The 106,962-nt window shown below is 37.9% G+C and overlaps 2 protein-coding genes and 1 long non-coding RNA gene across 12 annotated transcripts; 2 read left to right on the plus strand and 1 right to left on the minus strand.

The window, feature by feature from the left end:
- Positions 1-190: 190 nt before the first annotated feature.
- LOC121673351 (ankyrin repeat and IBR domain-containing protein 1) lies at positions 191-89,709 on the minus strand. 6 transcript variants are annotated; one of them, XM_042046595.1, is made up of 20 exons: positions 89,512-89,709; positions 58,213-58,481; positions 44,030-44,330; positions 37,745-37,927; positions 29,857-29,974; positions 26,379-26,587; positions 24,123-24,211; positions 22,250-22,394; positions 20,775-20,941; positions 16,550-16,638; positions 15,398-15,528; positions 11,214-11,348; positions 10,603-10,689; positions 10,443-10,509; positions 9,935-10,080; positions 9,159-9,337; positions 8,554-8,605; positions 5,443-5,536; positions 3,715-3,848; positions 191-3,366 (listed from the first exon to the last, which is right to left on the minus strand). In XM_042046595.1, exons 2-20 carry the CDS (start codon positions 58,398-58,400, stop codon positions 2,614-2,616), a joined length of 3,267 nt encoding a protein of 1,088 aa, XP_041902529.1. In that variant the 5' UTR covers positions 58,401-58,481; positions 89,512-89,709; the 3' UTR covers positions 191-2,613. The 6 variants fall into 6 exon arrangements, with proteins under 6 accessions (XP_041902529.1, XP_041902530.1, XP_041902526.1 ...); XM_042046596.1 differs by having other exon boundaries at positions 3,805-3,848; positions 5,443-5,554; positions 89,512-89,708; XM_042046592.1 differs by having other exon boundaries at positions 5,443-5,554; positions 89,512-89,708.
- On the plus strand, positions 3,139-14,888 carry LOC121673353. 2 transcript variants are annotated; one of them, XR_006019185.1, is made up of 4 exons: positions 3,139-3,229; positions 3,598-5,434; positions 9,142-9,283; positions 9,973-14,888. It is a non-coding gene; the product is annotated as an uncharacterized LOC121673353 (long non-coding RNA). The 2 variants fall into 2 exon arrangements; XR_006019186.1 differs by lacking the exon at positions 3,598-5,434 and having other exon boundaries at positions 3,141-3,229.
- A 426-nt stretch (positions 89,710-90,135) lies between the features above and the next one.
- LOC121673352 (krev interaction trapped protein 1) lies at positions 90,136-104,707 on the plus strand. Of its 4 annotated transcripts, none has more exons than XM_042046600.1 (14): positions 90,136-90,803; positions 91,154-91,400; positions 92,152-92,273; positions 92,554-92,713; positions 93,777-93,869; positions 94,808-94,937; positions 97,003-97,246; positions 97,533-97,648; positions 98,080-98,223; positions 99,285-99,441; positions 99,725-99,832; positions 101,488-101,644; positions 103,750-103,901; positions 104,507-104,707. In XM_042046600.1, exons 3-14 carry the CDS (start codon positions 92,172-92,174, stop codon positions 104,675-104,677), a joined length of 1,734 nt encoding a protein of 577 aa, XP_041902534.1. In that variant the 5' UTR covers positions 90,136-90,803; positions 91,154-91,400; positions 92,152-92,171; the 3' UTR covers positions 104,678-104,707. The 4 variants fall into 4 exon arrangements, with proteins under 4 accessions (XP_041902534.1, XP_041902533.1, XP_041902535.1 ...); XM_042046599.1 differs by having other exon boundaries at positions 91,154-91,362; XM_042046601.1 differs by having other exon boundaries at positions 91,154-91,226.
- Positions 104,708-106,962: the final 2,255 nt, after the last annotated feature.

Raw genomic sequence — 106,962 nt, forward strand, 5'->3', positions numbered from 1 at the left:
AAGACAAATTCTATTTTAGATTTTTTTTCAAAGCTTAATGATGGTACATTATATTTACAAATCAAAACATTCAACTTACTACGTGGTGTCCAACTAATCTGGCACAGGACTGAATATATCCTAAAAATGTTTGTCAGCAGTCTCAAGGATCTGCTACAGTAAGTCTAAGATGTAATAAGACAGAACGGAATTAGTTTAAGTAATAAATGTTTAATCAAAGAATTTTACATATTATTAACAGCATTCATTTGGCCAAACATCTACATGGTTGTAGTATCCTACTTGTATATAAAGTGGGAATGTATCAAGTATAGACTATGAAAGTGCAAGTAACAATTCAAGGTTAGAGTAATTTTTTTACATTATAAAATTAACAGGTTTACAAAATAGTCTTGCCAAACTTTTATTTTTGAATTGTAAAGTCAATGACTATGGTGTTAAAATAAGTACCAAGAAAATACAAATTTAATAGGCTAATCTCATGCTCATAAGAGTAACACGGAAACAATGGATATACTGCACAACCTAACCAAGTTACAAAAAACCAGAACCCACAAACTTCACTATCTTCACAGAGAGCACTCTTACATATCTTACTGCAAAGACATCTCAATGCAATACACAATCTTTTTGTGAGAATCTTTCTATTCAGAAATTACCATTCAAGGAAGCTATGTGAATTAAACAACTTTAAGACCAATTCATGATGACAGTTCATGAAAGACCATTTTAGTTGAAGGACTTTATACCTAGAGGTATTTTTCAAAGGCTCAATAATATGTCAGGACTAGGGTGGCTAGGGGAAAGGTTGGAAGATTATTTAGACTATTCTAATTCATTTTCTCTAAAGATGGTTGAAAAATGGACAAGGTTTTTATGGGGTAAGGGTAAAATATTCTTATTTCATTTTTTACTAATATGAACCTCATAACTGCAAGGTTCCAAAGCTGGATTTGCATGAATTAGTTACCAAAACACTCACTTGAACTCACAGTAATCAATACATAAACTTTGCTATCATGACTTGCCTATACACACTCAGTAGTAATAAACTTTTATATCATATCAACAAATCTCTGGTAACAGTTAAGCAAAACTTAAAATGGAGTGTATGTAATTTGCTCATGTTATGAAAAGTTTTGATTATATGTAATTAAAACAGCCATTTGAACAACTTATTCTAGTTGTAATTACATACTGTACCATTGTATCTCACTAACTGTAGATTGATGCTTTTAAGCAAATCTAAAACCAGTATTTTTGTTTTTCACGGTACAACAACTAGGAAAAGGTTTTTTTGTGGTTTGGTTTTTTTTTTTTTCAATTTTTTTTCTTACACTAAACAGTAATCACACAGCAAATGAATATTGTGCAATTGAACAAATACCTAGTAGTGTTTTGTATATGCAAAAACACTGACTGAACGTTTAGTTATTTACTGTAAAGGCAAGGCCATGGGTGGTTTTATGGAGGTCTTTGCAATTAATAGCATAGTTACTCCAGAACAAACACTGAATTTGAATTACTTGTTTAACTGTGGCAACTATCCAGTTGGGTTAGGCAAAGGCACCGTAACATGTTGAGCAGGATGTGTTATCTGAACTTTTAATTGTGGGACTGGCTAATATATGAAAATTCTGTATTCCTACATTTTTATAAAATGTTATCATTAAAAGTAATTGCACTATTAGTGCATAAAATGCTTTGTAGAATTATGAAAACAAAGAACTATGATTGCACTTCCATTAAAGTGTCTCTTAAAATACAGCATAGCTATTGCTAACTCACTGTATTTTAATATTTAAAATAACTGTTTAACAGCAGCATTAGGTTTTATTAACTTAAGATACAGGCTACATTTAATTAAATGCAGTCACCATGGCAACATATGCCAGTTAAATTTAGAGAAGCAATGCTACCCAGTGGTTTCTTTCACTGCTATGAATTGTGGGATTAGTTGGATAGAGTAACACTGCACTGTTTCATTAGGCTACTGCCAGTTAACTTTTCACAGTTTGGCACATTTGGACTGTAAATAGACATGAAAAAATCTTTGATTTTAAAGGGAAAGAATATCCCTAAAACTTGTTCCTGGAGCAGTACTACAGAGAAGCATTAAATACCTCCGTTCACACTGCTAACAAAAATGAAAAATGAGTAAGGAAAAATTATGGAAAACAAAACCAAAATGCAAATGAACTGCTAGATGTTATTGTGGTGAAATAATGACTTCTAAAAAATGGAATAAACTATTTCTTAGGAAAACCAACCAAAATAATCAGTGTAAGCCTTTAATCCGTAGTTTCAAGTCAAGGATCATCAACCTAAGGCTAAACAGATGCTGCATTGTATTAGGAATGTGGAATACAACCTACTTATTCCTTTCTCTTGAGAGCAAAAAGGCAAATACTACCTAATTAAATGCAAAGGATATTCCTTGAAAGGTTCACATTATTATGAAGAACTACAATTCAAGAGAACTCCTAAATATCCGTTGTTACGTCAGTGGTTACAACTGAGCTGCAATTATGTGGATCAAAGCCTCCATAATGCTTACTCCACATACTGTACCATCTGTCACCGCCATTCTTTTACTCCAGATTTAGTTTTTATTCATACCAGATGCACATGTTCAGTCCATTCCTTTGAGGTTTGAGGAGTCTGACTTGAACTCTCCCCTGAAGCATCTAGGGTGCTTGTTACCTCCCTGTTATTATCGCCAATTTGTGATACTGTTTCACTTGGAATAATGTTTTCTTCAGAAGTGCTTTCCTCTGTTTGGGTTCCTCTGCCTTCGTTTTTGAGTGCATCCTCAAACAGTGCATGCTCTTCCTGAGGCTCCAGCCCTGTGTCTGTAAGATTTGGCTGCCCTGCTGACCCATCTTCAGTACTGGGTTGCTGTAACTCCTCATCTGTTTCCGTACTTGTTGAGGGGATCAGAGCAATACTCTGTGGGTTCATGTCATGAAACCAGGCCATAATATTTCCAAGTAGATTTTCATTGGTATTGGGATCTTGACTGCTGGATTCAGCATCACTTGATGTTGAGTATAATCCGCTTCTTGTCTCGCTGCAGGGGTGTGAATGAAGACGATCGGCTGAGAAGGGATCATTACCTGCACCCAGTCTCATCAGACTGTCACCGAGTTCCAGCAGCTCAGAGCTGCTCAAAGCACCCCTTGGGTTGTCTATACTTATGGGAGCTGAGTCCAGTCTTGTAGGCAAAGAGGTACCTATTGCTCCTAAAGATGCCTCATTATTTAGAAAGTCTCTAGTTTCTTCATCTATGGCCAAGCCAGATTCTTGTAATGACAGCTGAATAGCTAGCAGGATGTTTGGGTCATCTTCATCCAGAGAACTCAGAGCCTGTGGAAATACATAAGGTTGTTCTCAGCATAAAACTTGCATCTTGTTATATATTTTGGATGAAAAGTAATTTTGGCTCAAATCTGAAATTCATTCATTATTCCTACATGTCCTTTATCAGAATCAATTTTTACCAACAGAGCTGACAACACAATTTAAAAGGTGACTATTGTTATGTCAGTGACTGTTTAGCAGTTCTTACCAGTGTGAATGTGTAATTTATTGTCCTAGATTCTCCCTTTCTCATTGAAGAATTAAGAAAATTTGCAGAGACAAAATGATACAGAAAGGCAGAGCAGAGGAGAGCAAGCAAAGCAGAGAGAATGGAGAAGAGATTAGGGGAGATACCTGAAGAGAATCCTGGTTTTCAGAGCGACTGACAGGGGTATAGTCATGAAGCGAAGAGCTGTGCAGAATACCCATAGAAGCTGAACTCACCATGGAGGTGCCATGTCTTCTACTGCTGCCACCCTCCTGAGTGTCTGTTTGGGTAATCAAAACAAAAGCGGTTGAAGAACCAGCGAGGAAGCCCCCTCCACTATTATTTACTGACAGAATCTCTTCCTTCCTTTTGGATTCTAGTTGTGTAATTTTACTCCTTTATTCACTCTGAATGAAATAATCCAAACCACTCCTGCCACAGCAGCTCTTATACGGTGGTGAAACGCCAATCCCACTGTTTTAGGAGTGACTGCCTGGCTCATTTGTGCCTTTCTGCCCTCAATACCCTTCTCTGTGAAAGGATGGGCTATGCCACTGGGAGCATGGGCAGAAGGGGCAAAGTGCTTCTAAGGCACATACATGATATATGGAAAGCTCTGAAAATTACTGCATGTGGACACAAATACAGAATGCATTTACAGGTGGATTACAAACCATGTTTGCCCATTTCTCTGTTCTTTGAAAGACAAAACCTCAACTGTAATGTTAACATTACACTGTAATAACTTTTACTGTAACAGTACAGCACAATTAAGAGTAGAGTCATTAATGAATACTTCAGCAATTACTGACATTGCTGTTTTCTTAAAACAACCAACAAAAAATAGAAGTAAGATGCTGCTTCCAGAAAAAACTGCTCTGTAATAAAAATAAATGTAGATCTTTTGACTTTGGAAAACGGATTTTTCCACTCCAAAACTCAAAATGTGATAGACTGTGATAAAATAATATTCTCTTGTGTGCTTTAACAGTGTGCACTGGCCATCACTACTATATCCAAGTTTTCAGTCAAAATCTAGTCCTTGAACTAAGATGGTTTTGCATTTTATTTGTAATAGGGAAGAACCAAAGTTCACAAAAATTTTGATTACGTTTTCTAAAATAAATGATGCATGTGATCCTTTTCCTCAATAAAGGATTTCTCCTTTTGGTTTTAAAGAACAAGCTATGTGTTAAGTTCCTGAGACACAGCAGTGAGAGTTTGTGCAGCGTGGCTAAGAGACTGAGCACACAAACTGGCAGCTCTGCAGAAACAGTGTCACAGTAAGATTTGGATTCAAGCTATTTTTGTACCTTTGCTAAGGTTCTGGCAGAACTGAGCCAGCCCAGACAGACAAGTCACAGAGAGACCTTACGGGACTGCGCTACCAGCCATAGCCCTGCTCGGAAGAGCAGCACTCTGGAAGTCACAGCTCAGGCCAATTTCTTTCCTGGCTGCCTTTTGGAATACAGCAGTTTTGGAATACAGCCTTGTGACTCTCCTCCACAGACCTGTAGACTCTACACGCTGTGCACAACTGGTTCTTTTCATTAGTGTGTAAGAGCTGGTGTATGTACGAGTGACCTTCAGAATTTCTTCAGAAAAGCAAACCTGTGCTGGACAGCTGAGGAGTTGTTAGTGGGAAGATCAATGCATTTCTCTTTATGAACAGCAGCAGCCACAGTGAAACCAACAACACTTCTAAGATCACATAAAAAAACTGCAGAGACAAGCCTTTATGTTGTATCCTGGAAAATACAGCAATGTAGTTGAAACTTCTTTAAAGTGTATCCACGGAAGAACAAACACTGTGGTCACTACCAGCAATTCCTGAAGCAGGAGGAGAAAAAAGGCAGCTCCAGACAGGTCCGTACCTAATGTACTCTCACTGGGGTCATCAGGGTCTGGAGTATTACTCAGCAGACTGTGCATGTCTCCACGTCGACGCTGTCTGTGCCTTCTCCGATACTGAAATTCAGCATATTCCTGCATAAACCAAAGGTTACAAAACACAGGGCAGCATGCAGTACTATTTTGCTGAGTAACAAGCACCACATTTTTATAAAAAATATGTGATTTTATATGTTCATTATAAAATCACCCACTTTCAGAAAAATGAATTGCAAGTTGGATCATGCAACACTTAACATAAATAACAAAAAAATTCAAGGTAATCCTAAATCTATAAAACAATGAATTAGCAAAAAAAAAAAAAAACAAAACCAACCAACAACTAGATGTACTACCAATATTTTAATACTTGCAATCTCCTTTTTTAACAATTCCAAGAACACATTTCTTGTTTAAAATCTTTGATGCCAAACTTTATATATGCACAGATTGACACACTTTTTAATAAATGCATACCCAGTGATTTTGGAACATAAAAACAATTAATGTAAATTAGACCAATAGATTATCTCAGAATCTCTGCTGCCAGCAACTGTCAGTAGAAAATAAAGACTACAGAAAGCTGGCAGACATACACTGGGACTTGATACACTTTTCCCAGCCTCCAGGACACTATGGCTCCAGAACTTCTTAAGCCACATCTGACACTCTTCTACTGGACAGTCTGTGATGGATTTTTATTCCATGAATTACAAGTCTCCTCTAGTTTTGCTTAACTCAAGCTACTAATGAGCCATACCATACAGATTTGAACTCCTGCAGCCTGTATTTTCTCATACTGTGCGTACTTAGTTCATATAGCATTTATGGAAAAGACTCTTGACCACATCAAGCTAACATCCCAAGGGTTAATTATCTTAATACTTAGATACAATTTGCCTAGCTTTCCTAATATGAAGGAACTAATTTTATGCTTGAAAGGAAATTTCCAGGTATCTTTTCTGGTATGTCCAACTGACACTGAACCTGACTGTGTAGGTAGCACCTTGTGTTAATTTCAGTTATTCATTCACACAAGGCAGTAAAACTATGCTCACAGGTACTTGCTCTTCTCTTTAGAAAAGAATACTGTTCTTTATTTCTGTGAGGTCCAAGTAGGGAAATCTGTAATCCAAAGGATTCATTCGGCAAAATGAATTGGGAAAGGTAACAGTACCATTAGTTTTCCTTTCCTATATTAACTCTTCATCATCAACATCTAAAGTACCTAAAACTTAAATCCAGAAGTGTTATTTCTCTTACACAATGACCTTATTAATGTAGATGGTATCATGCGAGTAAGTTTTTTTCCATGAACTTTCTCAGACCAAAGACATATGCAAGACAAAAAGAATAGTCACAAAATCGTGAGTGTGGGCAGATTTTTATCCATGAAAATTGTAAGAACATCAAAAAGTAGCTTTATCGGACCAGACAACAGGTCCATTTAGCCCAACATTCTGTCTTCGACAGCAGTTAGTGGTATATGCTTGTTAGTCTATGGAACACCATAAAGAAACAAGGCAAACATGAAGTGACTCTTCTCTAAAATATTCTTCCAGCTTTTAGGGATCTCAGGGGTTTTCTAAATGCAAGGTGGTGCCTCAAACAACAGAAAATCAAACCTTGATATAGAACAGTATAACTGAATTATTTAAAAAATATATATCATTTTAAACCAGAAAAGGAATCATGGGAAGTGATCACTGAACACAAAGATTTATTCATCATACCAGATCTTAGCAATCATTTGTTTGCAATAAAATAATATATTTTACCAATAGCCATTTAATTTTTGGTTGCTTATTAACCTTTAGAAAGAGATCTTAATGATCACTTATGAAACCTTATTTCTTATTATATAGAACAATTTTCTACGTTGAGCAAAAGAGGTTTTAATTTTGTTGGGTAGGAACATCTTGATTTCACACAGTGTTCTACAACAACCAGCATTCCTTGCTAAAACCAGTTAAGATTTCATTTTCAATAATAATCTGTTATGCATAGTCATTCTAGTACTTATCAGTAAAAGTACAGCTCTACATAAAATACTTTGCAGTGAAATTCACTAAAATAAACAGATGACCATTATTAATTTTACAAAATTCCTTTACCATAGGTGGTTGCAAGTATTCGTGATAGTTACATAGCAAAGAAACCAACTTGCATCACACAGTGCCACATTTAGGCAAATCATAAAAACTCAAGCAGATCATCTAAGCACAGCTGCAATTGAACCTACTGCTAAACAGCTTTTTAACACATTTCTTACCAGCTTCTTCTCATAACCAGTTCCATTGATGATACAGTAAGATCACAATGAGTTTGATGTTATCAGATGTGGGATTATTTCAAAAGAACTAAAGGAACTGGACAGGAGAAGCAGCTGATTTTTTGTAGAGAAGCGAGCCGTGTTCTCACCAGCGTGATGCTCACCAACAATAGCAAAGGAAATATATAGAAAAAGTACATGGAGTTTTCTAGGATGTTTAAAAATGACTAGCTAGAAAGAAAACAGCAAACAAGGAAATGTTGAAATGAAGTTTCCTTTCTGACTGAATGCTTTAATCTAATGTTCTCAAAACATTAAATAAAAATTAAGATGATAAGGGAAAGCTTTACAGGAAGCTTCTCATTTTTTTAGAGCAGAGTCTCAAAAACTATTTACTCTTTCCCATATAAAGATCGTAGAATATTAATTTTTTAAAAAAGTAGCAGAAATTAATGTCATTTGACATTCAAAAATAACCTACACAATTTCATACATTTATTACTTTAAGGTTCTCCAGTGCACAGACAACAGTTTATATTCAATTTTAAAACTGGTTATGTACTTAGAAAATGATGAATGCAAAGTAAGTGTGTCTAATGCCACCTTAGATAACTACATCCATATTAGAGGCATTGTTTAGAGTCATTGCACAATTAGCTACGAATATATTTCCTTCTATTGTGAAATAAATGAAATGGAAAGCTTAACCAACTTGAAATGCTTTGACTCAAGATAAGGAAGCTTGTCATGCAGATTGTGATCATACCTGTGTTTCTAGCATATGCAGAACTAAATTTTAAAAAATTAAAAAGAAATAGTTTACCTCGGGGGATGCAAATCCTAAATACTCCCAATCCCATGTTCCACCAGCAAAGCTGTAAAATGGAAAGACATACCATCAAATTTAGAAGTAGAATGAATTTGAACAACATCCAGAGCTTCAAAACCTATTGAAATCTGAAAACTAGTGCGATTGTAGCTCTCTAAACTTAACAAGTCTTCCCTTTTAATTCTTGACTCAAAATTAATTTTGAAACCCTACAGTTAAATGGTTGACTATTCCAGAACTGCCTGATCTGTTTAGCAAATATTTAAGAGATTTTTGAAGTGTACCAGGGATTTAGTGACAATCTTTATGGAAGAAAGTGAAATGGAAATCATGACATTTAATTGTTAATATATCACAAATGGGGAAGCAATTTAGGTTGCAACACACAGAGCAGTGATCCTGAAAAAGAAAAATACATTTTTCCCCAAAGGCTGTAATTCCACAAGGATCAAACGTCCAAGAAAATATCACTATCACAGTGATTTACAACCACCACGCTCAGCATCTACCTCATAGTCAGAGAACAGCAGTGGATTCACCCACTTTGGTAGCTATCAAATGAACTTTTTCTGATTTGTGCAGTGTTTTGGGTGGATTACCTGCGCCTGGGTGCTTCTGGAGAGTCTGCAGGAGCAACACCACGGGCCACAGAGGCCAGGAACTCCTGTCGCTTTTGCTGCACAAGACAAGCTGCTCGGATGATTTTATGGCGAGGCGTCCGAAGGTAAGGCCTGTTCACTTTCTGTGCAAGGTCTTCAGTGACCATTTCTAGGTCTGTCTGCAATAGTTAACAATACAGAAAAAACAGTTTTACAGGGAAATGCAAATCAGGAAGAACTGTTCTCCATAAATACTGAGCAGAATGATATCCATTTTCCTGAAAATACCTTATGAAATACCAAAATGCGCCAAAATATCTGCCCCAGAGCCTACTCTTTTACTGACCTACATTCTGTCCTCCAGCTTGGAGCAGGATTTCCCTGCACTCTGAAATATTGAGCATCCTCAAGAGACCTAAGGGACAGGAAAGGAGGCAGCAGTCCCAGGTACTCCCCCAATTTTGCCTCCTCTCAGATGTCAGGCACGTCAGAAGGGAAAGAAAGAAAAGAGAAGCTAGAGAAGGAGATGAAGGCTGAAGCTAAAATGTTACCCTCAGAAAGCAGATTAACAGGAAATTTTCTAATTTTCCCCTTCCATCTGTCCTTATCCTTTTCCTTTGCAAAGTGATATAAAAAATATGCTACTTTTCCAAACTTGGTTATAAATACAAAACAGGTATGTCAGTTTTTTACTACAAAAACGGCAGAAAGACACTAATAATTAATATAAAAAAAATAAATTCCCATTAGGAAAGTAAAATATATCCATGTATTACCTGCATAAGTTCAAATATTTCTTTCTTTGTGCTTTTAGGCTCCAAAAAGAATCCATATGGATAAGAACACTTAAGAATGCGGCGAGTTTTTAGAAGCTCTTGCACTGCATCTTCAATGAATGTGGTATCAGGACAGCCTCCCTCAGCTGCAATATGAAACAAGCATTGGGAAAGTATTTTCCTGCTGATGTCAGCATTACTTTTGTGCATATCAGTTAAATATTTTGCAAGTAAAGAGCAGCAAATTCTCAATGACTGCACAGTGTTCTTACTAAAAGAAATAAGCACAGAACATTAGCTTCAACCTTACTAATGCTACTTCCTTCTTGAGGCTTTGGAATAGGCAAGATTTACTGTACTTTTAACTTTCATCCAATGTTTACAAATTCTAGTACTGGAGGGATGACATCACACAGCAGACTGATGTGAGCTCTATCCAAAAAAGAACAGTTTAGCCATATCAGTGTTGATGTGATTTCAAATCAAAGACATAGATCACAGCACTTACTTCCACTTAGAGCTCTACTCAACTGCTCCATCTTTTCTTTGGCTGTTTTTAGAAGGCGCTGTTCTAACTGGAAAAAGAAAATAAACAAAATACAATTAGATAATTATTTTTCGATTAATAAAACAGAAACAAACATCAGTAAAAATGGGCTGACCCATACCTGGTAGCTAAGTTCATGGTTCTTAAATCTTGTATAATAGTGCATAAACCTATCAAGCTCTTGAAATCTTCTATGCTTCTTTTCAGCCTGGAAAATAATGGGGAAACAAAAGAAATCAAAATAAATATTATCATTTAATACAACAATCACCATTAGATATAATTAAATAATGAACTGTTTCTATTCAGGCTATATATAAAGTATTGTACACAATGCTGAGTGCCATGTAAGAGACATTCACAAGGCCAAAGAATTGATACACTGTCAGTGCCTGCTATTTAAAGCAACTTTCCAAAAGCCAGAATTAAGGCATGTCTTCTGTAGTGCACAGCAGCTAATTACAGGACCAGCTTGCTCATTTCACAAAAGGAAACCATGTCACAGAGAAGTAAAATGAGTCAAGTAAAGTCACCAGTGGTTGTTAGCACAGACAAAAGCAAAAATCTTATGTATCCACAAATAAGTAGTGCTTTCTTTCTTTCTCTTTGATATGTTTAAGGGTGTATTTTTCCATTTGGAACTCTGGTTTGGAAGAATTTTGATTAAACTTACCCTAAATGGAGAATTGCAACTTTAGTGCTATTTTTCAAATGCACACATTCATTTGTTACCTCTACTGTCATCTCCTTGGACTGTTCCTCTACATGCTGAATAACTTCATAGCGAGTGCATCTGTAGTAGCCTCCAGTGGAAGAGCTGTGCTTCTTCCATTCTTCTAAGCATATCCAGCAAAAGTCGTATTTGCACTTCAGAAAAAAACAGGAAAAAGGGAAAAAAAAAGTTGAAATGTCTTAGATTTGCAGTTAGGCATCATTACTCCTCTATGGACAACTTAATTAGCAGAATTCTGAGTGTAAAACATTTTTGAGGAGCCTCCTTCCTATTTTACTTACTAAGGAGATCTGTTTTTCAAATCATATCAAACCATGTCAGTCATCATTTTTGTTCCTTTGATCATAAGACTGTGTTGGATCTAAATGTTAAGTTTTAAGTGGATAAAATAAATGAAATGGTAAATACACCTCCTCAGGCCTGTTTTTTTAATTATTGTTAAAAAAACAGTCCCATTTCTTTAAATAACACAGAAACTATTAATGAGAAAGAGTGATTTTTTTTTTCCTAATATTACTTAAAAGAACATAATTACTGGTGTTTTTGTCATGTGGTGTTCTTGATACAAAATATTGATAACAACTACTAAATCCAAGAGAGAAGAAGTCTGAACATAGACTCTGATGAGTGATTACTTCCAGTGAGCCTTTTCTGAGCTGACTGACTGAAGTGCTTTCAAAATAGGTAACACCTTACAAGGAGGTGTGACTTATGCAGGCTTCTCTGCATCAGAGAAGATCAAACTCTGTTAAACATTCTCAATTCAGCATTGAGTTCTCAGCCAGTTAATTTCAAAATAACTGGAAGCTATTTTTGGACGGATAAGCAAAGACATCACAATTTGGTGAATCATGTTATTTTATCTGTCTTATAGATGAGGAAACAAAATTTACATTAATTAATATTAAGCCTTGAGTATTATTAGTGGCATTTGATAAATTAAATTGCATTTCTTCTCTCTTTGATAAGTTTAACCTTTCCAGGAATACCTACTCCATACCAGATGTGTTTGTCTGTAGTTATTTTATACAATCACTTAGATATATTACAGGAAGGAATGAAATCTAATTCTTGTATTGTACTTTTGCTAATTTTGTCTCAAAAATCAGTAGTGCTGATTTTCTTCTAAAAAGCAATGCAGACTAGAATATTTCCTCTCGTTATTGTGCTGTTTGTTCTTGTTTTCAAACATTTTTTAAAGCTGCTGGCTTATAAAAAATGATAGGAAGTGCTGAGAATGAAGTATGAGAACAACTGTGTATAAGTGTTAAGTGTGTATGCACTGCATCATTTGCCTATCATTCAAACCCGTTCATATTCATTATAAGAAAAAATCATTACGAAATATTCAAAAGATCATATGAAACAAGCTGTTTCACAAGCAACTGAACTAATAAAACTTGACTTCCTATTAATTTAAGTGTATATGCTCCTATTGCAATAATCTCAGCTCTCCCAAATTATCTCCATTCCGACCACTCCATTATACTTATCTTTAAATATCTCATATCTCCAAAAGCCTCCTCCAACCCAAGATTCACACAGTGTTCCCAGACCCTCCTTCCAGTATTGCAGTCTCATTACACATTCAAAACCACATCAGCTGTTTCTACCCATCTCCCAAACCCAAATTCATTTTCTAAAGGGCAGGAAGGACAACCCTGGAAACTACAGCCTGTCACTTCAGTGCACGGTAAAATCATGGAAAAGATTACTCTGGGAAGTACTGAAAAACACCTGGAGGACAATGCAGTCATTGGTCACAGCCAGCACAGCTTCATGAGGGGACGTCCTGCTGGTCGAACCTGATTCCCTTCTATGAGAGGGTAACCCACCCAGCTGGTCAAGGGAAGCCAGGCGATGTAATCTTTTTGGACTTCAGCAAAGCTTTTGATACTCTCTGACAGCCTCCTTCTGGACAGAATTTCCAGCACACAGCTGGATAACCATGTTACGCGACGGCTTCCCTTGGACACAGGACTTGAAAGAATACTGAGTTTGCTGATGACACTAAACAGGGAGGAGCTGTTGACTCCTCGAAGGCAGGAAAAGGTTCTTCACCCACAGGGTGGTTGGGTCCTGGAACAGGCTCCCCAGGGAAGTGTTCACAGCACCAAACCTGGCAGAGTTCAAGTAGTGTTTGGACAACTCTCTCAGGCGCATGGTGTGACTCTTGGGGTGTCCTGCACAGGGCCAGGGGTTGGACTTGATGATCCTGGTGGATCCCTTCCAACTCAGCATATTCCATGATTCCATCTATTTCATGATCAACTCCTGAGCTCTGTTTTATGTGTCTTTATGATAACTGAGCCTTGTAGCATCACCACCTGGGCTTAACAAATCCCATCTGCTGCCTGGCCACTGTTTGAGCCAAGCAGAGCAGGTAATTGCTGAGCAGGTAACAGCTGGGTAGGTATTTCAGCCTCTCTCTTGGTGGCAGAACAAATTAAGTCTCTGCATCATACAGCTAACAAGTTTCATGAAACTTGCAGCAATTTATTTTCTATGAACCCCCTTCTGTTCCTTGAAATCAAAGTACCCATAAGGTTAAAAAATGACTATAGATAGTGGAGTGAGAGAGCAGGACTGCGTAAGCCTTGCCTTGCTAGAAGCTGTGTTCATAAAACAATAAGAAAATGCCTGCTTAAGTACAGAAAACAGGGTTTTATGAGTAAGGAGTATCCTCCTCTACACCAAGGCACATGCTAGATGCTAAGAAGCAGCCACAGCCCATCACGTAGTGGGCTTGAACAGATCTGCCTGCCAAAAAAAGGCAGAAGCTCCATCAGGGATTGTTACTGCAGCAGAGGAAGCGACAAGCGAGGTGACCACGATTTCTCGTGTCCAAGCCCTGCAATGATCTTGAGGACACCCTTCCTCACCAGGCTGAAGGGAGGCAGCTGCTGCCTGCAGAGATTTCTCCACGACAAAAAGAATCTGACTGTTTTAAGGACACTTCAAGCTGCCTGTAAGCATCAAAAAAGACAAGAGGACTCTGGTTGTCAGCCAGTGCCTCAGAATGGTAAATTATCTACATTCATCTGCGTTTAATGGCCAAAGTCTTCTCCAGCCTGAAGCCACTTTGTTCAGCTGAGCTCAGTGGCAACAGCTGCAACAAACATACCTTATACAGCTTTTAGAAGTACAGAATTTATGAGCTCTTTTAAAAATAATTTAATACAAAAACCCCAAAAATCCCCAAACCAGCAAACCTGGCATATATCGAAGTGTAGGAGAATGTTCTCTTCTGCCAATGATACCAAAAAAAGCCCCAATCTTCAATTTGTATCACAGAAAGAGAGAGAAGTTGTGACAATATAAAGAAAATGGGATCTGCATAGCAATAGAGAGAGACCTGCACATTTTCAGAAAAAGAAAGAATTACTTTCTAAATCTGTTAGCCTTTTATTGTAGGCCAACTATGTCAAGTGTTTGCTACTTTCTTATTTTTAATGATGCTCCTCAAAGAGGTAATAGTTGTAGTTACATAAGATATTTCTGACATAAAGAAACAGTTTTCTAAATATGCTGCTTTTAACTAACTTGAGAGAAAAAGCATTTTCAAATTATACTGAACTTATGGCAAAAATATTTTTTCTATTTTGGTAGCACAGTGCAAACTTGTGACTAATTTTCTGGCTGCTGTCATCAATAAATTTCCTTTGGAATCACTCTTTGCTGTCTTTTCATTCCTACTGATGAATTCCTGCTTACAGTTTTCCACCTAAACTTATCTTGCTTTGTTGCTGTGTTAGAGAAATAATGCAAAAGAAAAATATAGTAAGGCAAAACCTTTACTAGAGCTAAGCCTTCCTTAAAATCTTACATCTGCAAATTAAAACTGTTCTTTTCTTTCTCTTCTACATTGTTAATGACGATTAAACCATCAATTATTTCTGTTTCCTTGAGTTTCCTACTGTATTGGCAATTATTCTTAGGTGTTTATGGAATTTCAATCATTACAATGTACACTTGTCAGCCAAACAGATTTGAGTAAATATTAAACATTTTCTAAATACATGTAACCTGCCATTTGTTCATTATCTAATTCTTGCAACAGGTTGCATGAGCTATCAGGCATGACACTTCAGAGGTTTTGGACCTCTGTGACCCTAAAATATATACAGGACATACAAACCCGAATTATGATTCCACAAGAAATCCCATGATGGGTCCTTCTTACCTTTGCACACTGCATGTGGTTGCAGCCCTCATTCTTCTGGATTGGAGACTTGCAGTTGGCGCAAGGTTTGGAGTTGGTCAGTAACCACAGGCAGTTGGCAGCATCCTCGTAGGCCTCACTCACTCCCACAACTTTTTGAGGGTGACAGGAGGATACGGCGCATGCAAAAACAGAGAGGTTGAAATTGTACTTTGTAATCTTTTGTGACAGTCAGATTAGGAATGATGCGTGTTTCCCTGTTTCTTGACAAAATATTTAAAATTTTCACAATATGTATTTCTCACATATATTTTATTATTACATTTTCTAATTTATACATATATATTATTAATACACTTATTATTTCTATCTACTTCCACACATCTCTTTTTATACAAATTTATATACCATATATATGACAATTACAACATATAAAGGGGCAAATACATACATAACAACACAGGCAGAGTTTGACAAAGTAGGGTGTATTTTGCCTCTTTGTAAAATTTTCTGCGCTTTCCAAAATATTTATAACATACTACGGGAAGGCTCTGCACTGTGGTAACCAAAATAAATTAGTAATGTATTCAAATTGCTGTCATCTTTACTTTGTTAACTTTGATTAAGAAAATGTCTGTCCTGTGTAAACCCCTTTATTAATTTTTTTTTTAGTAAATGTTAAAAATCATTAAGCCATTTCCTACAACTCCCTTGCAGTTCACCCTCAACCTTACTATTATTATCCCCTGTTGGCTTGAATTAGTTTTAAAGCACATAAAAATCTTCATGGAACACTACTCAATCACAGGAGCAGACTGGGCTAAAAATCAAAACTGGACAGGGTAAAATGAAGGTATATGCAGGAACAAATGGACTAATTAAGGAAACAAAGCTTTAAAAGGAAGGGAAGGAGTTTTGCATACCCTGAGTGAACCACATGTATTTATGGGGAGGAATGTTTTACAAAGAACAGTCTACCGTAGTGCTGCATTAAAAATGTGAAGCAGCCCCTCATTCAGGGATATCATTTTCTTCCCCTTTTACCCTATATTTCAACCAATGTCGAAACTAGTTTTTACTTAATGCAGCTAAAAGAAAATCTGTCTAAAACCGAAAGATCAAAATGGCAACAAAACACCCACGCCCTCCCTGTCGGCTCTGCATGACTCTTACGTTCTTCTGGTTTCATTTCAGATATTTTCTGTAGCCAGTCCTTCCAGGTCTGGCAGTCACAGGGTTCATGTGCTTCACCAAGACATTCCCTGAAAAAGATGGTGTATACACAATTACTTATAACTAAGAGATTTAGAAAAAAGTTAAAATTGGCTCAAACTAAAAAAAAAGATGCTCAAAATTTAATAAAGTCAAGAAAACAAAAGCCAGCTAAATAACATTGTTTTAAAATACACTTAGACTGCTTCTCACAAGCATAGATGACCATTATTAATGATCAGGAGAGAAGTTTCTTAAAATTACAATCTGAAATAAATCAGATAGCTTGCAGTTTGTTCTTATACCGGGGTACATGCCATGAAGGTGCTAGTATAGTTTCTGTGATAAAAGTAAACCAGACTACAGAGTTTATCCAAAAGTAGGTAGTTTGCTATAGCAGAAAGGTATTTTATGTAGAATTGGTTGCATCTGTTCAGTTGCAATAATCACCCTTTAACTAGATTCAGTTAAAGAGTCAAGCTTTTAATCTAGAACAATGTGAAGCCCTCCAACACCAGCATTAAGTATTTATGGATGTTTACTCTTTTCACCAGAGTCTCTTAAATGGGGCCTTGAACTTATTTACATGGACACAGTGGAGTAATGAGTCTCTTGAGCTTCTCCTGAAGTTCCTACTAGGATTAAGGATGGCAATCACTACTACACAGTGGCAGCAGATACATGGCTTCCAGATGGTGCTTCAGTGTAGATGTGTCAATATGCACTCCGGATTTGTAATAACTCCTTTTTTTCTACTGGAATGGCAGCAAATGGCCTCAGACATCTGCCATATCAAAGAAAATTATTTCAGATGGGCACCAGCTGCATCAGAGCATACACAAGTTTGCTACGGATCCAATGGTGAACAGCTCTCTTGCAGTGCAGGTTCAGAAGCTTCATCAATACTTTTCTGATTGCTCTTGTCCACATTTTAAGCAGGAATTCAGGAACAAAGAAAAGGTTATGGAAACAGTTTTGAACTTTTTTCCCTTAGCTAGTCTGCTAACAAAAAAGCTTAAACTTGCATCTCTAGTTTGGTCTTAAGATCTTAGCTGGGAAAGATTGTACTGGAATGAATAACTGGTCCTTAATAAGGTAATTTCAGCCTTGGTTGAAAGCTAACACCTTTCACATCTGTTGGACAGCAGGACACTTAAATCATTGACTTCAAGAGTGCCAAGACCCTCTCACAGTATGTAGTATTTGTTGCCAGAAAGGACTGCAGATAGCAAAGATTTAACATTGACATGCTCAATTTTAAGTTAAAAGTTGATTTCTATGGGGAGTGGGGAGGAGGGACTTGTGTCTTTGATATTTTCAAATTTGTAAATTTGTGGATTTTTAATGAAGTGCAGTCATATCTATATCTCAATCTTTATCTCTATAGCTATCTAGATATGATAGTCACAACAGTTGTTCAAGAAAAACTTCTCATGGAAGAAGCTCTTTCCTCAGCCCACCCCAACACAAGGATTTTTATGCTGGGATGTCATTTTACTAGAGGAAGAGCATTGAGCCTACTGTTCATGAAAGTTTTTATGAAAGTTGTAGTTTGGATAGACTTCCTGACAGCAGTGAGTGAAAGGAACTAACACTGAGCAGCTGTGCCAATTAACAGTATGAGCCTCCCCAGACGCCTTGCTCAATACTCAGCAGGATGATTTATTTGAAGGCGCAGTACACACTTATTAAAATTGTGGCAAGTTTCAACAAATTCATGGAAGGGCTAAAAATTCATGGAAGGGCTAAAAACAGCACCAAAGAAGAATGTAGTTCTGGATGTTTTCCCTCTCATGCTAATATATTCGGAATCAAAACAGCAAAACACTGTTGCAACTTGTAACTGGCTTCCCAAGTGCACCTGAAGAGTTGTCGCTCCTGCAGAATAAGACTCTGCTCCTTGTCCATATCTAGGATGAAAGGAGTGAGGACTGATGGTACAAAACTAAGTGTGCACTGCCTGCTAAGACTATTTTCCAGGAATGTCTGCTTGCTACATTTCTTTGTGCTTCTGAAACTGCATGAAGGGGGTTCTAATATGTTGAATGGGTCTGATAATAAACTGATGTAGGATTTGTGCACAGTTTTAATGTATAGCACATTTAAATAATTCAGAGTGCTTTTTCTGAAAGGGACTAGAATTTTGTATTTGCCACAATAGATTACATTTTGTTGAAGATGCTGTGAGTGGTGGGTAATGAAAACTGAGTAAATTCTAGGGAACTCTGTGTTGAAGAGGAACATTCCTACTCCTACATTACAAAGAAAAAAAAATTGCTCAACAGACTCAGAGAATTTTCTTGCTTTTATGAGCAGGATGGCCGTAGATCTGAAAAAAAGTAAACGACTATCTAGGGGTTGGTTTTCTAATACATAAATTCTAAAGAATCTCTTACTAAATGCAGTATCAATTGCTATTACAATGTCTAAGCTGTAGATTACCAGGGTAAAACTTGCAGAACTGACAGAAATACGGGACTGTGGGATGTGCTGATTGAAATTTAAAGAGACAAAGCCAGCCCCCTTTAAACACACACGATGAAAACCCTCTGAACTGAGAATATGCTTTTTCTCCAGAGGAACTCACTCATGCACAGAGTTTTTGTACTGTAAGACCAGTATAGTGTCCCTAGCAAATGGTTCTGATTTGAGGTACCACAGGATGCTTTGGTTGCTAGCAGAACTTTCTTGCCATTGCTGAAACTCTCCATTTGCTTTTGTGAGGATGACAAAAGAGGCTTTGGAAAGGCCTTCTTGGGCATTTTGTTGCTAACATGAGGTATTTTTCGAGACCTTAACTGTATTTGCTTGTGCAGTGTTTCAAAGCATTAATGTAAAAAAAATATATGGAAATATTATTGGGAAACATAAAAACCCCATTTCTCCTAAAAATTAGTCACTCAGAGGACATTTTCACCCTTGGTGAACATTCTGGGGAGCTAATGCATTCAGTCCATGTAAAGGAAGCAGAAGCTGCCGTTGTCTGAAGGTTTATGTCAATATGACACTGAAGTGGTCTCGGGTTCCTTCAGGCTAATGGAAAAATTGATTCTCTGTCATCAGAAGCAAGGATGAAAGGATGGTACCTTTTTGTGGAATACTACCAAGTTTTGTTGTATGTTCACTGGTAGAAAACATTTTCTGGTTTGTTTCCATGGGACTTGTTTATTTCTGAGTTCTCCATCCATCGTAAATAACCTCATCCCAAACCTCGTGGCTTTTGTGGTTGTTTCATTAGGTCTGTTTTGGTTTTTTCTCCCTTCTTCCTTTCATTCATATGGGGAAAGAACTAAAATCAGAGGCATCTTTCATTAAGAATTATGATATTTGGAATCAAGCAGATGATTTACAATGTTCTTGTATCATGGTTTCAATTGAAAAATGAAAAGAAGAATTGCTGAGCTTGTCTGAATGCCTATACTTTGGTTGACCCTTTTTCATTTTCCAAGAACATAAAGATGTCCCACTACAATAGCCATAAATTATCAGTCTGATAATATCAAGGAAAAATATGCCAGATCTTTGTTACTTTTGTTGATGCTGTTATGTCTTTTTCTAGGAAGTGCTGAAGATCAGCAATCTGAGGGATGTTTTAAAAAATATCTGTCTTTTTACTCCTTCTTGAGCTTGTATTCATCTTAAAACTCAGTAGAAGGTAACAGAAAGAAAAAGTGCTGAACCTAAAGTGAAACAAAGATTGGAGTGATCCTGCAAACAGAATAGCTATGTGTGAAGGAAATGGTCCTTCATGGTTCCATTTAAACTCCAGCTTCTTTGATGTGACTCTAGGAAAATTCAGAAAGAGCTAAATATTGTTCATTTTCTGCACTGCAACTGAGAATGTGCCATGTTTCGATTATTACAGCTATCCAGACACAAAAATCCCTGTTCCAATATCCCACTTCTTCCACCCTCAGAACAGAACATCACAACATTCCATGCTGTTGTTTTGCACCTAACAGAGCCAAAACCGACCAGTGTATTATAAATCTTTGCAGTGCCCCAAAATACTACAATATTCATGCACATGAGGTTATTTAGTGCGTGGATAGAGGATAGTATGGTCATATACCATTCCATACTAATTTCTGTTGCACTCTTAGTGCCAAGTGGGACTTCTTAATTAGTCCCTGGAATAGCAGTGACTGTGAGTTTATGTAGATGCAGTTAAATTTCCAGTACTAACCAGCAAAAAAGATGTCCTTTTCCACAGTCTACTGCAGGGGCTTTCAGCATAGGGAAGCTAAGTGTATCTGATCCTGTTGAATTTGACCCTTGTCTTGTTAGCCTTACTGCTCTTTCACAGCCAGGTATAGGACACCATTTAATAGCAGGATTATTTTCAACAAAGGCCTGTGGGGAAAAAAAAAGAAATAAAGGAAAATATTTTACCCCATATGATCAGATTTCATCCTTGATATAAAACAATCTGTATTCATAATCTTCCTTTGAAGGAACAAAGCCAAAAACTATAAAAACAGTCTTGTAGCTACAAGGACAGACTTTTAAATATAGTTATGGAAAGGGAATAATTTAATGTCTGCTTTTTTTTTTTAGTAACAACAGTACTTCAGACTTACACTAAGAATGAAATTACTTACATTCCAAACGAAATGTTCAATCTCTGCAAGTTAATTCCTTTGTGATGTGGCTTACAATAAACTTTATTATATACGCACTGGCAATAAACTTCTTAAGAGAACTGATTCTTTCAGTCAGAAAGAATGAAAACTTTACTGATTAAACAAAAACCCCACAATAAACCAGAAATCAGAACTAGACTAACTCAGTAATTTATTTCCCATCTTTTTTGGTTAATTTAACAGGCCTTCTTTTGTAAAAACTGTATCTAATAAATGAGGATAAAAAAGGAACCTCAACTACTTTGCTTCAAACCTATGCTGATCACCAGTCACTTGAAATAAAAGATGCTAAAGATGAGTCAGATCTGGTGATTTAATTTGCACCTTACTGTGTATTAAAGAGACTTGTCGCAGAGAAAGCATTGTACTGTAAATGAAAAAATATGTCTCTACTTCTGCCCTACCACCACTGATAATGTAGCACATTTCTCAAAGACTAGTTCATTACTACACTAGTATAAAAGAAGAAAGCTGAATTAAAAGATTGCTCTTAAAAACAAATTGCAATGATGAAAACAAATACGTTAAAAAACCCAGGAAAACCAAATCAAGCTTTTCCTACTCCTCTTCCCCTATATAGCAATCATGTCAGGCATTGTACTAGTTATTTTTTAAAATGACACAGGTACTATTTCTGAATGCAGTAAAAATAATCTGAAAATTTTTAATATTTCAGATGGCAAACACAAACAACTCTGACTGATTAAAACCTTCATATCACCTGTTACAAAAATAAGTTTGACCAAATGATTCTATTAATACTGCGTTAGTATTAACATACTATGGAAATACCGCATTTCTGCTTAAGGAATACATAAAATGTTCTTTCTTTTTTTCTCTGTGGTATAGCAAACATTTATATTATGCTATATAAGAGCCAATATTTGTATGCATTTGTTTATGAATTTCTAACTTGGAAAGTTACAGATATATTACAGCATTTCCTACAGAAGCTTTTAGTTACTTTTTATAAAATGAAATGGGAGTTCAAGAGTACAAGAACAGTTTGATAATTTACCTTAATGTCAAATTGAAGGTATCTCTTGTCCATCTCCTTGGAAACCACACTTTCTATGATGTCTACAGGCACAAGCTGGAAACAATCATATGCTGGGCAAAAAATGTTGTGAGCTTCACCCTCCTGAATTTTCAGATTCAAAAATCTGCCAGAATTTTGTCAGTATTTGTGAATAAAAAGGAGAAGTTAAAAGGCTGTTGAGTACTTTACACTATGTTCACAGATACTCACAATGATCACTTTTTAAACAGAGAATAAGAACTATCACTTTCTGCTCAAAAGAGCTACAAATTTGATGAACAGCATAACTAAAAAAAAAGAACACTGTCATGGTTCAAATGTGAGCATCATCAGCAATATTTAGCCCTATGTTTGTGGCTTCCATCCTTGCCATTTATCAGACAGCTCTGCAGTGTTTAATTAAACTGAGCATTACTTCTACCTTAAATCAGAAACAGAACATGGAAGTGTAATTAATCCAGGAAATAATTAATTTAATATGCAATTAATTTCTACAACTGTGCTAATAAAACCAGGTCTGCTCTTAGACACAAATGTCTAAATGGTGACCTTTTTAGTCCCTGACCACCAGAATGCAAGACAGAACAAGCTCAAAAATCTGCTGAAAGCTGGACTTTAACAGTTGTTTAGTTTCAAAGCTGTAACAGACTTATTAATGGAATGTCAAGGAAGATTCCATTCTAACTTTAATCATTTAAAGGACAGGCAGTTATTCCAAGGTAGTCACCTGAGATCCTTTAACAGTTAAGGTAGAGATACTTGTCAATTCATCCCATCTTAGATTTGTATCTTAGAGTTAGATAACTCAGTCCTGGCTATGCTCCCAAGTGACTTAGAAATGACTGGCTCAGAAAGATGAATTCCACCCTAGATGTGCCACCACAAATGCTTGCCACTGAACTCTGGCTCTGAGACTGTGGCTCTGAGCTGGACCCTGTGTCCTGCACAAAGGACACACAGTCCAGCAGCCAAAGAAGCACCATGTCAAACCAGTGATCTCTTGGTAACCCCTACATCCTGCCCAGGAATTTGCAAGGCAAGAGAAGCACACCTAACAATTTTCTTGCTGCTGAAAAGAACTGCCTTTGGAAAGCTCATATGGAAAAAAAGCTCTTCCTTAGCACCTGGTCAATGAGTTCATACAAATGGGGCTGATCTGCAGTAGGAATAACTGTGCTGAAATGATGCTGTTAACAAGACACTACAGGGGTACAGCTCAAGTAGTACAATCTCCTGAATGGGGACACAGATGAATACAAAGCACTGCATACAGATATAATTATTCCTGGGAAATATGATCAATATTTATACTACCATAATTATCCACGTCTGAGATTTTCACTAGTGTGACTACTCTGACCTATGCAGTAACAAGTGTATTAGACTAATAAGACTTCTAAGTGAAATCTACCCCTCAGTTATTAACCCTCAACATAACGAAAGCATTTTAATTGCTTTTCTGATTGGAAGTGGATTCACAATGCCTAAGTTTAGCGTGCTGAACTCAGAGATGGAATTAAGCATGTGCTTAATTTAGAAAGTGTAAACCCCAATGCTGCCAACACCACACACACAGAGAACAAATCAAGAGTAGGCTTATCTACTTACACACAAGCTTAAAACATTTGCTTAGGAGTTTTGCTGAGTCAGAACCAAAACAAACATTACATATACCTAAGCCAGTTGGTAACAGTTATTTGAGTAACAACTAGAATATTTGATAGATGCAAACCAGCAGCTCTTTGAAACCCAAACACTACTTTAACAGTAGCTGTTTATGGTCTCTGTCCTTTCCTCTTCAAAATGGCAAGTATGAAAGTTTCTAAAATGATAGAAAAGTACATATACTCACGCCTCCCAGCATGCTCTGCAGAAGTCATGTCCACAAGGCATATCCACCGGGTCTTCAAACACAGAAATATTACACATGCAAATGTCACACTGTAGATGAAAAAAATGCTTCTGGTTAAGAAATACCCTAAAGCTTTTTGTATTGTTAGCAAAATGAGTTATATTGGAAAATCTCAGCAAAAATTTAAAGCACTCAGTAAGGCAAAAAATCTAACTATCCAGAAAAAAAAGTTATTTAAGCTATAGGAAGGGGAAAGATTGGGTATCTCTGTTTCTATAGCTCCCTATCCAAAGAGCGTATTTTGGGCTGCTTTTTGTAGTGTCCTTGAGCTCAGGAAGTGCTTCACCCTGCAGAGTGCTGGAATCTCAGAGTTAGAGTTCTAGGTACAAAAGGGAGCTGCATTTTTCATCAGCTTCACTGACAGCCAGAAATGAGTTTGGAAATGATAGAGGCTACAGGAAATGTTTAGCATCTCACACAGTCAGGTCTAAATCAAGGTGGAACAGTTTAAGTGTGCAGCACCAGGAAATATTTCAATAACCTACATATGTATTATTTTTTGAAAAGACTTTGAGGTTTTTGATCAAAATGAAGAGTAAGTTACACTACAAATACTCCAACAGAAGATATAATTGTTGAATTTTTCAGAAGTAAGTACTAAAGAAAAAAGAACACTGAATACTGAGACCCTTACTCTGAAATAGTTAAAGAGAAAATACTCACTGCTTATGGTTATCTGTGGAAATAAATATTAATGTTCTTCAAGAAATACAGAAAGACTTTTCTTTTCATTGAAACAAAGACACTGTGAAAATGTATTTCAACTTTCAATGCATTGGGTATTATACACGCATAGGATATTTTCAGAAAGTTAGCCTGTGCTATGCCACTTTAAAAGCACTTATATTACAGCAAAACCAAAATCAAACAAAAAAATGGCCTTTAAGGTGTAAAACTCAGTGAAGATATGTATTGTTGCTTCAGTAATTTAACTTTATTGTCTTGCCAAAATTAAATATTTTAAAAGTTGGCAATGCGTTAAAAATAATAAGAGCTGTAAATTTTGTTTAAAGTGTATCTTTAAAGTAAGGAATTTAATGAAGCCCTGAGTTCAAAACATCAGGTAAAAACATTTACTAGAACTGTTTATAAAATAGGATGCAAATGTGAAACATGTAAAGGAGCTTTATACCTTGCGGTTTTATTTTATCTATTCCTTTTAGTTTATATTTTCCTGGCAAAATGAGATTTGATCGTTCAGGTAAGATTCTTAAAGAAACAGGAATACTAAATGTGTAACTCTGGATTTGGATTTAGACACACTACATCTCTAATGGCAATCATTATCCAAAGCTGCACTCCTTGCTTATGGAAAATCAATGAGAAACAAAACACACAATGTAAAACTGAAGACATATAATCTTCTGTTCAACATTTTAATTAGGACAATTACTCATGGACAATGTTCTGCTAATGTAAATAAATGTACAGTAATAATATACCTTCTATATAGCTTCTTTTACAGCATTTTACAATTAAAGAAATAAAATGTTTCTATGCAAGAATGCAAAATCTTAATTTCAATATGAGATTTAGGGATGATCCATTTGCAGGACTGCATGTAATATTCTAAAAAAATGCTTAGATCACAGAGCAAAAGTTTTATAATGCTGCAGCTGTAGATTATTAAAAAGAGAACTCTGTCTTCCAAAAGAGCCAACACTGATTTTAATGAAAGGCGCTTTCATATTTCAAATTTGCAACAGCTTTGTAAACCGCTTGAAGCAGCCCACACATAGTAAAAGTAATTATAAGCTTACAGTACACTAGTGGGTTGACATTTCAAAATGCAGACAAAGACCATTTTGTTTTCTAAAGAAAAAATTTTCAAAAGGCAGGGTTCACAGAACTGAGTACATTTGGGGAAATGGATACAATGAAAGTGAACATCTTGATAAGGATGAGATGAGAAGTTCAAAAGAGCCAAATACACTGATGTGACTGTAGCTGTCTAAAATGAGAGTTTGTGAGTGACAGCCGAAGTAAAAACAGAATGGTTTCTATTTGCCAGATGCTCAACTGTTTTATCATACAGAATGTTTAAGGTGCCAAATTCTCTGTTCACCACTTTTGGAAAGAGAAACACTTTATACTTTTACAAAGGTATTTTTGGCAGCTCCCCTGTCTACACAGGTGCACTGTGTTTAGAAATCAGCTCTTTTGCCGTGCTGGTTTAAGATCTATTTATAAATTTACCACAGCTGTCTCCATGTCTCCTGGTGAGGGGCTGATTTCATCGGGGGAAGTGACAGAAGAGCGAGTAGTGCGTGGAGTGCGTGGAGAAGGGAGCGTGTCCCACGCATTGTATCCGCTTGGAGGGGGCGTTGGCATCTGAACCCCTGAACGCTGGCAGCAATTCTCTGGGTTACACATCCAGGCTTCAAGTAACTTCTCCCTGTCCCAGTCTTAAAGAAATATAGAGGTACAGGAAATTATGTACCTGACAATGTTTAAAATGTATTTTGTAACTCCACTGACGCGCTGGGGGGGATGGGGGAGGGGGGGAGTGGAAAGAGCGTCGCGTCCATCCCGATCGCGTCCCGCCGGAGCCGCTCCGGGGGTGCTGCGCGAACGCGCTCGGACACCCCCTGACACACCGGAGTGCGTGGATACTCACAAACACACACAGAGCCGGACAGCTCCTGCAGCGTCACTGGGGACACAGAGGCGGGAGGGGCCCTTTATATGGAGCTCCGAGGGGCTGATTGAGGTCCCCGCCCGAAGGGATCCAGGAACAAAGAACACTGAGGGGTGCGGGGTTTTATCCGGATCGGCACCGGGGGAGGGCAGAACATCAGAGCCTATCCTTTGGGGACCAGGGGATGGAGAGGGCGTGGGGTGACAGGACAGTGAGCAGTGGGGAAGGCGAGGGGTGGAACAAGGGACCCGGGAACCAGTGGGGTATCAAGGAAAGGAGAACTTAAAAAGGGTAAAAGGGGGTGGTCTTAGACCTCTGAGCCTGCCCACTGCCCACCAGCGGACCTCCACTGTTTTGGGGCTCTGTGGCTTCTTGGTCATTCCTGCAGTGGATTCAACCACTGCAACACTCCACCCATATATAAACACTAGACAAAAAAATTTAAAAATGACTAAGTATAATAAAGTGTGATTGAATGGAACCTTAGACATTACATTTTCAAGAACGCATTCCAAGATAATACATAATGCAATGCATTTTTGTAAATAATTGCATCACAAGCATCTCCTTTCCCTTCAATATCTTAAAATTATTTCTGTTATTTATTTACAGCAATTGTAGTAGCTAGAAGACTCAACTGAAAACCAGAACTGTACCGACTTTCACAGACAGATGAAAATATACCAGCCCATACCACCGAATTTTCATTATTTTCCTTTCTATGAAAAAAGTAACTGTTTAATATGAATTTAATTTTATCTGTTGTGGGTTTTTTTTTTAAATGAAGCCAGGAAATGAAGGAAGAAGACCAAGTAAGATCCAACTGGATTACAAAAAGATTTGGGACCTAATGAGTCTTTATATATATATGCATATAAGTGATGTGTTTCTGGGGGGGAAAAAAAATCCCACCTAAGTGGAAAGAAAATTTCATATATTCTCACTACATTTTATTCTATAATTAAGTGTTAGTAAATGTTTTACTTCTCTTCATAATTAACACGTTACTAAATGGATTCACTGTGTTCTCTTTACTAACTTAAGAATTTTAGTAAAACACAAGGTAGTTATATTTGTTGAATTGCTTCTTTTTTATCCTGAAATCTACTGCTGTATAATGAACTAAAGGAGAAACAATGTTGAAAAAACACTTGTAGAAAAACGGTAAAGTTATCTGTTTTCATGATGTAGCATTTTTTTTAATCTTGCCTCTAATTCTACATACTTCTGTCTCTCAATTAAAAGAAAAAAAGAAAAATACACTCTTAACTCTTAGAACCTGTGTCAATAAATTGATATATTTGTACAACAAAAGAAAGCAAAATCTGCTGGATTAAATATTATATGCCTGTAAACTATTAAACTGAATATATAAGAATGATCTTTCCAAGAATTTAAAACATGCTTTTCATACCTTGTGTGAATTAAGTCAAGATTTCACATTATTCTTCTGTGAATTTCAAGATTTAATGCAAAAACATTACAATTTGTCATTTGATGTCAATTGTCTAAACGTCTGTAAATACCTGAGTTATTCCCTTTGCTAAGCTGAACCAATACAGCTACAGGCATAATAGTTGGCTTTCTCATGACTTGCTAATTGTCTGTGCCTCTATCTGTGCCCTGGCCAATTGCATTAAGCTACCAAGAACATCACTAAGGCAACATCAGTAGAATGACCTTTCCAACACAGACTGATTTCTTCTCAACTTTCAATTCCTGCTTGCTAGATGCTGGCAGACATTTCTCCATAGTTTACATCAACCTCACTGATTTTCAACTAATTGCAGACTGAGCTGAGAGTTTGAACAGTATTCCCATAATTTTCCTCTTCAAAATATCTGCACAGGTTATGGATCCTACTCAGTCAAGTATTTATAGTTTTTAGCCTTAATGAGACTATTCTGGGAATACAACAGCATTCAAATATTGCACATATTATAAATACAATATAAGAATTAAGCAAAGCATCAACATTAAAAAAAAAAAAAGCAAGGACTGTGCCTTAAATATAATCAAACTGGCACAAGCTCATGTTTACTTAATTTAATGTTAAAAGCAACACAAATATCAGCTATGCAAAATAATGTAAAGGAGATGAGTTTCAGGTACCACAACTCCTCATGAAAGTGTACCAAAAGCTGTGGGTTTAAAATAATGTCGATTTCACTTTTCCCTGTCTCACTGATTTTCACAAGGAGCCCACAAAAATAATAGGGTATGAAAGCTTAATCCAGCAACACAGTGATGAGCACGCAAACCATTAACTGCCTGAGTAGTTCCTTTGGCATAAAGTAACAATGCAGATGCTTCAGTAAGCATAAGTTTTTAATCATTGAATCAAAGCCTAAAGCTTACACTGAATTTCAGAGATACTTTTGTCTGGAGCAAACACACTGAATTCAGTATATCCCCTTTCTGACAACCCCAGTCTAACTTGAACAAGAGTACAGATTTATGTAATTGAAAATAAAGTAGTTACAGATATCCCAATGGAAAAGCATACTCTGTATTAAAAGTGTAACTATAAAAAATCCTTCAAAGGACATATACTCATTTAATTTAAATTCCAAGGCAATTCCCAACCACTTATTACAATGGTCAGACTGCTTTTATTAAAAAAAAAAAAAAAAAAAATTTTGATCTGGTTTTATACACAAATATGTAGTGGCAGAAAACCAATCATCTGACAAAAATAGGTTTGATGAATTTGACTTTTTTGACATATAAAACCATGGAAGTTTTACTCCTGTGTCTCTCACCAAAATAGGGCAGTTCTGTTTTTCCACACTGCTTAAATTAAACTGTCTTCCATTATAATTCCTAGTTTGAATCACTTTCCTATCAGCTTCCCTGTCTGCCTCAATGCTTTTTGACATACTGCAGCTATACTTCTTTATGAAGTACTGTGTGGTCTGTTTCCTGCTATTTGATTAACCACTACTTCCCTTTCACTTGGAAATAAAATGCAAACATAAAACTGTGGTTTTGAATTTGCTGAAAGCAGTTTCTTTAGACTTTAAGGTTTGGGATTACCATGTGCCCGAAGTAGAGCTTCTGCAGTAAAGAGCGGGGCTTGAAGCATGTCAGCAGATTCCACGATCAGCATATCCTTAAGCCTTCGCAGGTCTTGAAGTCTTAGACCCTCATATGGCTTTAAGAAGAAGAAGAAGAATGATAATTCATGTCTACTATTTTCAAGTTAATCTCTAATGCAATGTTAAAAAGAAAGCACTCAAAGCACTGTTACTGTTCACGATCTCAGTTGTGAGGCAGTATGGGACAAAATTTATTCACTGTGCACACCAATGACCATGCAAAGCTATATGGAAACACTGTCATTTTGTAATATTTATAGTATGATTTTTGTAAACTTCAAAATCTAAAAGCCATCTTCAAATTATAAGATAGCCTAACACCCACTCTCTCTCTCCCAAAAAAAGCTAGATATTCACAGAATCCAGATGAACTTTGATTCAGTGATTAGGCCTCAGATATTGTGGAATAGCTATGACAGTGCATGACTAGATTTGAACTAAGGATTTAGAGAAGAGCCAGAGAAAGGACAGGTTAACATACATTGCATATAGATTCCCTGACACTAACTTTACACATTAATTGAGACCTGCTAACTCTGACTTGATCTGGAGGAGGATACATTGAGACATTAGACAGTGAGAAGTTTGTGAGTAGAATCCAGTACAGGTCCTCTGAGGCACCCTTTCAGAAGCGAAGTCAGTCCTGAATAGGACACATGAGACATGCAATTAGATGTGCACAGAAACACAGAAGGGTTGAGGTTGGAAGGGACCTGCAAATGTCACTTTTTCCCAACCTTCCTCCTCAATCAGGGTCACTTAGAGCCAGCTGCCCAGGACCATGTCCAGATGGCTTCTGGATATCTCCAAGGCTAGGGATATACTGTACATGAAGATGTCAAAACTCTTTGAGAAACAATGGCCAACTCTCACAGCCCTACAGAGAGCAGATTATCCAGCTACCTTCCTGGTCTGGAGCTCCATTCCCTTACTACAATTAAAATGCCCAAATCAGAAAGACAAAAAGAAGTAATTTTAGGATTCAGAATTAGCTCCAACCAAAAGAGCAGAGATACACATATGTTTGCAGACTCCTTTTTAAAACAAAGAAAGGAAGACTATGAGAGCAAATAATGTATTTGTTAGTGTTGCACACAGAAAATGCCCCCTAGGAAGGAAGAGGAAAAAACAAGTGGGAGGGTCTGCATAGAGAATGGATACAGAAAGGGTATGTAAAAACCACTATTCTTACATGTACTGGTTTTATTTATATAAAGGATAGCTAACAAAATATTTAAAGCATTTGACATAAAATGTTACATGCTCAGAACTAATTAGGAACCTGGCCACCAAATGGCAATTGTCTTCAGCAATTTGGAGACAGAAGTACACAGCAACAGTGGTGACAGATAATAATCACAGTTAAGACTATGCATCATTATTTACTATCTCCAGTGCTAGATTATAAGGACACACATGTATGCATACATACATAGCCCAAAAGCAAAAGACTGGTTCTGTCCTAGAAAGGTTACAATCTAAGTAAAAGTCTACTGTCCCCTTTGAGGATAACAAGCAGAAGGCAAAAGTGATGGGGAGAATGGATTCCCTGGGTTTCTAAATGCTTTTGTTCTTTTGAGACACCTACACTAAAAATGTAATTTACTTCCTGTACTCCAGACATCATCATAAACTCCATAATGCATCTAAAACCATAACTGACTCCCACAAGGACATCATCTCCTGTTAGATAATCAGTGAAATAAACAGGTGCTTCTCGATATTAGAAACTTTGTCATCAGCAAGAGTAATGCTCCACAGATATGAATTGGGTCTTTGTTCTTTTTGAGAAAGCAAGCAAAGCAGAAGAGAAATGACCTATGAGTGTCCTGACCTGTATCTTGATTGCTCAAGTTCAGGCAGTTTCTGTATGTCCTTCCATTGCTGATCATGCATGACTCAGTAAAGGACAATCTGAACGTTAATGGCTTGCACTGAAATAAATCTGGGCCACTTGGATTAATAGCATGCTGGAATTTGACTGACCTTCTTAACTTATTACAAAAGAGATAATTTTAAAAAAACATTTCAGAGAAACAGGGATACTGTGTGCCAGAATGATTATAATTGTGCTGTATGTACAGCAAAAAAACAGAAGCAAAATGGTCATGACTGAATCTGAACTCCGTTTTGAATTGCAATTGTAAAACAATCAGCTGTGTCAGCACAACAGTACTCAATTCTTGAAGACCATATACATCCTAAGAAAAAATGTCTTTTCTGTTAAACTTGCAAAATATAAACATGTTTTATGACCTGGTATTTTATCCTGAAATGCAGATATGTTCAGAATTATATTTAATTGATTGGTTCTAGGTCAAACACTGGCAAGTATCTCCCTCTGAGTAACAGACTACTATATTATCTCAGCTGGAGCATTCCACACAACCCAGCAAGGGAGTTTTGGATCTGCAGTTTTTAAGAATCCTTATTTTATCTTTTTAAGTAATAAGGAAAATCTTTATTAAGAATGTGTTTGAAACGTCAGACATTTGTTTCATAAAATAATGTATAAGCCCACAGAAGAAGCTGAAAGAAAAGAAATTTTAGGCTGGCACTATCAAGTCACTTAATCTGGAAATTCCAGAGTGAAGATTTTATACAATGGGAACCTTAAAAATGTTAATGTGTACAAGACAGTCTTGTGGAGATTTGTGAAGATACAGTCTTTAGTTATGAGGGTGTACATCCTTTATATAATATCACAGAGGTTTGTTTTTAACTACTTCAAACACTGATGACTTATCTCTGCAATGCCATGTGCTGTAAAGGATTTTGATTACAGCTTATGATGCTCGGAGACCTCCTTTAATGGTCATTTATGGAGGAGCTCTTTATTGATATTTGCTGTGAAAAAGACATTGATCAATACTGGCATAATTTAACTAGATAATGATTTTGAAATATACTGTTAGAGTTACTACTTTAATGCATTGCTGAGGTTCTCACTACAGATTCCAACATTTCTGTATTCTCAAGAGCCCTTCTTTGAAATTTTCTTCTCAAATTTTTACTACTAACATTTAGATATCCCAAATTATACATTTTTTTTCTCCTGAAAGTACTTTCAATATGTAAGCTGATTATTTTAACAGCTCATTTCAAACTATTATTACTTTCTTCTCTTTTAAAGCACCATTAAAATAGACAGGGGCAAAGTACCTCTTTGCTACAGTGATGACTATATAATTAAATGGTGTCAAAACACTCCATGCAAACATCCTTCTTTATGGGTGGATGGAGTTCTATAGTTAATGGAGTAATATATTAAAAAATTATTTATACTCCATTTAACTCATTCAAGTAAAATTATATGCACTACATGTACATAAGAGTACATGTATCTTAACTAACTGTACTCCCCTTCTCTCCTTTCACTTAATAAACCATTCTCTATCTGTAGAGAAAATAAATTTTAATAATTTAAGAAAATTCTTTGTACTTATGGTATTTGCATTACTTATATATTTATATGACATCAATTCAGGAACTGAAAACCATTCCAATTATTATACACTCAGTAAATCTGTGATACACTCACTAGCAGTGATTTTTACAGTATTCAGTGGCACATATGTAAAATGAATGAAGAAATGATATATTTTGCTAGTGCACAAGGTATTTCACTGTGTCTGACTGAGAGCCAAAACTGTTCTTGATGATCTGCTCTCAGGTACTGCTCATTCCCAGAGCATGTTTCTTATGTAAGTTTAAAACGTTACATTATTTGATTGAAAGGAAGGACCCTGTTATCTCCCAGGAGTACATCACCAAGACAAATATGCTCTCATGCTACAGTAAACAGCAATGTAAGAGACTGTGCAAAAGAACAACCAAAATCTATAAAAGCAGCTTAAGAACAATCACTTACTATCATATTATTTAGTGTATCTTCAATTAGATTTAAAATATAAATTTATATTTTATATGACAAAGATTTTTTTTTCAGATTATTCAACAAAGTAAAAGCAAGGAATCAAGAAAAAAAAGATTGTGTTCTCCTGTAAACATGGCATATTTGGAAGGGGAGGTATTGGGTACTATCATTCCAGATACTACTGTGCAGATCATAAACACTGGAGTTAAGCCCATTTGGCTGTTTTGCCTGGGAAGAAATCCTATTCATGGTTTTCAAATGTTTTATCTTTTCCTGTAACCTTCATTCAAAAGAAGCATTTCCTTTGAAAATGCATTTCTTACTGTTCAAAGTTTTTAAATTATTCATGAATGAATATTTTCTGTTTTGGAAGGATGTTGAATGGCAACAATTACAAGCTGAATACTAAGCTAAAAAAGCATTTTGTACACTCCATCCCTTAGTTTTTAATACATAAAAAAGAAATAGAGAAAAAAAGTAGAGGATCATCCTTGAGAGGCAATTTTGGTGAAGCATCAGTGCTCTGGGGCTTTTGATGGAGGCATCACCATAGCCAGTGGTAAGGGCAGCTTTCACTGCTGTCCCAGACATTTGTGTACAGACCTGGAGGATGAGGACATGCAGTCATTTGGATTGCAGCTCAGTGTAAATCTTTCTAAGGCTGTTTTTTCAACTGGTTTTGGCCACTCTGAGGGCTAAGATTGAAAAATTAACTTCTCCTGGCTCTTGGCTCCTCCCTTGTGCCAGCACTTGTGCTCTTAGAGATAAATATGAAGTTAGACAAATTATCCCACTGGAAGTCATAAAGAAAGCGGGGAAAAACCAGCAGGGAGCACATGAAGACAGAATTGCTCTATGTAAATCCCCAAGGTCATCAATTGGTGTACCAAATTCCAGGCTGATATGTTTTGGCTTGTGAACATTTAGAACACATGTGAGATGTATGTGAGATGGACAACTGTACAGTCCCTTGTAACTATCAAGTTTTTAAGCTGGTTTTGCTCAGCATCTACCTTAAAGAGACATGAGACAGTATCTTCTCTTGCAGAAAAACCTGTTCAAGCGGCCCTTGATTTTTCCCATGCATATCTGTAAGCTTCCCGTCTTCTTAACGGTGCTGGTATATATGCCAGCAAACCCTTGGTATAAATATGATGATAACAACTATTCAACTTACATGAAAAAGTTACATATTACCACTTTTTTAAAACTTTTTCTTCTATTAAGCTAAAATATTGCCATGATCCACCTGAAAACATAACCTTCCTAATAGTTTTACTTGCATAACTGAAGGAGTGGTAAACTGCAATGATGGCAAGAAATGGCTGCAGCCTTTCAAAGTGTTTCTGCCAAGAGAGGAAAATATAATTTCAAACTATCTTCTTACAGTTTGTGTGCCCCTACATGGGAATATTCGGAGAAACTAAATTAAGTACATTTGCTATTTCAACGTACAAAGTATATTAAACCTCATGTCTAAATCTCTCATCTAGGAATAAACAATCTAATTAAGCCTGTTTATATTTTAATTGATCCAAGAAAAATGGTCAAAAAATTAATTGAACACTATAAAAAGTACAAAAACACTACAGAAAAGACTTTCTTACTCACAAATAAAAGTGACCATGAGTGGCATTTTTCAGGGAAACAGTTCATGTGATCTAAGCCTACTCATGTATTTTCTTTTAAACATCCTTAGGCCATAAGTGGGCTAAGCTAGTAAAAGGCCAAGCCATGCTATTTCTGAAGGGAGTAACCATAGAGAAATCTACTGTCCTTTAATTTAAACAGAATTAATTTGTACTATTCACTGAATCATATAATTTATCTATGTATTTGTCATGGGTTAGCAAAGCATAGTCCCGGAAGTGATCTTGCAAACGGGTGCTTACAGCTTCCTCTGTGACCTGACAGCACCTATCAGTGGCCAGTTTGAATATGGACAATTTTTTAAGCCACTGAAAATTGTGACCGCCTCTGTGATCCACACTTAAGAATAGAAAACCCAGAGGCAGACTCTGTCTCGTTTCCAGTGTTGGGACAGGTGGCTGCGGGCCCCGTGTGGGGGCCAGTGGGCCAGGCCCAGGCCCTGCTCGGGCAAGGCTGGGCTGGGCCATGGCCATCCTGGAGCCGATGGGCCCTGTTCCAGCCGTGGAACCCCGCCACAGCCTTGCTGTGGGCAGCCGGAGCCACTTGGAACTGCCCCCCTCTCCAGTGCGGTCAAGATTCAGCTGAAGCTGCACCGCTGTCCAGCAGAGATCATGTGAGCAACAGTGATAAGCGAAATTCCAGCTGCAAGACCTAGGTGAGATTAACCCTTTTAGTGCTGTGAAGAGCTGAAAACCTGAGGGAAGAGAAAGAGGAGATGCTTAAAGTTGAAATTCTGTTGTAAAGCTATGATGTATCAGAGTACCCGTTGTAATTTCATGAAGGCATGGGGGGGTGGAGCGTTCAACTTGCACTTGTGAGCAAAAGCTGAGATAGGCAGATGCTGAAGCAGCTGTAATTTCATGAGAAGTTTGAACAGGGAGAGATGGAAGCAATGAGGACTTTTGCTCCAAATGGAAAAGGAAAAGACCTCAGTTCCTAGAGATGCTCCCAGAGATAGTCCTAGAGATGAAGATGACGAGGACCCTTTGCTCCTAGGGAAGGAGGAGGGCCTCTGTTCCTAGAGATGAAATGCTCCCAGAGAAGAGAACTTTTGTTTCTGAATGGCTCAACCTTAAATTTATAGCCCAGTAATTCAAGAGTGGACCCTCGAAAGCAGTTGTGGGAAAAGCTGCAAGTCGGGGAAGGGACTCACATGCGAGCAGAGAACCAACCCGGGCGGCTGGCTCGTTGTGATAATGTTTTCATAGCATGGGCAAGAGAGACTCCTCTTCCTAAATGGACTGAACAAGGTTATTATAGAAGTGGTAAACAGACTGAACATCTCAAGGGCTGTCTTTCTACACTGTCAGTGGGAGAAGGGAGAGAGGTGGGGGGCGGGGGGGAGGAGGAGAAGTGTTCTGAAGGTGTGGTATGATTTTTTTTTTCCTTCTTTTAAGTCTGTTAATAAACTTCTTTATATTCTTTCAAGTTTGGCGCCTGCTTTGCGTTTCTCCTAATTCTTATCTCACAGAAGGTAAATAGTAATGAGTATTTTGGACCAAACCACTACAGTATTCTTATTTAGAATTTTACTTAACTAAAATCTGATTATGGATAGGGAAGGAACTTGTACTCAGAATCTTTTTGGTCCAATTATCCTTATGGAATCACAGTTGTCTGTAAGGCATAACAGAATTCAAGCAAATTTTTTGTCAGTGAATTGTCTCTCTGTTTCAAAAATTTACTTGGAAATAACACCACTTGTTATTACCTGTTTTTCACACAAACTCTGGTATGCAGTAGCTTCAGGCATCATGTTATAAAACAAGAAAGTAAATGCACTATTTTAAAGTCCTGCACTAGTCAGTTTTAGTGTTTTTTGTAACATTCAACCCAGTCTCAGTCCAGGAAGATCCACTGAAACAGTTTCCCTACTCTATTCCACAGATTTGCTCCATTTCAGATTTTCTTTTGTCTTAATTTTTGAGACAAAAAGGCATCAAAAAAAAAAAAAAATTGGTTTAAATTAAATAAAGATATTAGTGTCATTGAGTATTTTAAAATTAAAGTTTGGTTTAGAGAAACTGTTTCCCAGCTTACTGGCCTCACTGTATCTCCTCCAGCCTCACAGCCTGCAAGACAGTCCAGGTAATTAAGATATGGATAAAATTTCTGTTTAATTTTGACAATGTATTTGTTATGTTCTCAGAGCTTAACTTGAAAATTATGAAGAGCTGTGCTTGAATTTTTTTACAAATACAAAGTAAGAGTACCTACTGAAATACTTTGCAGACTTTTGTCACAATGTAACTGCAACAAATAATGTATAAAATACTTCAGATTTAAAGTATCCTCTGACCTCTTTTTTGTCTAAAGCAGCATACTCAGCTTCAATGCTTTCAGCTTCAGGATCACGTGAAAATACCATTCGAGATTCCAGGTTAAGAGCCAGCTCTTTGTGGTGCTGTTTCTCTGCACAGTCACATGGGGTATCTTTATTTTCATTTTCTGCAAACAGATCTCCACCATGTTTTACTAGAAGCTGAAAAGTAAAACAGCAAAGTAAGCAGTTATTAATTAGCAACTCTAATCCATAAAGAAAAGGCACAGTAGTTAAGAAGAGAACAAAAAAATATGAACAAGAAAAACAGAGAAAAATACAGTAATAATAATAATCTCTAGAAAACAAAGATTCTCTATTGTTATTAATTAAATTACTGCTTACTTTCATGCATAATTATAGTTATAGCCACAGTAATTCCAAAGAACCACAAAATCTAAGAAATATGTTACAAGGCAATGCTGCTAACTAACCAATGTTAGTTAGGTTTTAAAGATTAAAATTCTGCTTTACTGATATGGTCAGTGCCCCACAGAAAATGAGGGGCCTGAGGCCCTCAAGCATGTGTCAAGATGGAGCTAGAAACACCTTTCAATATTCCTTCTACATGGGTACAACTCCACCGTTTGTATACTTGTGCTGACAGAAAATAGGAGATTCCTTGAGTAGGAGAGATGAGAGGATACCAATTCACAGGGAGCACAAAATACTACTGGTAGCTCTACTTTGTTTTTGAGGACATGAAAAAAGTGAAATGAAATAATGCTAATTCTAGTAATTCTCATACAGTCTAGTATGGTGCCATTTCACCAACCCCTTCTCCTGCCAGTAACCTCCCCCCCCCAAATGCAGTCTCTAACTATTAAACCCTTGTGCTGCTCTGCTTAACTCGCTAACTTGTTCTTCTGCTATAAACTGACCTGATATAAGCAAGGACAGTATATGCCACAGATTTTAAAGGCCCAAATGGACCATTCTGTTGATTTATGATGACACCTTTATATCATTACTAAAATGATTCATCTCGTTTCTAAATAAAATCTATAAACATTATCTCGCCTTCAAGTTAAGATCATGATGTCTGTAACGACACTATCCAGGGGATTTTAAAACTCAGGTTCTAATTTTTATACTTCTAAAAAACCCCAAATTTCTCCAATGTTATCTGTTCTTCACATAAGCCTTTTAGATCATGACCAGACACTCCTTAATTTTTTCTTCAATAGAAAATTTCCTTCACCTGTCACTGCAGAATACAGAATGTTTTTTACAAACCCGGATTCATTCTTGTAGATTGGGAAACCTTTCCCACATTCTCCAAAATAAAAAGAAATGCAAACCCAAAAATACTGCAAACCAGTGCAACGACAAGATTTAGTTGAGAAGATATTAGTGTCATTGAATATTTGATCTTCATAGCAGAGTATCAGGCAGAAATACAGATAATATTGGGACAACTACCAAGATACACAGCCAACAGTTAACCTTTGTTCTATCTAAACTTAACATTGCCAAAACTTTGTTAACTTGAGTATCATATTCTGTCTGTTCATTTTAACCTCTAACAGAAATTTTACTGAGGCAACTAAGACCTCTTCTGAGGGGGGGAAAAAAAAATATATATATATATTTGAAAGAACATTCCATAGACTTATGCAGCTCAAAATGTAATCTGCAAGATGAGGAATATGCAAAGCAAGAAGTTTTTAATAATGATGCCATATTTCTCTAGAAGCACTGTTAAAAAGCCTTATGTTGCTTGATTAATTGAGATTAATAATCTAAATAATCATATTAGCAATTTAAACAATTGCAAAAATACCATTTAATACGCCAAATATACTGTGATACTGTGGCATGTATCTGGATGAAATCAAATCTATTCAGCATGTAAGTTATTATTGTCTATTCAATAGTTTGAGATAAGAACATTAATTTTGCCCAAACTATCTTTAGCAATGGGTTCCACACAGCTGTTTTGCTCAGAGAAATCTAACACATGTGAATGGAGCAGTATCAAGACTGCATATTTGACTGCCAGCTCCGAACTAGTCAGCTAGTAGGTGCTTCACCCACAAGGATCTATATTTGGGGTTTCCTTCTCTTATTTGGGTGGGGCAGGGATAGGCAAAGATACAGAACTGGGGTTTTCCTGAAAAGTGCTGAGACAATGAAAGAGGAATGCTGCTCTGAAGTGAGAGTAACCACCGCAAAAATGGGCAAAAGGCACTCCTGGGGTTCTAAGTGACCTTCAGTTTACTGGAGAGAGGGAAGACAACTTGAGGATTAGGCAATTCAGTTTTTTATCTCTTTTTGTTTTGTTAAGAATTTTAATCCTCAAATACTTCCAGGAACAAAGAGATAATTGTTAAATTCCTTCACTGATCTCTGTTTCAGGCTTGGTGAAGGCATGTAGTGCTCCTGTTCATAAACCTGCTCCTGTTGAAGGAGTTAGAAGGACTACAGACCACAGACTGGAGGACTTAGTATATCTCAGATCCAAGGTCCTCTACCCTCAAGGTAGGGCACATAAAGAAGTTTAAACTTGGGGGTGTACATTATGTTTTTAATGCAGAAACCATGACTAGTTAAGACTTCATAACTCTGGCAAATAGCAATCCACGTGGATCAGACTGTAAATTCTTCTTCAAAGACAAACTGAAAGCAAATTAGAATCAGAAATGGTTTACTCAATTACAGTGCCTATTGTCAAGATAGCATAACCCAGTTTATATAATTAAATGGGGAGCTAGCAGTCTAGTAACTGGATTTATCTAATGAATCACATTACAGACACTGAGAAATAGAATGATAATTTGTAAAGAAGCACAAACCATGAACTTTAATGATGAGTTTAAAAGGAATTGATTTTACAGTCTGCAGTTAAAAGCTGCAGCCCAGAACCACAATTCACTCTGCAGCAGCTGTGATTCTTTCTGACATTACGGTCTGCCTGGATCTTACTGCGTGAGCCCATTTGCCTAATGCTCTTGAAATTGAAACTTCTGAACTGTTGTGTCTATCTCTAATACCACTGAATAGCCCCATTTAGGGACATGAAGGCAGAAACATGCGAAAGACTCCTTGCTCAAATCCCTTGTAAATCTGAAGGCTAAGTTTCTAAATACCAGATACTGAAATATATTGGAAACTCGTTACTAAAGTTTTCTTCTGTTTAACATTTCACTACCAGAAACAACCTTTCTTATGTCAAATCATTTTATGTGAGTGCTTTTCACCAACTTTGTTCAGAGGTCATTAAATGCTAATTGCTGATATCTCCTATTTTCTCATATGGCATGCACATTTGTCCTCTGTTGTATAATAATGTAAATAAAAATATGTTTAACAGCAAATGTATCTATCATCTTGAAGAAGGATAGATAAAACACCTGTGAGTGAAATGCCTAGAGTCAGAACTTATCAGAAGCTGGACCAGATAAGTGGCACTAAAACAAGAGAACAAGAGCTAGTCCTTTGCAATTAGTTTCTTTACTAAATCTGAAAGAATAAAAACTTGACAATCAAAATAAAAGCAGTAGTAACACAGACCTAGGAGATAGCCTGATATTTGTTTACAAACAAATCACATCACAAGAGGCTCTAAATCAATCTTATAACCGTGCTTTATTTTGGATGAAACAATGAGCCAGACAACACCTATATGTCATTCAGTTACATGTATATAGTTAGCAGGGTCTGAGTGTACTTCAGCTAGCGAAGACTGCATGGTGACTTGCCTCCCTGGTGAAAATCAGGAAGTATGTAAATAATTTCTAAGGACGTGTTGAAGACAAACTGCTGGTGTGGAGCTTGAGGAGCTGTAACAATATGGGGCAGAGAAGAGAGAAGGTATTGGGGCAAGATTCAGGCTGTGTTACTGGAGGGTAAAGATCAGCACCTAACAGCAGCATCCTCTTAACTCCTTTCAGCACTGAGCAGGGAACCAGAGAGACAGAGGCTTAAATAATCGCATAGAAAATAGCATCAGGAAGATGAGTTTTCATTTGTTAGAAGCTCAAAAAACTAAGGATGATCTGTATACTAACAGAATGAAAGAAGTGTTGGATACTGGAAATAAAAAGACACTATCTGAACTTCTACAGAAAGAACTAATGAAAAAACCGAAGGTAAAGAAGAATATTCAGTTCAAGGGGGTGCACCGCTGAGGCTGGGGAATTGACAAACTAAATGAGAATTCTCAGACAATATCTGAAAACTCGACAGAATACAACCAGCAAACATAATGCGAGAATCATAGAGAAGTTCACAGTATTGGAAAGGTGATGCTACGCACATTTTCTAATAAACCCCAAAAAACCTGATAAATAAATAAACAAACTAACTCTATCACCTAATACTAGTGAAATACAATTCTGGAATTAAACAAACAAACAAACAAAAAGCTTTGGTGATGACCTGACTAAAACTGTAACAATAAAGGTAACATGGCTACTAAGAATAGAAATGCTGCAAGAAAGAAATCACAAAAATAAAGGGAACTTCTGTCCCTGCATCTCCCAAGTATATTTAGAAAATATGTAAGCTAATAAATTACTCCTAAATTAAAATTTCAGACTACATAGGTGACTGGATAATAGACAAAACAGTCAGCAAACACATCAGAGGAGGAGCAGCTCCTGACTGTCCAGAGTAGTCTGCAAGACCTAATTCAAAATGTTACCATCAAAGAGCCGCTCATTAACAATTCCCAAAGATTCATTAAACTTGCAGAAGAAAAAGACAAGAAATCCACTGTCTACTTTCAAAAAGTGGTACTAAGTAAGTGTGGGAAAAAATCATCTGTGAAGAGAGACAAACAGGACAGAATCTTATGGAAAATAAGAAGCTGAAGCTGTCTACAGAGGAAGAATATGTAAAGAACAAAGTCTGGGAAAGGTAAACGCAAAATCACAATAAAGAAGACTGACAGTTTTTTGAGCAGTATATCAAGTGCATAACAACTCAAAATAAATAATTTAGAAACATCACACAGTAAATTGTTCAATGTTTTTGTGAAGTTGGTTGCTGGGCAAACTGTAAAAGCAATCTCATATAACATATAGCAGAAAAATGGTATGAACTGTTGGAGCCCAGATTCTCTGTGGATGTATTATGCATACTTTATGAAGGACACAAAAGAAAGTCTTTCAAATTGAAGTCTCAGCACAAGAGGTTCTAGAAAAATCAGTAGACCAAATACTAATATAAATACCCAGCATCAGATGGTACTTATATTCATGAGTCCTAATGAAACTCAAATATGAAACTTCTGAACTATTTATTATAATATGCAGCTTACTGATTAAATCTGTCACAGTACAAAATTAGAAGATAGTAAAAGTAATACCAATACTAAAAACAGCTCCAGATAACATCAGAAAAGATTATCAGTTTTTACTGCAGAGAGAGGTCACCAGTGAAATCCCAGAGGTTCTGGGACCTGTTTAAGATATGAAGTTGCTATCTAGAAGAGAAGGTGAATAAAGAGGTGATAAACTTTGCTGATGATACTAAGTTACTGAGCGTAGTCTGAATAAACATGAAATTATAAACAGAAGAAAAAGAATGTAAATTTCACATATAAATGCTGAACTCTGAATTAATTGTTACAATTGCAAATACAAATCTTGATGTTAAAATAGACAGACTTATGAAGATGTTAGCTGTTTTCAAAAATGCTAGATGTCTGTTCTTGTGTTCTTTATATTAAATTACCAGCACAATTAAATACTCGTTCTCATTACTTGATATAGTTTAAAAATAAATCTTATGTAAGACCTTCAAAAGTCATTCCAAATTACTCATTATTAACCACTACTTTCACGAACATTAAAAAAGCTGGACACTGTAAATTAAAGACATCAAATCTGTTCTTGAAACATGGACAGCATTTCAAGTCTCAGCTGCAGAGCAAAATAAAAAGAGCTCTAATTTTCTCTCAGGTAGTTATTTCACTTCACTTTACACATACAGGAGGCCTATGCCTACCTTTAAAGCTTTTTCTCCATTGTTACAGTCTTGTAATTAATTCCAATTTTTATATGTCTACATGAGTCTTCTTCATGTTGAGGAGTTATTGTCATGGAGTTAATGTACATGTAATCCATTTCTTTCATTTTTCTCTACAGTGTGTTTTGGGCTGTTTATCTTTACAATTTTTCCAATTAATGAAAAATAAAAAGTTAATTCAATATACCATACCAGATTCCCTTCCCCACGAAAAATAGCCTTGTGAAACACTGTGCATGTCAGTTACTCATAACAATATACATAAACTTATAATTATATATGAACTTTTACCTCGACACAGGTTTTCATCCCTGAGGCAGCAGCATAGTGCAAAGGCGTATTTTTTTTGTTATCGACAGCATCAATGGCTGCTCGTTCATATTGTCCTTCATCCAGCTTTGCTCCCTTCCACTTCAGGATCATTTGTAGACAATCTGCTCTTCTGCAGTCGTCTTCTGAGGGTCGTGTCAGGCGAGGATGAAGAGCTCCTTCTGAGATCATGATCTGAGGTCCCATACACAGCAAGTGCATAGATGTCTCATTGTGCACATTCCGTTTATTTGGGTTACCATCTCTAACGAAAAGGAAAGTTCTGCAGTGGGGGAAAAAATAGAAGAAAAATAATTAGCACACAATTCCATTCATTTCCTTGAAGTGGGAAGTGTGTATTATGACAGCTCTCCTTTTTGCAAAGACTTTGATTAGCTGTGTTAGTGACAAATGTTCTTCAACAGAGAATTATGATTGGACAGCTCTCCTCCATTCCTCTTAGAAGCTGAGAGCCAAGATCCGGATGAATTATTGAAATATCACTAAGTACCATTACTTTGTCAGTGTATGAGAAAGTTTATTCTACAATTCTGTGTTGCATTATGATAAATGTTATTAAGTCACAAGATTGATAAAATAGGTACTTTATTTCTTCTGCTCTGTCCTGAATAACACATAGCATTTGGTAGTTTGCAAATAGATAATGACAGAGCAATTTCTTAAAAATTAATTCTCCTTTTCTGTATCTTTAGTCAGATGATGATGTAGCACTTACTCCTTCTTAAAATACTATAAATACTTTTCTTGCCAGCACTGCACACATTGAGGAACGACTATTGACTTTTTCACTCTAGAATATATGGAAGTGCAACATAATGCAAACTCTCCCCTATACAGGTGACAGAAGCAGGCAAGAATTTAAGTGTTCTCTTGAATGCTTTAGAGGCAGTTCAAAGTAAAAAATAAACTATTACCCACAAAAAGGATCACCTTAGGAATGAGATGGAAACAACAGAATATTCTTAAAATCACAGCTCTGAATCCTAACAGCACCTGAGACAATACAGCTCCCTGCTGCTTCTTTCCAGCAAGGATTTATAGAAGTTACAATCCAGATCTGAAATGGAAGAAAAATCATACAAGCTCTGTGAATCTGAACTTGCTTTAGCCTTTTGAGGTATACTAAAATAATTTTTTTTCTTAAGGGAGAGTAAATGATAGGCAATGGCAGAGAGGAAAGATCACCTCTTTGAAGGACTGCGGTCAGAGAGACAGCAATGCTGAAAGAACTCCGTGTGAAGGGAGGAAGAACAGGTATTGTTCCCTCAGGTTCCCAGAAAGGTAATACCAGGCTAAATCTGAAGCATGGCACATACATTCAAAAAGTCACTGCAAAAATGACTGCTCTGTTCCAATAAACCCCCTCACATATAAAGGCTACACAAGTCACTGTATATCTCCTCTCCAGGCTGTTCCCTGACTCCAGTTTGCAAATATGAAAAAAACAGTTATTCTGGAATCCCCACGAAGTTAGTGCAGGGGCCTAGGTTCCACCCTCCCTGACCACACCCATAAGACTAATGAAATCATTTTCAGGCAGTTTAGCCACCTGAAAGCAGGTGCTGCTTGCATACAAAATCAGGTAATAGTGCTCTTGGTGAACAGGGGTGAGAAGAACCTGACAAACTTACCCAATTTGACAAAAAAAAAGTTATTTACCTCAGTTATTGCCTTATGCTATAGTTAAAAATCTAAATGCCATCTCCTCTTTCAGTTGTCCCTGAATACATCCCACCTTTCTCTGAGTTCATCCATGCTTTGTTCAGGACAATGAATAATCCTGAAACTATTTTTTTAATAAAGGAAGAGGCTGTACCGGGTGAATGGGAATTTCCCTTTCAGATATTATTGAAAATAGTCTAGACAAGTATTTCAGTAGAAAAAACTAGCCACAGATGATCTGGTCATGCAATGGAAGAATGTCTTGATAGCTGTTTGGTCAGTCGGATTCCTGTCCCTTCTTCCTCCTGAAAATCGGAGTGGTTTGAATTTAAAATAAAGCTTATTATTAAAACACCATTCTTTTAAATAGGTAGCAACAAAGTATTCAGAGCAAAACATAAAACAGTCTCCTCTATGTTGCCCTGTTTTGGCAGCAAAAATGTTCCTTAGAGAAATCTCTCTTTCATTCCATGATAGCTGACATGATAGATGCATTTGTTAGGCAATATGAATTTGCCAAACTTGAGATTAAAGATCTTGTCAAAAAAAAGTGACAGCATATTTTGTTTGCTTCAAGTTTTTTGTTTGTTCTCAGAGGGAAGGGATTTAGCTACACAGGCAAAGTGCTTCAGAGCCAATTACATGAAACGGTAAGACTAACCAGTATCAAAAACTATCCAAAGTGAATTTGTTTGTTTGAATTAGCTTTATGTAGTATGAAACTTGAGACAGAAAGAAAGGAGGGGAAGGAAGGTGGGAAAGTCAAGATAGAAAGAGGGAAATGGGAAGGAGAGAGAGAAAAAGATGGGGACAACAACACAGATTCTAAGAGGCACTTGGATGTGATCAGCTCTTCACCATAAGGGGAAGTCAAGCCAATCCTGGAAACCCCAACTGAACCCATGACTTAGAGACGACTAGCATCCAAAAAAGGGCAAATTAATACATTTTACATCCACAAATTCATTACTCAACAGGGTTTCATTTTTAACAGTGGTATTTGGTGCATAAGACTTCCACAGAGCGTGCTGTAGATCCCTGCAATTTGGCTCACAACTTCAGAGGTATAAGAAGCTAAATTTTGCTTGGAAATGTACTGATAGAGTGAAAATATGCATTGCCTATGGGAAGTATCACTTAACCACAAGACAGACAGACTTTACTCTAGTTGCAGTTTCCAGATTTTGCTTCAATCTGTAGCACTTTGCAGAATCCAAACTTGAGGTGACAAAAGCATCATAAAAGTGTTGAAGAAGTGACAAAAAGGAAAGGGCTGTAACATTCACACCTACTACTATCTGTATTTGCAGAAAAGCAGCAAGAAAGTCAAGATCACAAGGCTGGGAACTTGAATAATAAACAACTGGGACACATCCTCACTTTGGGAAACTAACAACACAACTATTTCTTCAGGTTTTAATAAAATCGTTAATGTTTGGGGCATGAAAACCACCATATTTACAGTTTTTTACTCTCTCTAAACAAATGCTATATATATTTTAGCTATATATAGATACACATTGTTGGAACTAGATGATCTTTAAGGTCTCTTCCAACCCATACCATTCTGTGATTCTATGCTACATATGTAAGCATAAAAAACCATACAAAAATGTACCTATGTGTGGAAAAATAAAACCAAAATAAAAAATGGGTGTAAAATGAAATGATAAAAGTAGTTCTGACAGCTGGAGGCTAAAACATGTCTGAATATGCTCAAAGACAGTGAAAGTAACAATTTTTGAAAGCAAAGCACTTATGTATACTGGATAAAGTACACAGAAAATTGTACTGTTGCTTTAAGCAAGGCAAGTAAGGCACTAGAAAAAGATGAGCTTCAGCAACAGGGTGAACTGCACAGGATTCCCTTTCACAACATCCCATCTACTCCTTGGGTTAGACAGCCCTTGTAAGTACAGCTTGCTAAAGAAAGTTATACTGCAAACTCCAGTGCAGGCATAAACCTAAAGCCCATAGCTTTAAGAGAAGTATGAGCATTAACAGAAGTATTTTAAGAGCATTAAGAGAAGTATGGGTAAGCCATGAGTTACAACAAAATACAGAAAAGCCAAGCCATGCTACCCAGTAATTTAAAACTCATTTGCAATGAATTAATTCATACAATTACTGAATCATTCATCTTTTAACACAGTAGGCTAATACTGATGCATAAAACCTTGAATAACTATGATTATTTCACTAACCAGAAAGTACTGTTCTCCCAAATACACTATAAGAAAACAACTAGTGTACTAGTAAGCACTTGAAGAAATTTTTTTAACAAACATTACTGTTTGAAATAATTTTGTGAAGAGTATTGTGTTTTACCTGATGTTGAAAGCCACATCTAGTAAATATAATTATTGGTATTTTTATTCCTTATACAGCGCTAGAAAGTTATTTTTTAGTACTTAAAAGTTTCTTCTCTGTTTCACTAAGATTCTTAAGCGTTTCTTACAGCCCAGGAATCTCCTGCATGCAGTAAAACCCTGGACAGGAGAGAATGACTATTCCTATTCTAAACCAAAGAATAAGCTGACAGGTCACTAACCATTTATGAAAGAAAAACCACAGGCTATTATACTGATTTTTTGTAAGTCTTAATTCAATTGACCCCTTGCCTAACAACTGTTACTAACACTACCAGAATTCCCATAAACACTAGAAATATCCTGCTGTAGTAAGGAGTGAGGTTACACCAGTGATAATTTGGTTTAAGAGCAAAAGAAGCATCTGAGAGGCTGTCAGTGCTACTGTCTCCACTGCTGATGGAAGTCTGTAAAAGTTAAATCTTTCTTCTGAAATTTGAAATCTTCACAGACATTTCAAGGTCCCTTACACTGAGTACTCCACTCTGGCCTCCAATCCTGTATTTTTCCTAAACAGAATTTTTCTGTTTCTGCCTCCATTTATTCCCACTCCTATGACTCCTACCAAGTATGGTACATCTGGCAAAAGGCATCAAATAATTTCCTGAGTACTCAAACAATTTCTGCAGAGTTTCAGAGAAAACCACCAATTTGAGAAGCAAATCCAGACTATGGCACATATGAATAATCTTTTACTTAGAGCAATCTAAGGTTCAAATGGAAATCTTTGACTCTTTAAACGTGTTCTGCTGGGCCTATTTCCCTTATGGATTTGATGTAATATTCTGTACAAAAATATTACCTAGAATGCAAGCACTGTATTCATTCCCTCCTAAACTGGCTCTAAAAAGCCTTACCATGTTTTCTTCACTGTGTTGCTATCATTTCACCTATGATTTCTCCAAACAGCTGGTTTCCAAAAGACTGTTAAAGTGATTAAAAGTAGGTCTGCACCTGGGTCTGAGTTCCAGGTCTGGAGTGATTCATGTTAACATCAGCCCTAGTAGGCACCTCAGAAAGGTCTTCTACAAATATGCATCAATAAAGAATTTTCTATTCTCTTTACTAAAAAGATGCAAATAGGTTGAAAAGTTTCTCTGGTTTAGTGATTTTTGTGTCAGCAAATATAATTAAGTATGACCTTCTGTACACAGATAGCGATATTTGGCTTGGTACAACACACAAAGAGGGAGAATGTGCACGAGCGGCAAGGGGATACAACTGAATTCTGGAGCACAGATACAAAGACAGTGCACTCTAAAAGTGAGGAACACAAAACTTGGTTAATCCTTACATTTGTTATACTATGGGCTAAAGAAAAATTATGCTTTATTTATGGTTCCTATGCCTGTTAGGAGGAACAGCAGCACCAAAACAGAGATTAAACAATTCCTGGTGCAAAAATGTATCAATTACATCTGTAAGTTTCTAGTAACCAGAACACTATTGTTTTTATTTATGAGTTAAGTTTGGCCTTCCCTTGGACAGTCAGGAATACTGTTTCCAAGATCCCATGCCTCTTCTAGCTTTTATTTCAATATTCTGAGTAAGATTTCAAAAGAAATAGAGCTGAGTGCCAAATCAGAAGTGGCTTCCACTGAAGCTGGCTGCTTACCAGCAGCTTTTGTGACAGTTCTCTGTAAAGCAAAATCTGTGTGATTTGCATCTCTGTCTCTGGCCCTTTCTTACATACATCTCTTGACAGCTAGAACCAATTCTCATGCATCTGTGTCATCCTTCCACCCTTGTCTCCAAATCCTTTCTTTGAACACAATTTTTTTTCTGAGACCATCCATGCTGAATTCTCTTCTCATGTAACTGTTGACTATTATTTTTAGATTGGTCTCAAACAAATGTGAGATGAAATAATAAACATGAAACTACCAATAAGTGTGTTCATTGTCACCTTTTAAACACACAGATTTGTATTTCTGCACAGGACAACTATCTTTGTATCAGTTTGTAAATTACCTGGCAGTGTATGGTATCTAGTGTTGATATTATTTATATAGCAATAATGAAGAAATTACAAAGTGAATACTATCAAGCTTTGCATCATTTCTATTTCTTAAAAACTGTATTACAGAAGTTGTCTCATCTTTCTCTCTCCCTCCGTAAAAATGTCTTCAGTTTATATGTTGCTTTATCTTTAATGACGCTAATTTTTATTTTCCTTAAATGTCACAATGATGTAACTTTATTACATTAAATTGAAAAGAAAAAGTGAATTTAAAAAAATCAAATCTTTCACAATCTGTATCTTGGCCAAAAGGAAAACTGGGTCTATATACAATGTCACTGAATATTTTGCTTGAATTTGCATTTAGGTATAAAAATTAATGAGTTATTTCTGAAAAATTTACTTCTGTTTATCAGAAACTGCAAGTCTCTCAATCATTATTCCAGTACTGAGCCAACAGATCTCTCTGGTAAGGAAGCCACCTGTGCTTCCAACCCCAGGGTGAAGTGAAGCCATTTGACACAATGATTCAGTATTTACCAATCAACTCAATGGAGTCACAAACTCTACCTGGCAACAAAATCAGTTGAAATAAAGATGTACTCATTCTGGTTGGCAAGGACCAAAGCTGTACTCCTCTATAACCCAAAGAGAATTTTACTTTGCCTGTAATAAAATGTTCCCGACAGCTCTACGAAGGAGAACAGACAACACAGAATAAGAAACCTTTAATAGTGCACTGCATTAATAGATCTCATCTCACCAATCACTAACAAAGCACTCTTACTCTGCAATGTCTGATTTCCACCAAGCAAAGTAAAATCAGAACAATTTCCTCTGGGTGCAAAAAAACCTATCAAGAAGAAGCAATAACACATTCAAGAATGGCAGCTGTAACTGGAGAGTAAAGGCTGTGAGTAACAAACTCATGAGCATCACGTATCTTTAATATACTAAGATTAAAATAATCAGAAGTCAAATAGAAAAAAGTCACATTTAAGAGCTAAAAACACAGCAGCTGACTGGCTTTTGATCTTTGCTTGTAGGTCAGACTATGATTAAGATAAAGTCTACCCCTGTTTCGCATTTTGTGAGGCACTTATGAGGAGCACCAGGGAAGATACCTTGGGAGGCCACACACATCTATTCAGTGAAAACTCCTTTTAACTGAGATTTTGAGCTTTAGGGAAAGGAAAACAAGGAAGTCAGTCAGATAAGGGTCTGAGTTTTTCAGCCTACCTATTGTACTTTAGAAGACAGTGCCCAACTGAGTGGTAGCCTTTGAGGAACACAGCAAATGCTACTGCTGCTACTCAACATCTGTAGTTGCTCCTCTAAGTGTCCCGTCTGTTTTCTGTCTTTGGCAGTTTTCTCCAGGATTTAGTCACAGTAAGAACTTGATCACTTCTAAAGGCTTCCTATTTTTACTGTTTGTCCATCATCTTGACTGCTTTTTAGACTGACTATGATGAAAATGACCTTATAAATTACTATTTTCTACCATCCAGTCAGATGCTCTACTACTGAAATCAGGGGCACTTCAATTCACTTAGTCCTCTTGCTTCTTCACAAACATGCCCACAAAGCCCTGTCAGATCATATTCTTCATATATTATTCACCTACATCTAATCAAGAGGCCCCTTCAGTATTTCATATTCCAAGGAATTTGAAAGGTGACCAAGACTCACAACCACGCAAAATAACTAATCTAAAAAGGACCTTGCAAAGCCAATTCAGCAGCTGAGTCCAATGGCAACAAAGCAACTGCATAAACACCAATGCTCCCACTTGGACAGATCCAAACACTGCACAGATCATTCACCACACACCATGAAAGGAAAACATTTAACACTATACCACAAGCAGTATCTCCCACAAGTAGCATTCATGTCTTATATTGTAAAACCATCAAAGTGTTCTATTTACAACTTTGCAGGTGCTTACTATTCAATTTTACATATTTAGTATAATGTAGGATGAGATTCATCTTCTCAGCTCTGGTGACCTACAGTGCAGACAACTACAGCTGATCTGGTTCTCTTAAATTCCCTTTAAAATCAATGGGAAGAAACAGGCACTTCTGGCACATATTTAATTTTAAATACTTTATGGTCACCTTTGCAATACATGAATTGTGCTGTTGGCTTCACTAATTATTCTGACTAGATTTATTATCTATGTCTATATTGACTATAAAGGAGACCTAGTATGAATAATTCCAGTGCAGATATACTTATTTTTGTTAATAAAATTAACCTTAAATAGAAGTATATTTGAAATATGTATCTGTATAATTTTTGATAATTAAAACCAAGCTGCTTTTTGTTGTTCAAAGTGAATGATCTAGACAATGACATTCTAATAAATTATTCAGATGAAGTAATGTATCATATATTTTAAGTTATTAAACCAGAACAGAATTATTTTGTTAGGTGGAAGAAAGGGAATATAATTACGTGGTTATCTTTTATATTCAAACAAGAACCCAAAACTTTAAAAAACTACTTTTAGGAAAGAAGCTTAGGCAACCAGTATGCCTTCATAATTTTTTTTCAAATGAGCTTCAAAATTGACTAAAAACCACCAAGCGAATGTAATAATTCAAAGAATTACCATGAAGAACAAAAAAAAAAGGGGAAAAAAAAGAGACTGCTCCAGGAGTTTTCTGAACCACCTACTTGAAGACATCCCTGCATTCAATACGAATTTCCTTACACCGGGATCCTGTAGTTTTGCTTAATAACCCCACATTTTCCCCATTTGCCCTTATTAGACAAAGAGCTGCTATTAACCTTATTATTTTTCTTTTGCTCACATTTATATCAGAAGCACTGTTAGGAAAGCAATTTAAAAAGGAACACCAGACTTACTGTCAAAGCATTGAATAAATGTTCAGAAATTTGATTAAAAAAAATATAGTTTGTAGCACCTTTCTGAAGATTTCAGCATGAATGATTTAGGTCTATTTGGATCCCAAAGTTTAAATATTTACAGAACTTCTGTCTGTCAAAACAGTGAAGTAGCCTTTTTTTTATTTCCCTCTCCAGAAAAAACAATATCTAAAATTCAGAGCAGCTTCAACCTTATCAGAAAACAAGCAACTACAGCACTTCTCTAAAGCCAGATGATCTGCAAAGAAGTTGACAGGGTTTTCTTCAATACTTTTCCTTAACATATATTTTTGCAGCTAAAAGTCCTCTAATACCCTCTCAGCTTCAGAGAAATCTTGTTCTGAAAAACAATCTACACACATGTCCCTCAAAATCATCCAAAACCAGTTTTCAACATGACTGCAAATGGATTAAAAGCCAACAAAACCTGGCACAGGAAGAGACATTCCTGAATGTGCTGTGACAAATGCAATGTTCCCTCTGAGGTCAAGTTTTCTGGCAAATTCACCCTCCATAACATACTGGTAATATCAATACCAGTATTCTGATTGCATTACAATTGCTTAGACCAGTCCTTATTGAAACCTCTTAAACAGCCAGAAGAGAAGTGGACTGTAGCTGAAACTCCAAGAGATGTGTATTTATTTCACCCTAGAGGAAACCACCACTATTTTGATGTCTGTCACTCTTCTGAAGTGAAAAATACTTTCCAAATTGTAGCAATGAGACAAGAGATACTTCCTATAAACAAATCCCAGACACATTTACCAATGTTTCTCTTTGACTAGCTTAGCTATGCCTTCATTGCCAGAGTTGCTTTACCACTATTACTGAATGGCAGACATCAAGAATGCTAAAAGAAGTGGGTTTGGATTTGATTTTTTTTCTTTAGTTTCAGCAATCACCTCAACTTCCAGAATCTCTGTAACAGGAAAGTCTTGCTTTTCTCATTCTAGACAAAAATCAGCTTCACAAACCTGTCCTGTCTCCCCACAGTTCCATGTTTCTGTCACCTCCTCCTCCCTCCTCTTCAGGCCAGGACCAGCAGCAACTGCTACAACAATCCACTTTTGGCTTGAATACTCACAAAGTTCTCAGATGTAGCAGTATGAAACACACAATGAGGAAAATCTGTCACTGATCCAAAAAGCTTCCCAGCAAAGCTGCAAAACTGAAAGTCATACCACATATATTGCAAAATGACAGTTTATCTAAGGGGTTTTTTTCCCTTTCAATGTCAAGCAAGTCCTTGTGATTTCCAGTCACTCCATCTCTACCAGCCTCTGGAAAGTCTGTTCTCTTGTCATAGCTCAGGAGTGGTTCACCAACAGCCAGACCCTAGTGAGTAGCTTTCCACATTGATAGCAGTTCTTTCAAACTAAACAGTCAGATGGTCTAAAATGTACCTTAGGCAAGAAAAAAAAGCCTGAGGACATCGGATATGCTTGATCATCTGAAGACTGCATTTTCTGAAGAAAACATGTTTACAGTGTGCTTTGTCTGCAGTATTTTTATATACATTTAGGGAGTGAAATTTAAACTATCTTCTTGAATATGAATCTTCTGTCAAGACCTTAATCCATAGGGAAACATGATAAATGTTTGTAGCGGAACGAGACCAATGCACATGTTATATAAAGCTCTCAAAATCCATGTGTGGGCGCTTCATGAACTGCTCCAGTGTGCGTTCTTCCACAGGCTACAATCCTTCAGAAACACACAGCTGCAGTGTGGGTCCCCCCACAGGGTCACAGGTCCTGCCAGAAATCATGCTTCTGTGTGGGCTCTGCTCCACAGGTTGTGCAGCTCCTGCCAGGAGCCTGATCCAGCATGGGCTCTCCATGGGCTGCAGGGTCCTTCAGCACACATCCACCTGCTCCAGGGCGAGGTCCTCCAGGGGCTGTGGGTGGATCTCTGCTCTACGTGGATGTCCAGGGGCTGTGGGAGGACATCCTGCCTCACCACAGTCTGCAGGGGAATCTCTGCTCCAGTGCCTGAAGCACTTCCTCCCCCCTTCTTCTCTGGCCTGGTGTCTCTGCAGGGCTGTTTCCCTCATACATTTTTTTCACTCCTCTCTCACGGATGCTGTGCAGCATTCTTCATCCTTTCCTAAGTATGTAATCATAGAGGTACCACCAGCATCGCTGATAGTCTCAGCTTTGGCCGGTGGTGGGGCTGGTTTGGAGCTGGCAGAAGCCAGTTGTGTCTGGTGTGGTGCAGCTCCTGATTTCTTCTCACAGATGCCACCCCCACAGGTCCCTGCTACCAAAACCTTGCCCCATGAACCTGCCAGTACAATGCCCTTCTGTTAACTTCTCCTGAAGGTGTCACAGCTGGGGGTTGAGGGTTATCCTGTGACAGCCTTGGAGCAGGGGCACCTCTGTCGTGATGAGCTTACTGGCCTGAGATCAAGTCTTTGAAAATCTTGTTTGCGCTCTTAGCTGTGGTCAGCAATTTTTGGTTTTTAAACATTAAATGCTCTGTTAAAACAAACTGGTATGTCAGGTAAACATTATTTAGGGCTGCAGACCAAGTTATACATTAACGGAATGTCGACTATGTTCTGTTTTTTATTTCAACATTCCTAGTATACTGAAGTTTTCTATGATACTCATTAAAATGATCAAGAAACAATCCTAGCATTATAACACATTCTTGCTGAATCTTGCGAAAAGAAATTAACAGCAAATTTTCAAATTTTTAGATCTTAATACAGTTTCTGGGCTGTAAATGCTGGATGAAAAGTGCAGCAGCGAGATGACTCAGACACTTGCTGCATAATAACTGTGCAGCTCAAAATCATTGAGAAATTTTTGTTGGCTTAAGTTTCTGCCAGTAGACTTCGTGCTGGATTAAACCAAGTTTGTCCAGGTTGGGAGTTTTGCTTTGTGATCCTTTCACCTCTTCTCCAGTTTCTTATTTCTTCCCTTCTAAGATCACTGCAGCAGGATGTCCCCAACTCCCTTTCACTGCAACTTGGTGCCTGTGCTTTCACGGTGTCTTTGGACAGTCACACCAGCCATACATATGCAAACAGGGAATTTGTCCCTTTGCCTCAGCATTGCCAGATAGGGCATTTCTAAACATCCCAGAATATCTCTCTCAATGTATTCTGTAATGCAAAAGGTGTACCAACAACTGCATCACACTACTCTATTTTGAGAAAATCTCACACAGTGAACTGTAAACATGTCAGTTCATATCCACCTACTATAATACAATTTCAGCCTATAAAGAAAAATTGAATTATATGGTATGCATGCAAGTAAATGCTAGAGCTTGTAGTTAGTGTTGCTACAGATTCCCCAATATTTAAAATGTTTTATGAAGAGATAAATATAAAATATTATACTACTATGGACATCTCATAATTGTAAATTTCTCTCAAAATACAAAGATATTAAAATTAATTTATTTTTAGGTACTGAACCTTATCAGTAAATCAAAGCATCCTTTTAATAATCAACTTATTTAACGCCTGCCATACCCAGGCCTGTGTCAAAAAGAAGAGGCTTAACTTCAAAGCACTTGTGCCCTTTCTGCTATTAACTTAGCAAATATACACACTGTAAGGTTTGTATTTATTCACTTTTACTACTTTGTTTAGATAAAAAGGCAGTACATCTTAGAGAGAAGCCCTTAGAAAGACATCAGAAAAGTTAATAGTAAAAAAACTTCAGTAAATTACTCCTCACAACTGCTGCAGTTCTAACAGTCTGGGTTTTCAGAACCAGACTCCAGCAGATAAAGACACCTTCCCTATGTTTAGGGACAAAAAAATGTATTAAAAACCCTAGACTCAAACAAGGAAAATGAATGATTCTTTTGATCATTTGTTTGCAAAGTGTGAAAAAAAAAAAAAAAAAAAAGAGTTGTCCTACGAGACTTAGATGTTAAAGGTCCCATGTAGCTAGTAGCAAAATGGCATTTCTAAATTACTTTTTAAACAAATATAAAGCAGTTATTTGAGATCCCATCATAATGCTACAGTATGAATTAACTAATGCACTGCTCAGAAGTCAGCAATTATGACTATTTCTTTTCATATGTGCAATTTCGTGTGTCCTTGTTGTTTCAATGAGGCTATAATTTCTGAAGAGATATTTTCTTGAGAGAAATAACCTGAAAATCTCAGAGGAAAAAAAAATGATATGGAAAGTGTAAGTAAAAACTGAACACTATTTTAAATTCAGTTAACTCTTTTCTAAAATTCAAGAATCAGGAATGGGGGAAAAATAAACAAAAAGATTCAGTGATGAAAACAAATTAAAAATAGAACTACAGAATACATGGGGAAGAAGAGAAAAATATTTAGCAAAAACTGAGGTAAATGAGAAATTATAAAGTAAAAAAGCAGTTAGATGAATCTAAAACACTGAGGAAAAATGTATGGTGAGAGGCCAGATAGCTAGTAAAGTTACAGCATATGAGGTAAAAAACCAACCTTATGAATACTACAGGCTCATTTAGACATAAACACAGAGATGAAAAGAATATTACCAATAACACAGTTTAGTATTTATTTCTGTCCTGTCTCCTAATATAAAGAAGAGGATATTTATGAAATTCTAATAGTGCTTACTGAAGAAGAGATTTAGCAATGTCTGCCTGGTACTACCTTCACAAAATACCAGATGAGAACAGCTTGGGTCTGCAATGTCTGGACATGGGTAAGATGTTAATCTTTAGTTGATCTTAGAGCACTGATGAAAATACAGAAGAATGGAAATAGCTAACATTAGGGATTGCTGTCCATATTGACTGCAGCAATAATAAACTTACTTATCAAGATATTAATGTTCACTGTTATTATCCAACACAAAAAAAAAAGCTGCCTGAATAACACAAGAATAAATATATATTGTACCATCTAGAAGTAGTTACAATTAATGTAGTATCCATACAGCTTTGCAAGCAGATTATTTTAAGACAGGAAAACATATCAAGAATGGTAGAACAGTCACTATTTTCAAAGAACCACAGTATAGGAGTCTTCGGGAAGAAAGCTAAAACTGCCTAAGACTAATGTTACAAGAAAGGAACAGATACTGAAATAAAATTAAAGACTGTTATATCAGCCTGTGATTATAGACTAATTTGCATGTTTTCTATTACTCCTTGAACTTGTTACAAATTCTGTGTGTGCAGCATGTATGTGTACACCTATGCACACACACATCAGGTGTTTAAAACCTGGCTGACACTCTTGCATTTGCTAGGTTAGTTTTTCACACCCAAGCCAAATTTCAAACGCTGCTTACCCCAGGATACGATTCATTCCATGCCTAGCAGCATAATGGAGCGGAGTATTGTGCTGGTACGTTTCTCCATAAGAAGTATTTGGGTCAAGAGTTTCTTTTAGTTGAGGGTTGCTCTCATAGATTTGGCAGGCCAAGTTTTCATCTCCATTTATAAGAGCTTTGCGGAATTTGGTGGTTGTATTTCCCATGTTGCTGTCCTAGCTATCAATGGCACTTCTTCCTTTCCCCTTCATCCACTTGTTGTACGGTTCTGTAACATGCTTCTCAGCCTAAAAAAGACAAGCAATATTCCAGTTATTCCATAAAACACTTTTTCCTAGACGAATTAATGCAGAGCTACAGCACTGTAAATAGGCAGGTGAAGAAGTACATAGGGCCTGTAAACTCTCCTCATGAATTGCCGAAGTCTTTCTAGGTAAAAACACGCAAACTCCCAATTCTTCACAGATTATTTCCCTGATAAATTGTGCCATTTCCCTCCGTCTGCAAATATCTTCACTACCTATACTCTTTAAACTTATGGAAAAGAAATGGCTAATATCGACCTGTATTAGAAGACTGGCATGAACACTGAATTTCCATGAATGAAGAATGAATTAAAAATTAGACATTACTTCAAAAACAGAGTAGATCTAAAGCAAAATTCTTACCCAAGGAAGAAACATTCTTCAAAAACATGCACTAAAGCAGACATCAGTTTAACTTTTAGTTAAAGAAAATCATGCTAAAATATGCTTGAAGCACCTGTGCTTGTGTAGGTGGCTGTACACAGCACCCTTCTGTGCCAGCAAGATAAATGCCCATGAACACAGGAATTACCATGGCCCCATCTTTACAGTTCTGCTAAGCAGACTCTTTAAAAAAACACCTAACCCCTTACACTTAGGCCTACAATGAATGGGTCCATAAAATGCCTGGCATTTGTACTGGCACAAATCAACTGCACCTTACAGTACTTCAAGGTACTTTCCAGCTGCTGTGCTCCCCAGCCTCTCACCTTTACCTGATGGAGGCAACCAGCAGATTGAGCTGCATAAAGACAGGGGAGACACAGCATCTCTGCTCGTGACATGGGACAGCAGGAGCTTATCTGGTTGTGCAGCTGGAAAGAGCACATGTGGGTTTATGTCAGGGGACAGACAGGGGAGTCAGCACCAGGCTGTGGCTGGTAGCACAATGAACCTTCTAGGAGGTCCCTTTTGTGCATGAGTCATCCCATCCAGACTGCTCCATGCCAGACCTTTCACCCCACAAAACACACACTGGGATCCAAATATGCCAGGCACAGCAGGTTAGGGGATTGAGACTAATTATGTTGTGCACATAAAATCAAACAGGGCAGGAGCTGCCCTGTATCTTATATTCAGCTTGTTGGGACTATCTCAAAGCTACTGTTTCTACACTGGCTTTCTAACACAGTTACAGGTGCCCTTCCAGCCTTGTAGACCAATGAAATAGGGGAATCCAAGGAGTCTAGAGCTGCAGAGAATCCAAGATAATCGGATGTGGATAAAATTTGCACTAAAAGGATTTGAGGAAACCTGGGGAACAGCTGAAATTACATACTTTTGTTTCCCTAGAGCTGTTGTCACCATTTGTCTTACCAGGAAATCTGATCAGTGTGGTCAGGTCTGTTCAAGGAGACAGGTGGCCTTGGTGGCCTCCATGTTCACCCTTTTTCCTACAAAATTTTGGTAAGACAACCCTTATTTTGAGCTGTTGTGAGGTAGCAATGACACTGCTGTATCAGCTGACTCCACGTACTAACCATGTTGTCTGAGACCCAAAGAAGCACCAAATAGGCACTCATCCAAAAGCAAATGGATATCCTTCATATGTCTAGTTATATACACAAACCAAAGCCCAGATTCTTCAGTCACACTACAGATTCTGCAGCATTTGTATCTTCCTGTCATCAATATATTTAAAATATAAACATGCAGATACTATGCAGATATAATATTTATATTCTTCAAGAAAGTCACTGCATATTCACATTTCTACATCACAACTCTCAGTGCTGTAAATTAATGTGTTTTCAGATGCAAAACTAGTTGCATTACTCTAAATGCTGGATAGTTTCAGGCTTTAGTCTACAAAGCCAAGAAAAGTTCTACACTCTGTTGAACATAATATGAACCAGCAGTTCATATTACATTCAACAGACAGGATCTCAAAAATAACTTGAAAGAATGATGTTCACTTAAGTTTAACAAGGTTAGTTTGTGGTTATATTATCTGTCAATCCCTATCTACCACCAATAGCTCTCAAGACTATAAACTAAATTAGATGAGAACAAATGCCTAAAAGATATCAGAATCATCATGGAAATCAATAATGAAGATCCCACTAATGCCTATAACACTGAGAAAAGCACAAACTATTTGAAATTAGAACATAACAGCACCAATTTCCATGCATTTATTTCTGGAAATTAGCACACAGATAGCTTGCATCAGCTGCAGAACATGCTGCTTCTTGCCCAAACTGGAGCATTTAACAAACCTGGGTAGGGATGAATGAGAACACTGAGAGTGGAACGAGATAAGATGGTGCCCCCAGGCACCTGAGAGAAATCTGGGACAGGGTGGTTCTCTTGAGATGTTGAAGATGAGACCTGGATGGATTTAGGCAGGAGTATGGAAATGCATGGGAGAAGTGAGGGTCTCTGTGGGGTGAACTAAAAATCTCAAATCATTTTTGTGCAGAAAAGGCAAAAATCATTAATTCTTCTGTGCACCGAATAAACTTTCTTTACTTCTGATGCAGTATGGACATATTAGAATGTTGTACTGTCATTGGTGACTAATAATACAAAAGATCTAGGCACATTGCTTGGACTATTATGCACATTATCGTATCATCTGGAAATTTTAGGAATATGCAGACTGTACTGTGTAAGTCACTGAAAAGAGCAGTGACATCTGCTTTCTTTAAAAAAGCTTACAGCCTGTGTGTCCAATAAAGGGCTATATATGACATAGATATGATATAGAAAGGTGAGTGAAATAAAAAGAGTAAAAAATTGTTTGTGTAAAAGGACCAGACTCCAAAGGAAACGAACATCAGTCAAAGGAAAGGAAGAATTTTAAGGATTATGAGACAGAGCTATGATATGGCTTTGAAAAGACCCAAATGAACTTCACACAAACCCAAGAATGAATGCAGAGGTATTGAAAATTTAGCAAAGGCTAATGTAAATATAATCATCACATTATCAAAATAAAATGAAAGATGATAGAATGGGGATAGTCAATGAAGGCCCTTCAGGTGATGGCAAACAGCTTATATTTGATGTGATAGCAAGAAACTGATCTCTGGAAGAATGCAAGGAGAGAAGTGACAGAGTCAAAATTAACCCAGAAAACAATCCTCTACTTAAAACACATGATACGATAAACTATATCAATGTCTGTCACCTTCATACAGTATCCACAAGGTCTTTCATCTTTAACACTACAACAGGCATTAGCCTTTTATGCTTTGCATATTTGGTGGGCCACACTGTAGTATTTTTTGTTTTCTGAATTGCAATTAAACATATCAGCAGAAACACAGGAAGACAAGGGAGAAGCTGTCTCTGTACTCTGGTTCTAACAGTTGGCTCCCAGCATGTTTGGAAGTCCAGAAGAAACAAAGATGTGACAGCTGCTACCTCTCTCAAGCTGCTGTACTTGATGAGTGCCCCTCTGTAAAATATTCAAGATCTGCCCATTTGCAGTCATCAGTTCATCTTTCAGCAAACAGCCCCACTTCATCCGCCACCAAAGAAGCCTCTACTTCAGCTGAAAGGAGAACGAGGACAAAACATCAGCTGGTGCAACAAAATTCTGGATCTCAGAAAGGCTGAAAGGGGCCCAGTCTGATGCTTTTTAGTGTAGTTACCTTCCCATGAAGAGCTTCCAACCTATTACATTCTCAGAGAACAGAAAGTTAAGGAGGAATGCTGAAACCAGGCATTCAGGGAAAGGAAACTTGGTTCACTTCTTCAGCCTGTCATTTCATATTTTTGAAGGTGAAGGGCACATAATACACGTATTTCCTCTGACACAGGTGGCAGGGAAGTGGTCTGGAAGGTTATCAGCCAGTCAGCCTCAGAGACCTGGAGAGCTTCTGTGGGCTGAACACAGGTGTTGCTAAAGCAGTTTCAGCAGCTCCTGGGCTCACAAAGGTAGTGTGCAGTGTCAGCATCACTGCTCTTGCTTCGCTCTTTGTATAAACCCATAATTTAAAATCCTTAGTCTATTTTTTAATGTCCACATCACAGTGGGAAAAAAGTGACCACACAAACCTGACAATTTTAAAGTATTTTATCTAAATAAAATGAGACTTGAATAGAATTTTACAGAACAAAGACAAGATTTTTTTTTTTGGTAGGCAGATCTATTCACTAAATCTTCAAGCTCTGTGCTAACAGAAAGACTGTATCATAGCCTTTGGCAAAACCCTATAACATTTATCAAAACCACAACTATCATCTTACACCAAAGAACACAGGAAAAACTAAATGTAATGTTTGAAAAATATATCCCATATTATTTCTGAATTCCAAACATCAACCACCTAATTCAAAATTTGAAAGTATATTTATTACTCTATTGTCAAACAGAAGTTCCAGCCTAACAAAACCCAAAAGCTGGTTACACAACCCACCCTAAAGTTTAAGGAAAGATTGTTATAAACTCCATCAGGGCCATCACACTTCTCTGCTTTAGCAACAAACAGTAATTTCTATGGCTTATTAGCAACACTGCTAAAAGCAACACTTTGATATCACAGCTCTATAAAAATTTAACAGAGACAGCCACTCTAATAGGAGCCTGAAGATTGAGTACAAGATGAAAAAAGAGTGGATAAAGGAAGACATGGGTAGAGCAAGGAAGCAATGAGATTCTGAGAGCAGTTGCACTAGCTGCCCAATTACTATTGATTTTTCCATGGGCATCACCACAGAAGTGAGTGTGAAGAGGGGCAACTGCAATGACTTCATAGGATTTTAGAAGGAGTTCCTCCTTTGAAATACTTACACAGTGCTTGCTAGAAATTGGTAACAATGGTAAAATATTGGGGATCAGGTAAGTATTTTTAAAACATCATACATCTAACACTCATAAGAACTATATATTAAACACAGAAGTCTTTCATGAGATAGCATACCTTTCTCAATTCACATTTTAGTTGCTTTAATACTGAAGCAGAATTTCTAACTGAATGTAGGACTAGCACATGTTGATACAGCAGCTGTTCTAAACCTTGGGGAATGAAAAAAGGGAGACAGACTGCACTACATCACACTGCTTAGAAAATCTATCAAAACCAGTAAAAAAATACTCAGGTTTAACTATGAGAAGAACATGCTATATATTTCTTGCACCAAAAAAACCTATTGTCTATAAAATGAGCAAAGATCAGGATTGCAGCTAATAATCATTTGCAACCTTTTTTTTATTTACAATGTAACACTTTGTAATTCCACAGTTTAAACTTAAAAGTTTAAGTACAATTTGCAGCTTAAAAAACTTTAAAACTACTTCTTAAGTATTTTGTCATGTAAACTATAAGAACATTCTTGTGGAAAAGCTAAGTGAGCCAAGCACAAAGAAGTAAGACTACGTAGCTCCTCATATTTAAATCTTAATATTATTAAAATAAAACACATTAACTAAAACTAGTGTACATTACACAGCTTCTAAACCCTTAAAAAGACAAGTGATAACAAATTGGTTACACAAAAAGGATAAAAAGATATAAAAAATACTTGTTTTTCAAAAGCACCTGGCTTTTGCTGAAAGTATGGAATATTTTGAAAATGCATTCTAAAAGCATCTTCTGTTTCAAGCACAGTTAGCTCAAAAGGTAGCTCTTTTATTTGCTTTGGATACTACAGTTAAACAGCTCATTTTTAAAAGCTGAGTTTCTAAAATGTTTACTGCAGAGTCTGTCCTACATCATAAATCATAATTTACTGCAGAAGGGAACCACAAACAACTTCATGGTTTAAGAGAAAGCCTCATAACGTGTATGCTTAGGATGAATGTCACATTGTGATGTTGGTAATTTTAATCCTCACTTCTGGGAAGGACTAACACAAATGAAGCAAGTCAAAAGTTATGTTCAAGAACTCTCAGGCTGTCTCCCAGAAACAGCAGAAAAAGCTGTTAGTTAGTTAGTTAGTTAGTTAGTGCTCCTCTTCCTCCCTTTCCCTCTCCCCTCTACACAAAGTAAAAAAAAAAAAGAAAAGCTCACTTTACCAAGAGGACAAAATTAAGAATGGCGCATTCAAATGTGCATGCCTATTTTACGTATGGATGGCACAGATGCCTGTAATTAAGATGCAGCAGAAAAAGTTAGGCTAAATCTTATTTTTACATGCTTATAATTAAGATTTGAGATTTGTCAAATTTTAATTAATTAAAAATTGTTCTCTCTGGATACCTGTATCTGGGAGAACTTTTCTGCAAAGTCTGAAGTAACAAATACACTTGTAAAGCTTGAGAATTGGTTATAGGAAAGTAGTAGTGGTGTTTGGGGGTTTTTTTACACACTGAAATATGCCAAGGTTTGTGCCAAAAGTTCTAAGTCATCAACAGGAAATAATGAAAGCGTCTCTGCCACTTGAAACCTCTGTGAATGGGGCTCAACATTATCAAACTCATTACATTTTACACATCAAAATACAGAACAACAAAAAAATTGCTATGCCAACATCTCACCCTTTTTACAATGATCACCAATATGACATTCTCTGTGCTGTAAATACCAAGGTTGAAAAGTGGCAGTAATGTTGAGAGTTGACTTGAATAAAACATAGTGTGGGCTACTGAGAGAATTAATTATTTCCTCATTTATATGCTTGTGGGATAGAGAGTCTAGCAACTTAGGTTACAATCTCCTTATGCTGGCATATGTACCCACAAGTTGAAGGTTGAAGTTATTGCTCAGTTTAGTAATTTGAGACTTTGGCTTACTGATTCAGCCATAAAGACTTTCATCCAGGTGGAGTATTTTCTTTCAAACACACTTTTTTCACAACTGTAGTTTGTGGAAAAAAAGGGATTTTAAGAATGGCTTTGGTTTTCTTTGCACTGATACATTTAAAGGGCTGTAACTGGGGCAGCTGCAGCATAGACTAGAAACAGTTTGCTTAAATGTAGCTAAAGTAATTGCTACATTAATTTTAATTGTGTTGTCTACAATATTTGCATTCATCACTTAAATGAAATGTGGTAAATCCACTGTGAGGTAGGTACATTCACACATGGCAGGAGAGACAAGATACTGTGCAGCCAAATGAAAGGCACACTGTGATAGTGGGACAAAGACTGCATTCCTGCAGGTAGTCAGGGGGAAAAAATCCACCAGCACAAGTTAAAAGGAGCAATCTGTTGTGGTGTATCCTTTTTTTCCCCCCCTTTGGGGAACAGCAATTCAGTAGGATGGAACAAAAGAGTTATCATTCTATAATTATGCTCTGGAATATCCATTAGTCTCAACTGTAATTGCAGATTCATTTCAAAATACATTCCAGGGCCTTGTGTCTGTAGAAAATTATTTTTTAAATAAGAAGTTCTTTAAGTTCTGTGAAATCCAGATAATACTTTGGAGTTGTCCCCAATGCAACTGTCTGTCGAGGCCTTAATAATCTTAATAATTTAATTTGCTGTACTTTAGTCAGTGATATAAGAGAAATCACAGAATCATAGAACATCTTGTGTTGGAAGGGACCCACAATGATCATTGAAGTCCAACTCCCAGCCCTGCACAGGACAACCTCAAGAGTCACACCTTTTCATCAAGCAGAAGTGAACAAGTGTCACCCAGCACCTGTATAAAGAAGTACCAGCAGCTGATGACTCACAGGACACTTAGCATCAGTGATAAGCTAAAGAATATGAACCAGAGACTGGGAACGTTCTTAAGCAGTGCAGAATCTCCCATGCTGGCAGCATGTGAACACACTTCAGTCACCATGTTGCTACTCTGGTTTCTCCCTACTCTCACAGACCCAGTGGGACGGGAGCCTCTCTGCAAAAAACATCCAAACACACTTCGTTTAGCTGAGAGATTAACTGAACTGAACTGGGTTGTTGCTTAAGACAAATGTGTGTCCTCTCTGTCTCAGATTCAATAGACAAAAAACTACAGAGAAACCACCACCAAGAGTTACAAGTTCAGAGAGTAGTGGACTGATGGGACTCACAGACTGATGTTGTATGGGGCAGAATGTCTGAAGAAATTTGTGTATTTCTGTCAGATTTATCTGCCTAGAAAAAGTGAGAGTAAAGACAACCAGTACTGGTACAGAGCACTGCTAGAACACGACAGGGAGAATGAAGATGGCGACATAAAGAGCTATAGAAGACCTCATGGGGAACTTGACTGACCAATCTATATAAGGTGCAATGTGCCTTGACCCTGGCCAGGATGTATTTTTCAAGTATGTTTGCTCAGCTTAGCACAAGTAAACAAGTTTGAAACTGCATGAGGGCCCAAAGCCAGCTTCCTGGAGAACCTCTGGCAGAATGTGGCCAGCCAAAATCTTTAATGCCAACTTCATTTTCACTGGTGTTAAACTGATAGAATTGAAAACAAAACTTACTGTCTGCCAAGGCACATCCACAGAAAGCAAAAATAAATAGGATGGCAACACAGGGATGCTCATGAGGACACTCCACAGCAAAAATCTGAAAATCCCTTACACATTTAGAAACCTTAGCATCTTCCTGAAGCAGAAGTCTCTCCGTTTGAGGAAGCTTTTTCATATGCAAGAGTTGGTAGGGTCATACTCTTACTGGATCTTGTAAATATGAAAGAGGCCTACAGGGTAAATCTTCAAATGTAAGGATAGCTACACAAGGTCAGGCACCTGCGCTAAGACAGTACACAACAAGCATCGCTCCTTCCTAAAAGCATACAGTCTCATTTGGAAATAATGAATATCTAAAATCAGTGCATTTCAGCATAAAAACTACAGGTTTTATAATCAGCAATGTAATTCAAATAAAGTAAAAAGGTGAGGAAACAAACAAATCAATGTCCAATCTCACAAAATTTGCTGTATTTGAGATTGTCAGAGGAAAGCAACAATCATAGTATACTACCACTGATCCTTGGCTCATAACAAGACTACTGAGAGGACCAGTGCTCTGTGTGTAGACTGGTGATAGCTCCACAGGTTGCATGTTCTGAATAAAATAACCAGCACTTACTGTAATTTCTCTATTATTATCCAAATAACTTAAAGCACTGAAAAGACCACTGCACACCATTTCAAGGAATATGCAATTTTTTCAGAATTCTCTACTTTCACTTAAGCAAGCTACACTTTGAAGACTAGACTAAATCTCTACTTGGCGCAGTATATTAATTGCATAAATATCTAAGGATGAAATTTTGTAAAATATACTCTGATTACACGACAGGAGTATCTGTTTCCACATTTTCAAGTGGGAGGTGAAGAAAGCACATTCAACTGTCTGAGACAGATGATAAGCATTGTTCACAAACGTAAAGGACCAGAAAGAAACACACACATACTTTTATTGTTTCCTGGAAGCATTCTTACATGCTGGTTTTGTTCCGTGTAAAGCTAAAAGACAATGTGACCCCACTGATCTTTCAAAGAGATCTTGATTTTTTTCAGATGAATGAACAAATCAATTTCCTTTTAACAAAGAGGTAATTTAACTAGTCAGCACTCCTTCAAAGCAACACATTCATTTAAGGTCAAAACACAGAATCTGGGAGATCATTGTGTGTCTAAAATGAGATGGATTCCTGTAACAAAGTATGTTTTCTACACAGTATTTCAGAAGCATTTTACAACATTGCTGAGAGACAACTTCAGGAACTATTTAATTCTTTTTAGTCCAAGAAGTATGCACCCTGCTTATCATGGTGCTGACTTCCCACAATCTCAAGAGTCATCATTGCTAACTAGGAACAAGCCATTCAGGTAACTGCAGTGAGAGGGATCATCACTTGCATCTTATATACACCAGAAAATTAGGAGAACTGCAACTGCTGAACTTCTGATAAAATGTTTAATATACCCCCCAGCAAAATTCTGACTTTGGCAGGGAAATGGCAAAAGATATATTGGATCTAATCTAAAATTAATTTAAACAAACACATAACTTGAAGAAGTATTTTTAACTTTTGCCAGAACACCTCTGCTGAGGTTGTTGGGCTAGTTTTTCTACTGCATACAAGCAGTTTAACAATCTACATACAGGCCATGGATAACAAAGTTTAATTATAGTATGTCATATGAAGTCTGTATTTAGGAAGATGATTCTTGACACCAGTGTAATTACAATGAAACACAACCTTGTTGTATGATAATGATTTTTGGCTTCAAGATGAGTGTCAAGCCAAAAAAAACAGAGAGAGAATAAAGATTTTAAAGAAATCCAATATTACCTGAGCTTGAATCACAGAAGGGTTTGTACTGGAAAGAATCTTTAAAGATCAAAATGTCCAACCCTTCTGTCATGGGCAGGGACATCTTTCAGTAGACCAGGCTGCTCAAAGTCCTGTCCAACCTGACCTTGAACACCTCCAATCAAAGGGCATCCACAACTTTGGAGAACCTGTTTCAGTGCCTCACCACCCTCATCATAAAATATTTTTTCCTTATGTCCAATCCCCCTCTACTTCTTTCTGTTTCAAATCAATGCCTCTTGCCTTGCCAAAACTGGCCTTGGTAAAAAGTCTGCATCTTTTTTACAGAACCCCCTTTAATTACTGAAATGCTGCAACAAGGTCTCCCCAGAGCCTTCTCTACTCTGGGCTGAACAATCCCAACCCTTCTAGCATTTCTTCATAGCAGAGGAATTTCAGGCCTCTAAGTATTTTTGTGACAGTCCTCTGGACTCACTCCAACAGGTTCATTCTTGTACTGGGGACCCCGGAGCTGGACACAGTGCTCCAAGTGGCACCTCACAAGAGCAGAGTTGAGCCAAGGTAACCTCCCTTGACCTGCTGGCCGTGCAGTTCTATTCGGTCCTCTATCAGTTCTCCTACTAACGTAATCAACATACCTAGGCACTGATGCAGACACTATTACAATACAAATGACTGCTGTTCTTTGTAGAGCTGTAGAACTGACCAGTACTGATCTTTCCCATGTAAGGCAAGGAAAGGAAGAAGAAATGCAAGGTACCAGAGTCACTTACTTTGCAAAATCTGACCCATTTGGCATCAGAATTACATGAAACAGAACATTATACAGGCTTAATGTTAAAAAGATTTCAAGAACCAGTCTGAAAAAAATATTCTGTTTTACCCAACTAGTAAACTCTTTATTACTTTAATTGAGAATTTCTTCAACTATTTCCATGAAGCTTCCACCAGAAGTAACTGTACAGACACTGGGATCATAAGTAACTGTACAGACACAGTGCCTGATGTTTAGAACTTTCCCTGTGATCACTTCCAGGGGTCATGCTGAAGCCAGACAGAGAAGAGAGTAACAGCAGTTACACCACTTCTCCTGCGCTCTCACTAGTCCTGCTGGCAATCTGATAAGATGGTGGAAAAAGAGCAGCAGAAGTAACAACCCTGGATGGATTGCCAGAAGCAAGAAAAATGCAGGAGACAAGGGAAAACAGTTTGCAGTAGGTTGAAAACAGAAAGGAGAAAGGACTCTACAAAAATTTCATCATCCATACAAGATAAATAAGGCAAAACTAGTAGGTGTTTATTTTAACTAAAGGACATATTAATAATGGGCCTACACAAGTAGGTGAATTGTGATTGTCCTGACCAAACATTTCTTATTCTGGCATTTTTCTATTTCAAGGAAATGCTTGAGGCCGCATAAGTCTCTTATGATTATTTTTTTTCTGCTGCATCTTTCTAAATTAGTATGTACCTATGCTACTTGTCAATACAATGCTCCCTCCAGTCAGGACAATGAAGTTTCCTTCAGAAAGAGAATAAAAACAAACAATTAATATCACGACCCTTCCTGATATCCAAGCTTAAAAAACAAATGTTATAATGTGCTTTAAAATTAGTATTTATATTAAATTAGTATTTATATTATAGTATTTATATTAAAAACCTAAGCCATAAGCAAAGAAACCAGATGTTCTATGACAGAAATAAAAGAATTTAAAATATTACTTTTTTCTGTTCTTTTCACAGCTAATATTGCTGAGAAGTTTGGGAGCATCAGGTGGGGAGTTTTCTGCTCACTCCTGACTGGCATAAACTTCATCTCACATGTCCAAAGAATATTGGTGAACACAGACATAAATGTTTTTTTTAATCATTCTTTTAGAAGTCTTGTTACATTTGTCTCTTACAGTCTTTCTTAAATAGTAAAACTTTGATATAAACCCCATTCTTTATATGCTGAACCACAACATCCAGGTCACCAGATTCTTACATCTTGTGTCTGCTGGAACATTTCGCTGTTGCATCCACTGTTTCAATTTCTCATTATGCCCGAAAACAAAAAACTCTCTGTTCATGCAGAAATGTGTCATAACAATAAAAGAGCATCTGTGCTCCAACAAATCCAGTGGCATTTGTACTCACTAAGGCTAACCAGTTTGCAGTAAATTTTCATCTTAAATTATTGCAATACAGTTGTAGAAAGCTAGGAATGGTTTTGTTTTACTGGTTTAGCACACAAACTACATCACACTTCACATAATCAGCCTATATAATAAAATTATTCATCCTTCAAAGTATTTTAACTGTTTTCAACTTTAACAGCAATTTTCATGAGAGTGGATTACACAAGATCCAGACATCTCTTTGGACATCATCCTGTGGTTATGCTAAAATCTAAAGGCAGGCAGACAAGAAGGCTGTTCAAATGTATCTGAGACAAGATACAATCTCAGCCAAACTTGATGATCCGAAGCTATTATGTCAAAGCAATGTCTGACCTAGGTAAATGGTTACTTGATACAGCAAAAGATAAAGATGTAGACCAGCAGATCCTAGATAAAAACTAGTGCCCAGATTTGTGAAACAGTCCATGATTTTCCAGAGAAGAAAGAGAGCAAGTTTTTAGATATTGAGAAGTAAAGAATCCTTGATGGCAGTAAGGATGCCTACCCCTGTGCTTAAAAAAATTGAGATTTAATTAATTAGAAGGGATCAGGATGGTGCTGAACTTCTGGCAGAATCTCAGATATCCTATCCAGAGGAATTCTGTGGAAATACCAAAATGAGTTTAGAATATGTTAAAGACTTGCAGGAGTTACATTCCTGTTTTATTTAGCTGCTTCTGCATGCTACAGACAAAGAGTTTTCCTTGACTGCAAACTTAGAAATTGATAGAATCCATTATATTTCCCAAAAGCAGTCAGTCCTGTTTATTATAGAAAGAGCTGTAAAAAGCTTGATTAGACAATGAATAATCTGCTAAGGGAAGAAATTTCTTTATTCCAGCAACTTAGTGATTGACCTTGTCCTGAAACCAGAATTCTTCATTCAACACTCATATTTACTCATGAGTCTTATTACTGTTTGCATCCACAGTGTCCAATACTTACAAAGTTGTAACAGATTCTTGGAGCCAATGTGTTCTTGAGATTCCAAGTTCAATTGATTTTCATTTTGGAAATCTGAAAAATCATCTGGCTTCTACAACAGCCTATGAAAGTAAAACCTTTAACCTTTTATAGCTCCATTACACAACTTAAAAAAGAGGAATTGCAAAAATATGAAACAAGCCTTTACAAAACTAAAAAAAGCAAAACCTACAGGTTTTTTTTTCAGCTCTATAGATTTGGTAGGGTTGTAGCAAAAATTAAAAATTAGATCTGACAAAGACTGGTAAGAATCCTTTGCTGTTTTTGAAGTTATTTCAGATTGACTTGTAAAAAAAAAGTGTCAATCCTCAAAATTAAATCTGAATTTTGCTTAGAAATAAATATCTAAAATTCTAAATGGGGAAAAAACTAGTTTATTCCTACTTTGAAAGAATTTGATCCCTAACAGCAATTCTGTTTCAAGACATTAGCTAAGGCAAGCTGAAGATGATTTTCATTATATACATACTCAAACATTATTAATGGTAACTAGATAATTGAATTATCGAATTTACCACTTCTATTACTATTTCTATATCAACATTTTAATGATTAATACAATTTATTGTGTGCTGTCATGAAATAGCTTCATATCTGCTCTGCAGCCAAAATTCTATATTTTAGACTTCACAAATATAAAATCAAACAGAGAATATATAACTTCAGCTCTTTTAAAAGTTCATTGTTACCAATATATGCATTTTCGTTTCCCATTTTGTTTTCAAGTATTGTAAACATAATAATGCCTGGGTCATTAATACTGGGTCAGATACTTCCCATCTAATTCCTTGTTCAGAGAGTTAACAGCAGAGTGTACAATGAAAAGTACAAAAACTGGGCAAGAACAGATGGATACTTTTACACAACACTCTCCCAGTCTCCAGCAATTTACCACTTGATGAATTTTTGAGGTAGATATGCTAGGTTTATATGAATAACGTAGTATGTAATGCATTTTTCTTCCACTACGTTGTTCAAAACCTCCCCAAATCCATGGAAAATTTTAACAGCCAAAGCATCCTGAAATTTCAAAGCTTAATTATTCATTGTGATGAAATATCTGGTTTTAACCACCAATTCGTTAAATCTAACTTTAACTGTCTACAAGAACTGAGGGGTAGACAGCAAAGAACCTTTTCATATTTGCTCTCTCCATTCCACTTGTGATTTTAGAGATTTCCATCATATCATCATATCACCTTTTACAGGTGACCACCCTTGTCATACCAATCTTTTGCTTTTTTACAGATTGATTAGCCCTAATTCTGAAGAAGTGGATTATGTGCTATTTTTAGGATATTTTCTGCTGTTTCTGATCTATTTCCAATGCCACTAACACCTTTTTAATTTAGGACATGCAAAGTGCACGGATTCACATCATGGCAGCACAGCCTCTATTTTGACACTTCATTTACTTTTTGGACTGGTACTAAGGTCTAAGCATTTTCTTCAGAGTTTTTAATATAACCTCTATATTAATTAACTGTATTAATTAAGAGAATATTATTCTATATAAATTTAGGACCCATTTTTCCCCCAACCATGTGAATCTTTCACCTCTAGCTATATTGAGTTTTATATCCACCACTGTGTCTCATAAAATCCTTTTGCAGTGGGCACTGTTTGTAGTATTGTCTAGAGACCATCATCTCACTAATTACCATCTTTTCCATATTATTATCCTCACATTCAACAGCAGAGGTCCTAGCACTGATCTATCTGGGACTCTATCAGTAACCACTGCGAAAATTGTCTCTTTATTTCTGTCCATAACCATATCATCTTTAAACCAGTGACTCCTGCATGCAGTCGACCTATGCTCTTTCCCAAAGCTGTTTGGATTCTTTAAAACTTCTAAGTAAGGGATCATGGGATATGCCACTTGAAAATTCAACCAGATTATAACAAATGTATTTTGCCAACTTCTTCAAATAACTTCAGTAAGTTTGTGAGATCAGACTTTCCCTTATGGTACTACATTGACTGATCCTCAGGACATCACATTTATTTACATGTCTGCTAATTATTACATCATTTCTACTAATATACCAGGAGCAGGCATCTTGCTTATGGCATCTGCTGTTCAACAGGCCTGTCCTGGAATATTTTAAAAATTGCATCATATTAACCCACCTCCAGTAATCTGTCACACAGTTAGTTCTTAAGAGAGAGGTTAAATATGACAAAATGCACGGGGCTTGCACAGTTTTAATTAACAAAGAGTTCCAAGGAAAATCATATTTGCAGTGAAAAAATAACCTGAAACACAATTTCCACAACTTCTCCACAAGATTTGACATAGATTGTCAGTTCTGAGATTAGACCTACAAAATCAGACCCCAGCTCTCATCACGAAGTACTTTGGTAAATGATACTTGATAAAGGGATGGTGTCTATGGAAAACTGCGGCCTTACCTTTTTTTACAGACGGTTACTATGCCAGCAAGTGTTCTGAAAAGCAGCATTCACTAGACTTACATTCCCTTTGTTTTTAATACTGCTTGCTCGCAACACCATTTACTATCAAAATACAAAATGTGGAGTTCACAGAGTTTATGTTCATCACTGCCTCTGTTCCTTCCACATCTGCTTCATAGAGTTCCCGTAGTCATAAGAAAAGAATGACTGAGAGTGCCGAAGCACAGCTACCTCACCCATGGATCCAGTACTTCTGGTTAGGTAAGTTGACTTTTCGGACCTCTGTGCCCCTTATTTGCTGCTACATTAGACAGGGAGGTCCTGCAGAACAGAAAGATCCAGGTCACCCGCCTGACACGGGAGGTGTCAGTGACACTGCACAGGAGGTTCTCAGCCAGTGCTATTTCCGAATGCCGCTCACAAAGTCACAGAGGACATCTGCACATGGACTTGCCCTGCTGTGGTGCTGCTGGGACTGGGACATGCGTTCACTTCTTGCTGCCTCCATAGCTAGGCATGCCTCCTCATATGAGGGAAGACTTTAATGTCTGCCAAACCTGTCTGCAAAACAATGACAGCAGATATCCAGCACAAGATGGTGCATGGCCACTTGAGACTATGGAATTCAGCCTGCTGATGTAAAAGAGTGGGTTTACTGCTGTCTGTTAAGTCACTGTGTCTCTCTTTCAGCTTGATAAGCCCATTCAGCTTCCTCTACCATGACTCATAAAGAAGTACTTACACAGCCTGACCTATGCCTAGGAATAGTACAATCATCAATCCAGCATTTACTAGGTACTGGCAAACTTATATTTGGCTGTCTGAAAATGAGACAGAAATCCACTGGGGTAAGGTCCAAGAATACAGTTTGTTAAAAGAAAAATCCCACTGCCAGTTGCAGAGATTTGCGGAAGCAAAGACAAGCAGTGGTAAACAAGACATAAGCTGGGGGAACCAGCTGTATCAGTCTCAGCACCTCACGGAGTTGTGATGCTCAGGAATCCCTTGGTGACTGCCTTATGAAAAACCTGCTCCAGTGCCAATGTAACATGCAGGCACTTATTTAAGAATAGTTCTTCCTGCTTGTAAAATAAAAGGCACCACAAGAGAATATTCCCTACCCCCACTCTCTGCCAGAAAAAAGCCACAAAAAAGTGCATTTCTTTTCCCCCTACATTTCTCATTCTTTTCTTGCGTTGCTCTCCTCCCCAGGGCCCACTTCCCTGCCCAGGATCAGGGGGAAACCTCTATCAGACTTCCCTGAAAGCTTCAGAAATTATGAAGTAATTTTTATGGTTACGATGAAGCATGCACTTAGCAAGCTGGAAATCTGCCCTCAGTATCTTTTTATGACACTAATGTTGTTTGAGAAACTTACACTGTAGTTTCTAAAGTGGTTTTAATTGACACCAGAGCTGATACTGCCCTTTTTGTTTCTGATCCACCCCTTCTGTTCATCCATATTTCCACAATTTCCCTTGTTGGTTTTTTTTTGTGACTGCACAGAGAAGCAGAATAGATCTAACTCAAATCAATTCCCTCTTTTGGGTTTTCTTCCTGGATGCTGATGGTCCAAACAGCCAGAGCATGGCAGCAGCAATAGGGAGGCAGGACTGTTTGTACCAGTTCACACTGTATGGAGTGGAAATACTTTCAAAACAGTGTTCATTCATACTGAAGTGCAAACAGAGGCAGAAACGTCACCAATGTGCAAACTGTGCAAAGCCCACAGTTGTTTGGGTGGTAGAGGCAAGGCAGTACCACTACATTAGCTAAAATCAAAACAGTTTTAACGAAATTTCTTTTGTGATCCAGCATTATTTTATCAGCTATTACTCTGACAGTGGCCATACACTTGAAAGGGATAGTGGATGAAGCATGGACTAGAAGATGTTGCTGGGTGGAGTGGGAGACTGCCGATACAGAGCAGTACCAAAGGAAGCACTGGCCGCTGCAAACTGCACCTAAGCTTGCAATAACCCATGCTGGGCAGTGTACAAAGGAGTAACAAATTGTATCAGGATGCAAACTCACAACAAATAACTGATACAGCAACTTCACCTCAGCCCTTTACAGAAATGTCAGCAAAACCGGTACCCCTGTCTGAGTGCAGTTTTATTTCACTAAGCAAAACCCCACGTGATTGTTAATAGCAGCAGCTGATGCTATTCAGGTGTCTGACACTAAGCAACAAGACCTATGTGGAAAGACAACTAAAATCCCTGTCCAATGGCCAGTGAAAGGACAAAGGTGAGCTTGCATCTACTGGAGGGGAAAATCCAAGCTCTGCTACTCTGGCAGTCAAAAAGCAGGTATTGGTGAAAAAGGTTTAGTGTAGCTGCAGGGGCCCAGCAGGACTCCAGTGAGAACAAACTCTACTAAAACTGGCACAAAGCGTTTTGAAAAAACACAGCCTTGAAGGGTGGAGTGGTGAAAAACACATCTAATGTAGTCCCTCTCCAATTGCACTTGGGGAAAGAGATGTTTAACAATCCCTTCCTTCCCCCTATATCACTAATCCTGTTGCACCATTATTTCATTAATAGACTTAAAACTTGCTGGGGAACAATCCATAGACCTTCATTAGAGAATTTAAGTTTTAAGGTTTTCTGAAAATTTTAACAGGCACAAACAGCTTTAAAAATCTACTCTGGTATCACCCTATGTACTCATACAACATCCTGCACAGCAAGAAGGATATTCTAATTGCACTAAACTGGTCTCTAGAAAATACAAAAGGGGGAAAAAAGCAATAGACAAGAAATGAGAGAAATGGAACACTATTTCTTATAATGTAAAGTAAGAAGTATCTCTGAAGCAAGCATCTGACAGTCTAAAAACCAGTCATGACTAACAACATATAGTAATCAAAATAAACCTCTGTAAAGAGAGGAAGTAAATATAAGAGACTCCCTTTTCAAATCATGGTTTGTGTGAAAATCTATTGTGTTGCAACAGAAAGGCATGAGGCTGGAATGTTCCAGGAAACAGGGATGATGGAACCACCTACTCTAAAAGGCATATACCATCTATGCAACAGCTTGCTCATTTTTTCAGGATGTAATCAAGCGTCTGCATGACATGGAAATCTTATTTCCTTAATCAATTAGAATGACAAACTGTATATGAAAAAGCCCAAACCTCCACGTTTTGCAGCCTCATATCTCATTGAATCCATTCTGAAAACAGAATACTGCTCTCACATCTTCAACTCGATGTGGATAGATTTTAAAGCCACTTTCATTTCACAGAATGTAGCACATTCAATAAAAACTATTTGTTATCTCTCAGCTGTAGGGAACTGGGGCCACAACATACAATTATTGCATCAGAACATTTCTTGCGTGCCCTCAGCTGTTTGGATGCAGCAGCTGGGTGGGCAGTTTAGAAAGAGAACAGGAATCATCAAATAGAGTTACAGTAAGCAGGCTCAGGCAGTACTGGGGAAAATAGAGTGAGTATACAATAGCTAAAGCAAGGCATGATTAGGGTAGTCTGTCTGGCTTTTAGGAATGTGAAAGGATTTAGTTTCACAGTAAGCCACGGGTAGATGGTTTCAAGAATATTTCTGTTCAAAGTTCATACTGAGGTTTTATGCTTCAAAAAGAAACTTTTTTGAACACCTCCATTTAGCACTAACCCAGTCTGCTTTGATCTGAATGTCATCATTCCTTTGAAGAAGCTAAAACATGCTGAAGACTCACAGAAAATACTCTTTGGTTTTGCTAGAAATTGTATTATTCAGACAGAAGTTATTCCCTAAAAAACCAAATGATTTTGGGGTTTAGGATTTCTTCCCTTGAGCTCATGAGTAGATTCTAAAATCAAGAACCATTGTGTATTTCCAAAATAATGAAGGAGATAATTATCAGTAACTCTTCATGGCTACCCTAATTCCACAACCTAACAAAACTGAAAGTAATTCAGTGTACTTTTCAGGTTTTTGACTAATTAAAGAGAAACTTGATTCATTATCTTCGTAGAAAACTATACAAATGGCCAAAAGAAGGGGAGGAGGGATAAAAAAGTTAACCAACCATCTTCTTAAGGACTTACTTAAAAACTCTGGTTCTCCATACTGATTCCTTACTCATGTATACATGCAGCAAAAAATCAAGAGGATTTCTGAATGAACTTATAGGTATTTCCATGAAATAAAGACCAAATCAAGAGGCAAATTACATTGCATTTACAGTAAAATTATGTGACTGCTTTATTCAGGTTTGCACACTTTACATTGCAAATACATCCAGAGTAACAAAGATTAAACCCTTCAAATTAACTCTTTTAAATTAAATATTAAAACAAAGTATTTTATATTAGAACATGGTGCCTGTCTAACTCGTATTCCAGACAAGTGAATTTAACTTTCTATTCGTTTATCAAGTAAATAATTATAAACCTCAGGCAGCTTGCTTATGAGAAAGTCTGAATTTATGAGTTTTGGGGGAAAAAATCCCAAATAAACCAACCACCCAAAAAATACCCAACTTCAACAGACAAATAAAAAACAGAATAAGCCTGCATTCCAATTACAATTATTAATTTATTTCATGGCCTGAAAGAATGCACAAGTAACTGGACTACTTCTGCACAGTAAGCCATATTACAGAAAAAAACCCTTAATGTACCACACTCTGGAAAAAAGACCTCATTAAGGATTAGTCTATTTCATGACAGACATGCAATAATTCAAAGCATTAAACTGATCACTTAAGATCTTTGACAATGCAGAAGTCAGGTTAAAAAGCAGGGTTTGAGCCATATAGTACAATTTATTTAATACAACAGTATTGTTCTACAGAACTCCACAGCTCTCTGAGCCAAACACATCAGCTGGGTCAGAACCAGTTGTATGTAGAGGAGGGAGAAAACAGTTGTGCAACCGTATGACGAGATATGGAACAAGCACTTATTTACACAGGAACCTCTGGAGCTCAGCAGCTTCTACCCTTTACTCAAAGCAGTGTTCAGAGCTTCAAAGGCTGCTCAACACTGTTCTCAATTAAGTTCAGAGTATCTCCAGGTATGGAGATACCGCAGCCTCTTCAGACTACTTATCCCAACATCTGATCCCCCCAATAATGCAAATCTTTCCTAATGTCTAGCTGAAACATCCCTTGCTGGAACTTTCTGTTGTCTCTAGTCCTGTCACCCAGCTCCTCCAACAAGAATCTGGTTCTGTCTTTTCTGTACCCTCCCCTTAACCGGAAACAAGATCCACCGCCCTAGTCTTCTTTGAACACTGAGGACACCCAGCTCCTCCAGCTTCTCTTTTTACATTATGTGCTTCTGTACCGTAATTATCCTGGCAGTCTTCCTCTAGGCCTGCTTCAGAAAGTCAGCATCTCTCCTACACCAAGGAACACAAAACTAGACATTGTTTTTGATGCCATCACACAAATGTCAAGCTGACAGAAATACTCACTTCTCTCAGCTACTGGCTTCATTCTTGCTCAAAGGTACCTTGCTGACTCACATTCCACTTGGTGTCCACCAGCAAAGCGATGTCATTTGCTGCAATGTTGCTCTCTAGCCGTTGGTTCCCAGCCTGTACTACTGTGCAGAGTTATTCTGTTTCTATGTTCAGATTCTGCTGAACACCATGAGGTTCGTGTTAGCCCATTTCTCCAGCCTGCCAAGGTCTCTCAGAGGAGCAGCCCTGCCCTCCAGCCCACACAAGCTGGTGTCATCAACAAGCTTGCTGACGATGCATTCCATCACCTCATCCAGGTAGTTAATTAAGATTATAAATGCAAAGCTGCACTATTTAATTTTACTGAATACTAATTATCACGTCCTGAAAAAAGGACTTCCATGCAGTTTAATTTTAACGAATTAACAGGGTGCTAAATGGGATGTTACAAAGAACTTGTACTTCAACACACAAGTAAGTCACCAAATAAAGCCTCTTCAGTATTTTTTTTTAATGGGCAGTTTGCACTTGGTGACTCACTGAAATAGATCAAATGAAAGATTTGTCTCCAACACATCCTTCTAAATATGGAGAATATACAAAGTATCTGTGTTAGTGACTCTCAAGATGTCTGGGAAAAGGGCCTAAATTAAGAGCCATTGTATATTTATACTGCAATAAGCTACAGAGCCATTAGTAATGTCTCAGTACTGCAGGCTGCATACTTCCATATACAAACTTGCAGAGAACGCAAGTAACAGGAATTCTTTCACAAAGAACAAATACTTTTTCTTAGGATATTTAACTCACAATGCTTCATAGACTTAGATTATTTGCTAATACAATTTTGCAGTAGACCTGTTTCTGCAGAATAAGTGTGCCAGATCATTGCTGAAGAATTGTGTTTTGCTATCATGAAGTCTGCTATACAGCTGGGTCTCAAGATTTGAGCTTTAAAATATCAAAATCCTCAACTTATGGATATATAGATAATTTCAACTATTTAGCAAACATGAATTAACCCGCATCAGTCAAGGAAGTTCTTAAAATGTTAAAAACATTATTAATACAGCTGGAACTTTGGTCTTCATAGCTTAGTAGGTACACATTCCTGCAGTTTCTTCACGACCTGGATTAAATTCACAATTTTTCATTCAGTGATTAAGAAGAAATTTTCTGGGCTCTACTCTGCCAGAACATTTCTACATGTCCGTCTGTAGTCTTTCAACATAGTAGAGACAACCAGAGATGAATATATTCACTTGTTCCTCAGCTTCTTAGAGATCTAAAACACAACAGAGCCACCTGGGTTAAAAAATAAAAAATGCTAAAAAAATGACAATTCTGCAAGTAATTTACACAGGCAAGAAATAAGAAATAATTTTTTTCTTAATAAGAGGAAGAATACTTCAGGGGAAAATTCTATTGCAACAGCATTTACAGGTTGCTACTGTCCAAAATTAGTCCTGATGTGTGCATCCAGCCTTGCAGATATCTTACACACATAGTACCTAATAGTAATACAAAGGAAAACACACAACTGCTTATCACAGCAGTACAGTAACAATCAAACCCTTAGTACAGAGAAGAGTTCATTAATAAACTACAACTGTCCTGAAATTCCTATTCTTAAGTCCACAATAAATTTTAATAGAACCAGTATTTGATGTATTTTATTTGCAAAAACATTGACAAGTATGTATCATGACCTTTTCTCACCATTTTTCAGCTATTTCTCCAAAGGCTGGTTCATAACAGGAAATATTTCAATTATCATCATCAGTACTTCATCTGAGCATCCGAAAAACACATACTATTGTTTTTTTAATACAGTCAGTTTTGAGTTTCTACACAACTGTTTTGATAGAAATAAACCATTTGTAACTTTGCCTTCAAAATTCCTATTAGAAATCAATTTGAAATAATAGGGCAGGGGGGCATTACTTACCCCAACTAACATCTATGGAACTTCCCTGAAGCAAAAAACTTAAGTAAACTCAAACTAATAAATATATCAAATACAATTTTCTCCTCAACTTATTTCATTTGTAGCAATTTACAACGAGGGCCAAAACCAGTTGCACACAATGTTCCTGCCATCTCTTAAAGGACCACCTCTTGTGGTAAGAGCAAGCAGGGATTGTTTAAAAAGCAGAATTACACTTATAAACTAGAAAAATCTAATTATTTTGTATGATAAATTCCAAGAAAAAAGTGATCATCAAGTGAAGTACTCAGGGCAGAGAATCAGTTTCTAACTTCTGTACATTTTATCACAATTGATCAGAGATTATATAAACCAGCCAAGAAATACGCCATTAGTGCATATATAATTAGCATTATACATACTAACTTTAAGTGTATTTTCTCCAAAAAAGCTTTGAAACCTCCAGAACTGTATCTTTCCTCAAAGAAGGTAGGGATGGGAGGGGGGGGAAGTGAGCGATTACTAACACCCCTGTAAGACATTTTACAGAAGTTAGTACTTTAATTAAGACAATTACCACAGAATTAAACTGTGTAAGAATTTGCACAATTAGCCACAATCATTTTTACCACTTTTCCACTAAGTTATATCACAGACTACCCCTAGTTGACGTCATGTCAACCAAAACCCCCAGGTTCTTTTCTGGCAGGCAGCTTTCCAGCCACTCATCCCAAGCCTGTAGTGCTCCATAGGGTTGTTGTGACCCAATGGCAGGATCCAGCACTCGGCCTTGTTGAATCTCATACCATTGGCCTCAGCCCATCAATCCAGCCTGTCCAGATCCCGCTGCAGAGCCTTGCTACCCTCCAGCAGACCAATACTTCTGCCCAACTTGGCATGCCTGTAAGCTAAGGGTGCACTGGATCCCCTCTTCCAGATCATCAACAAAGATATTCAATAGGACTGGCCCCAATACTGAGCCTTGGGGAACATAACTAGTGACCAGCCATCAGCCGGATGTAACTCTATTCACCATCACTCTCTGAGCCCGGACATCCAGATGGTTGTTTTTTGCTCAGAGAAGAGTATACCAACACAAACAGTTTCTCCAGGAGAATGCTGTGGGAAATGGTGTCAAAGGCTTTACTGACGTCTAGGTCAACAACTTCTGCAGCCTTTTGCTCATCCACTAGGCAGGTCACTCTGTCATAGAAGATCAGCTTGATCAAGCAGGACCTGGTTTTCACAAACCCATGCTGGCTGGGCCTGATCCCCTGGCTGCCCTTTATGAGCCATGTGATGGCTCTTAAGACGACCTGCTCCATGACATTCCCTGGCCCTGAGGTCAGACTGACAGGCCTGCAGTTCCCCAGATCCTCCTTCCAACCCTTCTTCTAGAAGAGTGCCACATTTGCTAACCTCTAGTCACCTGGGACCTCCACCATTAACCAGGATTGCTGGTAAATGATGGAAAGTGGCTCAGTGAGCACTTCTGCCAGCGCCATCAGTACCCTTGGGTGGATGCCACCCAGCCTCATACACTTGTGAGTGTGTCAGTGGTCAGAAGGTCTCTGACCCTTTCCCTTTGGATTACAGGGCCTTCATTCTGCTCCTCATCTCTTTATTTCAGCTCAGGGGGCTCAGTACCCAGAGAACAGTTGGTCATGCTATTAAAAACTTAGGAAAACAAGGCATTAAGTACCTCAGCTTCTTTCCTCATCTTTCGTCGCCTTGTTTGCCCTCTCATCCAATAAAGGATGGGGATTCTCCTAGGCCTTCCTTTTGTTACTGGTGTATTAACAGAAACACTTTTTATCAACTTTTACAGCAGTAGCCAGATTAAGTTCTAATTGGCCCTTCTAATTTTCTCCCTGCATAACCTCACAATATCCTTGTAGTCCTCCTGAGTTGCTGGCCCCTTCTTCGAGGGGCCACAGGCTCTCCTATTTTTCCTGATTTCAAACCAGAACACTGTTCAGTCAGGCTGGTCTTCTTTCCTGACAGCTCTTTTTTAGGCACATGGGGACAGCCCACTTCTGCACTTCTAGGATTTCCTTCTTCAAAAATGTCTATCCTTCCTGGACTTCTCTCCCTTTCACGAATGCCTCCTAAAAGTTTGTCAACCAGTCTCCTCAATATGCCGGTCTGCTCTCCAGAAGCCCAAGGTAACAACTCTGCTGTCCCTCCTTACTTGTGCAAGAATTGAAAACTCTTATTTCACAGTCACTGTGCCCAAGACAGCCCCCAATCATCGCAACACCCACAAAGTGCTTCTCTGTTTGTGAACAGTAAGTCCAGCAGGGCACCTTCCCTAGCTGGCTTACTAGCCAATGGTGTCAGGAAGTTCTCTTCCAGACACTCCGGGAACTGTTTCCTCTAGACTGTTTCCTCTCCACTGCATTGTATTTCCAGCAGACATCTGGTGAGTTGAAGTTCTCCAGGAGAACAAGAGCTAATGATGGTAAAACTTCTCACAGCTGCTCAGAGAATATTTTGTCTGCTTCTGCAACCTGGCTAGATGTAAGAGTGTGTATCCAACCAGGATATCTGCACTGTTGGTCCTACCCCTGATTCTTATTCATGAACAACCCTACTGGCACCATAATTAAGCTCTAGACAATCCAAACGCTCCCTTAAACACAGGGCTATTCCACCACCTCTCCTTCCTTGCCTATCCCTGCTGAAGAGTTTACAGTCATCCACTGCAGCCCTCCAGTTGTGAGTCATCACACAATGACCACGTTTCCGTAATGACAATTATATCATAGTTTTCCTGCTGCACAATGGCTTCCAGCTCCTCCTGTTTCTTGCCTGTCCTGCGTGTACCGGAGCAGAAGCACTTCAGTCAGGCTACTTATACCCCCACCTTTTTTGGGGAAGAAGTCCTAATTCCTGTATGACCAACCTCAGATGCTTCTGTGGTTTCTAACACATGGATAACCACTGGTCTTTGCTGCCACATGGATCTCCATCTTCTGTCTTCACTGAAATGGAAGATCAAAGAACATCACTAGCACACTGTCCCTCAAACATGGGTGTGCTTCTCCCAGGCTTATCTCTAGTGAGCCTGGTTTTATCAGGTTCCCCCTTCAAATCTAGTTTAAAGCTTTTCTAATGAGCCGTTCTAACCCCTGTGCAAAGATTCTTTTCTCCCTTTGATAGGTGTACACTGTCTTGTTGCCAGCAGGCCTGGTGTAAACCAACCCATGATTAAACCCCCCAAAATTCTGCCAGTGACACTAGGCTTGGAGCCAGGAATTCATCAGCTGGCTCTTCCTGTTCTTTTCCTCATCATTCCCTGCAACTGGAAGGATAGAGAAGCACACTACTTGTGCTCCTGATTCCTTAACAAAGGCTTTGAAGTTTCTCTTCCTTCCCCTCATACTTGTTACAACTTCATTGCTGCCTACTTGGGAAAAAAAAAAAAAAAATCAATAATGGATATTAATCTGAGGGCCATACTAGGATACTAGGCTAGGAAACTTTCTCTCCACATCTTTAAGCCAGGCCTCAAGGAAGCAGGAGACTTCCCCAGGAAGTGGGTCCTTCTCTTTGAGCCTTCTGTTCCCTTCAGACGGGAATCTCCTACAACAAGGATCCATCTTTTTTGCTTTGTGGGAGCAGATTTGATGCAGGGTATAGGTAAACTTAGCACCAAGCTAGATGAACCATCATCCTTGCTACTTTTTGGTTTCACATGCAGTGGCTCCTAAGTATTATGTGAGGGCATTTGGGAAGGTAAGGCACTCACAGAGGAGACACACCTCTGCTGCACTGGGCAGGAACTTGTCACCATCGCTCCTTATCCCTTAAGTCACTGCACTCAGCAGGGCAGAGAGAGCATAAGGAATCTTCCATATCATGTGTACTGCATGTTCTTCAGATGTGTCAAAATGGTAATCACAAGCCACTGGGAAACTCCTTTAAATAGGGAAAATCCCCAAGAAATTTAATAAAATTTTCTCCAACATAGAAGCCTGCACATAAGACCTATTTTATACAGGGTTAATAATATAGTGCCTCAGTTGTCACGATGTAATATATAAACTACACTAAGTGATTGTCAAAGAATAATGTTACTATACTGAAGGTTGTGTGCAAACATTGATTTCTAGGTTTAAGTTTATGCACAAATACAAAACTTGCTTTTAGAGGATTCATTTTGTCCCCTTGTCAGTACACAATTGCAGAAGAAAAGTTACAAGAGTAACTTTTCTTTGCAACACTGTCACACAGCTGCTCCATAAAGCCACATGAGCTAGGAAGGATCCCAAGCACTCAGCCAAGAGACCCTCCTATTTCCCTCCAGTAATCCAGTTACAAACTTTTACAATATTTTTGCTGCAATTATCCTCCAACAAGCAGAGTTCAGAACTTACCTAGTTTAAAATACAAACCTAAGGAAAACCACCAAATGAAAATCTCTCTTGAGCAACTGCAACAGAACCCCTTAAAGAAAATTCGAGGATATTAGCAATACTACAAATAAGCTTTAGGTCAAAGTAAGTGCTTGCCTTATCTAAAATAGTTAAAAACTCTTGTTTCTTATCCTGTCAAAACAGACCCCAGTAAAAAGTCTTTCTTGTGGGCTCCCTTTATATACTGAAAGGTTGCAACAGCATCTCCTTGGAACCTTCTTCTCCAGGGTGAACAACCCCAACTCTCTTGACCTTTCTTCACAGGAGAGCTGTGCTGTGTTTGTGTCCCTCCTCCAGACCCGCTCCAACAGGTTCATGTCTGTGTTGTACTGAGGGGCCCCAGAGCTGGATGCAGCATTCCAGGTGGGGTCTCTCTCACCAGAGCAGAGTGGAGGGACAGAATCCCCTCCCTCACCCTGCTGGCCATGCTGCTTTTGATGCAGCCCAGGATACAACTGACTTTCTGGGCTGCAAGTGCAGATTGCAAGCTTATGTCCAGTTTTCCATCCACAAGTACCCTCAAGCCCTTCTCGGCAGGGCTGCTCTTAATCCCTTCACCCCCAGCCCGTATCAATACCAGGAGCTACTCTGACCCAGGTGAGGACCTTGCACTTGGCCTTCCACTGTCACAAGCAAAGACTAATTTGTCTGGTTCCAATAACTCTGGAAGACACTTAGCAGTTATGAAGAAAAACAGTAGTTGTTAAACATTAAGTAGACTTCTCTGGCTTGAACTTTCAATGTAAAATGTAATATAATCTTGAATGAAATAACCTTTCCCCCTAAAATTTACACATAAGTGTGATTTCTATAATGCTTCATGGAAAAGTATGTGGTATGTATTTTGGAAGGAGGAAGCGAAAGAAGTAAAAGCCTTGCCTGATGATAATGATGTCGAAAACAGAATTTCCCATGTCATTTTGAACATTTCAGAATTTCCACAGGGCTGCTCTTTAAGCAAAACAGATCTCTCTTTGCTACGTATCATTACCAATTATGCAAACACAGTAATGTGATTAGAAACGTAACTGCTTCAGCACACATATTGGTTAACTCCAGCTTCACAATTTTCTTTTTTACTGGCATGAGTCACCTTAGCAAAGCTGACAAAACTTCAACAGTGACAACTGCAGACAGCAATGTCTAGTTATCAGATTCCAAGGTGAAGTTAATGAACTACTCAGGTAACGGTAACTACATGATATCTGAACAGAAAAAATAAATCAAAAAACCAAAAACTCTCAAAAACAAACAAAAACCCCAAACAAACAAAAACAAAAAAATCCCTCCAACACACACACAAAAAAACCCCAAAAAACAAACAAACAATTTAAAAAAAAAAATCAAACAAAAAATCCAAAACATCACAAAACCTGCTAGCCAAACTAGTTAATGATTAATAAACAAAGCTCTACTACTGGAACAAAAAGAAACATAGTGATAAGCAATCACAGCAGAGATGTCACAGACCAGGAGTGATAAACTGCTCAGGACAGAATAAATCAACTATAGCGTTAACAAGGTTTTATACAGTGAACAAAGACATAACGACATTTTCTAAAACCATATTTGTAGTTGTTCCATTGAATAAAAGCTGACAGCTTTAGAAGGCATTCCTTTTCATATTTACATGCCTAGTTTTCTTTAATTTTCTGAAGTGTGTAGGCCAGATAGGAACATATAACAAACACATGTAAACTCACATGCAATATGTAACTATGTCCAGGAAATTCCATGTTTTGTCCAATAAGCCTCATCATGTACTTACATACGTACATACCTAGTCCTATCTAGATGTGTATGGCACAAGTGAAAATTAAAGAGACTGCACAAAACTTACTTGCCTAACTTTTGGGTGTTGACTATTGATATTATTATAGTGCCACTGTCATAATATTTTTCTTTCTTTTTAAATTGATTTTAATTCATAATACTCTGCTGATGCATATACATATATATGACTATAGAGCACCACCAACATTGTTTAGCCTTTTGGTAGATTTATAGTAATATTGTAATTCAGGAATAATAGACGGCATTATTAAAATATTTTATTCTTTTGAATAAGGACTGAAGTAAAATTCGTTGAAGAAGGAATTGACTGAGTATTGGGCCACAGAAAGACTTGGAATTAAAGTTTGCAGAAGCCTCTTCTGTGACTTGTAAAGACAACCACCTACTCTTTCCATGTCCACAAAAAAGAAAGATAAGAAAAAAGTTGCTATAAATTCTATCAATTCACTTCTATGTAGACATCTTAATGAAAGAAGTCACGTGTTCTAAATAGTTGAAAAACGCTGTTGATTTCCTTATGACTAAAGCCTTTTTCCCCCCAAGGAAGAAGAGTAATTTTCCTCTGTACGCAAGAGAGATTAAAGAGAAATTAATCCACCACACTTCATACTGATGAAAGTAAGGATAAAACAGCCATATGAGTAAAAAAGACACAGTCTCTTCTCATTGGTAACCTCTACAGCCAAAATCCTCTCAAAAACCGTCTCTCGCTTTACTGAATGTACTTAAATTACAGCACATTATTGATGTTATGTCTTCAACTAAAATTCCATTTCTGGAACTGGTAAGCACAGAAACGCACTCAAAGAAGGTGCAATCAAGGACGGTTAGTCATAATGGAGGGATCCATGCAAACAATTTAAGCTGCAGTATTAGTGCTTTACTCTGCCGAGCAGGTTTTCGTGACTCTGTATATCCTCTACATACTATTTGAACTGTAAATAAGAGGTAGACTAACTAGTCATGAATTATTAAGATTAATTTTTAAAAGTTGCCCAATTTCCAGTATGTGCTTAGACGTGTCTGGGAGAGGAATACTACTACTTACATAAAACTGCTACGGTATCAAGACTAAATTTTTTCCACTGAGGGGGAAAAAAAAAACCAAAACCCACACCCCCGAGATCGCGAGCATTTAATTTCATTCAAGGGCTGTTCTGACGGCGTTACCGAGCCACCAAGCCAGGTCACTCTGTCACAGCTCGCCCCGCAGCACACACTCCCACTCCGGCCACTCACACTTTTCCCGTTCTGCCTTCCAGGCAGCATTTCCCGACTACGAACAAGGCGGGCATGAGCCCAGCGGCGGGACCTGGCTGAAGCCAGGCCATCGGGCAGCTCCAAACTTTGCGACGGTCCCGGCCGCCCCAGGCAGCTACCACCGATCGCCCCCCCACGGCCAGTTCCCGGCCGAGCCCCCCCGCCCTCCGCCGGCCAGAAGCGGCCTCTCTCCCCCCTTATTCCCCGGCCCGGCGGCCCGCGGCTCCCGGCATCCCCTTTCCCCGCAGCCCCCTGCCGTACTAACCTCAGCAACCTGCCGCTTGCTCACCTCCGCACTCCGGCTGCTCCCACCTCCCCCTCTCCGCTCCCCTCGCCTGCCGACGGCACCGAGGCGCCCTCGGAGCCGCCTCCCGGCCCGGCCCCCCCGCGTTGCGCGGCGCTGCCGACGCCCCGATGTGCGGAGCCTCCAGGCTTCGCCCGCGGCCGGGTTCCCCTCGTCGTGCCCTCCCGCAGCCCCCGCCCGAACCTCGCCCAGCGCCGCGGGCACTCACCGGCTCCTCACAGGGGCTCTCCCCGGCCCTCCCCGGCGCCTCCGCGCCCGCCACTCAGATCTTCCATGTGCCCAGCGGCCGCTCCTCTCTCCCGCTCCACTCCGGGTACGGCGCCCTCTGGAGTGCCCGCTCCAGTGGGAGCCCCGCGGGCAGCCGGGGCTGTCACTCAGCCCGCCGGGGCCGCCGGCGTGGGCACGGCGCTGCGGCTGCTGCCGGCTCGCTACCCCTTTGTTCGCCGGCGGCGGCAGCGCTGACAGCTGCTGCCGGCAGCGCTCCGCGGGCCCGGACGGCCGCTCCGCCTCCTCCCCACCCGCCAGCCGCGCCTCCTGCTCCCGGCCCGGCCCGCAGCCCCGGCTCGCTCCTTCTTTCTCCGACTGCGGTCAACAACCGGCGGCGGCAGCAGCACAAGTTCAGGCCGCCGACCCGGAAACTCATCGGCGGCCAAGGCCCGCGGGGCTCCGACGGGAAGCGGATCCACCGCGCCGGGGGAGGGAGCGGGGCGGGGACGGGGCGGAGCGGGCCGGGACGCGGGGCCTGGGCGGCGGGCGCGGCGGGAGGATGCGGCGGGCAGGCGGCGGCAGGCGCCACCGAGGAAGGCAAGGCAGGCAGGGAGCGAGTGGGGACGGAGCGCTCTCCCTCACCCCGGCCCTGGGGTGGTCCTCAGAGCGGGGGAGCCGTTCCCGCCCCGCGGGGATTTAGCGGGAGCGCCCCTTCGGGGGCCGGTGCCCGCCGGCTCCTGGGTGCGGCTGGGGAAGTTCGGGGGCGTTTCCCGGCTGGGCGGTGCGGGGTGGGAGATGCTGGGGCGCGGGGCCGCCTCCTGCCCGTTGTCCTCCGGCCACGCCGAGGCGAGGCAGCGCTGCGGGGGCTTCCGAGGCCCCTGGCCTCCCTTCCTCCCTGGCGGGGGTGGCGCGGCTGGGAGTCCCGGCGGGAGCCGCCCTCTGCCTCGTTCCGGCGAGTCCTGCGGGAGGCGGGAAGGGTCGGCGGCGTTGGGAGAAGCCTGGGTGAGGCGTGTGCCTTAGACTGGCAGCCTTTGGAATGGGGCCGCGGTGTTAGCACCTGGGTTTGGTCAGAATCAGTTCGTGGTGGTGTCTTCTGAAGCTGATGGTGTTTATTGTCACGTCCTTACAGCCCCACCCTTCTTCGCCCTCAGTTTTTGTTTTCTGGAGTCACATTGCAAGTCTCAGCGCTGTCGGTTTCACAGACATGGTCATTCTGCACTGGATTTAGTGCAGAGCAGTGGCAGAGGGAGTTGACCCACTGCTTATTCACCTGTCCCGCCAACTGTCATCCAGGTGACCCGGCCTTACCAGTGCAGATTCCCTCCACACAAGGCTCTGATCCTGTGTATCCAAACACGTGTAGGGAAACGCAGGGAGCAGGCCTTTCCCAGCTGTGCATAAGGGATGGTTGTTCCTTTTTCCTCTTAAAATTCTTAATGTCCTAAAGTATGAGTTCTCCTAAGTCAGCATATTGCCTATTTAATGTTTCTAGATGCTACCGTAATGTAAATCATTAGCTGTTTCTCTTCAGATATTTTGCTGTTCACATACCATCATTAAATCCTCTAACTGTATTTATCTTAACTGATGGTGAAAATGTCCATGCTGTTATTTATGTTGAGGTTTTTTCAATATCTTTTCAGGTAGTCTTGATCCCAGGAAAAATACTGGACTAAGGGCATAGGAATCTGAAGACCTCTGTTTCTTCTAGAAGAGGTGGAGAAGCTAGAAACACTAACATTTAAAATCTGTGGAGGAATTAATCTGCAAATATCATGTGCTTACTGATGCTATGGAATGAAAGAGTGTTCATTTGCAGATGAAGAAAATGATCAGCTGGAAGGTGGAAATGGTCAGACATAACCTTCTTTCTGGAAGCTGATATATGAAGTAATTTAGCTTTAGGAAGTTTTCCATATAATTTCCATACAATTTTGTGATTACAGGAATTGTCACCTTGGTTTAAACAGAAGGGCAAGCAAAGCTTTTTCTTAAATCTAAAAGCCTCTATCCACTTTTTTCAGAAACTAAAGATATATTCCTTTCAGAAGCTCTGTTTGAATGAATTGTGCACCAGTTTGCAGCCCCACTGAAATAAAACTAAGCAAATTAATCCATATTATAGTTTATTTTTATCAGCTTTGTTACTTGGCTGTAGGCAAGACTGTGTTCTACTTTGCAGGGGGGAGATGAAAATCGGGTATTTTCTTGAAATCCATGTGGAATTCATAGAAGTGCAGTACCTGTTACAGCATGTTTTATAAATTACAGTGTTTGTCACTTTGAAATGGCTTTCTTTATCAATTTCATATCTTTTCCAGAGTTTTAAATTTCTTTGGCCTTTTGTCTGGCTTGCAAAATGGGGAAGACAGTTACAAAGTGGAAAAAAAATACATTGCTTTTATTTTAAAGTTGGGTTAGAGAGCAAGCTTATTTGTATCAAATCTATATGATGTGCTATTTTCCCCTTTCATGAAAAGGAAGCAGAATTATATCAGCCATTGGCATTTCTCCAGCTAAAGAACAATAAATGAATAATGCAAAGCATCAGTGGATATGAGCACTGCATCCTGAAGTTTACTGTGCTGTTGGATGTTTTTTTCACCTGAACCTCTTCTTCCTGTTTATTCATTATTTCCAGTGATAAAGTAAGAAGGAGAGATGGGAAACCCGGAAAACATTGGAGATGCATATGTTGCTGTGATTCGTCCAAAAAATACTGCTAGCCTCAATTCTCGTGAATATCGAGCTAAATCCTATGAAGTAAAACTATTTCTTTTCTTTATGTCTTAGTTGTTTGGCTTTTTAAATAATATAGTAAATATGTAATAATATAACAGAAGAGAATGTAGCCTTGTTTTTTACTCTTTAACCTGCTACAGAGGTCATTCTGACTTCACCATCCTGCTCCTCAACATTTAGTACTTGAATTTTGTTACTACTTTTACAGTAGCATAATAAATAATAATAATAGTATTTTTTTAAAGTTCTGTGCTGTTTTCGGCTGTACTTAAACTCCTTTGGTCTCATTATTGTTTGAAAGATTTTGCTGCTTGAAGTTCCCATTGAAGGCCAAAAGAAAAAAAGAAAGAAAGTTTTGCTGGAAACTAAACTTCAAGGAGGCACTGAGATAACCCAGAGCATCCTGGATTATGTACTAGAAGCCACCAAACCAATTTCACCAGCCAATCAGGGTATTAAAGGTAAAAACATTTTAATCTAATATACTGTTGATAGCACCATAAAAATGGTTTTTTAATTGGCATGGCAAGGTTGTGCACAAGCATGAAATTAGTATTAAAAAAAAGGTATGTTTTGAGGTTCATCAAAAAAAACTGAGCCAACTGTGCAGCTAAAACCTTTAATTTACCTTTATTTCTCTTTACCATCCAATATAAAATGCTTACTAAAAGATTTTTAATAAATGAATCTTTGTGCTGCTTCTTCCCCTCAAGTTTAGATTTATACCTAAACTTCCAGTAAACCAGATCAAAGTGGCTTTTGTATCCATAACTTCAGCTAAAACTTGACTTGAGCTAGAGAACTGATAGATTCTAAAGTCAGTTGTTCAGAAGACAGTATCTGTATGAAAGTATTTCTGGCATAACTGTATCACTTAGAGATGGAATTTGATGAGTACCTTTTTTTTTGCCTTGTTACATAGCTGATCTAGCAAAGAACCTCACACTTGTGCTGACAAATTTGTTTTAGCCTCCCTATTACATTTCCAGATTGGTATAAAGTATAATGACTGAAGGACTTCTGGTCTTTGCTGTGTACTTCATCTCTGTTGTTTACAGGGTAAAATGTTGCAGGTGGCAATAACTGCAGCTGAGTGAACTTAACAAAGCTTGTTATGCAGAGAATAACAGAATTAATACACATGGAGGAATACCTTGTAAAAGCAAAAACTCTGTTCCTTACATAGTTTGGAGAGTTTTAATTTGACTCACTCAGATGGCCCAAGCATTAACATGCCCAGCTCAGTTTGTACACTGCTAAAACATGCAGCTGAGGTCACAAAAGTTAAAAAGGACTACAGTCATGTCATTTTTTCATGTTAATGGATATATATATATTTATGTTCTTTAGTTTTTCATATGTATTTATATTTTCTTCGCTTGTTTTAGATTATATTTTTTTCCTAGAAATTAGGAAGATTGAGTCTGGTAAGCTTTCACATGGCCAACTCTGGATTGTTTTCTTTGTTTCAATTACTAATTAATTGTTTTGTGGTTTGTTTTTTGTTTTTAAATACTGTGCTAGGAAAGCGTGTAGTGTTAATGAAGAAGTTTCCTCTAGATGGAGAGAAGGCAGGCCAAGAGGCATCTCTTTACATTGTTCCAACTGTTGTGAAAGGTAACATTGAGCATGATTTGCGAAAGCTGCACCCATTTTAACAGAGGTTCATTTGAGGGTTTATTTTTTTATATGATGTGTTTAAGTTGTATATAGCTGTCTCGTTGATATATGAATATATGTATAATTATATGTATATGATATATTTATACAATATATTTTAATATATATGGATTTTTCTGTATTTAAACATTAAAAGTTGCAGTCAGGTGCAAAACTCACTGAATATTTTAAACTTTGAAGAAGTTACTTAAAATCAAGGAAGAGACCTTTGGTTTAATGTATTGCCTTTGTTTTTGTAACAATAACACACTTCTGGTTTAAGCAGTATTTGTGCCCTTGGTTATATTTCAAAACACAGGCCTTAACTTGTGTAGAATTTGCTGAATGCAACTGTAAGACATGCTACTCAGGTTAATGTTCTCTACTCAGAATGCTTAGTAAGTCTCTAAACAGTAAATAAAGTCTTTAGAAAGCAAAGTAAATTACTTGTCAGGAAAGTATTTTTAAAAATATTGAAGTAAAGTGTCTGTGTGCTGTTGGGGAAACTTCTTCATTTTTGCCTTAGTTATAGGACTTGCTAAAAACTATCAAATAGATACCATTGTGGAGTTAACAGTAACAATACATACCCCTCCTAGTCCTGGGTCATCTTCCTTTTTTTCTGGTAACAGTATGCATTTAACATTTATTCCTCATTTCCTCATTTGAGGAATAGTGACAGAATACTTAGGGGTTTTAAGGCTAACCTGTTGGATTGTGAATTGCTATGTAAGGATTGTATGCAATGGCTATCAATTATTATTTGGAGAAAATTAAGTCACTCTAGTCTAAAGTTAGAGTATAGTCTTAATTAGGGATGCATAACTACAAAAGATGTAGAAGGGAAAGTAAGATTCTTCTCACTGATGTGTCTTCAGAGTATGTTTCCTTTTTAGATAATACAAAATATACATACAGTCCTGGATGCCCTGTGTTCTACTGTTTACAAGACATCATGAGAGTCTGCAGTGAATCCAGCACACATTTTGCTACGCTTACTGCAAAAATGTTAATTGCCTTGGATAAGTAAGAGACACCATCAGTAAAAATACATTAAAATGAAAAGTTTGATATTTTATATCAAAATATAAATGTATATAAAAAAGATAATTTGTCAATGTAGTGCATATTTTTATAGCATTCTTGTGGTTAAGAAGGAAATCGTCATGGTATTTTCTTCACGTTTATCAGAAATTGAAACCTTGACAACATATTTCTAAAAGTCTTTTTTGCAAACTCAAGAGTGGTGTGTTTATCTAAATCAAGTAGCATTTTGGAAGTTCATGCTCACAGTGAATGTTTTGTAAAATCATAATATTTAATCTTCTGTAAATGACATAATTGTCATCTGTAAGAGCATTTGCCAGAGTGTAGTAAAAATATCTTGTAATTGTATACCATTAAGATTTGCATTTAAATTAAATCTCCCTGTAGAAGGGGAGTGCATCTTACCCCGACACACAAATTTATTTGCAGTAGGGAGTTAACTTTCAGAAAGGTGATTAGTTGTTTTAGCCAGATTTATAGTATTTTGAAATTTGAGTACATGAACAGGGTTTTCAGGGTTTTTATTGTTTTGGTGGTTTTTTTCTTTTTTTTTTTTTTTTAAAGTACCCTTAACCTAGAAATACCAGACACACTTATGTATGAACTTACTTGCAGTAATAAAGTTAGGTGAAACTTCTGGCTAATGTAAAAAATCATGTTACAGGCTATTACCTAAAAGGTTCTGTGTGTAGAGTTTTTACAGTTTATTAACAGAGTTGTAGTATTTCCATATATACCATCATAGCAGTTACATTTATTTGCTGCTTACTGAATGCCTTCAGGCTCTAAGTTCTGCTTAGAAGTGTTTCAAGCCTCACAGGAAGCCTTGGAGGTATAATAGAAAATAGTTTATATTTTTTGTTCTCTATGTACATAATCTGAAACAATACTTCTCAAAGATTCAAACTGCCATAACTAATTTATCTACCAAATCTTTAGAGAAAATGCCTGAAAATACCTTAGAAGGTGTTTATAGCACAATGACTATGATTTTACTGTTCTTTCTGCCAGGACCATGAGTAAGTGAAGGGAATGCCGCTTTTGCAGGACATTACAGCTTGGACCTAGGACTTAAAAATAGGCCTAAGCATATGCACTGAACTGCAGGTTACCTTCTGCCATCCATACGTATGTTTCTGGGACAGACAAGATTCAAGTGGTCTGTCAGTGGATGTCCAAAGGATGTACTTCTCTTTCTTCTATATGTCCAGGCTCAATCACTAAACAGAATTTATTGTATTTCAGCAAAGCACCTTTTTACCTCAAGGTTGTGAGAAAGCATGTGCAGAAACCTAAATACAATCCTGGCTTCAGAACTTTAATGCACCACTTAATTTAACACTTAAACAATTTAACAATTTGGTAAAAATGTATTTGTTCAAAACTTGAGATGAACAACTTGTCCTGAGGAAAAAATGCAGCAGGTGTACAGTACTGACTTCCCTCAGTAGCACAGAATAAGAGAGCTCTAAAGCTCTTCAATACTGTCAGTAGCAGTGCACTGAGAAGAGAATAAATGTCAGCACAGCTTTCTAAAAAGGCAGGTGGTAGCCTATGTGAAAGAGACTTAGCAGTTTGGAAACTGGACCTTCTGGTTTTTTGCCTTCTCCTGTCTTTCCCCAATGAAACATGTGAGTTGGAAGGCTTAAGTCAGTACAGATATTGAAACTCACCCTTAAAAAAACTGCTTTAAGTTCCAAAATTTGTTCAGAGTAGTAATATTAATAAAATACATGAAATGGTGACATGTTGGTGTGGTTTTTTGGTTATAACCAGTGTTACTCTTAGTGTATGATTTCCTTTTCTTTGAGAGTTTGAGACAGGAAATTGAGCAAATACGACTGTTTAACTGAGTGTGGTTAACAAATTTCACATTCAGGGAGGAATTTAGTCTTATAAAATTGGCTGTCCACCTTATAATTCTTTTTTTTATTTCAAATGTGGGATTATCATATATGCAATCCTTAATCAAAGAAAAAAATGGCATGACCAAAATAATCCTTTTCTACCTGAAAATTAGTTACTTGCCCATTCTCTCCTGCAGGTGGTTGGATGAACGGCACACCCAGTCTCACTCCATCCCAGCTTTATTCAGACCATCTCCTCTTGAGAGAATTAAAACAAATGTGATAAACCCTGCCTATGCTATAGAACCTGGTCAAACAGAGAGCTCGTTACACATGGGTTATACTGCCCTGGAAATAAAGAGTAAAATGCTGGCATTGGAGAAAGCAGATATGTGTATCTATAATCCTTTGTTTGGATCTGACCTTCAGTACACCAATAGGGTAAGAACTATATTTTCATTTTATATTTGTGAAACATGAATACATTTTCATTTTAAAGTTCACTCATTTATTTGATATGAGTGTGTGCTCACATCAGAGTTGTTTATTTAGCAGTAAGTGTGCACTAGTTTTTCAAATCCTCATATTTGATCATAACTCTCTTTCCTTATAAAATGTTACCAATCCTAACTTTGGTTTCAAGAGAATACCCAACCTGGATGGGGGATTGTGTAGCCAAATCTCAGTAAGATATTTTTTCAGTTGTGTTTAAATTATGTCTTCACAGGTTGACAAGGTGGTAATAAATCCATACTTTGGCCTTGGAGCCCCAGACTATTCAAAGATTCAGATTCCTAAAAGAGAAAAGTGGCAACGTAGCATGAGCAGTGTCACAGAGGACAAGTATTATGTTACATTCCTTTTTAATTATTGGATAATTTTGTTTTGTTTTATTACAGTAGTGCTTGGTAGACTTAGAATGAGATTCCTATTACTTTAGGCTTCTCTGTATAAATACATATTTTAAATGAAATTCTTTTTGAAGCCTCTTAAGTATTGAAACACAATAGTTAAAGGATGAATCAAGAAAGGTGTAAATTATAAAAATTAGAGAAGCATTTCTTATTGTAGTAAATACAGCTGTGGCTTGATTACTGCATGACAAAAAAACTATTTGTATGAGTACTGGCACATTTTAGCTGCATGAACTTCTCTTTTAGTCTTCATGTAGATCTGTGGTTAGTGCTATGTTAGTAATTTTTAAAAAGTTGATGTTCTCAACAATTGTAATATTTCTGAATGGTGTTTTTCCTGTTTCCCCTTTTAATTCATAGGGAGCACCAGTGGGTAGATGATTTCCCTCTTCACCGCAGTGCTTGTGAAGGTGACTCTGATTTACTAAGCCACCTTCTGGATAAAAAGTTTTCTGTTAATCAGTTGGATAGTGACCACTGGGCACCAATCCATTATGCATGCTGGTGAGTCAAGGATAGTTTTGCCAATCAAGTGCATTCTAGCTGTCATGATTCTTTACCACTGTCATTTATGTAATTTATCAGCCTCAAAAAGAAGAAATAAAAAAACCCCTCTAGATTTTTTATGCTTTGATTATAATATATGTTAGTGTTAATCTTCTGAAGGTTTTGAGATAATTTTAATTTGAATGGGGGAGACCAGTTGTGGAGATCATGTCATCACTTACCTATTGCCTCTTGTATCGCTCCTGATATTTATTCTAATTCCTATGGGAGGCACTGGGTCTACTTTAGCCTGGTAACTTTCAGAGTCTTCATTGGCTAAAGCCTGTGAGCAGTTTTACAGCACAGCAGTAGCTGAGCCGAGCATGTTTTGGTGCTGGTCAAGCTCTGAGTGGGAAGCTGGACTGGGTGATTTACAGAGGTCAGCGTGTCTGACTATAACTCTGACTTAATCTGTAACTGCTTGAAAGCTTTCCTCAGTCATAAAAATGCTTTTGTTTTATCTTTATGGAAGTTAGTTTTTTGTATATATAATGGTCAGTATGTCTGATGATATGAATAACATGGAAATCAAGCTAGGTTATAAAAAACCCACGATCTTACTTGCTTTTTAGTGTTTGTCAGAAAGTTTGTAAATACTTTATAACACAAGTATACACAAGAGTTACCAGTTATAAGCGTGGGCATTAAGAATCTCAGGATCCATCTGCATGACAATCAGAAGCTGAACTCTGATTCTCACACTGATTATTTTTTCCGGACAAAGCTGGATTCTGTTCTGCCATGACTGAATTGCTACAACTACCCAAACTTAGCTAGTTTAAAGCAAGGTTCACTTTGTCTATAAGGAATCCAATCAATGGTTACTAGACCAGTGATTACCAAAGAAGTGTAGAACTGATATTAATTTCTACAAGCTTAGTTATGTTCTATTGTATCTGGTGTAATGTGAAAGCTAAAAATTCTTTGGTGTGGAAAAAACCACTTTTTCATAATTAGAGCTAGCTGCAAAAAATTATTTTATATTTGCTGTGTCTGTTCTGACTTAAACACATCTGCAGGTATGGAAAAGTTGAAGCCACTCGAATGCTGTTGGAGAAAGGGAAATGCAATCCAAATCTTTTGAATGGTCAACTTAGCTCTCCTCTTCATTTTGCCGCTGGAGGTGGGCATGCTGAAATAGTACAAATTCTACTAAATCATCCTGAAATTGACAGAGTAAGTTCTGTTTGTATATAGAAATAGCAGTTCTAGCAACAGTTTCTAGCTTGTGCATGAGAAGTATTTTTGTGTCCGGATCACAATGTATAAACACAACTATCTTGTTAAGAGATTAATAAAAAATTGTTAAATATTTTTCCTTACCTCTACTTTTCCCATTATGTACCAATTAAATGTTTGAACTCTGGTACCAAGGAATTTAATTATCTCAAAAATGTGTTAAATGTTTACCTGTCTGCAGCAAAATCAATGTAGAATCAGTGTTTATCTTTGTTTGTAGCACATTACTGATCAACAAGGAAGATCTCCACTGAATGTCTGTGAAGAGAACAAACAAAATGAGTGGGAAGAAGCTGCAAAACTACTGAAGGAAGCCATAAATAAACCTGTATGAGTTTCTTTTCTAAATTGTGTAAAGTTTATATTTAATTTGCACTTAGTCTTGTAGAAGAGCTAGGGTCGCTTTTAGCTGTTACTGGAAATTGCAGTGAGAGGAATTGCATTTACACTAATTGAAATTAGTGTAAATATTGGCAAACTGACATTTTGTCTCTTTAAATGTTTTTGTTCTGTTTCATGGCTCAGAAGTACATGTAAGACATGTAAACATGATACTCCAATTTATTTGTAGGAGCATCACATCAGCTACTGATTTTATGTCCATTTTTTATCATGCGACCATCAGCTTTCTTTATGCATTGTCATCTTATATGTTGATAAACAGGAGCATTCAGCTGCTTAAATGTAGGCTTCTATGAAATAGGCTTTTCATCAGTTAGTCAGTGTATGCTTCCTTGGCAGCCAGAGGAGATTTAGCCAAGATAGGAAACAAAATTTACAATGCAATTCCTCTCATCCTGAAGTAGATTTAAAATTAGACAAATGATATAAACCCACTTGTTTTTTTTCTTTGACTTCAGATGCAACCTGTATTTCTGTAAGTAGGTGGTACTAAACCTGCCAGTTTTTCAAGATGTTTTAAATTTTCTTCATTTCAGTCTGCATGAATAATCTTCCAAAATAATTAAGAAAGGAACTGACCTTGATTTTAGGGATCCTATTATGCAGTAGATCACATGAAGGTGTGTGTGTCTAATGGCTCTAAAGACTAATGCACACGTTTTAAGTAGATTTCAGAGTGTAGTGCATGATACTGTGTTGTTATTTATTACTATTTAATCAATACAATAAATAAACTCCCCTTATAGATTACTACAGTAGGAATGATAGTAACTACTGCAACAAAAATAGACCACATTTTTAGTCAGTTGTCCAAGGCATCCATCTTTTTTTTCCAAAAGTTTTTAGGAACTTCATTCTTGATGACTTAGTAGATTTGAGGAAGGGAAATAACAAATTCCTGAAATGTTTTTATTCAAGCAGCTGAAACATCTAACCTGTTACAGAAATGAAAACAGAACATTTTATTGATTTATGACTTGTGTATATGTGCTCTAAGCACCTGATTTATGTTTATGTATTTCTTTCAGAAGGCATACTGTGGGCTCACATGCAATTCAGTGAAAGCTATGGGGGTTCTGAAGGGGGAAATGATTTATTATTTAATAGATTTATTTAGATTGTAGTACAGGAGCACTGTAAGATTCAGTGAGATTATATTCTTTTTGTAGTGGGTTCTGAGTAAAGAGTGGTGCTTCCCTCTAGAAACGAGTCTTTTTAGTACAGAGGGGAAAAATTCATAACCTGCCAGTAATAGCAAGGTGAACATTTTGGGATATGCTGAGCCCAGATCCCTTGGAGAGGTTTTAAATACCTACTTGCCTTTGAGTTCAACAGAAGTCCTCAAAATACCAGCAAGATCTTTCTTGGAGTTACTGTTGTAAACTGCACAGTATAAGAACTTGCACAGGACGCAAAACAAGCAGATTTGGTAAATAATAAAAATGCAGGAGTTGTGCAGTGTTCTTTTTCCCAACATTATAGATGTTGTTGAATTATGGTAAAACTGCTTTCCTCTCTAGAAGCACCAACAGAGAGGATTTTAACAAATTGTTTGTTTAATATGTTCCCATTTTTCTGTAGTATGAAAAGGCACGGATTTATCGTATGGATGGGTCGTATCGCTCTGTCGAACTGAAACATGGAAACAACACAACTGTCCAGCAAATAATGGAGGGCATGCGCTTGTCTCAAGAAACTCAGCAGTACTTCACTATCTGGATCTGTTCTGAGAACCTCAGTAAGTAAAAAGGACAATGGTTATAGCTGAGGGTTTATAATAGTTTATTTCTGCTTGCCTTTAGGAAAAAGTAATGCTGTCTTAGGAGAGTAGGAAACATGCTCTCTGACAGGCTTTACAGCCTGATGTCTCCAAACTGCTTTCAGAGCCGTGGAGAGCTTCTCTGTTTTAACTTTTACTTTGGATACCCTCAGTAGGTCTGACTGTATCACTCTGGTACCTATCATGTATTTCATCCAGGAAGATGAGGCTGTTCCAGGTTGCCTTTCTGTTACAGGGCACCTTGGCTATCATAGGCCTTACTAGTAGCTTATCCTGGTTTTATATGTATTTTTCTTCCCAGAGTATCTGAATTTGGATGCATGTAGTTGTTTTTACCATGTTTAGTCTTTTTAAAACTACTAATTAAAGTAAGATGATTAATGTTTTTTCATTAGGTCCTTTATTAATATGATTTTTCCTGTGTTTTACACCAAAATAATTTTTGATAAACAAGTTTTCAGATATATTTGATGGGAGAAAATTCTGATGTAAAATGTCATGTTTATATTTGTGGTATTTTTTTGTATTTCTGGTCTAAATAAAAAAGATATTATAATTTTTATTTGAGATATAGAGCAAAAGATAAATAGAAGCCGAAAAGAGTCAATGAGAGCAGTTGGGTTTTTTCAGATAATGTGGTCAGCAGTACTACTGCAAGATGATAGCTATGGGACACATTGTGGATTACAAAGCTCAATTGAGGTCTGGTAGGATACTGTGTTGACTGTGTCATTAACACAGAAGTCTTGCATTTAAAACTTTATTTACTGTTGCCAATGCTCCACTCCAGTGGCATTGTTACTTTTTTTTAAAAAAAATAGCTCTAAATGTTGCAGGAAATGTTTTGTTCATTCTTCTTTAATCTTTTTCTTCTGGACTCATGCCATTTGCCTTTTTACTTTGCTGTATGCCACATGACTGCTGTAACCCTCAACTAAACATAGATGTTAATGTGAAGAAAAGGAAGTGTTTGAGGGTTAAAGTCTTGCTGTGTTCGCCTTTTCTAAATACGTATGTGATGTTTTCATAGAATCATTGAGGTATTACCCTTGCATTTGAGGGGAAGAGCTCACTGATACATTGGTTGTGTAAAAGCGAGTAATTCTCTAGGTATTTAGCCTAGATTTGAAAATGAGATCCTGATTTATGGCTTCAAACAACTGGTGGACAAGTTTCATTATGAAGTATGTTGCAGTTTGTGTACAGCTGTAAGGACTGTGAGATTCCTGCTTGTAGGACACATGATGCTTTTCTGTGTTAGAATGTGAAATGGATAAGTTAAATGAACAGATTGTTCTCAGTGAACATATCTATTTAAGGTTTTCATGTAATGTGAAATGCCACAGTGTGAAAGCCAGAGCAGTGAGGATGAGGCAGATACAGCCTCCTAGAACCTCACTCCTAGAAAAAGCTAAGCAATTATCCAAGGACAGGTAGAGTGAGTGAGTGAGCCAAAGGTACAGACTCTAGTACGTAGTAGGACTGTAGTTGAAAGCTCTGTATTAATTTCTCAGCTCTCATATACACAAGAGAACATGAAACAATGATTGACTTTAGCCTGTTTAGAATCAAGACATTTACAGATTAAAAAGAAGAATGTTCTGAAAAGTTTATGGTTTTTATGTATGTACAAAAAACTGAAATACATTTATAAGATAAGTTGTATGTGTATTTTTGTGTCAGAAATAAGATCATTGGACTTTGTATTTCTGCTGTAATAATAGAGACAACAGTCTCTCATGCATTATTATTGTGTTTTTAAGGTCAGTCTTGGTACTCCAATAAATTTTTAAATACCGCTTCACTCCTGAGAAACTGAAAATAATGAAGTTTCAACACTATTACATTTAGTGAATTGATGCTAAGAGTTTTGTCAATAAATCCATATTTTCAAAACCTTTTCTATATAGCAGTTTAGAAAACATAGGGAAAATGTCTGGTAATGAGTCCTCAATTTCAGATACTCTAGGTTTGGTGCAGCATTTAATCATTTATGTGTATGTGTGTGTGTATATGGGGTTATTCCGTTTGTGTATTTAGAAACAAACCCTGTTATTTTTCAGGTCTCCAGCTGAAGCCATATCACAAGCCTTTGCAGCATATTCGAGACTGGCCTGAAATATTCACTGAATTGACAAACTTGGATCCTCAAAGGGAAACTTCACAGCTTTTCCTGAGAAGGGATGTGAGACTTCCACTGGAAATAGAAAAAAAGGTCAGCACTTGGAAGTGGATGAAATCATGGTCAGACTCAGAACACTTTGACGGTCAACGCTCAGTGTGTATAGTAACTGTAGTAATTTCCAAACTTATTTAAACCTGACATCTCCTTTTCTGTGCCTTCCTGCCATCTCTTTGTTCTCTCTCTCTTTCTCACCCTCTCAGTTGGGTTTATCCAATGTCTCTGTGTGTCAGTCTCTGTCTGTCATACAGCAAAAAACAACCTGCCTGATTTTCTTCCTTGTGCTGTTGTTTTTCAGTTATTCAATTGCTCGATTTCAATGGGATTATTCAAACATATTATTCAAAATGAATTCATGGGGGAAAAATCCACAGATATCAGTATTTCTGGGAACTTTTTGATTGGGCATGGTGTGCTAGTTGCCTTTCATTTGTGTATTAGATCAGTGAAGTGTTGAAGTAAGTGTTGTTAATGAAAATATGTCATTTTTTCTATTACAAAGTACCACTAAAATGTACAGTTCAGTCAGGATCAGACCTTTGTCTTCTGTCTCTGAATCAGTGAGAAATTGTATTTATAGTTTCTAAGCTCATTTTCCTTTTTACAAAGAAATAATATTATTTACATCTTGTTAACAGATTGAGGATCCGTTGGCTATTCTTATACTTTTTGATGAGGCCAGATATAATTTACTGAAAGGTTTTTATACATCACCTGATGCAAAGCTGATTACACTGGCAAGTCTGCTTCTGCAAATAGTCTATGGAAATTATGAGAGCAAGAAACATAAACAGGGCTTTCTAAAGTAAGTATTTGTGTTTAAAACTTAAAATTCTGGGTTAGATTAAGTATTTTTAGATAGCACTTACTATGGAACTCTCAGTCTTTAAGTATGATACATTTGTTGGTTTTCTCCATCACTGAGCTGTAGTTCAGAGTAATCATGTAACCCTTGCAGCATTAATAGAAGTCAGACATCGTGTGTGAAAATGTATTAATCTTAATTATTACAGTCTTAGAGGGATGGAGGTTCTGGAGTGTGTAAAATCTGACCTGAGATACAGTAATACCACAATGAACAACAGTATTCACTTGAAGGATTCTGACAGGGACTGAGGCTTTGAGCAATGCTGAAGAAACATCTTACTGTGGCGGTTAGACCAGTGTCTGGGATTGACTTTCCTTCTTTGGACAGACCATGTAGCAATATAGTTTCTGTCATTTGTAGGAGAACTGCTGTACTAAATTGGTCAAAAGCATAGCACTAGTAGGGCTCAGCCAGATGGTATTTTTCTCTCCCCTTCTCTCTGCATGCCAGCACAACAGTAGCTTAGCTATTTTGGGATGGCTTGTTCTTCCCACGTACGCTTCTACAGAAGCATCTGAGCCCATGAAGATTCCAGTTCTCTACTGTGTGCACCTTCGCCCCCTGCCATCTCCACCTCACTTCATTCATGGAACAGCAGCTGTGCTATTCTGGAATGGTGCTATGCTTTTCAGCTTCTCTTACTCACAGTGTCAAGTGAGCTGTCTTGGCTTGGCGGTTTTTTTGTGTATTGTCCTGCAGTTACACAGCCGGTAGATGGAGCATAAGGAGAACGGGGTTTAAGTGGGACTGCCCACCCACACGAGTGTGCAGTTCAGTGCAGCTGAGTTTTGTATGAAACTACTCCCTGCTGACTCCCAGCAGCTGCAGGGTGATGCTCCTCTCCACACTGAGGCATATCAGTACTGTGGTTCAAAGTTCATCCTGCTCCATGGAAGTGTTTGGCTCTACAGACAGGACTACCTGCAAAGATAGTTTGGGCTAGATAAAAAGCCATTTGGGCATGCTCTCCATCCATATTCACATTGTTCTTCATATAGATAAAGAGTTTTTGATATTTTTTTTTTTTGTAGTTGACATAAATGTTTATTGGAAGACTGGTAATGCCAAAAATATATCCAGGCTGTTGTTCGTATGAGAGTATCCTTGACCTTAAAGATCTGATGCACGGTCCTGTGCAGGGCTTTTGCTTGTAGATCATATATGCCGTTACTGCCAAATACAGTTGTAGCGGGTTCGGTTTGTCCCGGGCGGAAACACCAATTTAGTGTAGTGGTTTGGTCTAAAATACTCATTACTGTTTACCTTCTGTGAGCTAAGAATTAGGAGAAATGCAAAGCAGGCACCAAACTTGAAAGAATATAAAGAAGTTTATTAACAGACCTAAAAGAAGAAAAAAAAAATCATACCACACCTTCAGAACACTTCTCCTCCCCCCACCTTTCTCCCTTCTCCCACTGACAATGTAAAAAGACAACCCTTGAGATGTTCAGTCTGTTTACCACTTCCATAATAACCTTGTTCAGTCCATTTAGAAAGAGGAGTCTCTCTTGCCCATGCTATGAAAACATTATCACAACGAGCCAGCCGCCCGGGTTGGTTCTCTGCTCGCATGTGAGTCCCTTCCTCCAGCTTGCAGCTTTTCCCACAACTGCTTTCGAGGGTCCACTCTTGAAGTTTTTGGGGTACAATTTTAAGGTTGAGCCATTAAGAAACAAAAGTTCTCTTCACCCATCTCTGGGAGCATTTAATCTCTAGGAACAGAGGCCCTTCTCCTTCGCTGGGAGCGAAGGGTCCTCCTCATCTTCATCTCTAGGACTATCTCTGGGAGCATCTCTAGGAACTGAGGTCTTCTCCTTTTCCATTTGGAGCAAAAGTCCTCATCGCTTCCATCTCTCCCTGTTCAAACTTCTCATGAAATTACAGCTGCTTCAGCATCTGCCTATCTCAGCTTTTGCTCACAAGTGCAAGTTGAACGCTCCACCCCCCATGCCTTCATGAAATTACAACGGGTACTCTGATACATCATAGCTTTAGAACAGAATTTCAGCTTTAAGCATCTCCTCTTTCTCTTCCCTCAGGTTTTCAGCTCTTCACAGCACTAAAAGGGTTAATTTCACCTAGGTCTTGCAGCTGGCATTTCGTTTATTGCTGTCGGTCACATGATCTCTGCTGGACAGCGGTGCAGCTTCAGCTGAATCTTGGCCGCACTGGAAGGGGGGGGGGAGCCGAGCCGCTCCGGCTGCCCACAGCAGGGCTGGGGGGGGG

The sequence above is a fragment of the Corvus kubaryi genome, unplaced genomic scaffold (genome assembly GCF_017639235.1).
Source record: "Corvus kubaryi isolate FWS band 111438036 unplaced genomic scaffold, C.kubaryi_AGA036_p1.0 65363, whole genome shotgun sequence".
NCBI classification, from domain to species: Eukaryota; Metazoa; Chordata; class Aves; order Passeriformes; family Corvidae; genus Corvus; species Corvus kubaryi.

Excerpts from the sequence above, each read along its gene's own strand:
- LOC121673351 (XM_042046592.1), bottom strand. The coding sequence starts at position 58,400 with ATGGGAAATACAACCACCAAATTCCGCAAAGCTCTTATAAATGGAGAT. Across the intron at positions 37,928-44,029 it reads GGATGAAAACCTGTGTCGAG|CTTCTAGTAAAACATGGTGG; the intron begins GTAAAAGTTCAT and ends TTTACTTTTCAG. Across the intron at positions 20,942-22,249 it reads ACCTTCAATTTGACATTAAG|GCCTTTGTTGAAAATAATCC; the intron begins GTAAATTATCAA and ends TTTTCCCCACAG.
- LOC121673352 (XM_042046598.1), top strand. The coding sequence starts at position 92,172 with ATGGGAAACCCGGAAAACATTGGAGATGCATATGTTGCTGTGATTCGT. Across the intron at positions 92,274-92,553 it reads ATCGAGCTAAATCCTATGAA|ATTTTGCTGCTTGAAGTTCC; the intron begins GTAAAACTATTT and ends ATTGTTTGAAAG. Across the intron at positions 94,938-97,002 it reads ATGTTAATTGCCTTGGATAA|GTGGTTGGATGAACGGCACA; the intron begins GTAAGAGACACC and ends TCTCTCCTGCAG.